Source organism: Passer domesticus, chromosome 1 (genome assembly GCF_036417665.1).
Source record: "Passer domesticus isolate bPasDom1 chromosome 1, bPasDom1.hap1, whole genome shotgun sequence".
NCBI lineage: Eukaryota > Metazoa > Chordata > Aves > Passeriformes > Passeridae > Passer > Passer domesticus.
Genome location: NC_087474.1, coordinates 75577405 through 75681969, shown reverse-complemented (window position 1 = coordinate 75681969; position 104565 = coordinate 75577405). Strand labels below are relative to the sequence as shown.

Genomic DNA, 104565 nt, shown 5'->3' with positions numbered 1-104565 from the left:
CTGGTATTTATCTGTTGCTTTTTCCACATGATATATTTTATTATAAGTAGCAGCAGAAGCATTAGAAGGTGGAGTTTTGTGGATTTGGTTTCCCTATGATGAAGCCAGTAAAACCAGCTTTGTAAGGATACGTCTGCTCAGAGGATTTGATTTCCATGCTGAAATATTTTGATTAAACAATGCCACAGTGCACAACCAGCTGTGGCAGGCTGCACGCTGGCTTTTGGCCTGTGTGCTCAGGCAAGGGTCTCACCTGGGGCTCTCTGAGACACAAAAGAAGCAAGGCTGACATTTTCTAAGACCAATGTGTCCTTCAGATTTTGGTCACAGGTAGTGGAGGAGCTGATGATGAAGAGCTGTGAGGGCTGGATTTCAGAATACCAGGTTAACTCAGAAAGGTAACTCAGAATTTATTTCGAGCTTTCTAGGGCATTGCTGGAAAAATAAACACATAACTTAATGACTCATTGTTTTTACAGTTGTAATTTTGGTCCTTCTGAACTGCTAGTAGACTTTCAAAGCAAAATGCCAACCTTTGCCTTAGCATCTCGTTACTTTTCTGGTCTTGACATAACCTTATGTTCCTTGTGCTAATCTTTGTGTCCTCTAGAGGGAGAAGTAAGTTCATGCTCAGGAAAGTGCCAAGGCTCCTTTAATATGTCAAAAGTGCTTATTATATTTCAGTCATCTACATAACTTTCTGTAAATTTTGATGAAGTTGTGCATATACCTAGGTGTTATTTTGGTTTTTTTTTCTCCTGAATTTGTAGTTCTTGGACAAGGTTTTATATCTTGAGGGCACAGGGGCATAATTTGTTCTGGGCCAGGCCAGGCCTTCAACAATGGTATGAATGCTGGGTTTAAGAAGAGGTTCTAGATGGCAAACACCAAGGAAAATTCTTTCCCCCTGTACAAATGATGAAGGCTCATGGTAAGAATCTAAAAAATATTAAAGATATCATTCTTCAGCTGCCCAAATTCACAGACATAAGCATCCATCTTTTGTGTAATGCAATTGGTAGCAATCATTTTGCCACAATCCCTAGCCCTAAACACAGTTTGAGTTGTTGATAGATGCTGGCTTGTGTTCCTTTCCCTTCCCCACCTCCCCTCCATAGCTGTTTCTTTACTAAGGACTGACATAAGAACAAACTTGGCCCTTCTTGCTGACATGCAACAACCTGCCTCTGACCTCTGCAGCCTGCCTGGAACTGTAAGCTCTCCTAGGCAGCAGTGTGAATGCTAGACCTAGCCTGCAGCAGTAGGTTTAAGGCTATCTCTCCAATCTAGCCCAGAGATCCATGTCTGCAGCAAAGGCCACGAGGCTGGGGCTTGCAGTTGGCAGGTGTTGCTTGGGGATTTTGTGTGTTGTTTCCTTTTTCCTCTCTTTTCTTTCCCCCTAAGAGAGCAGGCTATGGTTGCAGCAGGCTGCTCAGAACAGGATGGAGGGTGGCCAGTGACCCTTCTCCTGGCATTAGGACTGGGTTAAGGGCTGGCATGAAGGCTGGTGATGGGGACATGAGGACAGGAAGCCAAATACATAGTTATCTGCTAAAGATGCAGAGCATTTACTTGGCATTCCTGCTCTTGAGCATTCTTTTCATCCCTTTGCCTAATCTGAGCCTCAACCCCTGAAGCTGAACATGAGCCCTGTGCTCTGTGCTGTCACTTCCCTCCCAGACTCAGCCAGGGCTGATTCTCTATAGCTGACTGCACCCCCTACCCACTGGGGTCTGGGGGCAGATCCGGTTTTTTAGTGCCTCCAGCTCTGAGTGTTAACCCCAGTTCAAACTCTAGCCTTGCCCTGAAACTGGAAAGTCCAGTATTCCCCAGACATCGTTCTGGGAGGTATGATCAGCACCAGCTGGCACCTAAACAAGAAAGATACAAAGCTGGTTCTGCAGCCCCTTCACTCCATAATCTACACCCATGATCAGATGGAGCCAGCAGCTTGCCAAGCTGGAAATGTCCAGAATCAGCCTAGAGTTTGGTGGTACTTCCAGGCTCCAGAAATTAAATTCACTATTCATTCCTCTCTGTCTTTAGCCCTGGCTGTGAGTTGTCTGAAACATGGATGAGACTCAGGATGGGCAGCTCTGAGAAGTTTGAATGGATGTTTGATGCTGAATTCTGAGCGGGGAGATATTGCAGGTTTGCCACCAGTGTTTTGTTTAGGGATGTGGACAGCAAGTCTGAAAAGGTGTAGTATCTTTCTGGATTCTCCACTGTGCAGAGAGGTATTTTTATGGTATGTAAATTAATGTTCATAAGGTTGCTGTTGACCTATAAAAAGTCAAAGCAGGTTGGAGTCAAAGTTTGGACAGAGAGGGCTGTGTAAGCAGGGCTCTCACTAGATCTAGTAAGGATTGAGTGCTCAGGTGAGCTTTGGTGTGTAGAGTTTTTTGGGGTAAGGTTTGTTTTGAGGTGGTAAGAGGAGCAGTTTTGGTCTGCATGCCACGGTTTGCATTTGGGATGCACAGAGCCCAGAGAGCTGTGAGTTGGCAGGACGAGATGAAGGCTGATACTGAGTAGAACTGGAGAGCAGAGGGTTTGCTGCTTGTTGCTGTTTGAAAGAAAAAGTCTCATTTATGTGCTTAACATAAGGTATTGCTTCTAGTTATTTTGCTTCTTGTTAGAAAAGAAACTTAAGGAATTGTTTGTTGTCTCTCCTTGTCAGGTTTCTCATTCTGTGGTCCTCAGTCAGGCATGAGCTTGTGGAGTGTAAAATGGACATGTGTTGCAGAACATTGTGTCTCTCTGGGCTATGAAGAGGCTTTTATGTGGACTTGAGAGCTACCACTGTGCACTGTAGACCTCAGGTGTGACAGACACCTGGACCCTGGAGGAAATGTAAGGAGGTGTTACCATCCTGTGTGAAACACAGCTTGTACAGCTTGCTGTGCTCTAATGGTGGTGAATATGGGGACCCATGTTTTTTCAGTGGTGGCTCAAGTGATGGAGCAGTGGTCTGGAGAGAAAAAAGTAGAGAGGAAAGAGCAATTGAAGAGGAGAGAAGGGGTTGTCACTTTGTGGCTCTTCAGCCTCTTTTGCACCACTCCTTGTTCTGGATGCTGTGACCAATTGGTGCTTTCCAGTCCCCCTGCCTTCATGATCCAGCCTTGTCTCAGCTCCTCACATTCACTACAGGCTACATGCCAGCTACAGATGGGGAAGAACAAAGGAACAGCAGGGAGAGTTGGAGACTCTTCTCAGGGCAGTTTTGACTAGTTTGAAAAGCCACTCCCTGTGGAAGTATGTGGCTGAGGTGGCAAATTTGTAGTGACTTGACTCCCTGACATCAGGTGCATTGGTGCAGCAGAGGGTGCAAGTCATTACTGGGGATGGGAAGGGACCAGAGCAAGGGCTCAATCCTGCTGGAGGCTCAACTCCTGGTGCAACTGAAGGAAATGGAACTTCGAGCCTGACTTAAAATGGGGCTGAAGAGCTTGCAGCTGAAGAAGGGGTTTCTTGATCGTGTCACATTTTTGGTGTTCTGGCACATTAGTGTTGGTGGAGTAGAAGAAACTGAATGGTTCCTTCAAAGTTGTTTTAAAAGCATTTACAAGAAGAGTTCAGAAGAATCCATTGTGTGCTTTTTTTTTCCTTTCCCTGATCTTCTAAGGATTACTGCTTATAGCCCTGAAAAATTAGAAAATACCCTAACTGTGAAGATCTCTTTTCAGCCATCCAAAGTGATTGCATTAAGATGTCATTCAACATTATACACATGGTGGAGAGAAAAGCCAGTCCTGGTCTTTCGTCAAAGTTGAACAGGCTCCAGCCTGTAATGGAACTGTTTATTTGTTTGAGAGTGAAGAAAAGACAGACAAAATTTGTTATTGTGTAAAGGAATCAAAAACCAATTTGAACTTGCCTTCAGTGTTGGCTTTCCAAGTATTTAAATATAAAACTTTCCTAAGACCTTGGCAAATCCCTGTCAAACTTATTTTATGGACTATTTCCTTTCTCACAGGTGAACCAGGAGCACTCTCATCATTCTTTTCATGTGGGGAAACGAGTAACAATGCCCACAGATGCTACTACGAAGTGATTTTTACTTCAATAAATAGAAATGAGATGTTGGTTTTCTGTGACCAGCCAGGCCCTTTTATAGGAAGCCCATCAATTACATTAAGTGCCCTGTGGCTGCCTATGGGTTGTGCTGTGCTGAATTAAAGGATTACAATTTGTATGGGATTAGCAACCTGAGATTATCTCAGATGGTCAGACCAAGGTTTTGGGATCAATCCCTGTATGGACCATTCACTTCAGAGTTTGACTCAATGATCCTGTGGGTCTGTTCCAACTCAGAATATTCTGTGACCTGGAAATAAATTAACTATTTCAACAATGTTGGTGCTTTTGCCCTTGCTCTGTGTATTGCTCTGGGAGATGTTTAATGAGTATAATTTTTTGATGATACATGAGGCTGGGTGATGTGGTGTTCTCTTGCTTTGTACTGGCTGGGATGGTGAAGTGTTAGAGATGGGAGCTAAGAGAAATTAAATCAGTTTAGTGGCAAGGCCTAATTGAAAGTGAAGTGCATTTTGATCAAATCCTGATGGTAGCTGGTACAGGGAGAGCTACCAGGAGAACCTATGGTTTTGTACCAAAAGGAAAGGGGACAAGTGAGGGAGAAAAACAAGATAACACAATTGAAATCCTTAAACTTGAAGAGCGTGTAGAGTCATTGATCAGTGTGTGCTGTGCTCTCAGCCTTGCCTACCTCCAGGGTGCCAGTGCACCATAACAGCACCTTCAGACTTGGGCCACTCTTTACTGATGCTTTTTGTTACCTCACAGTTATCTTAGCCAGGGCCATGAAGAGACATAAACTCCCAGTCCAACACAGCAGCTCTTACAAAAGCCTCCAGTGGGTGATTGTTTCTCAGAATTTGTTTTGGATTTGATGGGTGGTACAGGCAGAAGACACAGAGATTCATGTGGGAAGGCAGCTAAGAGCAGGCATGTCAAAACTGTAGCTTGTTAGGAGTGATTTTACTTCCAGGGCAGCCATATCCTCACATCACCCAGGCTACTGGGTCTGGCAGGGTTCCTCAGGCTGCAGCAGACAAGGAGACTGAGCTGCTTGTGCTTGGATGGGGCTGTGATGCCCACTGCCCTGTGGTTGTACATTTTGGGGCAGTTTGACTGTGACACCTCGTGTGAAAGAAAAAGCTGCAGAGCTTTTCCAGGCTTTGTCAGAGGCAAGACCCACAAGCTGAATGAAGGAAATATCTCCATGGGCATGGCTGTAGGAGCAGCTTCACAGTGCAGGGCTACGAGGGAGTTTTGGTGCAGACTATTTACAGGCTGCTTTGGTAGCTGTCAACATTTGTGGGAGACGTGAGCGTGAAGGAGTGGATTAAAAGAGCATGGATGTATAGAGTGACACCTGGAATTCCTCTCATTTGTAAGAGGAGGATGAGCAACTTTTGTGGGCAGGAGATGGACAGCAGGGGATGTAGTGTTTCCATTTCAAAAGGAGGATTCCTCCCCATCCCTCTTGCAAGCTATAGTGAAACCCTTCCCAATGCTACGGGCCAAATTTTATTCTCAGTTACACCCATGCAACCTTACCGAAGTCAGCAATTGTCTGTTTTGCAACCCTGGCCTGATGCAATAACTCGAGGGTTACGTATCTTAGGGGTTCAAGATGTGCCTGCATTCCCAGCACAGTGACAGTGAGCAGCGCTGGACATGAAATTGCTGCTGCCCGAGTAATTGCTAAAGAATAACTGAGGTCAGGAGCATTGCATGGATGTAACTGACTGCATGGGGCTGGGAATACTCATGCAGCATCTGGGAGTTCACTAGGACCCAGGAGAGACCGACCCATCTCTCCTTCCAGCTGGAATGCCACTTTCCCACATCAGACACTCCCTTCAGTAATTATACCCTTTTTAGACTCACCCTTTAGCAATTACTCGTCTAAGCCCTGCCTCGAACTGACATCATTGGAAAGTCCAATAAAAATATGACAAGCCTTTAAACCATCCCAGGAAAGCAGAATGCTGTATTATTAGCAGCATTTCAATGCAGCTGTTTGATGGTGATTTTCTTAACCTTATCTCTTAACAGGAAGAGTTTGAGTTCCCTCCCAGGGAAGAGCCTGAAGGGTCAGCAAAGGCCCTTCCTCATCCTCAGTGACGTACTGGCCTGAAAGGGCTCCCTGTCAGTTCCTTCCTTTTTCTTCTTTTTAACTCATTTTCACAGTACTGAACACATTCTTCTTGAAGACCCAGTTTTAAGCTTCTCAGACTGCAAAATGTTGTCCATCACTAAGTCAGTAGCTGTTTTGATTCTTGTTTTTCAAAATACTTCTACATCCTTTCTTTCAATTTTTTAAAGTTTTATTTTCAAAATAAAAAACCACTTCTTTGAAAACATGAAGGCACATTCAGAACTTGCATTTGCTCTGGGAGAGAGGAAACAACAGTAACTTGCTTTACTTTTTTAATACTTCTTATGGAGGGAGAGGGTGATAAAACTTCAAATTATTCCGCTAATTGGACCCTCTGTAAGGACACAGAAAGTTATCACTATTTTTGTTACACCTGAAGCTGAAAAGTTGAACCTGAGTCAGAGCAAAGAGTTGAGAGTTTTGGGTTTTCTCTATTATGATCCTCTCTGAACTGGCATGCAGCTCATCCTAATGACATCAGAGTTTTTTGGGGTTTGTATTTTAATTCTTGGCTTGCATGGGAATAGTAGTCTAGAAAACAATTTTCCAAACTAATAATAAGAAAGGAAACTACATGCTTGAAAAAGTCAAGGAAGCTAATTGGAAAATTTAGCAGGAAACGATTCCTGCTCTGTAACACCTGATGATGGAAGCATGAGGCTTTGCAATTGTAAACAGATTTTCTTTCCACCCTGCTTGGCAATCATCTTCATTTTTTGGGTGTAACCCTTTCATGTACGCAGCTGCGCTCCTCATTCCCACAGCCAGGCACGCCGGGTAAACCCTTTGATCTCTCCTTCCAGCCTTTGCTTGCTTGCATTGTGTTTATTACAACTTTTTCAACTCCTCCAGAGCAGGGCGTGATGGATGATCCTCGAGGATCTGCCCTCTAGATCTCTGTGATTGTACTGAGTGGATGGTTTCTCCCTGACAGGTGCAGGCATGTTGATTTAAAACCAAACCAAAACAAAAATCGTTTTAGTAAAGCGAAACCTACGTGGTGTTAACTCCTTCCTCTGCTGTTGTGCTCAGGGCGGGAGAGCAGAGGCTTTGCTGGGCTTCCATTCCTGCCTCTGGCACCATCACCCCTTTGAATCACAGATGCCTCACCCAGTCCTGGCTCTTGTCATTCGGCACCAGCTGTGGCTGTTCCTCCAGAAGTGGGATGCACCAAGCCCCGCTCCAGCTGTCTCTTGGCAATGTGTTTTTGCTTTTACTTTGTTCTCTGCAAGTTGTTTTGCCTTGTGTTTGCTGTGCCACTGACCCACGGGCCACGGGAGTCCAGGGGCTTCTCCTGCAGCTCGCAGCAGACTCGAGGGAGGGCTCGGATCAAGCCCTGTACTCATGGCACAGTGAAGCCTCTGTTAACATAAATCTCCTTACTCTGCCCTGACAGATGCCTCAGACTGTTCAAAAAGGTACTGCTTGTCTTTCCAGCAGCTCCCCTGCCCCTGAACTACAGTGGTATTTGCAATTGTTCACCATGTTTGCAAAACACCAGAAGTGAAAACAATTGTCCAATTCTTTTTTTTCCTCCCTCTGATTTATATACTTTAAAAACTAGTTGCAGACCTCAGGCTGTTTGCAAATCATTAGTGCTTCTTCTTGATAGTTTGGAGGTTGTAGCATGACTGTGCTCAGCCAGAGCAGAAGCTTCTGAAAGATGTGAAATATCTCCATTCCCTATTTTTGATATTAAAGAAACTTTTTAATTTCTGAGGTGCTACACATGTACTCTTATCATGTCCAGAGAAATTCAAGAGGCACACAGGATATTTTGATACCAGGGAGACATAAGCAGCTTTCCCATTAGCTCTGTGCAGGTGCATTGGCAAAACTGTAGCTGTCTGTTGTAAGAGAACATGGAGCCATTTTCTGCATATGCAATTTGTGAAGCAATATCAAACAGCACATCTAAAAAAAAAAAAGTGTTATCCTGAATGTTTATGCAATTTGGAGTGAGGTGCATTTGGGTGGGCATGCATCACTTCAAGCTGATCCTTTCAAAAATCATACTGCGGATTTTTCTTTAATAATGGAGGAAAAAAATAAGTCACATCCCCAGTCCACCATTTGATGCCTGAGGAGTTTGGATTGAATCGTACATTGAAAGAAGATGATATACAAAGAACATGCGTCAGCTCAGCTACTTTTTAATCTGTTCCATGATTTGTCCACACTCAGCAGCTTTTTTTTTGGCTGCAACTGAAAGCCAGGGCAGTGCTTCAGGCAAGGGTGTCACCCAAGCTACCTTAGTTGATGAAACTAAAGTTGCTTCCTGAGCATTACTGTCCTGTACGTTGCTGGATGAGTTGGTTCTGCATCTGTGGCCAATTTGGATATCTGCAAGTGATTTACTGTGCTCTGAAATGCAGCTGCTTCATGTACAGCATCTGATCTGGGACCACCACTGGGAGTCGTCCTTGCTGAAAGTCAGGGAGAGATTAAAGCCAGCTGAAGAAAAAAGAGATTATTTTTATGGTTGTTCTGGATAGTGTTTTTCCATTAATTCTTTTCATAAAAGATGGAAAACTCTAATCCTCCAAAACATCTGAGCTCCAGTTTTTTTTCTGGTGGTTTCCTTTTGGTAGTGAATTATTGGGAGATGGCAGGAAGAAATGCAGAGGGCTGCCTCTTCTGAAGCCTGTGCAAGAGATTTCAAAATAGGAATAAAAAAACCCAACATTTTTGTGAGTACTCAGGCCTGAATTAGCAGGGAAAATTCATTTGGATGCATTTGATCTTGATGATTTGAAGGCAACAATCCTTCAAGGCCTTGCAAATGGGGAAGCCCCACAGGGACAGGCTGAGAAACAGCAGGAATCCCATCTCCCTTTTCCCTTATTTTCTCATAGTTATCTGAGGTACACTGACTACCCCTCAGAAAGGTTTAGTTGTCATGTTTGTTGGCAGCAGAGTGTGTGTCATGTAGGTACACGTGAAAGCATTTGGTGTGAATATTTCCAGTATTCCCTGAAGTGTTACTTAGCTAGCACTTGGATAGCAATACCAGATACAGTCCACAACCAGTGTCACAAAAAACAGAATGGCCTGTCAAGTATGAGCGTGGGTATTAATTCAGGGATTAATAGAAATTTTTGTTATGCAGAGGGGTACTGACCTTGTCTGTACTGATTTTAAATTAAGTATAAAATGACTATGATCAAAGAGATTCATCAGAAAAAAGCCAATACAGAACAAGGTCAGAAAATATAATGTTTCTTAATTTTAATGAAAACAGATGGTATTTTTCCAACTTTTGAGTCTCTGTAAGAAAAAACTCCAACAACTATTTTTCATCTCTTTCAGTGAAAATTGTTATGTGTAAAAATGTGCCACAAATGTACTTCTTGCAACCACAATTCATTAATGTAAACGTCATGAGTCTACTATCTAGGACATTTCCAGCTTTGACTATTTAGACCATTAAGAAAAAATCCCTTTTGATATTTATTCTGGCTGAGAAGTGAAGATAATACAAATATTGTTAACATATTTACAAAATCCAGCAGTGCTGGCACAAATATGGAAGTGTCCTAAAAGAGAAAAACACACAAATGTGTAACACTTAGCCTGAGAATGTCAACATTTTGGAAAGAAAGTAACAGACTTATTTCTCAGTTATTTCCATTCTAAGTTAGCACAGGGGGTGCTGTCCCACAAAGATATTTCTGACCTGATTATGACTCTTTGTCGGCATGCACTTAACTCTGAGATGTGTGTTTGCATACTCTAAGTATCAGGGAGGGGGTTGCATGAAATAGATTCATGTGTCCTGCATATTTTTTGGGTATGAATGTGCATCTGACCTTTGCTAAATTTGATTTTGTCAGAAGAGCCTGTATTCCACACATGGGCACTGTGCAGCCGCTGGGGAAACGAGCATTCCTCAAGCAAGTGTGGAAGCAAATGTCATCTGCGGTCCTTGTCTGATAGAAAAGTCAGGTTTCTTCTGGAAGGGGCTGTGCTGCAGGATGCCTGGTACCCCTCTTCTTGGCTGGTTGGTTGTTCGCTCTCTGGGGAAGGGATAGGATGGGGAAATCAGTTAATAATGATGATGATGATGACTGATTGGACTGGACTTCATTTCAGTCACAGCAGTGCTCACCGGCATCAAATGCAGCACCAGCAAATGTGTCAGGCATTCAAACCACTGCTCTGCTGGGAAAATGGAGCCTCAGGAGCAACACAAGGATGTCTGTGGAAAGCCTCACTGAACTGGGAGAAGCTGTACATATGTGCTTACTGAAATCAGAGTTTGGGTGGAGCACAAATCCTAATTTTTATAGGTACTCTGGTGGATCTGTTGTTCTATGTGTCCATTACACCCATAAATACCCGTACAGTGTAATTACTGGAAAAGCAAAGTCAGTTACTGGAAGATTACTGCCATGGTAATTAAAGAGTTATAGAAAAACAAGGAGCTTTCACCATTTACTAGGAGAGATGTCACCCCTGGGGGAAGGCAAAGTGAATGCAGAAGCATGACCATGGAGGGACGTCATCAGTGGGCTGAGAAAATCTTCAGGCAACATGGATGGATGGATGGATGGATGGATGGATGGATGGATGGATGGATGGATGGATGGATGGATGGATGATAGAGGCTTCCACCAACACCTGTGACATTAAGGAGAGAAGGAGGCACCATAGCTTACTCCTGCATGTGCTCTTTCATGAGGCCCTGTGTAGCCACAGCAGCCCTTTGTGCTCCATATCAATGGCAAGAGAAGAGCAGATAGGAAGAGCAAAGCACTGCAGAACTTCATTCATAGATTTTGTAGTATTATTTCCTGCATTGTAGAAAGGTTTAAGCAAGTTTTGGGTGCCCTTTTTGCTGTAGGAGCCTCTTCCCAGAAGAGGACAGAAGCTTAGTAGTTGTGTGATAAGCAAAATTTGGTGTGGGGAAGAAACATCATCACTATCCCATGTTGCCATGTGAGATCTCGCTGTGGTTCATCTGGGACTGGGTAGGAGCTGGGCACACAGAGAGGGATTGCTCAGTCTCTTCCCCAGCCAGATAAAAAGGTTTTCAAATAAGGAAATTGATTAAATAAATCATCAAATCCAGCAGGCACAAGCATATGCTGGAAACTGTCCCTTGCCTTTTTGTTCCATTTGGGAAAAAGAGGGTAAGAGTAGGATGGGACTCATAGAAGCAACATCCTGAAGGATTAGTTTTACACACAACCATGGGGGTGAGTCACAATCTGGGGCGTTGCAGCAAAAAGGACTGGACTCTTCTGACATCACCTGGAGACACTATTCTTCCCCATCCATTCCCAAAGTGGAAGATACTGCTGCTTCTATTTGGGCCAGCCAAGAGAGTAGCAGGTCTGGACTAGTTGTTAAAGAATGTCTTTATCCATACCAAACTGTAACATACTAGTGAAAATATTCTTGTAGCAGAAGCTTACCTGGCCAGCTAAACTAGGAAAATCTTACTGGGCATTGCAGTGATGATGCAGATTTTCCCTCCTTCCCTCTTGTATCTGTTGTGTCACTTGTATTCTCTGCAGGCAAGAGACAATGTCTAGCTTGGCTGAGATCCTTCTGTGATATAAAATATATTATTCAGTGCTCATTATTGGTATTGTTTGCTTGGATTATATTGTTTTTTCAGATTGAATACAGAGTACATTAAAAAGTACACAGTAATAAAAAGTTACAAGCAGTGGAACTGTAAATATATTTTGGCCCACTCTTCAGCTGCTGTAAATTATTCTCTATGCACTGAAATCTTCTGATAAAGTGCTTTTTACATGGCATAGTAAAATATATGTTTAAGCAGGTTTAGGAAGAGACATTAATAAAGCTAAAACCATGTGACAGGCAGTTTGATAAAGTGGCTTCAGATAAAAAGCTTTTGACAGAGGTATTCAGCAGGATGGGTTTATGAGCTCTCTTTCTGTGCTGATTATTGCATGTGCTTTTTGAGTCAGAAGGAAGGAAGGATTAAAACCAGAGCTTCTCTGAAAACCATGTTGAAGGATGACATTTGGTATTGGCAGGAGGCAGCAACATTAAATGTGATTAAACACTACACACCAACCGTGTTGCTTCACATAAAACTCCTTGGCATGGGTTACAAGGCACGAATTGGGCACTGAGTCCTTCCCTGAGCTTCTTACCTTTTTCTCCTTGGCCTGGTATGCTAATGAAAGCCCTGGCCCTGCTCTTTCATCTTGTCCCACATTTTTCTTTGTTGATGTGGAAAAGGAGCAAGGGAGGGGGCCTGGACTGGAGAAGGAGAGATAAAGCAAGTTTGTTTTTGGCTGAGTCAGAGGACAGTCAGATGAAGAGTTTTCTTTGTAACTTATTAGCTGCATTAATCACTGGGACTGCAGCTACTCCCACTGATGGCCAGAGAAGGGCTTCAATTTCTCACAACTCTGCTGATACCAAATTTGCAGAGAGTTCTCTGCAAAAGCACTCTCCTAGTGCTACTGTCCTAGTAGGTACAATTAGAGTGCTTTAATAGGCATGCAGGACATGTGGAAAGATTTTTAATTATATTGCATTAAATACAGCACAACCTCACAGTAGGAATGATCTCTTTATGTCATTTCAAATTAAGTGAAATTATTTTGTGTAGTAGTGATGTAATAAGAGCATCCCTGGGCAACTGGCTAAGACTGGCTGTTTCATTAAAGGAAATAAGGTCTGGGTTCGGCAGTGCTAGGTTCATGGCTGCACTTCATGATCTAAGAGGTCTTTTACAACCTAAATGAGTCTGTCATTCTATGATAATGCTAATACTTTATCACACTGCATGTACTGACAAGGGGCTTAGTGAGAAGCAATCAGTTTGCTTTGGACTGGGTGAAATCATGGGTTGAACTTGCAGAAGTTTTTGACTTTTGAAGTTTTTGACTTTTGAAATTTTTCTAAACACACTTATGTCAGGATAATGTAAATTTCTTCCCCTGTTATCCTTTATGAAGAAAAGAAGGGAGAGGTAAGATTTCTTTGGTGAACAGTTTATCCCAGTGGAAGGAAGTTCAGCACTTTAGCCCACTGGGCTTTGGCAAATGCCTGTCTGAAGATTTTTGGGCTCCTAACTTTCATCTGGATCCATATCCCTGCTTTCCAAGCAAAGCTTTTCTAAAATAGCTGCCTGAGTAACTATAAAACCTAGAGAAAACAAATGGGACTCACTAATGCCTCACTAAGGCATCTCTGAAAAGTTTCCTTTTAAACAGAAGAACACTTTCCTGGAGGAGCAAAAATGACAGATTATTCATTTTTCTGAATGAAAATAGCACAAGGATGAGGGGAGGTGGAGTAAAAGATCACAACCCTCTGAATTATCCTGTAGTCCTACTCTTGTCAATGCTGCCAGCATTAGATCCCCATATGCTGAATTGTCCCAGTTTCTTTTTGTTTGGATGTGCTCAGCCTCTGCTCAGCCAAAATCAGCTCCTTTTCTTTCTCCCTGTCGGGTCTCCTGTCAGGGCTCACACAGGGAGCCAGGTTGCAGCAGCAGTCTTCCCAGGCTGACCCTCCTTCACCTCTTTGTCTGGAGCTTACCCTCTTCCCCCTGGCACTGCTGACATTTCCCACCTAAAAAAGCCCAAAGGGTTTCCTTTCTCCCTGCCCTGTGTTTGCTGGAGCTGATTTAATGTCTGAATATGCACAGCACATGGGGTGCAGTTTCTATTTCCCTGACTGCCCAGAGCATGTGGGGTTTTATATGGCCCTGTAAAAGTTATATCTTAGTCTCCACAAGTCCCACAGATGAATGCAGGCAATCCCACCTGCTCCCAGCACCAGTCTGGCAGTGCAGGCATTGCACCTATCCAGCCCCATTGCTGCAGGGTCTGTTTTATACCACTACAGGCTTTTTTGGGTTTTCCACCCCTCTCTCTCTCTCCTTTTTGTTGTTGGCAGTGTGATTGCTAACCTGGGCAGTGATTTTCAGTCTGGAAGGCAAGTGAATGTCAGGGAGAAGCTGGAGGGTGTGCAAATAGAGAGTGGCACATGTTCCTGGCTCACTGGTACAACATTGTGGCAGAGCGGACCTGCAGCTGCCAAGGGAAGTGGGCATTTCCATTTGGAAAATGGAAAGCTGACTGGATCCACACTGCAAAGCACTCCCTCTCCACTGCTGGTTGTCCATGTGGGTTTATTTTCAACCTTTATTGTGGTCCCTTCTATAATCACAGCTTGCTAGACCTGTAAAAACAGCGCCTTGTTCTCTCTGCAGGGCTGCCTGATAATTACTCGCAGCCACCAGTGGCAGAACCAAGGCAGGCAGGCAGCCAGGGGGCATGTTCCTACCTGCAGCTCATCTAGGAGCATGTTCCCACCTGCAGCTCAGTGTGAAAGATGGTTTATTGATAGTGAGGGGATGGGAGTGGAAGCTACCTCTCTCCCACACCCATTGCTCTGTGCTAGGACAGTTCCATGGCAGCTGTGTCAGGGATGCATGGCAGAGGCAAATTCTCCCCTCCTGGCCCAGGAAAAGGGCCTGGCCTTTGAAAAGGGCAAGTGCAGTGTGACTTTGGAGAGTCAGTAGGAAATAGTGGGAAATAACTCCTGGGGAATCTGGCTGGCATGTTGATGTGGTTTTTTCTAAAGGTGGCTATACTCTGAGACTGGTAGCCAAGAACAACTCTTGGCTGGTCAGTTGAAAGTCCTTCACAACTAAATGCATTATGGAAATACCTGTGGACAGCCTGTGCATTAAGGTAAAGGCTTGGAATATTGAAAACTTGTATGTGCAACCTGCTTCTCTATTCTTTGCAAGCTCACTCTGTAGGTTCCCAAATATCACCTATCAGAGTATCTGCACGATTCTTTTAAAAGATGGATTTCTAGACCATTGACTGTTTCAGACCACTTTGCATTAGTACAGAGGAGAAAAGGAAAATTATCCCTTCTGTTCTCTCAAAAACCAGATGATTCTTAGCACTGTTACAATCATATCCATCAGAGCATTATCCAAACTTATTTTTCATGAGCAATGTTTCTCTCTGAAGACCACTGCAGGAGGGAGTGTGCTGGAGCTAGATGGAAAGAAAGTCTGGGCAAAATTTGAAGCCTCTGTGCTCCTTTCCCCATGGAATGTGCTCACCCAAACTTTCTAGTTCCCATACTGCTGTACTTTCCTAGCCTCACTATTCCACAAGGGGATGATGCTCAATTGCATTGCTCTAGCAATCACACAAAGAAGGGCCAAGGCCAACAGGGCTGGGAAAATATAGACATAAAGGAGATAAACCCCCACAATATTTGAAAACAGCAATTTCTGCTATCCAGTGGTTAGCTGCAGTGCAGCAAATCCATCCCTTGTGCACAGCCACTGATATCAATGGACTTAAATGCAAGATGTGCTTGGCTCAGTGGGTGGAATCAAATGTTTCTCTAATCTGGTGATTTTCAGATTAGCATCCAGGATCTCAAGTTGCAGAGAGAGAGACCACTGTCCTCCTTGGACCTCCCAAGCAAGTTGCAGGAGCCTGGAGAGTGGGGCAGGGGCCTCAGCTCTCCCAGGTGATGCAAAAGGGGGCAGAGGGCCACATCCTTACCCTCTTCTCATGCCTTTTAATTAGCTGGAACTCAAACAAGCCTATTGACAGCTGGGATAATTTCATTTCATATGTTGGGGGTTGTGGAGGCCTGCCTGTTTTTCCCAGTTCTTCAGGGCATTTGTGAAAATGACAGATATAACAAAAGTTACCATGAATGGAACATGCTGTGAAAAGAAGGTAATTGTTTTGATGAGATTGCAGTTTATAAATATAGCAACTCTATAACCCAAAAAGGAGTTTCTGTGCCAAAACCTTCTATGATAGAAATAAACCTATTTCTACATAAATCAAATATTTCTCCAGGCAGCATGCTTCTACAAACTGAGTTTGTTTGCCAGTCACTAAAATTAGTCTGCAGTTCTTTTGCATCTCAGGAGACCTTGGTTCCACTGTGCATAAGTGGAAGAACTAAAAATTCTGCCTGCATTGTGGATGGACACTTACATTTCTTAGTCTAAGTCAAGAGATTTAGATGTAAGAATACCTAGCTGGTGTCAGACAACACCAGATCTTCTGCTAAGTCCTCCAAGGTACCATAAGCATGAAGTGCTACTTCACAGGATGAAAGGAATTTCCTTTTCTTGTACCAATACTGCTTGTTTCAGTCAGAGCTCCTGGGGGCAAAGGGATCATGCTGCAAGAGGACCACTGTGAGGACTTCTTGGTTTTGGCCATGCCCCAGATTACCCCTCCTCTTTTCAGGAGGTAAGTTTGGCAAGAGCCACTTTTCCATTGTGCCAGCCTCCCTCAGGATATGCTGCCTGGCAGGGTTGCGAGGGGAGGGGAAAGGCACAGCAGCTCTCTGTTGAGGCAGCACCACTTGAATGAAGCATGCCTGAAAAATTCCTAACCACAGACCTGCTCTTAGCTGCAGCAAGATAAAAGGCATATTTTATGAAAGTAACACATTCCAGTGTTGCACGTGTGAGTCAGGAGATGGACAGCATGTGCATGAGTGCTTGTTCTGTTTGTTTGAGGCCATCATTTTGCATCTATAGGATCAAATGTTTATTATTTCTGCATAATAACAGATCTTGAGACCATCCTACCTGGCTGTGAGCCACACAAGGGGGTTGTAATATGCTTTGTTATTTTACTGTGGTTTTCTTTTTTGCTGAAGGAGATTTTTTTGAGTATGCTATTTTCTGAGGTCAAATGCAGGAGTAGAACTGTAGTAGCTGGAATGATTTAAGGGTAAAAGAGAAAAAAGGTTTGTTTGTTTGACTAGAAATCTTTTGTCAGACCAAGTAATATGGCTGGAAAGATAGACATGCTTTCCACCGCAGTATCCCTTTGTCATGTCTCTTTTTTTCCCACCTAAGCTTTCCCACCTGATCCCATACAAGGTGCCAGTTCTCCCATAGCAGGGTAGGACTCAAGTGCTCTCGTACTGTTTGATAATCCAGGGATAAGGGGAAGTCAAACTGCCAGCTTGTGATCCAAAATGATCTTTTGAAGACAATTTTTCCCTCTTGAAGCCCAACATAAAGTCATCCGAAGTAAAAGTGGAATTACCTACCTTTCCAAAAATTATGCTTTAACTCAGCCACAAAATGTAGGTTTGATAAAAGATTAGATTTACAAGGTGAGATAGCATAGTTTGCCTTGTGCCAGGGATCAATTATATTATCAAACCAGTTCCTTCTGGCTTAAAAATTTCATCTCTGTGAAAGGCAGCCCACTGTTTTAAGCTATGGCTGTATGCAGGATAGAGCACACTTAGAAAATGCTCTCTGTTACATCTCTTTCAGCCATCTCGTGCTGGCATATCCATCTGTTTATTGAGTTTGTTGTTTTCCTTTATCGAGTTTGTTGTTTTCTTACAAGGTGATTGGTAGTGGTTTGCTGACCTTCTGACAGTGTCTGAGGGCACTCACAGATGAGAAGAAGGTGTGGAAAAATACCCTTTACCTGAAGCAGAATGAGATTCCTTCAGTTGCAGGGCTGGTGGTACACAGCTGGATGAATTTCCCTGCTCTCTTCTGCTGGAGCTGCATTTTTGCAGGCTGTGGGAGCCATGGGATCCTGGGGCTCTGTAAACCTGCTGGGTTTCAAGCAGCAATAAAGCTCACTTTGAGCCCTGTGCCTATCCATGCCTGCACTGCTCCTGAATATTCATGTTACCTTACAAGGTTTTGCTGCCAAGGCTTACACTGTACCACAGTTTTACTGAAGTAAATCCTTATTACTGGGCCAATCTGCCCTCTGCTAAAAAAATTATAACATTCATAGAAAACATGTATATTCTTTGCAGAAATACGTTGTGTCGCTCTTTTCTGCAAGAAGTGACCAGCCTTCTTCTTGGAGTATTAAAGAGAAAGATAATGTTAGTAGGTTTGGAGAGGTAAGATCTGCAAATCATACACAGAAATTTTTTCTTGATTCCATTAAAAAATGACAAAATATATTCTTTCAACAGAAATCATCAGTATTTAAAACTTGCAGGAAAAACCAAAATTGTATTTTTGTAAGTCCTTGCTTCACATCATGGATTATCCTAAATGCATCTATTGCTGAAGTCAGCCTTCCTTCCTGCCCCCTCTCTCCAGGTTTTCCTGTCTCTCTGCACTGAGTTTGGAGCCTCTTGCTTTCACAAGCGATGCCCTTCCTGACCCCTGTCTCTGTATCTGCTCACACATTCCTCCCTTATCTTGCTCTCAGGCTGCTCCAGATTCCCTCCAGACCATAGACCATACTAGACCACACGTGTTTGCAGAGCCCAGCTTGGTGCCTTCTAACAGAACTGGCTTTCATCCTGACCCTGAGTCATATGACCTTCCTCTCTTTTTTCCAAAACCTTCTGTATATGCATGAACCCTTTAAACAGCAGCATCCGAAATGTTTCTCCATCCACCTCCATATTTGTAAGTCTGCTTATATGATCAATGTTTAAATTAGGTAGCTGCTATGCTATTCTGAGTCTGTTCTGGCTGTATTTTACCTAGACTTTGGTGACCTCTGGGCAAAGGCTCTGCTGTGCATGCTTATAAATCATTAAATACGCCATTAATGCTCAAAAAATAAGAACATTATTCATCTTTGAAATTACTTTGAAATTAATTTTTTGTTTGAAGCAGCTTAGGAAAAATCTGTGGGGTGAAAATTTAGTCAATAAAGTCAGTGGGAATTCTGCCACAGTGTGTTTTTGAGTACAGTCTTACAATTATTGTTGTCCTGTTGCAGGTTTAGGTTATTAGTTTTCTTTTACTTTATTTTTATATAGATAAATATCATCTATAATAAGTTCCCTTTCTCTTTTAAATGTCACAGATTCAAATGTCTTCTGGCTTTGCAAATTTGTAAAGTTGACTACATTTTGCTTGTTAAAATAATGTGACCTAAACAAAGCATATTTTTTCCCAAATGGATCACATGGGACAACACCTCTTTCAGGGTGATACCCAGCTCCAGGGAGAGAAGACTCTAAAATACACTGAATGCGTGCTGCTATAACACGCCTGTGCCTAAATATGTGGTGCTGTTACAAACTTCAGCCCTGTAGAAACCCTACTGTTTATCATTGTGAGAGGCTCCACCCCAAACAGTAATTAGAGCGAAGCTCCTGTCATAAATCCGCTGGCATCCCAACTGAAGCCGGTGTTCTCTGGAAACAAAGGTTATCTCCTCCTTTTGCTGCAGGTCCTTTGAACTTCCTGTGGTCAGGGAATCCTCCTGGTTTCAGCTAGAATAACAATTATGAAACTATCCCTGCTCTCCTGGCTGGGGTTCATGTCTAATTAACTTTAACAGGAGTCATAATTTTAAGAGTGATTTCTCAAAAGCTTTATAACTCAAGACAATTAAAGCTTGAGAGAGCGCGCGCGAGACAGGGAAGGGAGGAAAACAGAGGCACTCCTTGGGGCAGGGCACTTCATGCGTATTAAAGAGATGTGACTCATTCCTGCCTCTAGTCCCAGCAGAAGTAATACCTTCTGAATAAGTTCTGCGTGCTAGATAAAAACTTGTTAGCTGGTGCAAAAATTGTATCGTGCGTGCCAGAACAAGCACCCTGATGGGCTATTCCCATCAAAAACAAGGCACACGGCAGTGGATTTTTCAGTATGTTGGTGTAAATTTTGCACAGGGTTTTCAGCTGTGGAAACTTGTCAAAGTCTGCAGAAAAAAGGGATTAAGGGGAAGGAAATGCAGACCAATGAATGAATGAATGAATGAATGTAGTCGTTCTTCTGGAGCAGGATGTTTTTATTCTTGTTATTCATTAAATACGTGGTAGTGCATATAGAATACACCCATCAGTCAATTTGATAGGCAAAACCTGATTTTCTTGAGGACATGTGAAGCTAGAAGGGAGATTATAGCAATGTAGAACATGAAAATCCTGGGAACCCCCTAGGTCTGACTTTTTGTGTGTTTATTTAAAAGTATATATACAGCATGCAGTACTGTATATATGATCAGTATTATCTTAAGCCAGGGCATCCCACAGACCTCTCACAGACATGATGCGAGGACAACATCTTCATGCATGAAGGATCCAGCCTGCAGCAAACATACAGGAAATCAGGTTTTGTGACAGAAATCTGAAATGTTTGTTTGAAATCTGAAACGGTTTTAAGGAAAACTCCTGCTGCTACTACAGAGGTGATCCCTCTCATTACTAGTAGCATGAAGATTCTAGAGGAAACAGGGTGGTTTTTTACCACAAAATTGGCTCAGAGCAAGTTTAAAAGCACAGCATACACAAAATCCTAACTGATGTTCCAGGGGATCTGTTGCTAAACCCACAGTGGACTTCACTGAAGGACTGTATACACAGTTTCCCCTGGAGCAGCCTTCCAATAGCCCTGCAGAAAGCTGCTCACCTGCTCCAGATGAAACAACACAACAAAATGAATGTCTCAGTATGACGAGAGACTACGAGTGAGCCTACACAACCCATGGCCTGCTGGGGAAGCAAACCCTGACTGCCTCGGGAAAAAAAGTCTGACCTAGGCAGTGGAGCATCTGGTGTCCTTGGAGCTGGGACCTGGGAATTTTGTGCCCTCTGGGAGGGAGAGAATTGATTTTCTCAGTGTAGAAGCCTGGGGGCAAACCAGCATATAAGTGGTATGGACAATCAGGGGCCCAGGAGTGAAAGAGGGAGCAAACCGCAATGATAGTGTTGATGTGTCCTAAGGATGATGTCTAATGGTTTTACAACATATTGTTGTAAGCAATGAACATTAATCTTCAACTGTAAATGAGCTTGTTTGCCATTTACTCGGAAGAATTTTGCATTGTTTTCTGCTTGTTACGTTTCTAATGTTAGCATAGCTGTTATGTTGTCTCATCTCATTAGTTTTTTGGATAATTTGGCACCTCTTGGAGCTGTCAAAATACAGAGGATATTTTTGGAAAGTATTTTGTCACTATTGTTACTGGCAAAATTATGATCAGCTCTAATGTTTTAGCATGCTTGAATGAGAATATCACTAACACTTGAACATATCTTTGTCCTTTATTCTTCCATTACAAAACCAATACTGACAGCTCCACCTTCTCCTAATTGCTATCATCCAGCAACAAGAAATAAATTTTAAAAATCATGCCCTAGGAAAAACCTTGTCTTTGTCCACCCAAAAGGCAGAAATATCAGGGTCCCTACTGAGTTTGTCAGAATTTGTGTGTATGCTACGGAATAATAAAGAAGGTGATTTATGTCTTTTGGAATGAGGATATTCCAGAGTAGGTGTGGTGGGATCATGCTGCTAGCAAACCTTTTTGAGGGACAGTGGTAAATGCAAAAGCTTTGTTACATGAATGAGAAGGTGTGGATTGGGAATAGTCAACATGGATTTACCAAGGCTGGATCATCAGATCACACAGGCTTTGCAGGACCTCTAGAGGTCTCTCATCCCACCCCTTCACAAAGTAGGTCCAGGTAGAGCAGGTTGCTCAGGGTCTTGCCCAGCTGGATTTTGAGTATCTCCAGGGTGGAGACTCCCCAGCCTCCCTGGGCACCTGCTCCAGTGTTTACCCTCATGGTAAACTTATTTTCCCTAATATTGACTGGGAATTTCCCCTGCTTGAAAAAACTGATTGCTCTGTGTGATAAGGGAAGAAGAGCGGTTGTTATCTGCTCTGAGTTTAACTTAGTTAGGCATGATTTCCTAGAGCACCTTCGTATCTAGGCTGGAACATTCTGGTCTGAACAGGTGGATTAGTAGGTGGGTGAAAGACTGCCTTGCTTTTTGAGCTCAAAGGGTTCATATTCTACCTGGAGGCTTTTATAAGCAGAATTCCTCTGGGATCTATTCAGGCAATTTAATATCTTTGTCAGTGATGTGAAAGTGGAGACAGTGTGCACCCTCATCGAGCCTGCAGCTGTCACCAAACTCACCAAAGGAGAGCGAATGACACGTGCCAGGGCAGTACTGCCAGAGCAGCTGGAGGAAGGCACTGAGAGGAACCTCACGACATTTGACAAGGACAACTGTGAGGTCCTGCAACTGGTGTGAAGCAGCTCCTTGCAGCAGCACAGGCTGCTGCTGAGCTCTGCAGGCAAAACTCCACAGCCAAATATGTCCAATACACATGAAAGCCCCTTCCTTCTCCTGCCCAGCACCTCTGCATAGGAGCTTTCCTTGGGCACAGTGTCTCTCTCATTTCCTGTGTGCCATTTCCCGTGTGCCCTTTGCCCAACTCACAGGAAGGTGGAGAAGCCCTGAGTGCTCCTGCCTCTCCCAGAAGAGCCAGGTTGTGCTTCCTCTTGTTCTTGTCTGCATCAACAAGTTGCATTAGCTACAAAAGCACAAGAAAGCGCAGTGCTCTACACAGCAGTCCAGTTCATAATTATTATTTTATTGCTTTCTTGCAGACAAAACTTTTTTCAAGGATGTGACTAGAGTCTGTCCTGGAGGTGAGGCCATTCCAGTCATGTAACTGGCAGGACTGGACTTGTTCTTAATTTAAATTCATACTACATTTAGCAGAGTGGCATGGGAAAGTGAAATTTCTGCTTATATTGAAGGAAATCATGTATACAGGACATTATGTACGTATATACATACAACTTTCATATTGAGTGAGGTTTTACAGGATCTGTTCACAGGTGTTTTAAACTGTACTTGAGCACACTAAGGTCACTCAAAGCTATGCACAAGGCATAAGAGGCATTTGTACAGTGAGCTGATCTGGATTCCTACAATGCCATTTGGAGGTAATTTTCTAGCAATCCATGCAGAAAAAATAAAACTATTGACCCCTCAGTGCCAGCACAGGAGCTCAGAGCTATGCCAAGAAAGTTAACACAAGTAATAATTTTTCTTCCTTTCTTCCCATCAAAGTAATTTTGTATGTAGAGGGTTGACTCCGGCTGGATGCCAGGCACCCACCAAAGCCATTCTATCACTCCCCTCCACAAGTGGACAGGGGAGAGAAAACAGAACAAAGGGTTAATGAGTTGAGATAAGGACCAGGAGAGACATGACTCACCAAATATCATCATGGGCAAAACAGACTCAACCTGGGGATGTTAATTTAATTTATTACTAACAAAATCAAGGTAGGACAATAAGAAGAAAAATAAATCTTTAAAATACCTTCCCTGCATCCCTCCCTCCTTCCCATTTCTACCTCCTCTGCCATGGTGGCACAGGGAGACAGAGAATGGGGGTTATGGTCAGGCCATCACAGAACATTCCTGCTGCTGCTCGGAGAGCAGCTTCTCCTGCTCCAGCTTGGGGTCCTTCCTGCAGGAAACAGTCCTCCATGAACTTCTCCAGTGTGACTCCATCCCATGGTAACAGTTCTCCACAAAGTCCTCCAACATGGATCATCTTTCCACAGGGTGCAGTCCGTCAGGCACAGCCTGCTCCAGCAAGGGTCTCCTACAGGGTCACAAGTCCTACCAGGAGACCCGCTCTGGTGTGGGCTCCGCTTTCCACAGGTCTACAGGTGGAAAGAGAAGTCTGCTCCAGGGAGCTTCCCACAGGCTCATAGGCATGCACCTGCTCTTGCGTGTGTCTCCTCCATGGGCTGCAGGTGGATCTCTGCATCCCCACGGTCCTCCATGGGCTGCAGGGGAATTTCAGCTCCTGGAACACCTCCTCCATCTCCTTCTCCACTGACCTTGGTGTCTGTAAGGCTGTTCTTCTCACATATTCTAACTCTGCTCTTCTCTGGCTGCAAACAACTTCTGCAATATGTTCTTAAATATGCAGTACTTCTTAAATATGTAAATATGTTATCACAGAAGTGTTACTATCACTCCTGACTAACTCAGCCTTGGCCAGTGATGGGTCTGTCCTGGAGCTGTCTGGCACTGGTTTTGGGGAAACTTCTTGTCAGTTTCTCATAGAAGCCACCCCTGCAGCCCCTCTGCTACTTCAGACCACGCAAACTCAACACAGCTGCCAGCTTTGCTGGTTCTCATGCTGCTAATCATGCAAAAAATTAGCATTTTTATGGAAGGAGCTGATGTTTCCTAGAGGGACCTAAATCACCCTAGCACAGAAGTGGATCTAAACAGAGGAAATAAAACAATAGCTTTATTTCCTACATGTCTTACTCAGACCTACTTACATAGAGAAGATATCGTAGATACCCACACATCCAAATCAGATGGAGAGCTGGGAAGAAAACACTGATGCAAAGTAGCTTCTTTAGCATCTCATCATATTAAGACTTTAACTCTCTGGTCTCTTTATCAGACTTTTATAATTACATGGAGCAGAGAATGAGAAGGTAGAAAACTAAATGCAATTGATTCTGCTATTTGAACTACAAGGTTCGTGTACGTGTTTGGGGGAAGGAAGCAAAGCACAGCAGTTCCTGAATGCTGAGCAGCAGAACTACAGCAATAAGTGAGGAGGAAGAGAAGGAGGAAAATATTGCAAGTCTCAGAGAAACTTAGGCAGCACTGGAATTTGGTCTAGATTGGAGAACACTTCCACATTTACACCACCACATCTTGAAAGCTGTGGAAATCACAGATGTTTCATGATCTCCAGTGGCTGCCTTGCTGTATTCTGGTCCCTCTGATGAGAACTGCTCAAGGTTTAAATGAGTTCTAGCATAGGCTGTGCTTTTATAATGGAGGAAAATACAGCTGGAATAAAAGAGCTGCCCTTTCTGATCAACATGACTCAGCTGGAGGGAGGAGAGAGGCTGACTTCCAACTTCTCACTTCTGAATTTGTCATTAGAGAGTTAAGGGGGGGTTGTGTGAGAGAGAAGGCTGCCTCTTTTTCCTTTATTTTCTCACTTGTACTGCAAACTTGATAGTAACAAAATCCCCTGTTGAATGATGAGAATAAAAAGAACTCTTAGGAAACTTTCTGAAGTCAATTTCAGAAGTTATTTATTTAAAAGGCTTTTTCGCACCCATCAATTCTCGAAGCTGCCTTTGGCAAGTAGCGCAAGGTCCCTTTGGTGTGGTGAGCTCTTGCTGGCTAGGTGTACAAGCATGCACAGCTGGAGCACACAACACTGTGATAACATCTGGAATTTGTACAGAAGGTATCTTGGTAAGGAGGTTTCCAATTCTACCAGAAGATAAATTGCCCTCCATAGCCTCAGGGCTTTGGAGAACAAATATTCCTTTAAGGATGACACCTCCGCTCCTCAGCTGTGAGAAGCAGAGCTTCTGGCACAGTAACGAACTGAATCTTTACTTTCCCTGGTTGTTATCAAAGTAGTTGTGGTATGACCCACAAATTCAACATGAAATGACAGGTCTGCTTGCAAAAACTAGTGCAAAGTGAGTTAATTTGCATTTCTTTACATATATTAGATCCAATTCTCCATTATCCTCCACAGTCTTGTATATACCATAAAAGCTCAGCATAGGGGAGATGTGCATGAAAATCTTTTCATAAAGTTTTACACTCCCCTTCTCCATTAAGTTGGTAAAGATGCTTGGAACCTTTATAACTGCTCTGATCTGGTATTCCCTTTTACAAGGTATTTTAAATTATGGTGGTAACATTTTAATAAGGCTATCAGTGCCTCAGGACAGTGCTATAACCCAGTTATTTGAGATGTTGGGATGACAAACATCTGTTACGATGTGCAACCTTGCTGATGGAAGATTTGCTCTAATGACGGGGAACCCTGAGTGTCTACAGGGCAACTGTAGAGGCTTCCATTTGATCCTTCACTTTTATTTCAAAGAATGCACAAGCAGAAGAAAGGGATGGGTGTCAATAAAATCATGGTGCTCCTTATCCCCTTGGGCTTGAAGACACCTGGGTGATAATTAGAGCAGCCCCAGTGTGAAGCAAGTGTAAAGATCCTTTGAGAGCTTCTGCTGTCCTACTTATCACCTTGCGCTGTGTGGTTGAACAGCTCTGTGGTATCTAACACCAATTACCAAACTGTCTGAATAATGAGGGGCAGATGCCCCTTGCCAAAAGCTCATATTTTATTAAAATAATTCATAAATTAATGCATTTTGCATGCATGGGGTGTGGCTTGATCCAAGATTTTTGTCCAGCTACTAAAGAATAATTAGTCAGAAATAGCCTTCTATTGCTCTCAGCACTTTTAAGTATCTTGAGATATGTTAACTTCTCAAGCTCTAGCAAACATCACCAGGTGATGGTGAAAGAAACAGAATGGTGAAGTGAGACTTTAAAGGAACCATAATAATGTTACATTAAATATTTTGTACAGTCACTGTTTGAATGCTCCACTTGCAGCAATATGAAATGAGGATCTGTGCAGAAATACTGCATGCATGCTCTGTGGGTCATGGTAGGACCATGCCGGGAAAACAATGTCCCATGCTGGTCTCCTCTAGCTGAAGCTGAAGAGGGAGGCATCCTGAAACTTTTTGTCTGAGTAGTCAGTCAGGTTTGTCAAGGCTGACACATCCCTTACCACACCCTCTACTTTTGCATGGTATAGAAGGAATTGTGCAGTCCTAAGCTTCATTCCTCTTGATGAATTCAAAGACTTTTTTTTTTTTTTTAACCCTGCCAGAGACTGAGGTGGTAATATTCCAGGGATTGTCTGAAAGGAGCACAGTGGCCATTCAGGAACCTGGAAATGACAGCTCTCGGGAGGCAGTCCTGGACTTCACTGGACACCTGTAAATCTGCCCGTAATTAGACATCATCTGAGTTCATTTAAGATATATCTTCCCCATGACAGGGATACAGCTGAATAAGTTGTCTGAGCCCTCTGTTGTTAATGACATTTTGGACCATGCCTGCTGTTGCTCAGAGGTCTTCCAAGTGGCACCAGCCTCTCTTCACCTGCATAGAACAGCTCAGACTCTGGAGTATTAACTGTGAGTTTTCTGGGGAGAATTCTGCCCGAGCAAAGGGAAGAAGTGGAAATGTCCAGGACATTTCACAAATGTCATCAAAAACATGGACTTTGTGAATGCTGCCACTCAGCCCAAGCTGCCTCTTCCCAGGCAGCCCCTGCACAGCAGAGGTGGTGCATGTCAAACACCTTACAAAGCCACATAGCCAGATTAGTGGCTTGCACGTGCAAACTTGTCCTTACTGCCCAAAACTGTAGGAGTTAGGAACACAAGAGTCATGTACTGGTTTACCTGGATGATTTGATGTGTTTGGAAGGCCGGAGCTAGTTTTTTTGCAAGCTACCATAAAGGAAATCAGTTACCAAGTCAAATTCAGATTTGCACTTTGAATGGCAGGTGTCACTGCTTATCAATGTGTTTCAGCTACTTTAAATGTATTTGGTTTCTATGCAGGCAAGGAGGGCATTAAAGAGAGGATGCCATTAAATAAGCTCAGAAGAGGCCACGTGAAATAGGAGGGGCTGGCAACTACTGCCAACAGCGATGAATGTACAAGCCATTGAGGGGAATTTCAGTGTGCCCCTGGGAATTCAGTTCTTAAGATGAAATACAGAAGTTTCCCTGGTATAGACAGGGACCAACACAGCGTGTTAAGTTCAGTTCAAATAGTGTCCTGAGTGAAGACCCACTATCCAGCAGCCTAAGCCTAAAACAGAGCTTAGGGGTCCACCGTTTGGGGTTGGAAAGGAGCCTTTTATTAAAACTAAAGAGATATGCCTAGTACTAATATCATGTATAAAGGATATTCCCTCTGCTTACTGAAGCAGTCATCAGCTGCTGACATTTTGCCTCTTTGGAACTGCTGTCTCCTAATATCCTCAGGGTGTCTGCAATTCTAAGGGAGGCACATTAGGAAACAGGGCTGCAGCAGGGACCCCAGCTCTAGCTTGGGTTCAGGTGCCTGTAGGGAATATTATATCTCCTTTAGACTAACTTGCTTAAAGAGGGGCTCCTAAGATCTACACAATTTTAATAGATCTTTACCTTAGGAGACAGAACTCTGCTAAAGGAGATAAACTATAAACTCCAAATTACTGCATTTTATCCACTCCTGCATGTAGTTTTCCTTAGGAGGAAAATCGTGCAATCATGGTTTGGTTTGAGTGGGAAAGGGCTCTAAAGGTCAGCTACTTCCAATCCCACTGCCACGGGGAGGGACACCATGAGACTGACGTTTGCAGTTTACTGGCTATTTGCACTCAACAACTCTTTGATACCAAAGAAAGTAAAGGAACCTAGGAAGTGGCCTTAGGTACGTCAGGACTGGGCCTTTCCAGGAATAGTGGAGCAAGATTTAAGTGGGATCATCCAGCTATTACACTGATATTTTCATGCATTTCAAGCAATATCTATGTGACTTGATCCTGCTTCAAGATAACTGAGTCCAGCTAGGGTAAGCACCCAAGAAACATTGACTACTTCAGCAAATTTAATTATTTGTATTTATGTATTCAGTTTCTCTATCCATTAAAACGTCTAAGATAGGAGAACTGTGCTGCTCACAGTATCATCTCAGTCTTATCCTCTTGTTCTCATTTCAGTGGGGCTAATCGTGCAAGTAGGACCATCAGAACCCAGTCCTTATTTATGTATTTAAGGATTTTTCTGCGTGTAGGATTTTTCTCCAGGTAGCAGTGACTCATCCAGGCCTCTGGGTGTATCAACACATGCTGTCTCCATCACAGATAATGGTGTGTCTCACTGAGCTGGCACACCAGTCCAAGCTGAAGGGTGGGGCTCATTGGAGGTGGTGCTAAAACTCAGCAAGAACCTCAAACCAGTGTAATACTTTTGGATCTCTAAAAATGCATAAATATAAATTGACAGCTTTCAAAGGGACTTGCTGGGGAAAAAAAAGCTCCATGTTTGTATGTCTGAATACTAATACCTAGCTTGATACACCACCATGCAAAAATTTGACTTTTATGTATATTGGTGGTACCAATTCAGTGATCTGAATTTACGTTTCAAAAAGTTTGGATTGGAGTATCAAAGCACAAAGTTCAAGTTTCCCTCACTCTGCATTTCCTGCCTATTCTACATCTGCTTTCTACTTTTTCCATCCTTCTTTGCAGCATTAAGCCTCTATATTTGTTTTTCTTACTCATCCTTGTTTTGTATTCTGCACCCTTACGGCTTTGAAATGTAATGTCAAACCATCCAATCGTGCAGATGTAATCTGTATTCAAAACAGCATCCCAAATCCACATATATACACAAATATATATGCATATTTGTATGCATATATATATACATTCACTCATATGTAATGATTCACGTTACATATAATACAGCATATATATTACAATATAAAAGTCACTGCATGACTTCACATATAATAAGCCACCTTGCATTCTGCCTCTTCGTAGCGCTCTTTACAGCTCCAGGCGGTGCCACCAGGATGTCCTTCAGGACCAAGCAACCCCACGTTTGCTTGGAGGAGCTCTTATGGCTCCTCTACGCCACACTTTGCCCATCACCTCCAGCAGCAGGGCAGGTTCACGTGTGACCTGTGCCCACAGAGTCCTGGCAGCTTCAGTGGCGCTCGGGAAAACTGCACTAGTTTGGTTTTCTCTTGAACAGTTTAGGAAGTCTTGTCCTTTGATACTTTTATCTAGTTCTTTCTTACTGCCCCATGACCTATCACTTGGATTTAGAATACTAGGAAAATGAGGAGCGTGGAAAAGACAAAAACAAGCCCAAGAATTTATGCATGGTGTGGCCTGCTGGTAATCCCACACAAATTAAAAAAACTTCCAGCAGGCGTGCTGTGGCAGAGCATCAGGTAGCTGATACGGCTGGCTCATGTACTGCACATTGGGATGAAAGCCTCAGGATTATTTCAGGAAAGCCTGGCACGGTTATTCACGAGTGACTGCTGCTTCTTAAAAACTGGCCATCTTTGTCTTCAAACACCATGGACAAGAGGCCAGACCAGCTGAGGCAGTGCCACTGACTGAAACTATCTAAGAATTGGTGCTCACTTGACACTTGAGACTAATCCAATGGTCACTGGCTGGCAACAAAGGTCCCTCTGGGCATCCGACATCAAAGTGCCTTTGCCAACACCCTGTACATGCATGGATGTGTTAAAATTACTTTGTCTCCTAAGATACGGCCTATTTGAAAGTTAAACACAACTTTCACAGCACCAGAAGGCAGGAATCAACAAAATCTGAGGAGAAAGACACGTTTAAATGCCTGTTTCTGCGTATCTTCTTTCTCAGGCACAGATGCAGTCAGCGCATGGCACTAGTCCAACATTTCATGCACTGGGGCACAGGTTTCAGCCCTGTTTCAGAAATGCACTGGGCTTGGAGTGCCCAAAGCCCTCCTAAACATGGGACCCTGTGTATTTTGGAATTGATGAAACACGCAGGTCATTTTCCTGACGTGCATCAACACCCTGTGATGCGCAGGGCAGAGGGCAGCTGCCAGTGAAACAGACACATCCTCGACGGAATGGTGCCGATTTACCCAGCGCTGCCGTGCGCAGGTGCCGGGTTCTTTCCGGAGAGGCACCAAGGTGTTTGGCATCGAGGGTACCCTGGCCCTGTCCATCCTCCCCGCAGCATTCCCAGCCCTCGGAAGAGCCGCTCCATACTCCGCGGCTTGGGCCGCAACTCCAGGGCAAGCGCCAGACACGGTACAGGCCGGGAGGGAGTTTCCAGTGGACTCCAACCTCCGCTGGCGACTCCTGAGGGCAGCACACGCACCGGGAAAGGCGCTGGAAACACCGGTGCGACGGCGACAGAGGCCGTGCGCTGCCCGGGCGGCCACCGGGGAGCGACACCGCGGCGGGGCGGGGGCCGGGGCCGCCGAGGAACCGGGGCGGCCGCCGAGGAGGCGCGGAGCACGCAGGCGAGGCGCGGCTCCACGCCCAGGAGCGCCGCTTAAAACCACCACGGAAAGGTGTGGCCTCGCCTTTCCTCTGCCGGCGGGGAGGGGACGGGACGGGACTTCTGCTCTTGCCGCCGCCGCCGCCGCCGCCGCCAGTAGCCCTCGCCGCCCGCCCGGCGCTCCTGCCCTGCCTCACCTGCGGGCCGCCCCGACCGCCGGCTCCCGGCCCTCGCCCGGCTCTCGGCGGACTGCGAGGGAGCGGCGGCACCGCGGCGGGCGCTGCCGGCCGTGAATGCTTTTCCTGCCGTCGGGTCCGGCCCGGTGTTCCCGTCGCTTTGCCCCTCGCCCCGCGCCGCCCCGGGCGGCTCCCGCGCTGCCATGAGCATCAACGGCGGCTCCCACCCGCGCATCAACACGCTGGGCCGCATGGCGCGGGCAGAGTCGGGCACCGACCTGCGCTACGAGATGAGCTCCCATGTCGGGGGCGGCGGCGGCGGCGGCGGCACCACCCACACGCACACCCACAAGACCTACTACTACCAGAAGACCTACGGGGGGGACTACGCCTCCGACGGATACGGGTAGGTGCGGGTCCAGCCGGCCCCGGCCCCGCTCCCTCGGGGCCGCCTTCGGACTGCTGCCGTGAGCCCGCTCGCGGTGCCATTCCCTAGGTGCGCGAGCTTGCGAGTCTCCTTTTGCTGTTCCTCCCGGAGGCGTCTTAACTTCTAAAAGGCTTTTAAAATGCAAGCGAAGAACTTAAAAAAAAAAAAAAAACCACCCAAAACACTTTTAGTGGTGACTCTCCTTGAAGAGAGTAGCAAGACTGAAACCAATGTGTCCCGTTTGCACTGAGCGCTGTAAATGGGTCGGTGCTGGCTCTATTGACCCAAGAGTTCTGTGCTGATAAACCCCTGCTTTGCTCAGTGACGCAAAACAAGCTGAGCTGAATTGCTTTATACCCCCTACACCCAGGCTCTGCCTTCCCCAACCAGTTGCATAACTAGGGCTGTAAAACCATTTCAACTAGTGGGAAATGTCCTGTCGCTAATTTTTGAGTTTGTTTCTAGCTTGTGTGAGGCCTGGGAGTTTAAGTCACGATCTTTTATAGAGCCATCCCTGACATTTGGTGGCAATGGGGCAGAGATACGTGACAAGCAACACTGGTCTTCTCTCCTCGCCTCTTACCTTTTTAACCTTTTGCTTGCCCTGGTGCTGGGAGCACACTCAAGATCTTGTAGGCAGGGTGCCAGCTGTGAATCCTGGCTTGGGGAATGCCTGTTCTCATGGATGTAGGTACCAGCAATCTGTGCACGTCAAGTCTGACAGGGGCTTTCTGCGGAGTGCAGTAATCATGAAGACTTCTCCATTTATCTCCTTGCCTGGGAGTTCACAGGATTGAAAAGCAGGCAGCAGTCAGAGTCACTGAAGGAAGCAGTGCTGATGTATGGTACAGCACCATCACAAAGCACAGCTGGTGATGACCTGTCGGTGTGTGTGGAGTGGCTGTATTAAGTCTGTTGGTCTCATTATGGATGCCAGTGACTCAGAAATTAGTGCAGGAGCCCTGTCATGTATGTTGTATTAGAACTTAAGCCCTAATTTTATGGATAGTACATAATTAGATTGCAAAAGGGTGGGAATTAAACATACATAGTAAATAAACAGCAGATGAGAAAAGGCAGGGTTTTTTATACCAAGCAAATCTATAAGTGGCCATAGAGAGTTAGGGTTATCCTAGAGAGCACAGAGTGCTCAGCTTAGGAAAGTCTGACCGGTTGCTAGAGGACCACTGAATGAATGAAAAACTTGCATTCTGCGGAATTTTTGTTTATTACTTTGCCCAGTTCTTAGTTTTAGTTCTTTGTTTGACTTTTGGTTTGTTGTGTGCATAGGTAAGTTAGTTACAATGAGTTGCAGCTAGAACACATCCAGTTACCAATACAGTAGTATGATAATATCTATTTATTGCTGTATAATAAGAACAGTTCAGTACTGTAGCATTGGCGAGTGCACACACTAGGACTCCAAAATGCCATTGCTGCACTGCCTGTGTGAGGATTTGTTTTGCTAGTCCTGCTTCATTGCAAATACCTTTACTGCTTACAAGAGACAGCCATGAAAAATGAATGGCAGCGTGTGTTACTTCCCGGCTGTTCTCTTTCCCCTCACTTTTCACTGGTGCAACTCTATTTGGATTCAGCAGGGTGATTTCCATATCACTCCCAACTTTCACTAGAGGAGAAATGCTTTCCTTTAATTTAGCATTCTTTGGCTACAGTTACATATTTTAAGCCAGTCTGTAGTTTGTTAGGCTCTTCTTTCTGTAGCATTCAGTGGTGGTGCAGCAAGAGTGGAAAGGACAGACCTGATCGAGAGGTTAACAACCTTATATCAACATTCTTTCGTTTGCTTTTTTTAACATAATATTCATATCTCCTTTCTGGGGACGTATGTCTGGCAAGGAGGTTGCAATGAAAGTTCCTGTTCACTTTATTGTGAGATTTCTGAGAGGAACTAAAGACAGTTATTATTGAGATGACCAAAAAAAGAAAAAAAAAAAAAAGCATTTACATATTGTTTTATGTGAAAAAATCTGACCATACCAAATACTTTAAATATTTTTTTTTGCAACAGAGTATGTGTGTTTGCCACCTTACTGAGTTGCATAGGTTTATTTTTAAGCAGTGGTGATACGCATTGAAATGTGTCTCAAAACAAGTGGTTTATTGTCAGTTAATGAAAAAAGCAGTTTTGCCAGATTTTGTACATGTTTGTGTGCAGAAAAGCCACTAAATGCTCTACATGTTGTGCTATTGGGTCAGGGCTATCATCTATGGAACTGGTTTTATTAACTACATTTAGCCTGATAAATTCAGTGCCAAAGTTTAGTGGCACCTACTGAACTCAGAAAATGAAGGCTTCTTTTTTCCATGGGGAAGATCACTCTACCCTAATTTTTAAATGCGGCAGGATTCAAGTTAGGGTCTAGTCTTGTAAGTTTTGGGGCGTATTCTGCCAAACAAGTCTGTGCTGAGTATTACATTACTCACAGAGCAATATGAGACGCTCCCTACCCTTAGGGCTCAGCAAGGTGCTTTTACAACATTCCCTGTTTCTTCTGGCTTGGGAACTCGGGATGAGCTTGGCCCGGAGTACAGATACTCAGCTTGACAGTGACTCACACGCTGCTAAACTGCCAATTCATCAGTCAAATGTTTATCAATGTCTTTGCTATGGAGATAGAGAATCTGATAAACCGTGAGAGAAAAGAAAAAAAATGCGACGTTGTGCAGTTTTGTTTGCCATTGCTGAGATTAGGGGAAAAATAGCCTAGGATTCATGGTCACTGAGTGACATGAACATAAATTAATGTACACAATTCTGCTTAAGGATTAATGTAACTTCAGTGCTTCAAGTTGGAAAAGGAGTTAGAAAATTACCTGCCCTGCCCTGACGCTACTTTGAGGGACCAAGAAACAAAGTAAACGTGGAAAAAACCGACTCAAAGCCACACTTTTGCCTTTCCCATCAGTCTCTCAAGGATCTGTAGAGCCCTGGCTAGCTGAGTGGGGGTAGAGCTGGCGTGGTAACTTCCCCTTCGAGCTGCTCAGACGGCGAGGGAGGGAGGAATGTGCGTGAATTGCTGCGGAATACCTCCGGCTGGCAGGGGAGCGGTGCCCGCCGTGAGAAGAGACTCCGGCTGAGCCTTTCCCGGGTCCCTTTTCCGTAGGGACGTGCAGGTGTGGGAGCCTCTTGTCAGAAGGGTGTCTGCTGCCTTTCGAGCGGCTGCTCTCCGGCAGAGCTGTATTGCCACGGTCCGGGCTAGAGCCGGCGTGTGGCACCTCCCTGTCCCGGAGGCGGAGGTGGGAGAGGCAGCTGTGAGCAGCCTGCTGCATCGGGCAGGTACGGCCTTTGGGAACGGTTCTGTCCCTCCTGGTGATTCACACCGCTGGGAAAAAGCACGAGGACTTTCTGTGAACGGGTGTGGCACGATCCCTTGTGAAACCCTGCGTGCTGCGAAGGCACTAAGCCTCTGGAGTCCTAACAATTCAATAATTCACTAGTGACTACTAGATTTCCCCCCCTTCTTAATGGTATTTAGAGCCTGATTGCACCAGATGCAGAGGTCTTTTGAGGTTTCCAGCCGTCATGGAAGCCCTAGTCTATGTGCATACTTGGCAGATGGGACTAGTTTGGTGAGGCTGTGGTGTGCCAAAACTGGTCCTAGTTAGAGCAGAGACATATGGGGAAAACTCTTGATGATTTGACAGTTTGTATTCACCTCCTTTGAGGCAGGAGGGGGAAAGCTGGACTGTAGCACTTCAACTCCTGGTTATTTTCTTGTGGATGTCGTGATTCACCACCTTTATGCCGTTGCGTTTTCCAGCATACACACACCCAGCTGGCAGGTGGTGGCAGATGGGCGGTGGTATGTGCAGGCTCTGTGCTGGGAATGCAGATTCCAGGTCAGGTTTTTCTTCTGACTTGCCTACCCTGGGCATACCAGGTAATCCCTTTATGAATCTTTTGCTTGTTCAAACAAGTTTGTGTGGAGGGGGATGGGAAGTGTGAAGAAAAAGAAGCGCAGTTTTTTTGCTCTTGTTGAGTAATGGGAATTGTTCAATGTTCTGGATCTGCTAAAAGACTTTCTTTTAAGGCTTCCTTCATTTTTTTGATGAATAAAAAAAAATTAAAAAGCGTTGGGTTTTTAAAAGGCTGGAAGTTCTGTGGAGGGCTTGGAAAATTTAACAGGGAGTATTCTAACTGGTTTTAATTAGTATCTTCGTGACAAGAGCAACCTCTTTGTGCAACCTCCCTGAGCTTTAGGGAGTTGTGAAGCTGGGAAGGCTCCTCGGGTTTGCTGGATGTGTTTCTGTGTCTCCTTGGCCCTGCTTCTCTGGGCACTGATCACACTCTGGATACCCCAGCAGCCTCTGGATGTGCAGTAGCAAAGGCAGACACTGGAGCAGCCCCCACAGTGGAGGTGTTTGTGCTGGGCTGTGCAGGTCTTGCAGCAGCAGGAGGCACATGAGAAAGCAGAAGGTGGCTGGCTTCCTGCCCCATGGGTTCTGCAGCAATATCAGCCCCCACAGTGAGCCTGTGAGGGTGCGAGCTGAGTGTTTAGAGTAGGTATTTGGTGTATTCAAAACACATCCCTTGGGATAACATTTTGACTGCTTGAATAAATTTGTGCCAGCAGTACCCAGCCCTGCTGTGTTCTGGGGAGGTGGGCACTGCTGACATGTCTGTCTCTACGCCCATAACTCGTCGGATGGCCTTGAACATGTTTCTCAGTCCCTTTTAATGGAAAAGCAGGAGTAGTTCTTTCTTGTTTCAGTAGAGCTGGGGGTCTTGTAAGGATCTTGGGTACTGCTCATCAGTTAGACACAAATCCTACTTCAGACACTGGGGATTCAACAGTAATGGCTGGATTTAGCTGTCTTGGGGTATATTCCAGCAGAGGGGTGTTGCCTGGGCTGCTATCCTGCCCAAATCCCAGTGGCAGCAGGGGTTGGGCTGCCCTCTCATTTCTCAGGGAGAGCAGGAGTGTATAATAGCAAGGGAGCAATGTGTTCTGCCTTGACATGCACTGAAAAGGGTGGCTCCTGTACAGAATGATGACAGGGAGATGCTATGCCTTTCCTAGGGCTCTCCTGACAGTGGAGAGCAACAGGCCTACATTTCAACATCCCAAGAAAATAGCAATTCATCTGTGTTTTGAAGTGTTTTCATAATTTTAAAACAAAGACACTGCCCCCTTTTGTTTTCCTTTGTTCCTTTAATAGTTAATGACTATTAAAATTAAGTTATTTTAATGAAGAACTCTGCTTAATAAGACCTTTTTGAAATTAATGAGTTGCCTTCCAAATAAGTGCCATGGTCTAAAATGAGTTGTAGGGACAAATACGTAGTTAAGGTCAGAAGCAGTCCAGTCTGTTTCCCTCAGCACTGTTCTGCAGGGTTTACAAAACCAAAGCAGCACAGCAAATAGTCAGGTTATTGCAAATACATATATTCATTTGTAATAGACCCTGCACTCTTTTGTTATGAGTCCTGGTAAAAGACCAGCCTCCAGTTCTTGCCAGTTCTGCTGGAATGGTTGATAACATATACTGCATTTCCAGGGGTGCAGTACAACAAATGAAAAATCTGCCCATATTTTCACTGCACAGTGTGCCTACAGTGTTGGCTACAACAGGATCCTCTTCATAGATGCAAGGTTTAGATACTGCCAGAGTTATATCAAATTGTCATAGCGGCAGCATGTGTTACAATGACCAAACATTACTCTAAACTCGTTCAGTTTCATGAAAACAAAATCAGACAAAACAAGAGAGACACTGACAAAATACCATGTAAAGTAACCCACTTAATCTGTGTTCTCTGAGGATTGTTGGTATCCTACCTTTTTCTAAGGAACATAAATATATTTTTATGTAACATGTAGGTTACACGTTTTTACTTTAAAAATCCAGCTTTGTTCTTGCCTGTCCAGCATGTTCAGGGCTTGCCTCAGTTTCTTTGGTCCAGTATTTTCTGTGTTGGGTATGGTTTTACTTTGGCTGTCTGTTTCCTACTGCCTTAAGGTTGGTTGTCTTATTACTCTGAATTGGAGTTTCTGCTTTGATCTGCTCATCCCCTTTAAAGGCCTGTTGGCTTCATTAAGAGGTAAATTACACTGAGGGGCTTTGAAACTGCTAATGGAGTGCCTTCCTGTCACATGGAGAAAAGTACTGGAGATATGTCCCTGTGAGACTGTGCTAGTGCCATCTGATGTATCAGTATCAGTGTATGTCTCTTAAGGTGTTGTCTTGCCAAGTATTTTTATTTTTAAAGTTCAGGGATTGATTTATGCCCTTGGGCATGTTTGTACAGCTAAATCCCCTTCAGATTTGGAGTTCTTGATTTCTGTTGGCTTGGTGGAGCCATGCCATTGAACATCAGTTCCTATGCTGGTTCTGATTGTGCCCCAATAAGCCCGTGTACCTCTGTTTTGTCTTCTGACAGATTGAAAGCCAGTGCCTCTAACAGGCCTTGACCTTTTTATCATTATCACAAGATTAATCTCTGTTTTTTCACTGGCAAAACTGGTGAGATTTTTAACAACAAATAAAATGTTAATAAAATAGTGTGCTCTTTTCTGTTTTCAATTTGTATTGCTCCAGCTTCCATTATTTTGGTTATATCTTTATCTCCTGGATTGGGGAGCCTTAAATATGTGCTGCTTTCTTCTTGTGAAGGTCCCTGTGAACAGTAAACAAGTAACTTGTTGTTACTCTGTTTGAAGACCTAGATAGGGCATACTTAAGCCTCTCATTTCAAGGCCTCTGCTTCTGCTTTTGAAACATTTTGTGCATCTATATTTGGCTATCTTAAGGTTTTCAATACTTTAAATTATTTGGGCAATAATTATGGATGTGGCATTCAAACATCATTAGAATGAACACAAAATTATTGTATTTCTACTTCTTTATATTTTAATTTAATAGTTTGATTTAAAATAGCTTTTCTTCACAATTTCTTACCATGTTAACTATAATAGCTATTGTTTAGACCTCTTGTCATGGTGGAGTAATGTCTTTGAGTTCAATGAAGTTACTCTGAAGCCAGTGGAGATAGACTGACTGGTTATAGTATAAATCTGGTCACCTTCTATACTTCATCTATACTTAATTTGGCTTTAATGGATATCCAGCGTTTGTAGCTGCCAGAACATGATGGAAAAAGTGATTAAAAAAAACCCCAACTTTTCCAGTGTTCTAAAAAGAGAAAATTGCTTGGAAGGTTCCTCTCTCTTCTTTATTATGTTTCATTCATGACAATAATTGTGGGTGTAATTAAATGTAAATTTTACATACAGTCAGATATTTCTATATCTAAACACAGCAGTGATGCCTAAGGAGAAGGAATGATTTAGAAAAGGAAGCTGCCAAGAAGCCTGGCACAAAATCAGCCCTGTATGTTATTTTCCATAATTGTTTTCTTTAAGCTGTTTCCAAGACACACAGGGGTGCATAGCACAGTGGGGTGCAGTGTTTGTGTAGCCAAGGGGTCACAGTACAAGCTGGGGGTGCGTGTGTACAGCTTGTTTTATGTCACCCAGTGACTCTGCAGTTTTGTCTCTACACTTCTGAGGGTCTGTTCCCTCGTATGGGGGAAGCTGCTGGGAAGTTGCTCAAACCTTTTCTATTTGCTCCAGATGAGCTGATAGGAGAATGGCAGGCGGCTGGTGCATCAAAAGCACATGCTGCAGAAGAGCTCTTAAAAATATTGAATGCTTCTCACCACTCCAGTGATTTTGCCAAGGACAGTTCTGCTTTTTCATTGTCACAATTCCTTTTGTGAAGGATGGTCAGAGTGTTCAAGTCAGTGGAAAGATTTCCATTGAATCCAGATTGTTTGCTGGCTCTGAGTTGGACAGGTTCACACTGGTACTCTTGTTTGCATTAGTGTTGTAAGGAATGTTTGTCTCTTTAGTGATTTGTAATGGAAAGGGTTACCTACTGTGAGCACAGGAGTTAGAAAACTAGACAAGGCTTGGAAACACTTTTAGCTCTTACTGTCTGTTAGATTAGTTTTAGCTTCACTGGCAAGCCAGTGAAAGGAGCCGCCTGGACTTGCTTGGGATGTCTGATTCCATCACCAAGGAATGGTGTCCCACTTGAAGCGCCTAACCCCCATTCAACTACAGTTGCTCACTTTGATGGCTGAATCCTAAATGCTGGAAAAGCAACATTCTGGCAGTATGGATGCAGCAGATTATGTGCAAGACAACAATAAAGACCCCGTTACCTGACTTGTTTTTTTCCCCCACTAGTGTTTTTTACTTGGAGACTCCAAACTCACACTTTATGTATTTGTAAGAAAGCGTGTCCTCTGGCTCCAGGCTCTACATCTATTTTTGTAGTAGCTTGTGTATCTTGCAATTCATTCCTAAGACACTGCACTAGCTTTGTGCATTTCTGCTGATAAAAGGGCCCTTCTTACACTTGTGTGGACTTGTGTGCTTCTGTGCTTGCCTAGCTTCGGATCCTGCTTTCCTTGTATGCCCTGACATTTGATGGCTGGTGTGATAACATGAACAATTACATCACACAAAGGCTATGCTCTAATGTATTGACTTTAACAAAGATTGTGAATAATTCATTCTTGCTGTAATGCTGCCAAAGTTTTGTCTATCAAAGCAGCAAATACCTGTGCTGGAAGAAAAACTTCCTCCTTTATGGCATGCCAGTTTCCACGTTCTACTCAGTCCTGTGGCAAAGTCAGTCCATGCCTGCTGTTGCAGGACGATAAAGTGGCTCTGCCATTGTGAAATTGTCGTTAAAATTTCCCAGTGCAGTTGAAGTGTATGTGTCTCTGTGAACCTATATGAGGTGGATTATTCCATGCAACTTCTCTTAACTGTTCTGAATTTGTTTCTTGTATTTTTTCAAAATGCACAGTTGCTCTGTATTTACTTCAACTTTTTTTTCTCCTTCCCTACAACAGCCAGAATGGGACCTGTACCATGTCCAGACGCCAGAACACCATCCAGGAGCTTTTGCAAAACTGTTCGGATTGCCTGACGCGAGCTGAGCTCATAGTACAGCCCGTGAGTGCTTCTTGTTCTCCTTATCCAAAGTGATTATGAATATTACATACATATTCTGTGTTGTTATCTGGACTCACAGGCTCTGCTTCTTCATCTCCTTTCTCCCCTATCAGCTGTTTGTGAGGCAACTGGGAGTGGAATGACATACTTCCTTCTTAAGTCTCTTCCTTCCCTCTGTACAGTGTTCAGTAAAACTGATTGAAGTGCATCTCATTAATGAAAGGGGTCTTCTTGATTAAAAAAAACAAAACAACAAAACAAACTCACCCTCAAACAGATTCCATTGCATCTTATTTTTCAGTTTTAGATCAGGATCACTGTCAGCACTCACACCTGTTACTAATGATTAACTTACACTCTCTTAGTGTGTTCTGTAGGATATTGTCATCATTTGCAGGGCCATAATGAACATGAGCCACCTTAGGAAATACCTTCATTACCTTTATTTTATTTTTCCAGATTATTCCTAAAGAAGTAAATGAAACTAGACTAAAGTTTTCCTGGCTGTTTCAGCTCAAATACATACACATAATCTCTGCAGTATGCTACTCTGGTACAAACCCCGAGTGCTTGGGGGCAGGTTACTCACTGAGGCTAAATTCACTCCTGCAAACATGGGGTGTTCTCCGTTCCTGCTGAAGCAGAGGAGGTGCAGGGTGGTGAGTGCATCCTGCTGCTGAGGCCACTGAGATGTGAAACACTTTAACAGTCCTGGCAGTAGATGTGATTTAATGCGCACTTTTGGACCCTCTGTAGACAGAAAATTTTTTCAGACATGAACTCTGTGGTTAGGAGTTCATTTCCTTTTCAGAGATACAGGACGTGTGAGCATGTTTATATAAAAATCAATGCCAGAGTAAATACTGCCTTTTGTTCAGGATTAATATTATTCCAGTGAACTTGAAAGAAAGAGATGTTTAGTTCCAGCTTGGTGCCACAACATGCATTGCCTGCTTTGTTTCTTTCTAAGGGACAGAGCAATGAGGTCCATAATATTTTATTTGGAAAGTCAGGTCACAGCTGCATTGTGTTTTGCTCAGCATGGCTGTTCAGTGTGTGATGAGGTCAAAGAGCCATGTCTTCCTGGTTGAAACACCATGGCCGTGCTGGTCCAACTGCACCGAGAGGGTGCATGGAGAATTTGCCTAGACTGTGGGTGATAAGGTGGGATGTAAATGCGATGGAGCATGGAGCTGGACCCAGGCAGATGGTTCTGCTTGTGTTTTTGCTGGAGAGGGAAGTCTTAGAACATCAGGGAACCTTGTAGAAAATCAGGAGTAATATCTACCATCTCCTACCAGGGCAGTCTTTCTTCTCATCTTCTGAACACAAAACCATGATGTCTTTAGAAGTTAGCACACCATGTGAAGCCTTGGCTCCACTGAAATAAACATCAAAATGTGCTGCTCTTTATAGAAAGTTTTGTTTGATAACCACATTTTAATAATTTTTTTCCATATTTTATTTTAATAAGCACTTTCCAGTGACAGTGGATCATCAGCCTTCTGCCAGTAAAACTGGCAGTCAGAGACCTGGCAGTTGAAACTTAGCATGCTTCCCAAAAAAAACCCTAGTTCTCACAACACCTTTTTTAAGGCAGCCAAAGGAAGCTTAGGTGATGAATATTTTATTTAATCTCCCATCTTTTTTTTTCATTAGGAATTAAAATATGGAGATGGCGTCCCACTTAGAGGGAACAGGGATCTGGAAGAGTGTTTTGCACAGGCAAATGACCAAATGGACATCCTGGATGGACTGATCAGAGAGATGAGGCAGATGGGCCAGCCCTGTGACATGTATCAGAAAAGGTATTGTCAGGGAAGGGTTGGGGTGGGGAATGTGACTGATAAAAGTTTGTGGTACCTCAAGTGCTCACCTTCCCTGGTGTTGCAGGATGTAATAGGAATCAGTAAGGTGAAACTAAATCTGTTTGGTCACACTAACATGGAGAAGGGTCTTGCAGTAATATATTTCTGATAGAAATTGATGCCTTAGTTGTCTCCATGAAATCTTAATCTGTATATTTTTTCCACGGTCTTTGCTTTCAGCGCTTTGTTTTGAATAGCTGGTGGTCCAGTAGGAGAGATAAATTGCATTGTGTGTGTGTTTTCTGGGTGCTTTGCTCACAGGCACTAAGTGTTTCCTTCCCTTTCAGGCTGCTTCAGCTCCAGGAGCAAATGCGTGCCCTGTACAAAGCCATCAGCGTTCCCCGCGCCAGGAGGGCCAGCTCCAAAGGTGGTGGCTGCTTCTCCTCTCAGAGTGGCTCGGGCTGGGATGAGTACACAAAACGTGTCACAAGTGAATGCTTAAGCTGGATGAGGCAGCAGAAGGTAAATCTGTGCAAAACATGGGGACAATGCTAAAATTTGATGTTGTTTATGAATGTCACCTCCCTCATATGTAGTAATGTTTTGGGTGCCAGTAGAAAAGTAAAGGTACATGTCAATGCTTGTATGTTATTCCAAGTTCCTTTTATTACCCTCCCAGTATTATACATACAGTGAATTCTCACTGAAATCCAAACATGGATTGGAGTCTTCTTTTGCAGAGGAAGAGGTATGGAAGTTATATTTGACAGCTAAATGAAACACAGGTGTTAACATAACAAAAGCATTGGCATATTTGTGTTAGAGATTATTATGCTCAATATTTCTCTCCTTCCTTCCTTGCACAGATTTCCTTTGATTCACATTTATTTCAACCCTTTACACAGACAGGACCATCTTCATTGACTGAACCATTGTCCAGTGTTTTGCAGTTGCTTTCCCCCTCTAGTCTGTCTTTATCACAGAGAGGTAGGGCTGATTGCCATGGGACTAGGCTTTCAGAAATCAGTGCTAAAAAGCACACAGAAGTGCTGAAGCTACTGTTTCTTGCATTCTGAGAACAAATTCGCCAATTCACAGCTGTTACTGATGTAACCTGGAATGGAAAACACACACTGTTTTTTGTGCTTCTGAGGTGAAAGTTGTGTGTTGAAGTGAAAGTTGTGAGTTTGTGGTTGGACAGCCCTTTCTGAGAGACAGGTAGGGAGGATGGAACAAGGTGGCTGAAGTCACACTTTGCAGACTTCTTGTAAATTGAAATTGCATTATTTTTATCTCTATTAGGTTGTTGCTTTGCGATTCTGTCATTATTATCTGTGTATGGCATTTGCCAGGTGGCTCCTATGCAAACCAAATGAGGAGAGCAGAGCTCTGTAGAGTTGAGTATTTTTAAGTGAGTGCTAGTTACAGTCCAGTCTCTCCATGTGGCATGTTTTAGAGGAGGAAGGGGATGTGGAGATGCACTCCTTGAGTGGTAATGTGTATAAGCATTGTGCCTGGACAGCCACAACCGACATCATTGCTCTTCACATACTGTGGGAGAGGAGGCTGATTGTCAGACCTGCCATGGCTTGAGGAGTGATGTTGGACAGACTCTGGGCATGCTTCCAGCGATGAAAGATGGTGAACAGGCTGCACCTTCCAAAGACACCACGTGACGCCCTGCTCAGACACTCCTTGCTAAACACAGGGAGCATAAGCAACTGCTTTATAGCTGTGTTCCCACACTAAACCTCCTGTGAAAGTAAAAGGCTCTCTCTCTTCCTCTTCATCCCTACAGCAAAGCTGAGGTGGGGCCAATAAGCACTTACCTCAGTGGGAAAATTTATTTTGAACTTGCTACGATGCTGCTTCTTTCTGTCGTGTGTTGCTGTGTCCCACTACTTGCTCACATTGAGACTAGGATAATGTTTCCCCTAGTAATGTGGTGAGATGTGGGAAGAAGTTCTGAGCAGCTGAAGTTTTTTGCTGTTTTTCTGGTTTTTGTCTGCATGGTTTGCTGGTAGGAGAATCAATCAGATGGTAGGGAGGGTTAGTCAAATTTCCAGCGCAGAGCTGGGGAAACTGCAGTGAAATCCAGACAGCCTTTGTTAGCATATGGCAGCCAGCCATGACTGCCACTGTTGCTACAGTCTCTTTAGACTGTTTAAATATAACGAGAAGGGTCAAAGTCCTCTAACTTTCAAATGGCTGAATGAAAAATGGTTTTGTTTCTTGGATCATTTTCAGCACTGCCTTTGAACCCCTACGCTTGAATTCTGGCTTTATTGTCATCTGTTGACTCATAGAGATTTGACTCCAGGCTGGTGATTACCAAATTCAGTTCCAACCCAAGATTAGGATACCTCTTTCTTTACTGGGCATGTGCATAGACAGGCATTCAGATAGAGCTGTAGTGTCTTTGCAGCATAAAAGAGCATTTGGAGTTTGAGGAGCTGAATTTAAAGTTAGGTCGCTTTTAATATTAAAAAAAAAGAAACAAGGAATGCAGTCAGTTTTTGGGTTAGTAATTATCAGGTGCATTACTGTTTTTCAAGGCTGTTTCTAGACATTTTTTCTTGGCATCCTACAATAAATGTTGCCAAAATGCAAGACAAACAACACATTTTTTAGTAATTTCAGTTTCTCTTCTGTGGAGTTTTTTTAGTGTGACTGCATTTAACTGAGGTTGTCCAAGTTTACATGAGCAAAATTAAAATGGAAGTCTGGTGTACTGGGCTATAGAACTTAATTGGGCATTTTCACATGAATTGCATGAATAGCATTGTTTGATAAAGTCATGGGTTGTTTTCAGAGTGATAAGAATGTAATTTTACTGTGGAACATAAAATAACAGTTTGGTCCAAAGACAACAGATGAAAATACACTACTGAGTGTGCTTCATCTAGTGTAACTTTAAACAATTGAAATATTTTTCCTATTTTGCTTCTTCTGCTTTGGGAGCCTGTCACACAGTTTAATTGATGGCAATTTAAAGAAACTGTAACCCCCTATGCTGAACTTCTCTTTATTTCAATTTTACTCTCTACCACATAGTTTGTTTCCTTCAGTTCAATTCCTTTATGCTCCAATTTAGTCAGTAATGTTGGAAATGAAATTACCAATCCTGTTTCTTGTTCCTAGGTTGAAATGGAGCAAGTGAAATGGGGGTTTGATGCAGCATCCATTGAGCAACAAATTTGTGAGCACAGGAGAACCCACAATGCCATCGGAGACTATCGTTGGCACCTGGACAAAGTCAAAACAGATCTGGTAATTGCTGTCCTCCCTTACACTGTGCTTGGTCTAGGTATATAGCATTGGCTTACTGGTGTTTCACTACAAAAAAAGGAATGCTTGAAAGTTCATCCGCTCTTCAGAAAGCACTGGTGTCATGATAAGAACCGCTTCCAACTCTTAATTCCTCCATAATTCCTCAGAATTTTAAAATAAAAATTTAGTAGCTATTTAGCTTTTTATTGTTGTGCACCAAGGCTGGCAAATAAGTATTGCTATATTATTGAGATAGGTGTCTAAGAGTGATTATTCTCACTTGCTGTCTCAGTATATTAAACAACAAAAAGTTAAAGAATAAGGTGAGTGCTCAGATGCAGCCTTGAGTCATCAGGTTTATTCTGTGACAAATGCCTGAATTCTGGGCTAAGATTAAAGCTTTTCTTATGTGTTGATATTATTTTTCTTTTTTTTTTTCTTCTGAGACTAATGTTGCCCGTTGAATTTTGTGATTGGGATAAAGAAGTGACTGAAAATGCAGTGTTAACTTCCTCTCCTATCAGCCCAGCAGTTAGGTATAGGATAGAGGAGGCTTATTTAATTTCCATTCATCTTTTCTCTTATTTGGCAGGAGAGAGTTCAATCTAAAGAAAAGGTAGTCTGTTCTGGAGCCCTGATCTCTCAACCAAGCTGAAGAGTGGAAAGGATTTTGCTCCCTTTTCTGCTTCAAATAGGAAAGGTGATAGTCTGCCCTGTGGAATACCAGTTCCAAGGCTGGGCAGGTTCCCAGCCATAGAAATGGGGATGAAGACTGGAGCTGTCTGCTCATATCATAATTTATACTAGTTCACAATCTCCAAGGCTTGCTCTAGGACTAGCTGGTACAGGAGTTAGGTGCAGAAAGAAATCCAGTTTTGAGTGTTATTTTGGTGTTACAGATTATGTGCAAGCTTGGTTACATACCGAGCATCCATGAGAGTAGCAAGTTTGTCTAAGCCTTGGTTTTGTGCTTCCTGAGTCATCCAGTGGAGCAAATCTGCTATTGACAGATGTCTCTTGCAGGCATTTGCATGTTACCACCTGCAATTATTATGATATTGACTCTGTAAAGTAAATACCAGCAAATAGGCAACTTGTAAAAGGCTCACTAAGTGTTTGCTGTCTGTGTTCCAGCGGGAGAAGGCTGCAGTTCATCAGCTGGAGGAGGAATATGAAGGCCTGCTGGTAAGCAAGGAATGTGGTCATTTCTGAGACCCTGTTTGCTTTATTAACACCTGTGTGATTGTCAAGGGATACTTCGGGTTTTGACAGAGTGACAGATGCACATTAAAATAACTATTCAGCAGTAAACTGAAAGTGCTTTATAGCTTCTGAAAGATTCACTTTGAGTCATGGACTTGAGATTAATGCATTGCCTGCTGTATAATTGACCTGTTCTCACAAGGAAGTTTCTAGTTTGCACCTGGTGAAGGGAGTTGGTCACTAAGCAGGCAAAGAGTAGACCTTTACCTCCTTAATGGGAGCAAATGTAGTGATGAAATTAGGATGTATATGAAACTTTAAAAGTTACTCAAAGGTGGGACTAGAACCAACCAAATTCTGTGTAGGGCTGTGCATCTTCCCTGCTGCAGATCTTCATGTAAAACACAGTGAGAATCTTGTGCAAATGGTTTATTTAACACTTGGGATCAGAATCTGATTCCTGGCAACCTGATTTCAAGTAACAGGATGTTTATTGTGACGTGAAGACAAAAAATTTTTTCTTGAACTGTCAACTGTGCAAAAGATGCTGCTATAACATCAAGGATGTACTATGAGCAGCAAATGCAAGTAAAAGTATGTTAAATGTTCAGGCATTTCTTGTACTTCCCCCAATGCCTTTTTGCTTGCCTTCCTGCATGTCTGCTACACGTGTGCTAGAAATACATTTGAGAAGGTGCTGACATCAGGTTCCTATTCTATAAATCCTGAAATGTTGTGCACTGGTTCAATGGTTCATGGTTCAATAAACCCAGGCACATCTGCTGTCCATTGCCAACAGGTTTTACAGACACGTTGGTTGTATTGTTATTTTACTTAAAAAAAACAAAAACCAACCCCAAAAAAACCCCAAAAACCCCCAACAAACCCAAAAAAAGACCAAAACCAACCAAACAAACAAAAAATGCAAAAGCCATGCTGTGCTCTTAGCTTCCCTTTCTCCACCCAGCTCAGGCATTTATATGTTTATGGCTTCTCATTTCTGTACTTCCTTGCAGAAATATTCCTTTGAGAGAATGGATCAACTTCGCCAGTTCCAGAACCTCATCCAGGCCACAAGCAGAGAGATCATGTGGATCAATGACTGTGAGGAAGAGGAGCTCCTCTATGACTGGAGTGACAGGAATACTGATATTGCCAGGAAGCAAGAGTCCTTCTCAGTAAGATAGCTCAACCTCCCTGTGCTTTCCATCAGCCCTCTCTTGGAACAGTCAGGGGGAAACAGCCTCTCTTGGGAAAAGCTCATCACAGCGTGTTTCTTCATGAAGTTCCTGGGGTTTTTTATCAATAATTTTCAATAAAGTACTATGTAATAACCTTTTGAGTCAGGACAGGACAATTTTTTGAGGATTTTGCTCCCATTCAGGGAGTTGTCATAGTTTATTTTGACCTTGGAATGTGGCCTTCTTGGTACAGTCCACTACAGAGCAGTGATCACCTACAGCTTGTGCACACAGTCATTGTGCTGGCATGCCAAACTAAGGGACTTCAATCCAGCAGTTTTAATTCTCCCTGCTGGGACTGTGCAGGGCTCAGAGGTCCCCATATTTGGCCCTGGTTATCTGTCACCAGGAAGGAGAGCTGTGCTCTCTTCCTCTGATGGTTCTGCCAGCAGCACATTGCATGCATGGTCAGATGTAGTTTGCCCCGCTCCTTGTCGTCTGTGGGTGTGTAGGGAAATGGAGCATGTGTGTTTGTTTAACCAGTATTGGTGCTGATCACCACATTGAAAAAGGAATGAAAGTTCGCACTATTATGAAAGTGCCTTTTTTTAGTTCAGTTGTTCTTGATGTTGCAAGATGCAGTTGTTTTTGCTTCCATCATTCTTAAGAAAGGCAGAACTTAATTGTGCTTTGGTCTCTGAAACAGCAAGCCTAGAGACTAGAATTGAGATGATTGCACCTTCTTTGATTCTACTGTCTTCATAATTAACTTCAGTACACCTGATGGAAACACTTTATAGTGTTAGAGGGGATAATTTTATATTATCACAACTATCTGGGAAATTTTAAGCAAATGAAAACACTGTTCTGCCTGTGCAGTGTACCTTTGGAGTTAATTTAATGCTGTGCTTTGGTTATTTAGAAACGTATGAGTGAACTGGAGGTTAAAGAAAAAGAACTCAACAAGCTAAAGCAAGAAAGTGACCAGCTAGTGCTCAATCAGCATCCTGCTTCAGACAAAATAGAGGTGAGTTAGACTTTGTGTGATTTCAGTTGCTCCTTTAGTTGCTATATGAGATAAGTTCTCCGTGAAAGTTCACATACAAAGTGCTGCATTTGGGCTCAAGAAGGGTTTGCCTGCCCAAAATCATGTCCATTTTACCTGTCTGTATGGGCTGCTCTAACAAATATTACTACCTTCCTCTACAAACACATCTATTAACAACTGCATGGTGATAGATGCAAGTAAAAATGAATTCTAAGCTTAGGGCGTTATCTGAGTGTGTTGAAATTGCTGTATCTCGACTTGTGCTGACTACAGTGCAGCAGAATTTATGATAGGAAGGCATGTCATTGCTGTTCTGCTGTCTTAGTAGGCATGTTTTGAAAAAAGCCACACCCTTTGTTGAAGGTTTATGTTTAATCCAGGTGCAAATACTTTCTGCAGCTGAAATTCATAGTGCCTTTTGGTGGCTTAGCCAAGATACTTTTGCTTTCACAGTTTGGTGTACACTTACTTTTTAATTAAGAAGATTGCAACAATTTGGACATTTTATTAGGAGATGCTGTAGTTGTTGCAGTTTCAAGAGTGCATAAGAACTCTGCAACTGAAGAAGCTAAAAGGAAAAAAAATAATCCTTTCTGCCTTTCAGTGTGTTTTCTTGGTTAACTGTTATCATATTGTGTAAAATCCTCTTTCTCCTGTAGTCAGTTTCTCTCTTAAAGGAAAGATTCTTTTAAGCTCCAGCAGTGAAGTGAAAGTTCTGTGTCATTTTTTAAAGAATATACATGGCTGCTTGAGTGTTTTGAATTTAAAAACAACAAGCATAAAATACTATGTTTGGAGGTGTTCCCTGAAAGAATGAGAACATGGCCATTTGCAGCTGAAATACTTTATTTGCACTACTGTTTGTGCATTTCACTCCTTTTTGTTAATGCACCTGGGGCTTTATGTTGATCAAACAAATTCAGGTCATGAACAGATTTCTCTTTGTGTCTCACAAGCAGGTATTTAACTCATTTCAGTTAGGTGGATGCTTAGAAGTTGTGAAACCATTTGCATGAATTACATCGTTCTGGTGTCCGTGAATTTGTTTTCGCAGATTTTTCATTTGCATTTGTGTGGAGTGTAGATAATTTTGCTTGAGTCTAGGTATGGGAGAGAGATCAGTGTGGTGGCCTGACTTTTGTATATTACTGTCTTTCTTAGGCCTACATGGATACATTGCAAACTCAGTGGAGCTGGATTCTTCAGATCACCAAATGTATTGATGTCCATCTGAAGGAGAATGCGGCTTACTTTCAGGTGAGTAGTGATGTGGAGAATTCACACTACTTTAAAAAAGTGTGAATCCCATCAAAGATGTATTTATTATGCATAGCACACTATTGCCATGTTATAAATGTTACCATTGTGCCAGAGGTGAACTGGGATTTCTCATTAAAGGATCCATCAGTTTTTAGCAGATGTTTTTAAGAGCTACACACAGCCAAATTCACAACTTTTCTCCCGTAGTTCTTTGAAGAGGCGCAAGCCACAGAGTGCTACCTGAAAAACTTACAAGACTCTATCAGAAAGAAGTTCATCTGTGATAAGAGCATGTCACTGCAGACTTTGCTGGAGCAGATCAAAGAGCTGGAGGTATTGTCACACTTGCCTGACAGGTTATGTTCTGCTTTTCTGGGAAACCAGCTGCCCTCTTTAGATACCAAATGTAAACTCAAGTGCACTGCAGTGTTTAAATACAGTACTGTATGAACTTGAGACCATTATATTTTTAAGTCTGGAATGAGTCCAAAAAATCCCCAAGTTTCTGACATGCTAACAAATGGAAAAAAAAAAAAAAAGGAATACTTTTATTCTTAGGTGGTAGAATAGATTTTGCCAAAGGATAAATGCATTTGATAAATGATTAAGCATGTCACTCTATCACCATAGTCTCTTTGAAAGGATGGAAGTCAGCTTTTTTGGCTGTTTTCTTATCATGAGTTAAGCACTACAGTCCCAAATTGGAGAAAAAATGGTCAGTGGTGTAAAAGGCCAATTGATGAAGTTAGGTTTGAAAGTGTAGTTGTTCAGTTTTTTTGTAAGCATTAATTTTTTTAGATTCTTTCAATTTATGTCTGTGTTTCTTAAACACTGCTTTAACTACATGGAAGATCTGTATGAAAAACCTGCTATGCAAATTTTGCAAACTTTGCATCTTGCCAGAGCTGCAGAGATACTTAGATGTTTCTCAGCTCTTTTTAAAACTGCAGTTTTACATTGTAGGTCAAGGACTCATCCCATTTGAACTAAAGTAAGTTTTGCCTACTATAAGCTCCAGATGTATCCCTCTCTTAATAAAACAGTGGGAACAAGATGCCTGTTCTTTTTAGAATAAATTTGTAACATATAATTAATCTTTGCAGAATGAACGAGAGAGAATTCTTGAATACAAGAGGCAAGTGCAGAGTTTGGTGAATAAATCCAGGAAGATTGTGCAGCTGAAGCCACGTAACCCAGACTATCGAAGTAACAAGCCCATTATCCTCAAGGCTCTGTGTGACTACAAACAGGATCTGGTATTGTATCCCTTTTTGGCTGAGAATGAACATTGTGTAAACTAGAACACTGCAAATTACTCAGTAAGCAGACCACTGAGCTGAAAAAGTGTAAGCCCTTTATCTGCTTTTGGTCAGCATGAATTTCTTTGACAGAAGAAGCTCTGCCTTTCTTGCCACTATGAATAAACAAGTAGGTTCTTATTGTTTAATAAATCTAGTCAAAATTACTATTATTAATCTATTAAATAGCATTAATACTCATATTTCAAATTAGAACATAAAAGTCCTATTGCTAATAAGATTGAAATCGTTGTACCGATGCCTCTATGCATCCACACCTTTTTTTTCGTGACTGTTCACCTTTCCAGTGCCTCTGTGGATCCTTAGGTGAACAATTCATCTAACAAAAGTGAGGAATATGCAGTTATTCATTGGTATTCCCATTTCTTTCATGGATGGGCTATGAAATGAATTATGTTTTTTCTTCCTCCTTAGTACTGAGGCTGCTTGGGTTTATTTCTGGTTTTTTTCCTTATCAATAAATTTAGATGTGCTTTCTGCTTATGTGCATTTTCCTGCACCATGGCCACACCTGTGGCTGCCTGGTGTCAGGATTTCTGGCAGTTGGAGCTGGTGAATCTGGCTCTGCCACACTCACTCCCAGTCCCTTTACAAATATGGATGCAGCACTAAATGTCCTCATGCCTTCAGCTCACTGGCTTAAAGCCATGCATGGTTGCACAGCTTACCAAGCCATGTGTCCACATTCAGTCTTTGTCAGGACAAGCCCCAGGTCTGATGATCTAGCAGACCGGGGTTCCCTGGCTCACTCTTGGGCTTTTTTTGGGTTTTCTTCACATGTAACCCAGATTCAGGGAGAAGGGGTTGATCTCTACTGATCTATTGCCCCAGTATGAAGCTGAGATGCACACCCAGACCTGGCATCTGGCAAGCACTCTTGCTTCTGTGATCTAGGTGCATCTCCCTTGTCTGTCCCTCCTGGAAGCCCCACCTTACTTAACTAAGGAAAGCCACTGCTCTTCATCCCTTACAGAAAACAGTGCGCAAAGGAGATGAGTGTATCCTGAAGGACAACAATGAGCGCAGCAAGTGGCTGGTGACCGGCCCTGGAGGAGTGGATATGCTGGTGCCATCTGTCAGCCTTATCATCCCACCCCCCAATCCATTGGCAGTGGATCTTGCTACCAAGTGAGTTGCTGCCTGAATGTGGATGCTTGCCACTGGGGTTAGAGTTCACTCAAAATAGCTACCAGTCTCAAAACATGTTCTGTGCCTTGATCAGAGTGCACTGTCCCTGCCCCTAAAGGTGGGGGTTAAGAACTAGACCCTTGCCTTGAGGAAGCTCAGTTCAGTGAAACTTGCTGTTATCTAGGTTGGGGCCTAGAAATGTTTAAAAGTTAATATGTACGTGGTTTTTCTCATCTGTACTAATGAGAGTCATTTATAAATTAATTTCCAAGATTTTTTCAAGTAGAGAACAAGCCTTTACAGACTCCACATCTGGTGGATGTTTCTTGGGGTGTTTTGTAGCTGTGCTGCAAGGAGAGATGCATTTTGATCACGCTTTTTTTTTTTTTTTCCTTCATGCCAGAATTGAGCAATACTATGAAGCTATTTTAGCTTTGTGGAACCAGCTGTATATCAACATGAAGAGCCTGGTGTCCTGGCATTACTGCATGATTGACATTGAGAAAATCAGAGCCATGACTATTGCCAAGGTAAGACACCAGCTGGCCTTGACTGCAGACCAGAGACATCCATGACCTGATGTCTGCTGTCCCAAGCAGAGACCCTGCAGTATCCTGTGCAGATGTATGTTCTACAAAACCACAGGCCTTCCTTTTGCTAGCTTGCACAAAAACTTTCACATATGGAAGTTGTAATTTTATTAAAGGAGAAACAAAATACTTTCCTACTCAAACAGATAGGCAAGAAGATTAGCTAAGGGAATTTATTACATACTTGTTGTATTAGCTCCCACTGTACAGGGGCATGGATAAACAGAGTAAGAGGTAGAATTTCAAACTGCTGTTAAAGTATGAAATGATGGTAACAAGGATTGGTTAACTCAGATGGTATTATTACCATACTTTTAGAGGCAGTCTAGTTAGGATTTATTCTGAAGTGTGATTACTTTGGGTTTTTTTATAGATTTATGATATTATAGTGTTCTTTAATGATTAACTAGTCATAAAACTTCCCCAATTGCTTTTTCCCCCTTTTATTTCAAAATTCCTTTCTTCCTTTTTTCAGCTGAAAACAATGCGTAAGGAAGATTACCAAAAAATAATAACTGACCTAGAGATCCATTACCAAGAATTCCTCAGAAATAGCCAAGGCTCAGAGATGTTTGGTGATGAAGACAAACGAAAGATCCAGACTCAGTTCACTGATGCTCAGAAGCACTACCAAACCTTGATCATACAGCTGCCTAATCAACCACGACAGCCACAAACAGGTTTGTTGTCATCCTCGCTTTTGTAGAGTTTGGATTGCTGGGTTTTCTTTGTGCCAGAGGTGGTGGGTGGTGCATTCTTTTTATATGAAAATGTTGTATTCAGCATATGAATAGGAATATGTTTAAGAATTGTTCTGCTGTCTCCCAGCGTAACAAAACTGGCCATGCACAGGGGAAGATTTTCTTCTTCCTTCCTTTGATGGGAATCTGGGAATATGCTCTAAAACTCATAGTGCTCTAAAGCTCTAAAAACTGCTGGGAGAATGAGAGGAATTTAGTCCATCTGATACATTTTCTCGTATTAGGAAGCAAAATCTCACTGCTGCGTTTTAGGAAGCAAGTTTATATTTTTGTGAAGGAGGGATTTCATTCCCTGAAACAGCTGCCTAGGGGCCCACATCTTCCACCTGTCCTCAGTTGTACAGGTCAACTCTGTGCTTGGATCACTTGGGCACTGCCTTGGCTTCCTGCATGTTCCTGCTCAGTTCTCTGGCAGTTGATGCTTACCCAATTCATTTTACCATTTCAGTGGTCCCAACCGAGAGCTGTCCCGTGGGTTCCTCAAACACCATAATCATTAATGAGAGAAACCGAGAGTATGAGAAGCAGGAGGCCTGGCTGCTGATGGAGCTTCAGAAACTTCGGCGTCAGATTGAAGCTTCTGAGATTCAGATGGTTCAAAGAGCTCCTCTTGGAGTGGATCAAGGGGCTATGCATGACTTTTCAGTCAGAATAAAGGACTTAGAGGTAACCATGGATGTTTGTCTTTGATTATCTCAAGCTTTGTATGACTCTGTGCTGCAATTCTGTTTATGATCAGCTGGGAAAGACACAAATCCTGTGCAGAATAATCTCAGTTGGAGGCTAACCATAATGATTTGGATTAGAATTTACCTTCCAAGTAGAAAAAGTTGACTCTTGAATTTTAGAAATCAAATTTTGCCAGGCAAGGAATACAGAAAGACTGATGTCAGGTCGCTGTCAGTTCATGTTAAGCCTCATCCAGAGTAAAGCACCACTAAAATCCTTTACCAAGGACTTCACATAACCACCTACCTGTAAAGTGCTGTCTGTGGGATACAGACTGGATACACGAGGCTTACTATCCCTCTCCTAGCTCTTTAGATTTGTGGGAGACCATGGAGGGAAGATTGGTACAAAAAGATAACGGGTTCAGCATACGAGGAATCCCCATGGGGCAATGGGGTTGCAAAGGCCTCAAGAGCAGAAGGACCTTGGCATGTCAGAGCCAAGTTTTGGAGTGAGTTTTGAAGTGTAGATGCTCAAAAAGACATATGATCTATTGTGGACAAAAAAGAAACTGCTCAGTAGTGCTTGCCTTGAAGAAAGCAAGCTCAGCCACTTCTTCAGTCCTCAGTCAAGCCAGTTATGTAAGATCAGACTGCTTGGATAAGGAGACCAATTCCGTATGAATATAGAATAGAATGATCATTCAGCCAACCAAAAATGTGTAAACCAGGCATTTTCTTTTCCCTTAGGGTGTGCAGAATGACTCTCAAATAATGGCTGAAACCCTCAATAAGCATAAGGACTTGCTGCCTAACTTCAGAGGCTGTGAGAAGTATGTGTACTTGCAATCAGAGATAAATGCCCTCTTTCAAAAACTGGAAAATATTAATGGTGTTTCTGCTGGCTACTTAGACAGGTAAGTAAATTGAGACTATTGCAATAAATACTTACTTTCTCCCATAATTCATAGTCCAAAAAGCTGCCTTTTGTTATCAGTAGTGTAAAATTACACCTTTTTGTCTGCAAATTGTGTACTTGCTGATAGAAACAGACAGGTGAATTTCTTCTCTTTTCTGGAACACTTTAAAAAAAGAAAGTGAGAAACATGGGTATCACAGAAATTTCATATGTTACCTATTTTCTTTAGCCAATCATCTGCAATTAATTAAAAATGTCACTGTTCTTTCCATAGTCCATAATGGATTTGTCTTGTATCATTTATTTTAGCTTGAATGCACTGAGGTGTCTGCTCCAGGTTATTCTGCAAACAGAAGATGTGATCAGAGTTTTTGAAGTGAGGCTGTCTGAAGAGGAGACTGTTCCTTTGGATCTTGATAAAGTGGAGGCTTATCGGGCTTGTCTGAAGGTGAGGGGCCAAACCCAAGGACACACCAAAACAAAATTCGTAGCTGCCAGCACTGATCTGTTGAGCTGGGGGGACCCTTCCAAAACCACAGGAGATAGAAATGCTGATCCTGTTTTTTTTTATGTATAAACATACAATGTTTTGTAAATCAGGACTATTCTTGTTGGACGGTTAAGAGGGGGGATTGTCCTGCTCTGTCTGCACTGGTGTTCCCTCCCCTTGAGTCCTGTGCTCAGTTTTGGGTGCCACAAGATAAAAAATAAATAAAGTTATTAGATAGCATCCAAAGGAGGGCTTTGAGAATGGTGAAGGGCTTTGAGGAGCAGCTGAGTTCACTTGGTCTGTTCAGCCTGGAAAAGAAAAGAGTAAGGGGAGACCTCATTGCTGTCCACAGCTTCTTCACAAAGGGAAGAGGAGAGGCAGGCATTGATCTCTTCTCTGTGGTGACCAGTGGCAGGAGCCAAGGGAACAGGAAGGAGCTGTGTCAGGGGAACTTTAGGATGGATATCAGGAAAAGGTTCTTCATCCAGAAGTGCACTGGGCACTGGAACAGGCTCCCCAGAGAAGTGATCACAGCACCAAGCCTGACAGAGTTAAAGAAGGGTTTGGACAACGCTCTAAGGCATATAGTGTGACTCTTGGGGTGTCCTGTGCAAGGCCAGGAGTTTGATTCAATGATCCTTGTGGGTCATTTCCAACATAGGAAACTGTGATTCTATGAAATTATTGAAAATAGCATACAGGTTATTATTTCTTCCACCCCCTGGTTGTAGCTGCCCCCACAGCAAGGGCAGCTGCATGGAAGGTTTCTGTAGGTCTCATTTGACTTGACAAAAGGGTAAATGGGTTGTGCTCTATTTGCACCATCTACACACTTTTTCCCTACTAAAGGTAAGAACAAAAAATAATGAAAGAGTTCTTGTTCTCCCAAATGCATTCAGTGCACAAAAGGACCGGCAGATAAAGATGGATAAAAGACTGGATCTGCAAGACAACTTTGTGCTCAGCAAAGCAGTTATTTCCCTTTTCCCCTTGTACAGGCTGAATACTTTTCACTTTAAGATTTGACATAGACGCTGTAGCAAAACCAGGACACTCAATAACACTCAAATTTACTTGTTACACCTAGAGGACAGCAAGGGCAATTAATAGCCTATATGCAAGAAGGGAGATATTGCCTTCTTGCATATAGGCTATTAATTCACTAATGATAAACACAGATAACAGTGTACAGAAATGGGTTACAGAGACCTTCCATGCAGCTGGAGTTGTTCTTAGCTGGTGTAAATTTGAGCTACACCAAAAAAAAAAACCAAAAAGCCCAAACCAAAAACCACAACCAAAAAAAGGCTTGAGCATATCACTGAAGGCTGTAGCCATTCATGTGACTGGGGCTACAAGGCAGACCACTGCCTGTGCTGTATATTCCATTTGGTGATGCCCACAGGTAGTGTACCTAAACAAGTGTGTGCGCGTGTGTGTGTGTGAAGAAACGTCTCCATGGTAGATGTTTATAAAAATGTAAATAGGAAAACAAAACAAAAAAAAAACCTGTGCAGATTTTTAGGTGTTTAAATATTGGATATGCCACTCCTGAGGCTTGATTCCACAGCTGTTGCAAGTGTAGTAATCTTTTGTACTTCAGTGAAATTTTCTAGTCAGTTGTTTCTAGGAACAAGCAAGGCTCTTGTTCTGCTTTGGTTGTTGTCTTGTTCTGCTCTGCAGAGTTCTGAGAAACTGAAATGTTTGCTTTAGAATATAATAGCAGAGGGCTTTGGTTTAACAAATTATTTAGTCTAACTTTAAACACATTTTTAAGCTGAGCTGTTCACCAAAATAGGTGTTTCACTTTAAATATTTTAAGTTCAGCTGACATATATACATATGGCACTATACATACCTTACTGAGTTAAAAACAACATCTTTAGATCCCAGCATACTCTGCATGCTGTTAAATTGGTTAAGTATCAGAATCTTCTCAAGAATAATTAAATGACAACATTTTTGTTTTTTCTCCAGAAAATGAAAGCAGACCTAAATATGAAGAAGTCATTACTGAATACCTTGGAAAATGAGCTGCAGAGAACACTTCAGATTCACTCACAGTCTTGCCAGTCATACACCCTGTATGACATGGACATTGGAAAGTACTGTGACAAGGTTACTCAGCTAATAGACCGCTGGCAGAGGGCTGAGAAGCAGATTGATAACAGGTTTGTTCATGTTTTCAGAGCATTTTCCTTATTGCTGTTGCTACCAAGATCATCTTAGCAGTGAATTCTGAAAGACCTGATGTGCACTAATCTTTGCTTCCAAAGGACAAATGGTGACTTCAGGGCAATAAGACTCGAGCTATTGTGAATAGGTTGAACATACTTCAAAAGGAATTCTGTAAGACCAAGCAGAAAAATGTAGTTAGCCATGCAAATGTCTAACCTATGGGCTAAAGAGTTGTTAATTTCTTTTTTTTAAACTCTTGCTAATGTTCTTGGATTAAGTACTTCCAGTCAGTATTTCCCCCCTCAGAAAAGCAACCATGCTTATTTCTCAACACCCTGTACTAGAGGGTTGAAAAGGTAACACTAAGAATTAAGTAACAAAATCGAACCTTGAATCTAAATTGTGAACAGAAGGCATATTCTGGTTGTTTGAGGGGGAGAGGTAGAGGTTGGGGTATGGCTTGTTTTAGTTTGTTTTATTTTGTTTTTATCTGAGGGCAAAATGTAGTCCTAACTGGTTGCTGATTCTTCAGTGAAAATTGAGAACAAGAGTGCTGAAGTCAGCAAACTTGATTTTTATCACTGCAGGTTTTATTTATTCCTCACTTTGACAGGAAGGCCCAACCTCTGTATATTACAGAGTTACTCAAAAGTGAGGTATGAAAACCCCATGTTGGGTGACTAATAACCAGTACAATTCTATTTATTTAAAATTTTTGTTCATAATCTCCTTTTCAGAGCTTCCCATAGTTTTATGTAAGTTTATTTGTATCTTATTTCTGAAAACTGTGTAAAGAGAGAGAAAGAGAATGCACTTTGCATTTTTACAGGTTTTTCCCTTTTTTTCCCTAGGTCATGGGATTTGGAAAGGCAGATCAAACAGCTGAAAACCTACCGAGATCTCTACCAGGCTCTTTGCAAGTGGATCTGTGATGCCAAGCGTCGGCAAGATGCTATTGAGTCCATGAAGCTGTGTGATTCCAACACTATCATGAGATACCTACATGATCAGAAGGTATGCAGCCCCTGAATGAGTTGTCTTCAGCCATCTGGATTTTAAATTGTTTTGCTGTACAGAAAATATTGGTATCAATGCAGTCTGCAATACAGTGGCCTGTTTTGAATTATAAAGTATGCAAGCTACCAAAAAACACCACATATGTAGAAGGCAGGAGGGAGGAAATATTATTGTCCTCATTACTTTCTGTCAGCACTGCAACAGATTATGAACAAGACTGTGTTTGGCTCCTACACATTCACTGACACTCTTACACATCAGCTTTGAATTAATTCAAGGGACTGTAAGATGGTGCAACTTATGGGACAAATTACAGCACAAAAATAAAAATCAAGTAAATATATCTAAGCTAAAGTCAAGGAACTCTGCCTTCCCAGCTCTGGAGATTTTTCAGTTGCTGAATGTTTTCTCTGAGAAAAACCTTCTCATGCTCAAAGAGCTTACTGTTGTAAAAACTGCCCAGGTAGAGGTTATTTCAGGTCTCAGCCTCAGGGACTCCTGCTTCAGGTGTTTTCTGATGGAGGCAGCATGTACAGGAGGAAATACTGGTAAATCTTGCAGGAGTGTTTCATGGCTCACTTTTCTCTTGGCAGAACTTGCACAGTGAAATCTGTGGGAAGCGAGACAAAGTCGAGGAGCTTCTCAAGCATGCAGATCAGTGCTCAGCTGCAATTAAGGTACTTGGATCTCAGCATTTTTGTGGGGTGTGGTTTTTCATGGTCAGGCACATCCCGTTGTCTCTGCTCTGCTGACGGGTGAAAAGTCAGCTCCCTGATGTGTGTGTACAGAAATTGCTGGGGTGAAGTGCTTCTGAGTACAAAACACAATGAAAGCAATTTGTGTACTTGCCACCTGAGGACTATGGGATCGTGCAGCAGATACCAGTGAGAGCTTCTCTTCAGGTGAATCAAAGCCTCCTTCTAGCCAGACCAAACTTTCCAGTTCACGTGTTAAAAAGCATAAGGAAGTCAAGAACAGATTGGTGCTTAACGAATTAGGTCTGATTAGGGTCTGATCTAGGAGGCAAGACAAATGCAGATTAGCAGGAGGAGTGGTGTGCAATAGTAATGAAAACCAATGACATACAGAGGAAATGGTTTTGTGGTCCTTGCATTTTTATGTCATCTTTATATCTGTGCTTTCTCCAGCTCAGTCTTACTCTCTGTGACAAAGATTTTGCTATATATGTGACATGGCATATGTGATACAAAAGAGATGCAGAGACTGTTATTTCTGATGAAGTTTTGGTGGATAACAGTACTTAGACCAGTTACTCCATAAAACTGAATCTTTTCCATCTCCATGTTGCCCTCAACTTTCAGAAATGGTTGTATTCTTGTTTTTGTAAAATGTTTTTCCTCTTTTTCCCTTGTCATTCTCCTCCATGAATCTCCACAGGGGTACTTGAGGTGATTAGCTTCTGTTTATGACAGAGCTATGTTATGATCATCTCTACATGGTCAGAAATATAAACAAGGGGAAAATGTAGCTTTTCATTAAGGAAACAAAACCAAAAAACCCCAAGAACCTGCATTTTCTGAAATAGATTCACAGAGAATTCTTTGGCAGTTTCTAAATGGATCTTGCATTTGTCTTGTTTTTCAGGATTATGAACTACAAGTTGCTTCCTACAGTTCAGGATTAGAAACATTGCTCAACATACCTATCAAGAAGAGTGTGGTTCAGTCTCCTGCAGTCCTTATTCTACAAGAGGTACCTTTCTTTCCTCCCTTTCAGTCTTCTGAATGCATTTTGTTTGTCTGTGAGCCCTTGTGAGTCATACCCAGCTGTATTCTAATACTTAGCACTGTCACTGGTAATGTGTGCTAAGCACATAAGCACAAGGAATTAGTGCAGAATAGTCATTGTGCTGTAAAATCAGACCTGGGCTTGTTCAGACATTAGATTAGCCCTCAGGAATTTATCTGATTCCTATGCAGTGTCCACTGTATACATACTGTGAGAAAGGTAGATTAGTGCCCCAAGTGGTTTAGGCACTTTCAGCATGGGAATTAACTGCTATTAAAAATTTATCTTGGGTTACTTGTGACTGTCAGACAAGAAGAGCATGATGAACGAGGGGATGAAGTCTTGAATTTAATATCACATCAGTAATGGGGGGCAGACAATGCTGAAAAATCAAAAAAGGTGTGGATTTTTCATAAGGAAGAATTCGTACTTTTGGGGTCCTCAGAATGTCGTGTGAATTTGTGAGGAGTAGAATCTGCTTTTTACTTTGTTGAATGATGTGTTTGTTCAAGTAGATTGGAATCCTTTAAATGGTCTGGACATAGGTATGTTCATGTCTAACTCTAGTACAAGCTGCTAACAATTCTGTTTCTTTTCAAGGCTAATGAGGCTCAGTCCCGCTATATAGAGCTTCTGACAAGATCAGGAGATTATTACAGATTCTTGAGTGAAATGTTAAAGAGCATGGAGGATCTGAAGGTATTATTTTATTTTCTGTTATTTCATTTATATCACTGATCAGAGGCAGAAGGTACAGTATAAAATAGCTCACAAAACTGTATCCAGAACTCAGAGGTGTCCTACAAAGGAGGCATATCAGCAGAGTCATGCATCTTCTGTGAAAGAGTAGTGTTATACAAAGGGACCTCCAAGGTGGTGTGTGAAGTAAGGTAGAGAACCGATCTCTTTGGTTAATAAGGAGGTGCTCATCAAGGCACCTCCCAGCCTTGACCTCAGTGACAGCACAGATACTTCAGTGCTGAAAACTTGCTCCTCATGGTTGAGGACACCTCATTTTAGACCATATTCTAAAGTGTTTTGAAAGAAGCAACTTCTGATTTGATGCAGTTCAGTGAAACAGAGAGGCCCATTAAAGAAGTTGCATATATGGAATGTGATTTTTCACCTGTTTGAAAACTGGGGAGGTTCTAAAGATGACTGTTCCATGCTTAGCTGGTGAACTTCTGCTGCACCACATTTTCCTATCAGTAGCACACCTCCCTCCCCCTATAAATCATCTTTTCCCCTCTGAAAGTCATTATATGCTGATTTTTGCATAAGGCTTGATTCTGAATGAATAGATTGCAGAATTTATCTTGATGACATTAAATAAAAAGGGGGTTTAGATCTCATTGAAGCAGCAAAAAATTAATTTTTAAGTTGTCAGTGTTACAATGTATATTTTATTGCATGTGATGATTTTGAAACAGTTGTCAAAATATTTATGGGAGGTTTTTTTGTTTGTTTTTCTGCTATCATGTTGCAGATGAAAAACACCAAAATTGAACTCCTGGAAGAGGAACTCAGACTTGCTAGGGATTCAAATTCAGAGACAAGCAACAAACATAAATTCCTGGAGCAAAATCTGCAGAAGTACCAGATGGACATTTCTCAGCTCAAGGCAAAGCTGATGAGCTTGGAAGAAATGAAAAGACAAGCTGAAATGGATGGAAACTCTGCTAAGCAAAACCTAGACAAATGCTATGCCCAAATAAAGGATCTAAATGACAGAATAACCAGGTTGACTTATGAGATTGAAGATGAGAAAAGGAAAAGGAAGTTGCTGGAGGATAGATATGAGCAGCAGAAGAATGACTATGACCAACTGCAAAAAACAAGGCAAAATGAGAAAGACAGCCTTGGTTGGCAGAAGTTAGAGTCTGAGAAGGTCATCAAGGAGAAGGAGTACGAGATAGAAAGATTAAGGGTTCTTCTTCAGGACGAAGGCACACGGAAGAGGGAGTATGAAAATGAGCTGGCTAAGGTAAGAAACCAGTTTAGCGAGGAGATGAGTAATTTAAAGAACAAGTATGAAACAGAAATTAATATTAAGAAGACAACAATCCAGCAGATAGCTGCACAAAAAGATGATGATGCAAAAGGCCTCAGAGCCCAGGTTGACAGACTGACAAGAGAGAACAGAGACCTTAAGGATGAGATTGTGAGGCTGAACGATGCCATTCTGCAAACAACAGACCAACGGCGGAGGGCAGAGGAAGATGCTCTCCAGCAGAAGGCTTGCAGTTCTGAGGTGTCACAGCAGAAGCATCAGTTAGAGCTGGAGCTGAAACAGATCATTCAGCTTCGTGGGGAAGACAACTCAAGATACAAGCAGGCTCTTGAGGAGGCTGCCTCAACTATTCAGGATAAAACTAAGGAGCTGGAAAGGCTAAAGCTTCAGCTTCAGGAAGAGGCTAAAAGCCGATGGGAACTTGAAAATGAATTGGCTAAGGTAAGGAACAGTTATGATGAGGAAATTATTAGTTTAAAGAACAAATATGAAACTGAGATTAATATCACAAAGAACACAATTCACCAGGTCACCATGCAAAAGGAAGAGGAGACAAATAATTATAGAACACAGCTTGATAATGCCATGAGAGAAAATAGGAATTTGTGTGAGGAAATTAGGAGACTGAAGAATACGATAAGTCAGACAACAGATAATCTACGGAAAATAGAAGAGAATGCTCAGCAGCAGAAGGCAGCTGGCTCAGAGCTTTCTCAGAAGAAACAGCAGCTGGAGATTGAGCTAAAACAAGTTATTCAGAGACATTCTGATGAAAGCATGCGGTACAAACAGTCACTTGATGATGCTTCTAAAACCATTAAGGAAAGAAACAAAGAGATTGAAAGGCTGAGAAAGTTGTTGGATGTAGAAACAAGTCAGAGGAAAGAAGTGGAGGATGAGAACAGTCAGTTGAAAAGAGTCCAGTTTGACCTGCAGAAAGCGAACACGAGTGCAACTGAGACAATTAACAAGCTGAGGATCCAAGAGCAGGAACTGGCCAGACTGAAAATTGACTATGAAAGAGTTTCACAAGAGAAAAAAGGCAGGGATCAAGAAAGTGCAAAGTTCCAGAGCACTATAAAAGACTTGCAGATCCAGAAACATAAGCTGGAGGAGGAGCTTTGCAGACAGAACAAAAACTTAATGGAGGAAACATCCAGGAGGAAAAAACTGGAGGAGGAAATAGAAGGCATGAGGAGATCTCTGAGAGACCAGTCGGTTAAAATAACTAATCTCACACAGCAGATAGAGGAAGTATCTATTGTGAAGAAGAGGAATGAAGATGACCTTAGACACCAAAGAGAAGTATTAGATGGTCATGTGAGAGAGAAGCAAAGATACATGGAGGAGTTAAGAAAATACACATCTGATATTGAGACTTTACGTCGTCAGCTGGTCCAAGAACAGGAGCAATTAAAACAGGCTCACCTACGATATGAGCACTTACAGAAAACCTCTGAGGAAAAAAGCAAAGCCTTGAATGAATGCAAAATAGAGATCGAAAGGCTTCAGTCTCTCACCGAGAACCTTACCAAGGAACACTTGTTACTGGAGGAGGAGCTGCGAAATGTTAGATTGGAGTACGATGACCTCAGAATGGTCAGGAATGAAGTTGATGAGAAAAATACCACCATTGCTGAACTAAAGAATCAGCTTCAGATGAGCAGCAAGCAAACCCTGGAACTTCAGGGGTTGCTTAATGATTTACAGAAAGAAAGGGAAAAATTGAGACAGGAAATTGAAAAATTCCAAAAGCAAGCTCTAGAGGTATTCACACATATTTTGATCCCAGCTTTACTGTTTCTCAAATTTATAATTAATTGCAGTGTCGATTTGAACAAATTAATTCACTCTTTGCTGTTTGAAGTCACTGTACTTGTGACTAACATCCCCTTTATGACCTTTCCTCATGGTTAAGTTTTAAAGAAAAATTGCAGGATTTGGCCACTTCCTTAACCTCTGCTTGGGAACTGTTCTAGGGAGCCATAAGCTCTCATCACCTAGGAGAGCTTTGTTCTCAGGCCTTGCCCCAGCAGAAATCTGTGTTATGTGCCAGTGTCCAGCCAACCATCCTATGGAAAAAGGGGAGCATGTGGAGTACCACTGTGTTTTAATAGTTCTCTGCTGGCTGTGTGCTTCCCAGGCTGTTTCAGCCAGGACAAGTTAAAGCTGTCCTTTGAGGCTGACCTGAGTGCTGTCACAAACTAAACTGGCTAAAAACCCAGAAGCAACAAGCTGTCGAGGTGCTGATTAGCTGGGTAAGATGTTCACTCCAAGTGAGGATTAAGAGTCATGTTGTCAGCTGTGCCTAAGGTACTAAAAGCCTATCTTTCATGGTCTGTTTTGGTGATTTATGTTCCTGAGTCACTAAGGGCATTTGCAAATTTTACTATTGGCCCTTACTTCTTAAACTTCAGGTGACAACATAAACAAGTTAAAGAAAACATTTTTTAATATTTTGTTCTTCTGCCTGCTTTCTTGTTCAAAGAGCTACTCTTTAAATATATACAAGTGAGCACTTGTGAAAATGTATTTTTCCCTAGACTTGTCCCTTATATTTCTTTTCTCATATCCTTTATTCAGTTTTTCTTTCCTTTATTCTAAAAATCCTAGTACTGATATTAAAAAATACTAACATTTAGGATTATATAATACCTATGCATATATATATATATATATGTACATATATATGCATGTATTACAAGTAGATAAACTTGTATTCAGTTTAATATGCATACAAATGTGCATGCTTGTGGGTGTTTGTGCTTATGAACACATATATGAAGACACTGCATGAATTAAAATGGAAGGCAACACAGGTAAAATTGTTTGGAGTGACGTGTGAAACTAACAGGAAAGCAAAAATTGAGTTGTATGTTTCCTTTTTATCCATGTATGAGCAGTCTTTAGCTGATGCAAATTCCCCTGGATTAGTAGGACTGCCAGGACATCTGCTGGGCATCAGGCTATTTATGAGTCTCAAATGCTCTGTGTATTTGTCAGTGTACTGTGAGAAGTATCACAAAGTTACAGAGAACTAAATCAGCTGAAAGTCGAGGCTGTAGGTAGGAGAATTAAGTCTCTTGAGTCTCTGGCAGTACTGAAGACACTGTAAGTGAAGGGATAATGTGCCTTCTCTGGTGTATGTGTGTCTGTAATCTTGGGTAAGATGCTGCTGTGGCTAAAATGTTTTCCAGTGGGAGTTTGCTGCAGGTTAAATGACAGGCTGGAGAGCATTGTAGGCAGAGGGCATAACTCTGACCAGCACAAACTCTAACCATGCTTTCTTGGTTTATTTCTCCTCCACAATTTTAGGCATCCAGCAGGATTCAAGAATCCAAAAATCAGTGTAGTCAGATTATGCAAGAAAGAGAAACCCTGCTGATAAAAATGAGTGCTTTGGAGCAAGACAAAGCCAGACTGCAGAGATTAGAGGAGGAGCTGAACCGTTTGAAAGTTACCCTGGAGTCAGAATCACGTTTGAAGCAACGCCTGGAAAGTGAGAAGCAACAAATTCTGAATGACCTCAATCAGTGGAAGAGCCAGCACTCCCGAACAGAGGAATCCATAAGGAAGATCCAGTGTGAGAGGGAGAAGAGCGAGAGGGAGAAGAACAGCCTGAGGAGTGAGATTGAAAGGCTGCAGATGGAAATCAAACGGATTGAGGAGAGATACCGGTGCAGACTGGAAGAGACTGCTGTCAAAAACCAGTCAGAGTTGGAGTCAGAGCGCCTCAGGCTGCAAAGAGAGATTGAGAAACTCAAGCAGCGCCCATATGGGGCTCACAGATCTACACAGACTGAGGAAGACTTCTGTATCGATGCCTCCAAGCTGGTGTTCAGTGGGCTGCGGAAGAAGATCACAGCCATGCAGCTGTATGAGTGCCAGCTCATAGACAAACTCACGCTGGATAAACTGCTGAAGGGGCAGAGGTCGGTGGAAGAGGTCGCGGCTGACATTGAACCCTACCTCAAAGGGGCAGGTGCTATTGCAGGGGTGTCCCTTTCGCCCAGACAGAAGTACTCCTTTGTTGAGGCCAAACGGAACCAGCTGCTCACAGCAGAAAATGCAGTCCTGCTCCTAGAAGCCCAGGCAGCAACAGGAGGTGTGATAGACCCACACCGAAATGAGATACTGACAGTGGACAGTGCCATCGCCAGAGATCTGATTGACTTCGATGATAGAGAGCAGATCTATACAGCAGAAAAGGCTATTACAGGATTTAAGGATCCTTTCTCAGGCAAAACTGTACCGGTATCTGAAGCCATCAAGAAAAACTTGGTTGACAGAGAAACTGGAATTCGTCTGCTTGAAGCCCAGCTGGCTGTAGGAGGGATAGTTGATCCTGTTAACAGTGTTTTCTTACCCAAAGAGGTAGCTTTATCTCGTGGGTTGATTGATAAAGACCTGTACAGGATGCTAAACAACTGCCAAGGCAGTACAAAGAACTTCATTGATCCCACCACCAAAAAGGCAGTCACTTACATGCAGCTGAAGGAAAAATGCAGGATTGAACCACACACTGGTCTGCTGCTCCTTCCAGTGCAGAAGAGGAGTATGTCATTCCAAGGGATCAGGCAGCCTGTCTCAGCAGATGCACTGCTTGAGGCTGGAATCATTAAGGAATCAACAAGGAATGACTTGGAAAGAGGTGCAATTACAGTGGAAGAAGTGAGTGAGAGAATTATTGATTTCCTTCAAGGCTCTAGCTGTATTGCTGGTATCTACAATGAGTCTACTAAAGAGAAACTTGGCATTTACCAGGCTATGAAAATAGGTTTGGTTAGGCCAGGGACAGCCCTTGAACTCCTAGAAGCCCAGGCAGCCACAGGGTTCATAGTGGATCCTGTCAGCAACGTGAGGCTGCCTGTTGAGGAAGCTTACAAAAGAGGCCTTGTTGGAATTGAATTTAAAGAGAAACTTCTCTCTGCTGAAAGAGCTGTCACTGGGTACAAAGACCCAGAAACTGGAAACATCATTTCTCTGTTCCAAGCAATGAACAAAGAGCTCATAGAGAGAGGCCATGGCATTCGTCTGCTGGAGGCACAGATCGCTACTGGAGGGATCATCGACCCCAAAGAGAGCTACCGCTTGCCGGTAGAGACGGCCTACAAGCGTGGCTACTTCAATGAGGAGCTCAACCAGATCCTTAGTGATCCAAGTGATGACACCAAAGGGTTCTTTGATCCCAACACAGAGGAAAACTTGACCTACCTGCAGCTGAAAGAAAGATGCATAAAGGATGATGCAACAGGGCTCTGCCTTCTGCCCCTGAGAGAGAAGAAGAAGGTGGTGCACACCTCACAGAAGAACACACTTAGGAAGCGCAGGGTGGTCATTGTAGATCCAGAAACAAACCGGGAGATGTCTGTTCAGGAGGCGTACAGCAAAGGCCTCATAGATTATGACACCTACACAGAACTAGCTGAACAGGAGTGTGAGTGGGAAGAAATAACTATCACAGGATCAGATGGCAGCAGTAGAGTCGTTCTTGTGGACAGAAAAACAGGTAGCCAGTACGACATCCAAGATGCCATTGATAAAGGCCTGGTGGAGAGGAAGTTTTTTGACCAGTACCGTTCTGGCAGCTTGAGCCTGACCCAGTTTGCAGACATGATTTCCTGCCGTAATGGCACTGACGAGGTGTTCCGGCACGAGTCAGTGACTCGGTCTCCCACCGTGCTGAGTGTCAGGAGTTCTTCTTCAGTGATCAGGAGCGGTTCTTTCTCAGAGACCCCAGATGAGTGCAGTCCTATTGCAGCCATATTTGACACGGAAAACTTGGAGAAAATCTCCATTTCGGAAGCTATACAGCGGGGCATCGTGGATAGCATCACTGGGCAGCGGTTGCTTGAAGCCCAGGCCTGCACCGGCGGCATAATATGCCCTACCACTGGCCAGAGGCTTTCCCTCCAGGAAGCCACTAGCCAAGGCATCATTGATCAGGATATGGCCACACGTCTGAAACCAGCCCAGAAGGCCTTCATAGGGTTCGAAGGCATAAAGGGTGGACGCAAGAGGATGTCAGCAGCTGAAGCAGTGAAGGAGAAATGGCTGCCTTATGAGGCTGGGCAGCGTTTCCTGGAATTCCAGTACCTCACTGGAGGTCTCGTGGACCCGGAAGTGCGTGGAAGAATAACTACTGAAGAAGCCATTAGGAATGGATTGATTGATGGTCGCGCTGCCCAGAAATTACAAGACACCAACAGCTATCCCAAAATTCTGACATGCCCCAAGACCAAGCTGAAAATATCCTACAAAGATGCAATGAACCGGTCAATGGTGGAAGACATCACCGGGCTTAAACTGTTGGAAGCAGCCTCTGTTTCCTCTAAAGGCATCTCCAGTCCCTACAATGTCTCCTCGGCACCTGGCTCTCGCTCTGGCTCTCGCTCTGGCTCACGTTCAGGCTCACGCAGTGGGTCGAGGAGAGGAAGCTTTGATGCCTCAGCAAGCTCTTCATATTCTTACTCATACTCAGCCTTCAGCAGTGGGTCTATTGGGCGCTAATAACAAGTGAGGGAATGTGTCTGCATTTTATTATCGTTTAGATTATCCTATATTCCATTTGCTAAAAGAAAAAAACAAACAACAAAGTAACTCAAAGCAAAGCCTTAAAGTCTTTTCTGGGTGTGTTACACTTTTCTACTGAAAAAGCTGTAAAATGTTTGAACGCAAACTTATAGAATATAGATTAGGGAATGCAAAAGTACGATTTGTGAATTTTGAGTTTTGGTTCTCATTCCCTCTTAGTGTTAGGATTTTAATAGGTCTCTGTATATTTTAAATACTATGTCATGTGCCTTCTCCCGTTATCCGTTACTATCAACCTATAAGGCGATAACTGAGGTTTGAAAGTCTTGCAATAGTTAACTTTTTATCCACATACACCTTTTTCAATTTGCTATTATGAATAAAAGATATTAACAATATGGACAGAAAATGCCCTTAATACTGGTTTAGAATCTATACCATAAACATGAAACTGCCTTTCAGATGCTCTACTTCTTTATGTTTGGCTAGCCATTTTCTGAAGTATAACTTGGTGGATGTAAAGGGCTATTATTAGGCTGGGCTTTTGTTTTACTGTTAACCCATATACAATTTTCTACTGTTTTGCTTGATTTCTCTGTAACAAAGAAAAAAAGAATCTAACTGTACCATGTGAGCTATTCTGGACAATAAACTTCTGAAGTTTTAAGGTATTTGGTGTGTACTTAATAATTCTATCTGTGGACATTCTTGGAAGTGCAAGTTAGAGAAAGAACCATTTTTAAAAGAAGCAGACATTAGCTTTGTTGTAAAAAGTGTGCAGGCACATTATATTTCATGATGCTGAGCCATCACTTTTATGAATGAGGACTTCTGATTCTTATTTTTCAGTAGGAAAATGGAGGTAGCACCAATAATGGAAGCTGTGCCCCAGAAGCAGAATTCCTGTTTGCACACTTTTTTATAGAGTTGATGATGATAATAGGAAGCATATTTTATCTGCTTGTGATCCAGCTCATTGTCTCTGCAGCTACAAGGGACTGAGTCAGATTCTACCTTACACATCCATGCAACTTTGGACAGTGAGCAGAACAAAAAACTTCCTGGCCAACTGTGGCACAGGAACATATTTCAAAACCTGAACAATTGCCTCTTGTAATATCCTTTTGCCTCTTCTGTTGGCTCCTGAAAGCCTAGCTTGAGAAAACCACAGCAGTGTATCAGTGCTTGCATGACACCTTGCTATCATCGGTTTTATGTAGGCTGCTGGCATCCTGCTGACTCCTTTTATTTGAGCTGAGAAACCAGAGCAGGACTGAATGACCACAGTATTAGAGGACACAAGAGTGATTTGATACCACTTCAGCAGCGCAGAAAGTGACTTGTATACATGGAGGCTGTCCTGTCCTCTCCCCTGGGACACACAGTGCAGATACCCCTGGGTAGGCACAATGATCAATCAGTTACAAGAATTTAGTATGGTTTTATACAACTGCTTCAGTGACATGCTATACTTGTATACAGCACATTAGTGACAAAACTGTTAGTATAATTTGCCAGTAGCTGAAATAATTTCTTCCCTTAAGTTGTTCAAAGCACATACCTCCTTTTAGCCATGAACTCTGTAGGAACCCTGCTGCTCTATGAATTTTAGTTCCTATAGATAGAAAAAGATGATGGGCATAAATGTTAGTCACTGTTAATTATGCTGCCTAATTTTTTTGTAGAGTGCTTCTTTTGTGCAGTAAGGAACAGTACATGTTCTGATCCTGCTGTCTCTGGATGAAGTTTAGTCTCTGGTCTAAGAAGCATTTCCAGTGTTTCCTGAAGATGATGGCTGTGTATAAAATCTCTGCCATATATATAAAGTATCTTCAGTTACTAGACTAAGAAATTATTGGGACTCTTACAGGTCAGTGTTGGAGACCTCCACAGAAAGTAGGTGAGAAAGTGCATCCTGTCTTCTAGAGAATCTTCAGAGCTTTGGAGATTTCTCTCTACAGCTGAGTTTATTAGCTGTACCACAGAGGAAGAGTCAATGTCTGAAAGGCTTTCTGACTGCTAGGGAGAAACAACTCTGTAAGAAAAAAACCCAAAACCTGCTTAATAGAATCCCAGACTGATTCTACAGCTTTAAAAGACTGGGTTCCTAGGGTCTACAGTAAAAATAAAGCTGGTCATTACTAAAGGAATGTTCACTCTTGGGTGCACACACCCTTGCAGTTTGCATGGGCTGAGAAATCCTGCACACTCCACAGCATACTGGGCTTATTCACGGCATTCCTGGCATCTCTGTTACATTGTTTAAAGCTCCATCTTTGCATACTGCTTTTCTTACTGCTCAGTCAACATTTTGACCTCTCACAGTGACCAGAATAGATGATGATACCACAGAAGTTATGGTGCCCAGGGTGTGAATAGCAGCTGAGCCAGAGTAGCAGCAGGTGGGGGAGGGCACTACTAATGTGGGATGCTAAAGAGATAAGTGGAGAGTTTTCCTCCACCATCAAAAGGTGCTGAGGAAGGAAGTTTGGAAGAATCTCTTTTTTCTGTTTGCATCCCTATCGGGACGTCAGCTGGCAGAGGCATGACAGGTGAGCACACCCATCAGGGCAGTGTGGAGACTGTGCAGCAGTGCTCAGCATTTCGGGGCTAGGACAGCCTTGCCTGGGGCTTGAAGAGTAGAAAAGCTTTGGTTTGTTGTAGTGGGGTGTAGCAGAAGCACGGGCATGAGTTGGGGGCTGCTGCTGTGCATTTGGGGCAGGATGTTCATAAGATCTGTAGCTCTTCTGCACCAAAGGTGGAATGAACTGCATTCATGCATTTTAAAAAGAATTACTGGTAACTTTGGATGATCTCTGCTGCTGAGACAGTAACTCCTTGTTGTTGAAAAGCCTGAGTGTACCTGTTGGTTCAGCTTGTAGCTGTAAGCACTTCCCTGTTCAGGAAGAATGCTGAGCTGGCTGTACTCATCGGCAGCCTCGTACTTTCCAGCCACTCCTGTGAATTTGCTGCCTCTTGCTTCCTCCTTGTGCCTCGGGGTAGATGATTCTCACTCTGTTCAATGGCAAATGTGTCCCCAGTGTGTTGACTAGAGGCTCAACTCTTTAGAGAGCAGGTCTTTGCTCTGAGCAGGATAACAATTCAGTCATGAGGGTTTTACTGACTGATTTAATGGCCTTGATGTTGTGAATTTGCTGTCCTTCCTTTTGAGGTTGGGAAATAGCTGCTGGTTAGGGCCCAAAGTGTGTAATGCACCATGAGGTTTGCACAACACAGCAGTGCTCAAGACATAGTTTTGTCTGTCTTAGGCTATTTGGAAATTTGCACTGCTGTGGTTAATTAATAGTCCAGCCCTATCATTATGGAAGAGGGGTGGGGAGATTTACAGAATAGCCACAATATGACTTAGTATAGCAACATTTAAATTACTACCAAATTGTAAGTATTTAGGCAGAAGGTGGGATTTGGTTGGTTTTTGGGTTGAGGTTGTTCCAATTCTTATACATTTCTATAATATAAATCTGAAAGAGTAATTTATTTTGCTGAGTTTCTGTGATCCTCAGCTATTCTGAGATGAGCAGAATTTATGTGCTGTGTAATGCTCTCAGAATAATGCGACACTCAAAAATACTTTTTTTTACATGGCCAAAAAAGATGAGACCAGTTCCTGCTGCTTTGACCAAGAGTGACTCTGAGACAGGGTGAAACTGTACTAGTGTAAAATTTGAGGAGGATCCAAGTGTAGCACATACTCATGAGAAATACCAGTGAGGATTAGGAGGACAGTGGAAATAGAACAGCAAAGCACTGGGTAAGGGCATGCCTTCTCTTGGACTCTCCAGTATGTGCAGCACCCTCCTCATGCAAGTCATGGAATCACTGAGGACAGTAAAGACCTCTAAGATCTTTGACGGTTAACATAACACTGTCAAATCCACTACCAAACTGTGTCTCTAACTGCCCCATTTAGGGCTTTGAGGTCATTATCATTTAATCACCATAGGGCAGATGCTTAAGGGGTAGTGGCAGGGTTCCCTGGCACTGCAAAGGCTGCTGGCACACAAAGCATCTTTCTATCCCTTTCCTTCAACAGGCATGCTTGTGCCATTTCTGTCACCAAGGGAAATGACTAGGGACACATCCCATAATCTGCCTGCGTGGTGGGAACTATGGGACAAACTCAGTCTCTTGCAGAGGTTAAATGAGTACTGGCATTGCAGCACAGCTACAACAGTAAATACATGGAAACAGCTGCTGAGTACTGTTATTTGATTACAAATAAGTACCATACTGTATACAAAGCTCTCCACTCCTAAAGCATCTCATTTAATGGTTAAATTGATGGTAAATAGAGGTTGAAAGTATTCCATAAGAAATGGCTCTCATTCAGTGTGAACATTGCCTCCAAGACCATGGCATCTGGTTAAGCCAGAGAGACCTCTACCCAAATTGCCCCTTTACCTCTTACAGCCTTTGTCTCTTGCAGGACACAAAATAAGAGAAGCACATCTGGCCACAGCTCTTCTTTGTGAACTAACCCTAGGGGCTTTTGGATTCCTACCTGCATTCCCAGCTGTTTCTTTCACTCCAAAAAATCCCTTAGGTCCTCTGGGGCCAGGTTCACCATTAAGTCTAGGCAGATTAAATTTCTCTTTTTTAAAATGTTGCAGATTTTTATTTATTTATTTTTTTAATTAGGCCAAGAGTAATGTGGTTGTTCTTTTTTTTTCTCCTATGAAAGCAAAGTACTGGAAAGTTTTTTACAAGCAGCCAAGGGTAGAACTGGGATAGTGCTTGATTTCTTGGCTGAGCTAAGGAGTTTAAAAACATAATCCAACGTTTCTTTTTCATATGGTTTTATTTTTAAAACTTTATTATTAAATTCAGTTCAAATTTTAAATGTTGCTATAAATATTTACATTTAGGAAATAGCAGAAATATCTTTAAACCTCTCTACCTCTTTTTCATCTGTAAATCTGTTCACAGCATTTAGCACATGTTTCAAAATAGCTGTAATTGATCTAGCATTGTCAGTTTTTCTGAAAAATTGTTTGAGGGGTGTGTATGGAGGAGAGTAGGAGGAATCCACTTGTCTATAGCCTGGAAATTTTAAAGCCTCCATTTCTTTCAGGTTGCTGTTAGAAATCATAATCTAATGTTGCCCAATGTATTCTTGTCTGTGGGCCCTCTGCTGTGCAAGTTGGAGGAGGAAGGGCATGAGTCCCAGCATTGTTAGACACATTTGACATAACTGGCCTTTGCAGATGACATTGTTCTATTAAGAGAATATTGGGATGGAATGCAATTTTTTTTTCAGAAATTTTATAGTTCTCTTGTGATTTGACACCTCAAAACACAGGAGAAGTGCCACAGCTTTACATCCAGCCTGCAAAGGACTCCTATATGAACAGTGGCTGTCTGGTGTGAGTAGTAAATGGCACATCCCTCAACATGAGTGATCCAGATCATTCCAGAAAAATACCTTGGTATGCTCATATATGGACCCATGGGCTGGAATATCTAAGCTGCCTCTACTGCAAAAACTGAACAGGTTGTAAAAGCAGGGTGAGCAGGCTCTACTGAAGCCATTTGACAAAGTGGGCATTTTGAAGGGATGTGCTATCCCATGTCTGATGTACTTAGCAGGCCAAGTTAATGGGAAAGCCAGGTACCTACAAACCCTTGGTTTGGCAGTTGGAGGGATCAGGTGTTGTTTACCCTTGCCTGCCTGTGATGCCATCCTGTATTCCAGCACTTGGGATGGATGTCTGGGTACTGCCACACCTTTTGGAGTGGTTCCTTGTGTTCAGGTCCAGAGTCTGCACCAAATTGCCCAGCTGTCAGATTGCATCACAGGACTGGTCATCTGGTAGGTATAAAGAAAGAGTTTGAACAACTATGACCTGTGGCAGGTGGTGATTAAGAGAAAATTCCTTCTATTTGGGACCTCAGAGCAATCACGGTGACCTCAGAATTTGTGGGTGGTGAGGAGCTAGTATTGGGAGATGGGAAATATCCTTGACAAAGCTCATTTTTCTAAGGCCTTGAGGCTGGCAAATGTAGGAATTTTTGAATGGGACCAAGTTGCTTGTGTTGCACACACGTGGAGCTGTGTGATTGTGAGCTTTAGAAAGGATAAAATTAATGATAACTGGATTTGGTGTCATTGGGGCACTTCTCTCAGAAAGCTCATCACTGTGTTGCAATTAAGCTATGCCGCATTTCTGGAAAGGGACAGGGAGGACACTCAAGAACTGTTAGTGTTCTTGAGCAGAGGGTGAGACTTGCTCACATATTAGTGGGTATTGCCCTTCAGTTCAAGATGGAAGGGTGAAGAGGCACAACCAGTTATGAGAACTGTTGGCAGAGGAAGCTAAAGAATGGCTAATATTTCAGGAGTCACTTTTAAAAGACCATAAAATTAATTATATAAACATAAAATTTAATTATATAAATATAAAAATTAATTATATAAACATAACCTGCCAAGACAGATCAGGCTTTCTGGTGGACACAACTGTTAGATATGAGAGTAAACCCTTACCACTTGTTGATGCAGTGATGAATGGCTGAGAACTCTGCATCTGGAGGAGCAAATTCAGGAGGTGGCAAATGCCAGTAATATAAAACTCATTTGATTTCTTATAGGTAGGTGTGGGAAGTGCTATGAGAGCAATTACAGGCTACTCGTTGAATTAGCATTCTCAAGTTCCCAGCAAGCAAAGATTTCCCATTGGTGTTTGAATCAGGCTCTATTTACAACTGTGGACATTTTACTTATATTGACAAGTCAAGCAAGAACTATTTTCAGTTCCCTGTTAGCCTGTTCCAAAGGACATAAAAATTAGACCTGTTCCAGAGGATATAAAATAGCAGGCAGTGTCTTGAGCTCTGCATTAATGTGCACAGAGGCTGCATAAAAGTTCAGTTATATATTTGCTTGACATTGCTTAACAGTGCATTAATTTTCTTTAGTTATTTTTATATATACTTAGTGAGAGGTTTGTAAGTTTGCCTTCCACCTCTACCCCCTACTCCCCTTTGCACAACACTCTTGGCTTATTCTTCTTCTAAAGGTCATTTTTGGAGCGGGTTTTCTGACATTTGCCTGCTTTATCGTCCTTTAATTTTAGTATTTGAAATATCTTTATCTTAAAGTCAAATTCAGACTTGGATCATGAACTCTTTCAAAGTTTTGGTGAGCTGGTTTCCAGAAATACATATGAAGATCTTTCTTCCCTCCACCCCACTTCTGGAAACAAAAGTGGCTCCTAAAAACAAGGCTTTCCCCTTCTCCTGGAAACCTTGGAAACCCCTGTTAGCAATTCTCGTCACACCTTGTTGAGCTCTGAGTGTTGTACAGTGCCATGTGCATCTGCTCCCTTTGTCCTTGTCACATCCCAGATATCCGCATCATTCACAGGGAGGTTGTAGTTATGTGTTTCCCTGAGAAGGTGCTGTTAGGCCTCAGCAGCAGGGTATCTTCCTGCCATCTGCCAGCTTTCCTCCAGACATGAATGTCCTGCTGGGCTTTGCAGCAAACTGGAGATGGTATTTGAAGAAGTAAAAAAAAAATTTAAAATGCTGCTTCTTACTATGTTGGCACATGAGATATGCACTGTCACGTGTATTGATACTGCACTGGGACCTAAAACTGGTACCCAAGTTCCACTACTGAAGATGCAGGCTGTGTGTGTTGTGTAATACAGTAAAGCCCAGTCTTCTTGGGGAGCCTCCTTGGCCCTGCTCACTCTTACTTCCTGCCAAGGCAGTTGAAAACATCTGGGATCATTCATTTCCAGAAAAGGGCAGTAAATGGCAATAGACTTTGATACAGGCTCACTATGTGGTTAAGATGAATCTTAGGAGAGTTTGAAAGCCAGAATTATAATGAATTATGAAACTCCTATTTATTTTTTAGTTCTGGAGGAACAATAAAATATCTATTTCTAGTTCATTTTTACAGCAAGCCTGACTAGCAGGAAGGGAGAAGCTTAGAAAGCAGTAGCCAAGGTTATTACCGGATTGCATGGCAAGCCTCTTGGTGTAATCATAGTAAAAAAAAAAAGACCGTGAAATCATCTGGAGTTCTTTAGCCACTATCAGATTTTTGGCAAGGCTTTTTGCAGTAAAGTCAATTGTGTAGTGTTGGATGGTAAAGTTTTGGAAAACATTACTTTCTGCTATCATTTTATTTCTGTTTGTTCTTCATCCCAGTTATTTTGAGTACTGAAACTGATTTAATGTTCCACCCACACTCTATTGTCTTTGGGACCCAGAAAGCTTTTCTTATCTCCTAGTGCTGCTATCCCTGGGGGGCCCTGAGCAAACAGAGAAGTCTTTGCCAGGATGAGCCTTTTTGCCTGAAAACTGGTTTCTTTAGCATTTTGAAGCAAACCTTAACTCACTTCCCTGAACTGCCATTCACTCCTGAGATCCCACGTACTCTTCATCACTGTGAAAATGACAAAACACTCCAAATAAAACTCCTCATCTTGCTCAATATTTCTTGTTTTTTTGGAGGATCTTTTTGCTATTGTTTGTATATATAAGTGAATTTAATCCTCTCCAATAATCTTGTTTCATACCACTAGATAGTAATTTCCAACACAAAACAGGAACTGCTTCAAAGCTGGAGGTTTGCCCATAGTGTTCCACTTGCATGCTTTTAGTTAGACATCTTCAGGAATAAGAGTATAACTTTGATTTCAAGCCACCTGAACAATATATCAAACAGTCTTTTGCTTCTCCAGTTCATGGTTACTCAAAAAAAGGTCCTGACAGCCTTTCAGGGGAAGGAATATTCTGCAGGCTATCATGCAGTGGAGTCCAAGTATTGCAGTTCCAGGAGTAAGAAGGTGCTGTTTCACAGCAAGGATGTTGGCTATTTCTAAAAGGAGGAAAAACAGGGTAAGAATATTTTTGTTGTGGATCCATAAAAATGACTAAAAAAAATTTGTGTTTGCTTTACAGAAGTTTCTGGCACCATTGATATCAGTGATGTAGGCCCTAACTCAAAATGACCTTATTTAATATCATATGCTCACCTTCTCAATCTCTCCCATACCTCCTATATAATCTTGACTAAAGCAAAATTAAAGGATTGGTGCTGTAAATGAGTTGCCTGAAACTTCATGTGGCACAGAGTATATGATATCAGAAAGACTGTGATCCTCTGAATAACAAACATTAGAAAATATTTTGCAAAGACCACAGTCAGGACTAATCACCTTGTATAGTAATAATTACCTTAATTTTTAGAGTAATGAGTAAAATTATCTCAAGGCTGCAGTGTTTCTGCCTATGATATAGCTGTATGTTTGAATCCTGTCCTTTGGCTGATGCAGTGAGATTGTCCAAGTGCTCTGGGTCCTTCCTAAGTAGTCTGTGCAGAAACAGCAACCTTAGGAGTAGGCGGGTTTTGGTAGTCCTAGTCATTCAGGTAAAGCTGCTGCTGAAGATCACTGAACATTCTTTAAGCCTGGTTTTTGCAGTCTTCTCAGTGCTCAAATGATCAGTCCTGCTGGAACCAGGAAGACTCATTTTTAGGAAAGGTGTTTCCATGAGTGAGCAGGTACAGGAATTTTTAAAGGCATTTTTGTTACAGTGGTGGAGTCTAGAATGTGTTGAGCCTGTTGGCACCTCTTGGAAGCACCAGCACTGGGATAAATCCTGCATTAATCCCACTTTTGCTGACTTTCCTTATACAGCCTGAACAGAGACGAGATGCTGCTGGAAACCAATGCATTAACAACTCCCCCGTCACCAAAAAGCCAAACCAACAACAATTGCAAGAAAAACACACAAAAAAAGAGGTGCAGAAAAGGTGTATCTGCTCAGGAATGATGTGGTTTTAGGACTGGCTGCTGCTGGCTGTAAGCCACACCAGCCGCCTGTCCCAGTGGCTGATACAGATACTTAATGAGCAGTGATGTGTCTCAATGGATTAAATCAGTGGAAGGTGGTAAAAGAGATTGTCAGTTGCACAGAGGTGGTGTTTGGACTGAAATTTGTCCTAAAACTAACATTTTCAAAAGGTACAATAATTGTCTACTCGTATTGAAATGTTACTATTGAGAATACTCATTTGCAAGAGAACAAGACATTTGAAGAAGAGTGAGATGGTTATGTACTAATTAAATAACTGATATTTAGTATTAAAGGCAATGCAAAAATATTGACTTTGCCACCTTGAGGACAAACTTTACCCCTTTTTCTTCACGTAGACAGTTATTCATGTAGACTTTTTAATACAAGTAAGAACTTTCAAACCTCTGTTAAAATATCTCTCTCTCTCTTTTGGAGCCACACAAACCTGAAACTGTTGAAGACCAGCTAACTGGTCTACTCAATTCCTGGTACCTGGTATCTGACAAAATAAAAGGACAATATTTAATGAAGGGAACAAAAGAACATGGCAACTGGTATATGCTATGTAATTATGTGTGTTGTTCAAGGATTCTGATTATTTGCCACATGTCTGAGTAGCCAGAGGATCTTCCAGAGCCTGCTGGGTCTGAGACAAGCTGTGAGCTAAAGTGAGTATTGATTGGTAACTCTGGAGCAGGGACATCACTGATGAGATGAAATAAGTTTCAAGCTGATATTCTGGTACCTGAAAGATGGGAAAAAAAGATAAAAATTGCTTCTGTAAAAGGTAGTTCTACAGCAGTGGTTGCCCAGTGGTAGTGCACTTTGTAATAACTCATACATTATGATTTTATGTATGTGCAAGTACTAGGCTGGTCTAAAAGCAGGTTGATGGGGAGGGAAATAAATAGAAAAAGAAAGCAGCTCTATGTAAACCATAATAACCTTCTAATGTTTCAGAGAGAGGCTGTCTAAGAAATATCAATGGGCCCTATCACTTTAAGTTAGATGCAGTTCAAATGCAAGATACTGTCTTTTCTATCTGGAATAAATTTAGAGGATAAAAAAAAATATTTCATTTTTAAACATCTGACAGATAAGTATTATTTGCTATTCCTAGGTATGACTACATGGTTGTCCTCCCTACAATTGTAGAATTACAGAATGATATATAATATACAAACATTTTGCTGTCTTTAATATTGATGATTTCTTCTCCCAACCTAGTGTATATCACTCTTGGTAAAAACTAATGTGCCTATGAAGAGTTAAGAAAAATATTCAGAGAGTAGGAAAAGTCTATCTTCTAAAAATTTAAATTTGCGGTGGCTCTAGAGCTGAAATTTATACTTGGATTGAAATACAGATCCCAATTAGGGTAACCACACCTCTTTGTAATCTTAGGTAAATTACGAGGAATTAGAAGTACTTTGATTTGCAGCTATAAAGAGAGAGGCTTTGCCTCCTGGAGATCTAGGATGAAGTTCTGGCTCTACAGAAAGAGCCGGGAACAGACTACTGATTCCAGTGGGACCAGTTTTCCACCTTAGTCCTTTAATATTTTCAAACAAACTCAATTTTTTAAGCAAATGAGTAATACTATCTTGCAACCCCCTAATGTTTCATGCATTGTTAGATGCTTGCTCTGCTTTATAATGTAAATGCCTGCCCTTCTTACCAAGCAAACTGGCATGACCTGGCCCTCTGAAAAGCACTGTTCCACTCTTTGGGGATTTTCCATATATCCCAAATTAGCATTCTCTCCCATTCTTTTCTAGTAGTAAAGGGACATGCAACAAGGAAAGCAAACAATTAAAGAACAGATGGGATAAACTTGGTTCATCTAAGCATTACTTGACATACACTTCCCCTGTGTGTACTAAGTTGTAAAAAATATGTGTATATCTAATTTCCATATTTACAAACTGATAAAGTAAGAAAGTTGCCTGCTTATCTTCCTGTAAGGAAGACGTGAAGGAAAAAGCAATAGTGAAAACTAGGCAAATTAATTTGTTTAAAACCTCAGGGAAAAGAAACCACAAAGATGTCTTATTTGCTGTCAGTCAGCTCACCACTCCAGGAACTTCACAGCAGATTTCCTCTGCTGCCATGTTATGATCTACAAGAAGTTCAGGCAGTGGCACATTAATCTACAGGATAAATGAACAGGAAGACAAGTGTTAAACTTTCTGAACACTCTAGGTGCAGTCTGTCTCCTTATCCACAGAGACACCCTCTCTAGGACCAGTCTGACTGCTTATCCACAAAGACACCTTCTTTAGCATAGCGAGCATTTCCCAAATATAGGACTAAACTAATTCCCAGGGAGAAGGACTTCAGCAGGTTTGTGAATTTGTCTGCATAAGACAGAGAGGATTTCTGGTGTGGTGGTTCTTTTATCATAAGAACTAATTGTGGACAAATTAAACATCAAGGAAATATCTTGTGCATTTAGTTTTCAGTGTGGTATGGTCTGAAATAATCTCAGCTGGAAGTGAGTTTCTAGAATGTTTTTGTGTATGAAATCCTATATTGCTTTCCCCTGGTTGGATAGCCCTGTGTTGTTTCAGTGGTGGCTTTTTGTAGCAAGTTGGGGCCACACAGGGAAGATAAATGCTATGACTGCCAGTTTCAGTCTCCAGAGATATTTTGAGTATGGAACAGAGACTTGTTCTGTATTTTGGAGGAAACAAAGCAAAAAGGAGAACACACTCATCAGTCTTTTGTGATAAATGAAAACTTTAAAGACTTTTGAGCCAGTCACTTCTAGCTACAGTGAGCACATCCTTTGCACCTGAAGTAAACAAACACTGTTCTCAGACCAGTAGCTACAGCTCTGTTTCTATCATAATAATCCCAAGGGTGATGCAGTAATAAATTCCTGCTACTGCAGCATGTAACCAAAGTCATGCATAGGCTTACTCTTGGCAGCCGAGATCCTGTGGAGATCTACATACACAGGAAGGCCCTGATGATCACCCAGGGAGCAGCATTGTCCTGGCCTTACCTTGCCAGGGCACCATCCCCACCTGCCCTCCTTGCTCTGTAGGGACTGACAGGGGCTATACACACACAGTGAGCAGGCTTCCCCTTGCAAGTTCGTGCCAGGCTCCATCCAAAACCTTTCTCATGTTCTCAAAGATGGGTCTCTCACTGCCAGACCCTTCTTCAGCTGTACTGTAGATACTCATTGCCTTGCTCTCCCCATGAAGAAGTAGCTTGGGCTAGTCAGCCCCATCTCTGTCCTCTATCTCCCATGTCATCTTAAAAGGGCTCCCTTTCCTTCTGAAAGGCAAAGACTATGAAGTATTCGTCAGAAAGAACAAGTCTAGAAACAAACTACAAGACAATTTTAAAAGTATTTCATCTTTGTACTCACTGCAACATTATGAAGTCCTCTTGAAATGATTTTTTTCCCATTAATGATAGCCATGATGGGGAATTATGGCTGTTAGTGGAAGGGCAACAAATGTACTCAAGACAACTTTAAATATATCGTAACACTTTTAAGGAAGGAGAAATATATGGGTAAACAAGTAAAATAAAATAATTTTCATACAATATTTTAGATCTGTGAAACCTACTGAAAATATCAATAAACTAAGTAGAAAGAATAAAAATAGATGTATTCTCTATTTACTTTTGCCTTTTGTCAAACTAAGTTAATTGATTTAATATCATGTAACTGAACTGTTCCAGACAGCTCTTCTCCTTTGCTGTGGAATGGCTTCACAGCAAGGCAGACTGGTATCCAGGCCCCCACTGTTATCCATGTCACAGGCACAGCCAAAGACCATAAGGACCTCTGCAATCACATAAAGACAACCTTTTTCATCTTATGGCAGATATATGGTGTCTTTGTGGACTCTTCAGGATTTTCAAAGTTCTGAGTTCATACTGTTGCCTTGCATTTGATGAGTGAGTTGGACTAGATGACCTCTCCAACCAGAACTATACAATGATCCTGTGATGATACATTAAGCCAAGGCAGCATAATAATTTGCAGAGAAGGGCAGTTACCCTTCAGGAAGACTTAGCACCTTCATTAATGCACATTGTTTGTCATTTTTTGGTAGGTAAAATACTGCAATATTTTTGGTATACAGATGCAATAAAATACTGCATTGCACAGCTTTTGCAGAAATCTTTTTTCCCCCTAGGGAGGAATTCTTTTGCTCTTTTACAAAGATGTCTCTAGCACCAGGAGTTACAGCCCTCAGGAGGAGCTTTAAATGATCACCTACAGTATAAGAATATGTTCGTCTCAGAGAAGGAAATGTTTTTATCATCTTAGCTGTAATATCTGGAATATGCAAGGCTTGAGTGCATGCCAATGGGAAGTACTAGGCTTAGGCATTTACTTAAATTGCAACTATTAGAAAAATTAATAGTAAGAACTGAGTATTGTTTACAAGATGTATAACAGTTCAGTGAACTACTGTGAGTTTAAAAAAGCAAATCTCAGAGACTCAAGAATTTTTGTCACTGAATAAGCTTAGGAAGAACCCCCCAATGTTACCCCTATACAGTCTTTCATTTTTTTAAACTATATAATAATAAAGTTTTGTGGGTTTTTGTTTAGTGGGTTTTTTGTTTGTTTTATTGTTTTTTGGTTTTTTTAAGTAAGGTGAACTTAAAAATATATGATGTAAAAATACATAGCATGGTTTTCTTCATTGCCACCACCCATAGCTAGGGGCTGGTTCCATTCCTACCAACACTGCAACAGTGCTAGGGGCAGGTGGGGGCCCTTTGTGACACCCCACCTAGAGAACAGCTGGTCAGTACAGCTGCCATGTCCAGCAGGATGATGGGATAGGATGAGATTCCACAGCTCAAGGTGAGGAGCTTCCAAGCATAGCCCAACTTTCCCTGCCGTCTCAGCCGTCCCTGTCATGCTGAGATCTTTCCCCAAATCTTCTCACTTGTCCCTTTCCCACTTTTCATTTTTTCTCCTGTAGAACAGAGGAGGCACACCCTACCCAGCTCAGGATGGCCTGGGTGGAGGATGGTGCTCCCCAGAAAAACAGCTCTCCAGCAGAGCCCTGCCAGATGATTGTGGTGGATCCACTGCAGACAGGTGAGTGAGTGAGTGAGTGAGTGAGTGAGTGAGTGAGTGAGTGAGTGAGTGAGTGAGTGAAGGGGCCCTGCTGGACAGAGCAGGGTGGGGGCTGCCAGCACATCCTGCACAATGCCAGGACCATGTTTCCCTGGCATGCTGGCAGCGAGGGTCCTAGAGGGTGGCTGTGATGCCTGAATTCTGGGGCTACTCAGGGCCCAGCACAGCCTCTCCCAAGGAGGGGCCCCAGCTCCTGCTTCATGGTGTGGGCAGTGAAGGGCAGCTGGCTGGTGGGAGGGAGCAATGCTGTGGAACGCTGAGCTTTTCCTATCTGTCTGCCAGCACATTCCTCAGCCTGGGGCACTGGCATTTTCCCCACTATGCCGTGCTCTAGCATGGCAGCTCCTCTGCTGGAAACCCTTCAGGCAGGGGCTACGTGGGAAGGCCATGCCAGGGGAACTTGTGTGGGGCTGGGCAAAGAGCAGATCTCCCTCTGCTCTCTCCTGTTGCCAGACCTTCAGTAGCCCTCCCTGCTCTACCCCCCTTTTAGATGCCAGCTGGCTACACATGTCCAGAGAGGAAGAGGAAGTTGTGAAATCCATCCAGATCCTTGCCAGTAACCTCGGTCAGGTAACTGTGGCCACCTGGACAGTGACTGTTCCAGCATCTGCTGGCAGAGACTCAGCTGCTGGAGGGTTCTGGCTGGACAGGACTGCTGCTTCCACATGGTGCTGCCCCTCAGAGCCCCAGTCCTGCTGGCCATGTGTCCCCCGTTCTCATGCTCTCTGTTTGTCTATTAAACAAGCCTGGCCGCCAGGATGTGAGATGCAAGATCACGTTTCTTTACAAAATCATGGAACTGTGCATAAGCACCGCGTTCTTTGGCTCGTCACGGCGCCTGATTGACTTCTGCCGCAGATACAGCCTGGTAGAGAGGATCCAGGTGAGGGGACACGCAGTACTCAGGGGAAGAGGGCAAGGCCCCCCAGCACAGGCACCCTGTGAGAGCAGCACTTGGGCAGAGCTAGGGTCTGGTGGCACTGGGTGCTGGCAGCTGCTGGGTGGCAGCTCTGTTGTGCTCTGCAGGTGCTGCTGGAAGATGAGCCCTGGTACCAGCTGAGCACAGAGCTGCGGCAGGTGGCCATGCTAGCCATTGAAATGTTGAGGTACCTGCCCATCCCTCCCAAGGACCCTTCCCCAGAGGACAGCATCCCTCTGCAAAAGGCCTCAGGCACTGCTCCCAGTGTCCAGCTAGGCGTTCTCTTTCAGCAAGACAGTGGAAGTGGTGCTGGAAGAAAAAAAGAGAAGCCTCCTAGAGACATGCTTCAGAACTGTCTTCTGGCTTCCTCCACACTCTCATTTAAACAGACATCAAAAACTCCTCCTAAAGAATGTAAGTTCTGGATGAGCTGTGGGAGCTCCCAGTCCCTCTGGGCTGCTTCCTGGCCACCCTGTGCTGCCCCATGATCAGAGTCCAAGACAGGGTAGGGTGTCAGCTTTGCTTTCCTGCCCTAGTCCTTCCATCCCTTCTCAGGGCCCAGCCATGTCCAATGCTGCAGGCTGCTCTGTCCACAGCAGACTGCCAGCTCCTAGGTCTCTCCTGGGCAGCATGGGCATCCTTCCCTGACACTGACAGCTAAGATCAGTCTCAGATGAGGTGAAGAATCACTGCCTCCACTCTCTGACCTCCTTGCAGACCCTGAGAAGCATGGACTCCATGCTGAGGGCAATAGTGCTCAGCTCTCCTGTCTCCAAAATCGGCGAGGAGCTGCAGAACATCTTGCAGGTATGGCATGTGCAAAGGATGGGGGTCCCAGGGCTGCTCCTCACCCTGAAGGGGAGGTGTTACCCCCTCATGCATGAGTGTTCCCCCAGACCACTGCCTTGTAGGACAATGCCCACCTCCAATGTGGAAACAGGGGTTGTCAGCAGGCTGTCACCAGGCTCCTTCAGGAGCACAGAGGGTGGACCTGTCTTCCTGCATGGCCACATGGTTGGCCCAGGGCCTTTGTCCCAGACTCACAAGGGAGCCCAGGGGCAGGAGCCTTGCTATAGGCTTTGCTCGAGGCCAGAGGAAGCCTTGAGGGATAACGCAAGTCCCACACAGGCTGGAGTTGCCCTGCTGCTGCTGAAGCAGGTGTTTGCTCCGGGGCTCACCGGCAGCTTCTCTCTGCCCAGGTGCTGCTGGACTTCACCAATTCTGAGATAGAGGAAGTGTGGTCAAGAGCCTTGGGGAGGATTCAAATGCTGAGCCGTTTCCTGTGCCATTATTCCTCACAGAAGGTAAGGCTACGGCACTCTCCAGACAGGTCGAGCTGCTCTCCCTTGCCAGGGCTGCTGCCCAGCTGACTGCTCTGGGATGATAGCTCTGTAAATCCTGGACTCATCAGGGATCCAGCCCTGGACGCACTCTGGGGTGTGGGGCTTCAACTGCCTGCTGTCAGCCTGCTGCTCTTCTGCCTCCCTCACACAGGACTGGAACTTCTTCATTAGAAAGGATTGCACTGTCTGCTATGAAGACATCCAGGTCTCAATCCTTGGACAGCTGCTGGGACGTCTTCTCCTTTTGCAAACTTCCTCCAGAGAAAAGAAAACAGTTTTGAGAACTCTTCATTACCTCAGCGAATTCATCTGTGAGCAAAATTATAAGGGACATTCTGGTGGACTGCATTCCCCTCCACCCATTCCCCTCCACATCTCCTCAAAGCTCTGCCTCTCTGCTTGACCATCACTGCCCCTCTGTATGCTTCCTGTATCATCTAGCAGTCATTTGCTACTGAACCCAAGTGCTCTCCTCACATCCAGGATCTTTTCTCTGCTGCTCTCCTTCCACCCTCTTTTCACCATCTTCAACCCTGCTGGTCTGTGAACCCCAGCACGACACCCTCCAGACTGCTGGCAAAGCTGCTCTTACTGACTTCTGCATCTGCTCCGCTCTTAGGCAGGTCAAGGCTAAAGAAAAACACACGGCTCCATAGAGAAGGTGACACCACCTCCTTGCTGCGTTGTGTCAACCTGCGCAATACCAAGGTAATGAGCTCCTCCTTTGGTGGCACTCCTGTCTGTGCCATGGCCAGGGCACTCGTGTGAGCAAAGGGACCCAGAATCACAGGAGCTGATGTGACCTCACTGATGAGAAAGCTTTTGCTGTCCCCCAAGCAGGGACTATCTGAGGGTGGCACTCCTGTGTCCTAGGAGCAGCTCCAGCCCTCCTGTCCCCAGTGAACCCTGGTTCTCTGTAGGGCCAGCACCCTGTGACAGCTCACTCTACCCAGCTAAGCAGCATCATCAGGGTGCTTGGTGTGACATGTCTTTGCTCCCTTCCTTCCTGGCATAGCCCTTTGAAAGGTACCTCACACCTTCTGAGAGGACACACATCATCCTTGCGGCCGTGGAGGTAATGACAGAAACCACTGCCTTTGACAAGACGGTGGCAGAACACATTCTGGAAGTAGCCATGGGAGACCCGGACTTCTGGCTGATGGATGTAAGTGGCCTGTGGCTGGATTGCCCTGCCCTTCAGCCCTGTCAGGCCTTGCTCCTCTCTCCATCCCTCCCTCCCAAACCCAGGTGTCTCAGGCACCTGAAGCCACCTTAAGGCAGCAGAGAGGGGTGGAAAGGGCAGCTGAGGATGTAGCTGCACTTCAATGGCAGCACCAATTTCACCTGTGTTCCCTACAGGTGCAAAAGATTGTGAGCTGCATCTATGACAGCCTGCAAGACATCCAGAAACTAGCAACTCGGCACTGCTTCGACACCCTGCTTATGAAGATGGCTGACAAGTACCCGGAGGAGGTAGTCACAGCACTGCTGAACATTGCTCCACAAGGAGACAGGTACTGGCCCTGACAATCCAGAGGACTTGTTTGCTGTGGGGAGAGAGACCTCGAGACTCTCTGACTTCCAGACCGAAGGAATGCTGCAGGACACCTACAAGGAGTGGGGATCTCCATCCCACCAAGACTTCCAGCCCTGATGTGTTGTCAGGGCTTGCAGCAGCCAAAGCTGGCTGAGCCAGCCCAGAGCCACCATGCTGCTCCTGGGGAACAGCACCTCATCCCCCTCCTGCCTGCCTGGGCAGGGCCCCCAGGCACGCCAAGCCCCGTGGGGCTGGCCCAGGCCATGCTGTGGCCAAGGCAGCCCTGCTGACAGAGTGCTCTGCCTTGCAGCACAGCCCTGCAGCTGTGGGGTCAGATCTTCTACAAGCCCCAGATTCAGGAGAAGATATTAATGGTATTTGTTGACTTGCTTCGGTTCCTCTGGATGACTAACATTCCCAGCTCTGCTGCAGAAGGCACCTGCATCCCTGACTCGGCTGTGAGTTCCCAGAAAAGGCCTTGATCCCCTGCCACGAGCCTGCAGGCTCAGCCACTGTGTCTCACTGCTGTGCTTACTCCTGCAGCCACCCTCCAGAGAGTTTCCATCCGAGGATTTGGGTGACAAGCCTGACACTGAGAGCAATCAGAGGTATTCTAGATTGGTGACAGCCTCCCTGCTGGTTGGAGTCCTCCACGTGCTGTCAGAAACGCGTGACATGGTGAGCAGGGTGGTGTTGGGGACAGCCACATTGCCAGCTGGACTCTGGGGCTGTGGGTAGTGTGATGGCTTGGCTTGGCCTGGTCTGGGTGTCAGGCAGGGACGTGGCTGCTCCAAACACCCTCCCTGCCATGGTGGGTCTTGGTGGCTGCCTGAGGAGTTTTCTAGGTGTGAATCTTCTCACAAAAAATAAACTGTCTTTCATACAGGCAAGAAAAATGCAGGTCCTCCTGCCAGATATGATGGGGGTCCTGCAGGTTGGCAGTGCAGACCTCAAGATAAAGAGCCTAATGTTCTTTAAAAATGTGATGGACACACCCACTACAATTCAAAACCCAGAGGAGACTGTGGACAGCCCCATCACTGGGCAGCTGATGGAAAACCTCCTGCTCCTTTTTGACTCGGTAAGGCTGATGTGGGACCCTGAGATGGGCACTGGGCAGTGAGAGCTGCCCTGCAGCCCAGCTGTGTGAGCAGTGCTCGGAGCAGGCTCTGCTCCCCTGGGCTCTTGTGGCTTATGGGCCTTGCAGCCCAGCACTGCTTCTCCCCACTGTGGAATCTGACCCTAGAGCATATCCCCTTACATCAGCCACCCCATCACAGTGGGCAGGGAGCTGCTGTTTCCAAAGCTTATCTTTCTTCTTTCCTGCCAGGAGTGCAGCCAGCTGCGAGAGCTCTCCATCAGCATCTTCAGAGACCAGCTGGAGTCAGTGGTGGGAAGCACGAAGAGGAGGAACAGCTACATCAGGAGTGTGCTGATCCCACTCCTCTTTCGCATGAGTGACCAGAGCCCTGGTGTGGCCAAGGTACAAGTTTCAGGGCTGAGCAGTGACACAGACAGGGGTGGGCTGCTGGCAGGGAGCAGTGCTCCTCCAGCACAGCCCGTGGGAAAGGTCCCTGCAGAACCAGTGTGAGCAGGGGTGGAGAAGCTGGCATGGCCATTTCCAGCACCTGCCCTACCTGCTCCAGCAGGGCTTGGCAGCAACCCACGGCCACCAAAGTCTGAATAGGTGTGTCCCCTCACTTTTCTTTGCTGTCACTGACATGTGTCAGAGGCCAGGGCTTTGAGCCTCCATCACTGTACCTCAGAGCTGTCTTCAAGGGACCCCTAGATGCTTTGGTGAGGGCATATCCCAGCTTCCTAAAGGCAGGATCTCCTCAGGAACAAAGCCAAGAGGTCTTTGGCAGCCACGGTGCTATGTCACAGCTTTGGCTGTTGTGCAGGCCTCTGGGGAAGCCCTCCTTGCTGCTGCCAAGCTCCTCAAGTGGAAGGAGCTCAAGCACCTGCTGGAGACGCAGCAGACACGTAGGATCGGCAAGTGCTTGGTAAGGACAAGCCCCAGGGTGCAGGCTGGGTGAGCGTTGCCCTGTGCCCAAAGCCCCCACCAGCCCTGCTGCAGCCCTGAGCCCACAGCCTGGAGCTGCACCTTGTTCCTATCCTCAGGAACAGAGCCCCGAGGGGTCTTTCCCTTCCCTGCGCCCACTGAGAGGGAGGGCTCTCGGTAATGAAGAGTCCTGGCAGGAGGGACTGCCCCAGCCTGCTGGGGGGCTGTGTGACATGCCCAACCCCTTGTCCTCTCTCCAGCTGCTGAAGGACAAGAGCAGGGCTGAAGAGTACCTGCATCAGAGCCTGCCGTACCTCAAGGACCCTCAGGCCACTGTGCGAGAGGTGGCTGTCAGGTTCATCGGTGAGCCCCAGCCCCTGGAGACGCCCTTTGGGCAGCCTGGCCCCTGTTCCTGCTGCTGCACTGCCCTGTCCCTGCTGTGTGCAGTGTCTCTGCCCTCCCTGTGCCACCACTGTAGCTGGGCTTGGGGCCACTTGGCTCAGTTCCACTGCCCTGGTCTGCTGGTCCTTCCTGGGGCCATCCCTGTTAAGGGAGGGGGCAGGGCCAGGGGCCAGGCTGCTGGAAGCATGCTGGGGAGCAGGAGCTGATGGAGCTTTGTGCCTAGGGCTGGCTGCAAGGCTCCTCCAAAGCGTGGAGAAGCTGGATGAGATCTGCAGTGGTGAGTGGGGAGGGTGGAAGGGAGGGGATCTCTGGGGATCTCTGCAAACACAGGAGTTCATCTTGGTTCTGTTCCTTTTGGTCACAGCCCTCCAGCCCCTGCAGAGAGACAGCGATCCCTCTGTCTCTAGCCTGGCAGTTCGGATGACCTGCAACCTGAGGAGTCGAAAGGTTCAGCGAAAACAAAGATTCGTCCTGCGAGCATTGTGCTGCTGGTGCCTGGGACCAGGAGGGTAGCTGTGATTTCATAAAGTCAGAACAATTGGCCCCAAACCAATGGTGTCCTTCAGATGTGCAGCATCCCGAGTAGACTGTCCTGTCCTGCTTGGCCTGTCCCTCTGCCTGTGGGATGACTTTCCCTTCAGCACGTGTTGGCACCAGGCTTATTTGAGAAACTGACACCTTGCTGAGGCTTCCCCCAGGGGAAGCTGCATTTGTCCCCACCCAGAAAAAGTCCCCCACCACACAATGGAGATAGGGCACAGAAAGAACGGCCCCACCTCCAGCATTCCCATGGGTTTCCAGGCATTCAATGAGGTGTCTGCTGTTGCTGTATTGTCACCTTTCTTCACCATGATGAATTTGGAAGTGTTTCCAAGCAGAGTTTCATGGTGTTAAGGAGATCAGAGGAAAACCTCAGGGGTTCTAGAGGGACTGGATGACAGTGAGTCTGTCACTGCCAACACAATGCATCAATTCTCTGGTCACAGAGCAGAATATGATAGCTGTGCTTTGCCTGGGCAAAGCAAAGGAAGAAAACAAAGAATATCACCATTCCTTAGACCCCAGTGGCTGGTCTTGTCATGTGGATGGTCAGGAGCTGGGGCTGTGAGACCAGAGAAAGAGAGGAGAGCGAGGGGGCCCAATCCACTCCCTTTTATTCTTGGTGCCCACCTCTAATGTAAACATGATTTTTGCATGGTTTTTTGCACAGACCTCCTCTAGGAGATGAGGTGGGAGGTGGAGTGAGCAGGAGCCTCAAGGCAGAGCGACAACTTGGTTCAGAGGAGTGCTGCCCCACCTCTGAGGGTCCCCTCTCCTCTGATCACACATTTCCTGTAGCAATACTCAGAATGTTTGAGGCTAAACATGCCGAGGTCTGGGCTTTGGCCACACCTGCTCCCTACAGAGGCAGGGAACAGCTCCTGCTGGGAAGCCCTAACCACCAGGGATGGCATGGGACACACATCGCTGTCCCCAGTGCCACCACTGCCCATCTGGGGCAGCTGTGTTCCCCCAGAGAGGGGGAACAAGAGAGGGAAACCTTGCTGCCATCTCAGTTTTAATACCTGGAACAAGCAGGGCTTGGGTGCATGCCAATGGGAAGTACTAGGCTTAGGCATTTATCTGAATGACAATTATTTTTAAAATTGGTGGTGAGACCTGAAGATCATTTACAAAAAGTGTAATAGTTCAGTAAAGCACTGTGAGATTAACAATAATTTTAAAAACAACTCTCAGAAACCAAATGGTTTCTGTAACTGAATAAGCTCAGGAAAAAATATTACCCTTCATACAGTCCCTTATTGTTTTAACAATGTGCCTAAAAATAAGGATTTAGGGGTTTTGTTTTGTTTTGGGTTTTTTTTGTAATTTAATAAGATAAGCTTTAAAATATATTATGTAAAAACATATTAGTATCATTTTTAATGAATTATTTTTGTGCTTGCCTAATTTTTGATCATTTACTAAAAATAACATTGTTGAAGACACTCCTTAAATTGTAAGTTGAAAGTAGGAATTGAGTTACAATTTTCCCCAGTGTATAGGAACTGTAAATCTGGCCAGGAATGTGAGTAACCAAGTTCAACTGGCAGCAAGACTAGACATTCCTGTCCACAGGAGAAAGTTACACAGAAACTTTTATGAACACAGAGGAAGAGTGTCTGATTTTGAAAGGTGCTGAGATATATGATTTCTTTCTTTGAGTTTGTGAAAAGCAACAGTCAAGTTCAAAATCTTAGCTTTGCTTTTGATCCAATACCTTTATTGAACAGTGGTTTTATCTATATCCAGAGATAGAGATGACAGTTGAGTTTGACAAAATTTCAACATCTAGAAGATGCAAAATATAATAGAAAATGGTTTCAGGTAAAATGTGATTTCAGACTTCTTGGTCTGTGACTTGGAAATTTTTGGTGCCTGCTTTTTCTGTCTAGTGGTTTGTCACTTGGCAAATGCATCCAGAAGTCTGAATGAAAATCTCTTTGGTTACAGTATACACAGACAAGTTCAGGTTAAACTCAATCACTACCATTCATTTAATGATATAAATAACAGAGTAATTGAGGTTGGAAGGGATCTCTGGACACCATCTGGTCCAACCCCCAGATCAGTCAGGTTTGTCTACAGGAGGCTACCCGGGACCATGATTAGGTTTTTGAGTATCTCCAAGGATGGAGGCTCCACAACCTCTCTGGGAAACCTGTGACAAGGCTTGGTCACCCTCACAGTGAAAACTGTTTCCTGCTGTTAAGAGGGAACCTGCCAAGTTTCACTTTGTGCCCGTTGGATCTTCTTCTGTCATTGAGTACGACAGGAAAGGGCCTGGCTCTCTCTTCTTTGCACCCTCCCTTCAGCTATTTAAATGCTTCAGTGAGATCCCACTTTGAGTGTTCTCCACTCCTGTTTGAGTGGTCCCAACTCTCCCATCGTCCCCTCATATGTGAGATGCTCCATACCCTCCATCATCTTGGCTTTTTATGGAGCTCTCTCTAGTATGTCCACATCTCTCTTGTATTGAGGAAAATAGGACTGGACACTGGAGGCACTAGACATGATAACTTTCAATTCATTATGATATTATATGTGAAAATATTTGATAATACATTTTAAAGGAAATTTTAATAATTCCAGTTTCACTGGAAACTGGACTTGTGTGAACAACCAACTCTTCTTCTAGATGGCTATAGGAACGCAGCAATTCCTGCATGTTATTTCTCCTGATATGCCTTATCTCACACTTTAGCAACACTGATTTATAACAGCTCTGGTGTTTCCTGATATCTTAAAATAACTCCTGAAATTTAAAAAAGAATCTCTAATTGTTATTGCTCTAAATAATCTTGTGTCATGGTCAATTTGCCTCATCACTCACTTATAATTCCTGTTTTCTACAAAATCAGTCTTTCTTTATGGACTTTGGGATTCATCTCTGCTGTTTCATTAAGTCCAAGTGACTTTCTCTATGCTTGGCAGGTTTCTTAACTGAAGCTTTTTTTTGCCTCCTATTTGATTGTCACTTACTTTAATGTCCTTCTGAAGTGTAAGAGGGGTGGCCTTGTTTCCTTCTGAAAAGGTTGGGAGGAAGAAAGGAGTTGTCTCTTGTTGGAAGCACTGATTCATTGAACCACTTCCAGTATTATTTTGGATGAAGATATTAGGCATCTTGGAGACATGTTTTAAATTATGTACATGTTTAAGTGCTTTGCTGCCTTTGAGCATGAATGAATACAGATCAACACAGTGATGAAAACAGGCAACTTTAATGATACAGTGGTTCTCTGAAATTATTTTCTTTATAAGTGGAACAAAATTTACTCTAACAAATTATTTCGGGCACAGTTGCTTAAAATTCTGAAATGGTAGCCACTTAATTCCCGTTACCTTCATGTGTCAGTAAGACACAGGGTTTGTTGAAACTTTAAGCAGTGACCTTCTGTCTCCTAGTTTTAGTTCCAGGCTGATAACATTTTTGACCCTGTAACTATTTGGTAACAGGTTCCTCTTTTGGGCTAGAGATACAAAAGGCCAACAGTTTACAGCTGTCTGGAGCAAATACTCGACTTGTACAATCTCTTGTCAAGATATTTTATTTTTTCCTTTTGCCATGTGTGTCCTAACAAGAGATACATACATGTATATCTACATTTTCTGTATGTACCTATGCGTGTGTGTATATATGTGCTTTTCTAATACATGAGGAGCATATGCTTACCCAAGTAGGCCACCAAAGTTAGCAGTGCATAGTAATCTGTGTTATGTCTCAGGTGTGTGTGTCACAGTAATAATTTTTGAGGTACAGTTTTGCCTTGCAGATTATCAATCTGTCTGGGTACTCTCCCTTAGGACATGAGAATATTTCCATTTCATTTCCATTCATTTTAAATGGGGTGTTTGGTAGAAGGTTATTTAAATCAGGCTATTAAACTCAGCACTTTGCATTGGTGTGGGAACTGCTGAAATGAAAGATGAAGGAGCCAATCTCGGGTGAGCAGAAGGGGGTCCAGTGCAGGGACTCTGGTGGAAAGTGTGTGAATTAAATTCTAGTTTATTTCTTACTTGCCTAGAGAGTGGAGAGTTAAACAGAAAATCAATACTGAGGTAGCAGTATGAATCACTTCTTGGAGTAGACAAGGCTTTGTTGCAGCAGTTTTTTTTCCTGGATCATTTGCAGTCCCTGACCATGGTTCCAAGTGAAAGCAGTTCTTGAATAGTTCCACCAAGTTCTGCTGGATTGATCAAAACTGACCTGAATATTCCCAGGCACAAATGTCAGCAAGTCTGCTCATTTGCTGATGGCTCATCAGCTACCCTGTATGTTGTCATACCTTTGTCACTGCCTAGAAAACCAAGACTTATCACTGTATCTAGCTTCCACTGCAGGGGAAGGACAAGAGTCTGTCCCACACGGGTGACTGTGCAGGTAGGTCCACCCTTAATTAGAGGTGATTACAGAACAGCAGGATGAGTTATTTGCATCCTTTTTTTCTCCTCTAGTTTTCTTCTTCTAGCTGGAAGTTAGAAGAATAAACACATTTGCCCATCTCTTCACATGCAAAATATGTGATACTTTTGTTCTTTTCAGTCATATAAGGTGTCTAATTTACTGTCACACCATAAACATTAGCTTAATAAATGAATACGACTAGCTTGCCATATGACATAGAAATAGATGCCCATAAGAATGAAAGATCAGTAAAGTACAGCCTAGATACACTTCAGGAAGTATTTTTTGTAAGATTCTGTCACTGGGATAAATTATGTAAAAGTCACACTCTCTTCTATATAGAATTTTGTGGATAATATTCAGAATGGAGATAGAAAAAGGCTTATAATTAGTAAATTATGTTAAAAAGGGAAAACAAGTTTTGTTATTCCTTTGTACTCAAGTCAGAGGTAATATCACAGTTACTGAACCCTAAAGGGACTGGTCAGATATGCTTCCATAATTCCACACATGGTGGTGATTCTGCTTTAAACATTTGCCATTCATAGCTGCACTTCTGTGTATATTTTCTGTTTTCCATGGCTGTTCTTTCTCTGACATAATGGTTTTTCATGGGAGTTTTGGCAACTGTTGTTTGTTGATCTTTGTGCTCCGACAAGCCTATGGCAAGTCTCAAAATGGTGAGAAATACATGCTTCCAAAATGCAAATATATCTGACCCTCTTAGCTCTTCTGCTCAGACCTTGCCCCTTCAGCCATACTTCACATCAGCATGGTCGGGGATTTAACTGGTATATATGATTTCTGAGTTTTTTCGTTACTGTTTCTTGTAGAAGAAAGTATAAAAACCCCTATCAGAAGAACATTGCTTGTATCCCACTGAATAACTGAAATGACAAAGGACTTTTAAGATTCCTAGAACGCTTTTAATCCAGCCGTATTTCAAATATAAAATATTTTGTTTACTTTTCTGGTGTGTTTTGCTAACATGTGTGTATATATACCCATACATACGTAGACAAACAAAGAGTTCTGCGTTCCCAGGGGGTCGGGGCGGGATCTGTCGCTGTCCCTGGTGCTGAACCCGGGAGCGGCCGAGGAGCCGCGCTGCCCCAAAGGGTGCGAGGGTACGCGGGGCTCCTGCAATCCTTCCCTCGTGGGATGTGGCGCTGGTGTCCTCACGGCTGACAGCAGCCTGACGTACTGCACATGCCAGGGCTGCCGTCAGAAGTCCTCGCCCTTGCTTCTGTGTTGTTTACTGGACAATTTTTCTCTTGGAGTGGATGTGGCAATTCCTTTTGTAGTGTGTGAAATGAATAAAGAGAGCAATCCAGAGAAGAAACAGGAGATATGCTGGAACATGCAAGCTACACCTTTAGAGCTTTGTGTCCTCCAATAATCTGATGATATAAACAAAACTTGAACCAAAATAGCCTGTTCCTTAGCAGATAAAACCTAGTTTCCCTGAATTTGCTTTTTGTTTCTCACTCAGACTGTGCTTAGTCAGACTGTGAGTCACAGCTCTTCATGCTAAGATAATAATCTTTCATCTGCAATTAAGCAATTTTGCACACCAAAGCATTTTCTGTGAGACATGCTAGTCATAGCCTTTATGCAGTGGTATTTCTTAATAGTAGTTTGTTCAAACTCTGTGCTGGAATAAGCAGAACATTTCAATACCTATGATACAGGTTTGGAGAGAACTTTTTAAGAGCAATTCAGCCATTTCCAGCAATTCAGTCTGGAAAGCATTTTTTAACTTGGTCCCTTATACTGGTGTCTAACTGACATGTGAGTTATTTCTTTTTAAAAAAACACCAAACAACCAAACCACAAATAAACTAACCTATTTTCACTCTTCCAGAAAAAAAGACCCCTAAAATTTGGTTCTTTGTGTCATTTTACTTGATGTCTTAATTCTACCTATGGGAATCATATGACAGGACAAAGAAAAATTATATTGGGCATTGTAATTTGTGTCTTGTATAGAATGAATTCTTGCTCCTTAGACTTTTGTTTTTCCTGCATTATCCTGTCATCTCCTATTCTTGTTAATTATCATAGGTCTTATTCAATTATCAAATTGCACAATAACTGTCTTGACAGCAAAAACAATGGTGGGAAGATAATAATGGAGAATATGAGTAGATGAAGTAATTTTAAGACATTGCTCTGAGTCTGATGACTTCCACAGCAAAAATTCCAAAATAAAAGGATATACAATATTATCAATAACTCTGCATGAAAATGCTGCAGAAGTAAAACATGTATTGACAGAGATTCCTCTCCATATCAATGCCATCCCAAACATTTTGGACTTTCTATTTGCAGTTAGGCATTGTGGTTTGATTGGTATCAGAGGCTACCCAAGGTGTAAAAAAGTCAAGGGTTAAGCTCACGAGCAATGTGAAGTGGTGAGATGATTCAAGGGCACCAGCTCATTCTGTGTTCAGAGGTTCCTCTCCTCAGGTTTCCTTTACACATAGGGACAGTCAGGAGAGTTGATCAAAATTAATGACAAATGTGAATCTGAAGTAAGTACAGAACACTGAACTAAAGAATCCTTATTCTGATAAAAATAATCCTATAATGTAGTTTAAATAAAAAGTAAGACTTCAGAAGCCACAATGGACCAACTGTCCCAAGTTGCAGGATATATCTGAAAAATCCTGAAACCATGGTTCTCTTTTATGCATACATTAGAGGAGTTTTTACCCTGACATATCCAGGGAACGATACAAATAAATACATTACAAAGCCAGAGTCGTTGAGATTGAAGAAGCCTGGTGTTAGAGAATTAGATTGGAAGTCATTGGTAGGATTGTAGGAGGCACCTTGAATGGAGAAGTTAGTAGGCACAGGACAATCAGGCAAAGTTTGAGCAAAGAAACAAAGATCCAATATAAAAACTCAAAAGTAGTCTTAGTAGCTAAGGAATCTAGAACTACAGAAAATATGGCAAAGAGAAATAAGGACAAGGATGATACATACATACAGATTGATGAACGAAACTGGTTCTTTTTGAATGAGTAAAGGAATCTGTATCTTCACCCAAAGGTCATTTCAGAGAATTGCTGTTTTACAGACAAAATATCATGCTGCAGTTCCCTTGGGACTGATTCACAAAGAAAATACCAGCCTTCCTATAACAATTTTATTGTGATGGCTGTGTAATGAAGATGTGATTTTATGTCTGCATTACTCTCTTTTGTCACGTGTATGCATCTTAGGAAATCAAGAAAAGGTTGGAAAATGAGACAATATATTAGATTATTATATGTATAATTCTCCATTAAAATTGTTTTCTTCTTCTAGTCTTGATGCTATTGAGTCACTCAGAATTCAAGAAAAAAAGAAGGGTTTCTCTTTCATTTACTACATGAATATCAGGAGAGTTCTGCCTGACCGTGTAAACTGATTTATAATGGTAAATACGCAAAAAGCACATTGTAGGAATTTCAGCTAAGCAGTCAAATGGAATGTTTTTAACCTCTGCTTCATTACCAGTCTCTAAGATCTCTTGTTTTACTAACCCTCTATTTACCCAGATCTTATGAAAATAAATGATTTATGAAACCCCTAGCTGTTTAAAACATGAATACTTTAGAAAGGTCGGTGAGCCAATTCTTAGAAGGATTAAAATAATGTGCAGCAAGTAAGTATACAGCAAATGACAGCAGACAAAATAGATATTGATGACAAAATAACATGATAATCTGTTATATATTCTCAATAAAAGTGTTGTCATGAAAAGAAATACCACCAACCTATTATAATGAAATTAAAGACTACCAGAATTTATAGACTCAAAAGAACTAAATTAATGGTCCATAGGCAGCCTTATTTCTGGTATTTCTTGATGCTGATTTGCTCAACTTTGCACCTGAAGAGGTTCTTTAAGTATTTTTTTTTGTTTGTTCGTGTGACGTATATATTTCCATAAAACCTGTCTTTCAGCATGTTTGCACAATGCAAATACTCTGAAAGACTCTCAAAATGCTTCCTTGCTAAGAGAAGTTTCCAATCCTTGCAGATTAAGCAGACTGGCACGGTTAACAAGATTTCTGTATGCCAGAAAGCTAGCTCAGTGGAACAAAGCTTTGCCTGGTTCACAAACACAGCTGTACTCTTTCCCTTTTTGGACCATGAAGTCTGAACTATGAGAACTTTTGCCCCAGAGCTTTACATTTCCAGTATCTCAAACAACCAAATACATACTGCACTACAGATACTGCCATGGATTATCCATTTTACTCCATCTGCAAAAAATGCTTCAAGAGTTGAGGTCACACAGCTTTTATAACAGCAGTCTTTCTAGTGACATGAAAACAAAACCACCCAGAATCATTAAGCCCCAGTCAGTTAATGTATTTTGTGTCCAGAGTTCTAAAAATTAACAAGATTCAAGGACTGGAAGTGCCTGCTGACAGATTGTTGGTAGACAGGAGTAGGCAATGAGTAAAAGTAAAACTAGAAAATTTCAGTTCGTGGAATTGAATTCTGAACAGCCACATACAACCTAAAGATTTCTTCTTGTCAGGTGTTGCAAGGTTATCTTAGGTTATCTTATCCTCTTATAAAGAGGCTAAACAGGTGGTGGCCCTCGTTGCAATCATAATATTTCCATCTTTTCTACCCTAGAGTAAAAGAATTAGTCATTTAACTTCTAATAGTATAATAGTAATTAGCAACATCTTGTGCAGTTCTATGATGGAATTATTTTGTATAAAATCATCTACAGGAAAGTTTGGAGACCTTAATGTACACTGTCATGGTGCTGAGAGCTAGAGAAATGTAAAGAGGCAGACAGCCCTGCCCTGACAAGCTTATTGCCTGAAACAGCTTTTTTTTTTCATTTTCTGTTTTTAAAAACTCTGTTGCTTCATCAATGTTGCTTCCGGAATGGATGTCTGAGAAGGGATAAAAGAGGCATACAAAATACACTCAAAATGCAATAGATTTTCTAGTCTCACAGCTGGAAAATCTGGGCTCTTCTATGGTTTCTAAACAAGGAAGAAGACTGCTGCTTCCACTATACCATGTATCTCATCTGTTGTGAACTTGTGTTATTTCTCCCCCTATAGATGTTATAAGGGCTATTGGGTGTCATAATAAACACACCATAAGTTATATACTGATGGCCTGGTGCTCCAGAGAGGATGATGGCATGGAGAAAAGGAGGATCTCCATACTTTGTGAAAAAGTAGGTTTGTTTTTCTACCTTTTGAATATGTCTGTTGCTAAGGGCAATCACTGTAAGTTTCAGAGAGCAGCATTTATTTTTTAACAAATAGGGAAAATAAATCTGAAGGTTTACAGTACACCTTGGGATCAGACCCAGAAGGGTAACTAGCTGGACAGAAAGTGCAAAAACATGTTTTGAAAGTGCCATCTAGTGGCTCCCTAAGAGGGTTTGTTGCCTTTTTTTTTTTTTTTTTATGGCAGAAAGTGAAGTTCATCTCCCTGAAATTTGGGATCAGACCAATGCTGGCTTCAGAGTCAGGGAGATGAGTGGTGGAACCTTGGTAGCTATTTGCAGCCTCAGTGAGAAGTGTAAACGCTGTAACCTGACTCAAATAGAGGATGTGACAGGGAAACGTGCAAATGTACCAGGAATGGAGATGTGAATCTCACTGCTGCACCTGGATGGGAAAATGGATGTATATATACAAATAAAAGGCACATAGAAAAAACAGAGGTTTATTTTACTGTTGGCAGGCCACTAGGTTTTTTTCCAGAAAGACCACAGCCCCTAAATCCTCAATTTAAGGTGATTAGTCATAGAAATGTTTTTCTGAAATGCTGTTCTTAAATACTTTAAAATATGACTGCAGAATTATAAGGGTCTCCAGAGACAGGGTGAAAATCACTAATGCACATTATTTCCTTAGAAACACAGAGGCAAAACAACTGAGTCAAACTGGATGGAGCAGACTTTTAGCAAACCAGTGGCAGTTTTGTTTGGATGGAGTGCATGGCTTTGTAACTAGAAAACTGCAGAAAGGAAACTAAACTTTGTTTTCAACCAGATTTTGCTGCTGCAAAGCCAAAAACTTCATAGCTATGTGTAACAACTTCAAACTGAATTAATTGGTTCCCAAGAGCCACTGAATTCTATATGGGCTCTCAGTAGCTTTATTACTGTATAGTTTAGAGTTTTTGGTATTAGTTCCTTGCAGAAATCATCTCTTTGATTACTGATCCTTTTCTGCAGCTGACAAAGGTGTTGTAAGCCAATATAAATCAATGTATGATTTCATCTTTAACAGTTCCAGAAGACCAGAAATTATTTTCAGAAATTATAATTTTAATTCACTTGCCACTAATTTAAAACTCAAATTTTCTTCTGGGTTTTGCTCCTGTGGCTGGAATAAACAGACTATTTATTCCTAGTTCCATTTATACACCTCTATCAGAATGAGTGACACTGAAGAAAGATAAAACCTCTGCAAGAAATAGTTAGGTAAGCAGAAAATTTACATTCATGTATAATTTAAAGGCAAAGTATAACTGTCTTGAAACTGGTCCTGAATTATATTTCATTCAATACCAAGAGTGTTTTTCTGCACCCAAAGGTCATTTCAGAGGAATGACCTATGCTATTTCATGTGGCACTGGTGTCTGAATAGATGATGAAATATATGGTTCACAGAAACACCTTGTTTAGCTCCAGTTGTGCTCTGAAACTCACCACTTTGATGTGCTTAATACAAATATTTAGTTAGACATATGTTGTTTGGAGTTTTTTCAGACTATACATCTTTTTCTGAATTGGGGTCAGAGTAGTAATGATTGCACTATACATAAAAATAGATGTTCATGTTGTTGCTATATCTGTTTTTAATAATTTAGGAGACACTCAGGCACCGTGGTGTTGAAGCCTAGACATACTCCTTAATCTTCTAAGATCCAAATAAATGATATAACATATGATAAAAATCCAAAAATAAAGGAAAAGGACCCACAAAGAACCATCCAGACAGGAATCTCAAAGACCCATAGAAATAAGTCTGTTAATTTAACTCAAGATTACACTTTCCCAATCTTTAGAGTTTAAATTAGTTACATCTGAAACGTTAGGAGGGAACATCAATTTCTTGGTTTTGATAGATATCTTGATATTAAACCAAATTATTTCCCCTGAAATGAGGAATATGTGAGTGATAAGGAGCCATAAAGCTAGGGAGAATAGCTGTGTTTTTCCTAGTTCTACTGATGCATAAAATTATGCTAAAAAATTGATGTTTTCCTGCCTCTCCCACACAAATATTTTGGATATTCATTCTCTAATCAAAAGCATTATCAAATGAAAGAAACTCTTCCCAGAAAACATTTTCAAGAAGAGAACTTTTTTTCTGTAAAACTTGAAAAAAATAATTCTTTACCTCACCACAGAACATTTGCAAAAGCAAACTGCAGATGCTTCCTCAAGTTCTAGTCATACGACCCATAATTTAAAATGTGTTTCTTTTTAAAACGTGGCCTATAAACATGCTTGGGGGGAGCTTGACAGAGTAGTTTAGGAAACAGAAACTTGAGACATGTGGTTGAAATATGGTGAGGAGAAAAATAGAATGCATCGCATTAAGGACATTGAGAGTAATTTCAAATGTTATTTTCTAATGATTTTCTCTTCTAATGGGATCCTGGAGAGACAAGGGACAAAGGCAACAAGGTACATGGCCAGCGAGCTAATAGACCTTGAAGTTTGTCATTTATTGTTTGTACTTAGCCTTTAAGTTTGTAAGACAAACCCTTCTGAAGTAAAGCACTCAAGCAAAAAACTGTCAAACTCTTTGTCTGCTGTTCTGATCTTCAAGATGACAAAGGAAATGGTGCTTTGCCTATGTAGATTCTTCTGCCTATAGGTGATCTATTAATGAACTGATATAGTTTGTTTTATTAGTGTATTTGACAAAGGAAAAAAGTAATCGGTACAAAATCTTATACTGAGCTATTGCAGTCTGTTAATTGTTAATTAGCCTGTTAATTGTTGCAGTAATTGTCAGTCTCACCAGAGGGGGGACTAGAGGGGTGATTTGGGGCAACATCAGAGTTTAATCTCTTGTTGCCAAAGAACTTCTGTTTCGGCATCTGCCACTGCCTCTGCAGTCTGGACCCTACGCTTTACTGCCAGTATACCCTCACTGGCAAATAATTGTCAAAATTTTTAAAATTTTTGCATCTTTGGGTTTCTGTATGGCTCATAGTTTTAGTCTGGTAGAGGAAGAGAAGACTTACACCAAGCTAATATTAAAAATTCAAAAATGGCTCAGGCATTGCTCCTTCCTTTTCTACAGCTGTAGTATGTTTGTGCCTTCTGTCTCATAATAGATGTACATAGCCTCTACTGGGGCTGGCAAGACTTCTCCTTAGCCATGATGTGGTGTGAGGACAGGCTGCTTAAAGTGGGGGACAATCTCTTGGTGGGCTGTGTCATGATGGAGTGACTCGCAGGTCTTGAGAGGAGACACAAAGTACCCCCAGGCACTGCCCCAGAGTGGGAGAGAGACCTCTGGGAAAATTCACACCCTTTCCCAGCTCACCTATTCCCAAAGAGAAGGTACCTGAGGAGCGGACTCCAATTTCTTCTAGCCATAGCAAGGAGGAGCAAAGAAAACATACCCCCTTCAGGTTCCCTCTGTAGCCACATTAGCCAGCCACAGCCTTGCCATGGGGACCCTTAACTAATGCATTTTTCTCTCATGATGCCACGGAATGAGGGGCAATCACACAACACCCTGCAGTACACCATACCTTGGACTGTCATTGCAAAACAGCAGTGTTAGTGATCCTGAACAAAAGGCTGAGCTTCTGTCTCCCTTATTTTTTTTAGAAAAAGTTGTTTTCAGAATTTCTAATTCAGAAATTGCTCACGGTCTTTTAAAATACCACAGGACTGTACACATC

The 104565-nt window shown here is 42.9% G+C and overlaps 2 protein-coding genes and 1 long non-coding RNA gene across 5 annotated transcripts; all 3 read left to right on the top strand.

Annotated features, from left to right (window-relative positions):
* Nucleotides 1–31057: 31057 nt before the first annotated feature.
* Nucleotides 31058–70228, top strand: DSP (desmoplakin). Of its 3 annotated transcripts, none has more exons than XM_064425263.1 (24): nt 31058–31409; nt 40321–40423; nt 42083–42231; nt 42579–42753; nt 45373–45501; nt 46636–46686; nt 47721–47882; nt 48808–48912; nt 50095–50190; nt 50401–50526; nt 51297–51449; nt 52486–52640; nt 53044–53170; nt 53706–53910; nt 54440–54657; nt 55410–55576; nt 55888–56026; nt 58046–58239; nt 59098–59260; nt 59857–59940; nt 60869–60976; nt 61613–61711; nt 62499–62996; nt 66339–70228. In XM_064425263.1, the coding sequence occupies exons 1-24, from the start codon at nt 31207–31209 to the stop codon at nt 69531–69533; spliced, it is 6804 nt and encodes a 2267-aa protein (XP_064281333.1). In that variant the 5' UTR covers nt 31058–31206; the 3' UTR covers nt 69534–70228. The 3 variants fall into 3 exon arrangements, with proteins under 3 accessions (XP_064281333.1, XP_064281324.1, XP_064281317.1); XM_064425254.1 differs by having other exon boundaries at nt 62499–63464; XM_064425247.1 differs by having other exon boundaries at nt 62499–64790.
* A 1742-nt stretch (nt 70229–71970) lies between these two features.
* LOC135303432 (uncharacterized) lies at nt 71971–79918 on the top strand. The gene is made up of 3 exons (XR_010364916.1): nt 71971–72109; nt 78303–78428; nt 79229–79918. It is a non-coding gene; the product is annotated as an uncharacterized LOC135303432 (long non-coding RNA).
* Nucleotides 79919–84075: 4157 nt separating this feature from the next.
* Nucleotides 84076–92052, top strand: LOC135303422 (maestro heat-like repeat family member 5). Its single transcript, XM_064425232.1, has 20 exons — nt 84076–84228; nt 84350–84468; nt 84998–85077; nt 85253–85390; nt 85534–85613; nt 85717–85840; nt 86144–86233; nt 86626–86730; nt 86921–87080; nt 87389–87477; nt 87785–87934; nt 88129–88283; nt 88617–88764; nt 88850–88984; nt 89193–89387; nt 89637–89789; nt 90208–90309; nt 90569–90671; nt 90934–90987; nt 91075–92052. The coding sequence occupies exons 1-20, from the start codon at nt 84209–84211 to the stop codon at nt 91221–91223; spliced, it is 2349 nt and encodes a 782-aa protein (XP_064281302.1). The 5' UTR covers nt 84076–84208; the 3' UTR covers nt 91224–92052.
* The last annotated feature ends 12513 nt before the right edge of the window (nt 92053–104565 follow it).

What these genes read in the sequence shown, in the direction of transcription:
- LOC135303422 (XM_064425232.1), top strand. Translation starts at nt 84,209, where the DNA reads ATGAGATTCCACAGCTCAAG. An exon ending in CCTGCATCCCTGACTCGGCT is followed by an intron (nt 88,765 to 88,849) that starts GTGAGTTCCCAG and finishes TTACTCCTGCAG; the next exon opens with CCACCCTCCAGAGAGTTTCC. An exon ending in TGTCAGAAACGCGTGACATG is followed by an intron (nt 88,985 to 89,192) that starts GTGAGCAGGGTG and finishes TCTTTCATACAG; the next exon opens with GCAAGAAAAATGCAGGTCCT.
- DSP (XM_064425247.1), top strand. Translation starts at nt 31,207, where the DNA reads ATGAGCATCAACGGCGGCTCCCACCCGCGCATCAACACGCTGGGCCGC. An exon ending in GAGCCATGACTATTGCCAAG is followed by an intron (nt 53,171 to 53,705) that starts GTAAGACACCAG and finishes TCCTTTTTTCAG; the next exon opens with CTGAAAACAATGCGTAAGGA. An exon ending in GAGAAGCAGATTGATAACAG is followed by an intron (nt 58,240 to 59,097) that starts GTTTGTTCATGT and finishes TTTTTTCCCTAG; the next exon opens with GTCATGGGATTTGGAAAGGC.